Below are 139436 nucleotides of genomic sequence, written 5' to 3'. Positions count from 1 at the left end.
TGTGTGAGACTACGTGCCGGCTCTCCTCATGCAAATGAGAGGTAAGTGGGGTTCAATTTTGTTGAATTTGTGGCAAAATCTGACCCGGATGTTTTTTTCTTTTTAATTTCAAAATCAAATCCCACTAGAGCGCTTTTAACAAAAAGGAGGCAGTTCTCAATCTGGGTGTCCCTTTGAACTCTACTTCTGAAGTTTTTTGTTTGGTTGGTTTGTTGGGACATCCTTTGGAATTTGATGGTATACTCTGCCGAAGCAATAGACAACATGGTCCCCAGCAGCCGAAAAATTCGTTCAATTTCAATAATGCAAATCATATCGTCTCCATCACCTTGTCTCTGCCCCTACCATTTTCCTTCCTTCCCAATATTTTCCGGCACCAAAGTAATTCAAAGAAGTCATGACATGATATTTTTATGTTTGTTTAAATCTTCTTCTTGATAATATGGATGCATGGGGTTGACTTTTCTTTGATGCATAGAAGGATGGAAACATCTTTCAGTCTTTTTAATTGATTTAAATCCTTTTTAATTGAGAAAACCGAAATTTAGGGTGCCATTTGTTTTGAAAATAGATTGATTCTTCTAGAATAGATCTAAAGTGTTTTATTTAGTTTTTGTAAAATATTCTAAATAATAATTAAAAAAAGGGGAAATATTTTGATAACTTTTATATTGTAATTAACACGTAAAATTTTATTTGTATAAAATATTGAGAAATTGTTTTTTAAATATTCTTTTTTAAAACATTGGGGAACACGCCTTTGTAAGATTTAGATTGAGAACTATTTTTAAGAATTATTTTTGAAAATTGTTTTTTAAATTGTTTTCCAAAACATTATGAAACATGTCTTTGTAAATTTCAATAAACATGGGAAATGATGCTTCTTTAAAAAATTTCCTTTGGATAGGATTTGTTAGGTAGTTTCTTATTTCTTTTTTACTTTCCTCATTTTTGTAGTTTCCCTAGAGTTATAAATATGGATGACTTTTTCTCTTCTTTTCCGTATGAATAAATATACAGCTAAGTAAAATTAACCGATTAGTCTCTTTATGTTATTAGAGCCTATTTCTAATCATTAGGGATAATGGTCAAAACGACCATGATAAGTGCTTCCAATGGAGACAACAACTTGAAGGATGTAGAAGGAAAATCTATCTTTCATCAAAATTTCATGATCGATGGTCATGATCACTCTTCTCATTCAATTGCCTCTCAAGAGTTCAATGGAAAAAAAATCATCTTCAATAGTCTCAATTTGTCAAACTGCTTATTTATGGGCATGGAAAAATTGGGTACCTAACTAGAGCAACGTCGAAACCACAAGAAGAAGCATTTCTCATCCAAACATGAGAAGCAGAGAATGCCATGATTATGTCATGGATGATCAACTCTATGGAACTCAAGATTAGTGAGACATATATGTTCATGTCCACTACTAGAGAGACTTGAGAGGCTGCTAAGGAGACCTATTATGGCCTTGGAAACTCTACTTAGGTCTACGAGATAGCTACATAGATAAAAAGTGCTAAGCAAGATTGTAATTCAATGCTACAATACACTCAAAAACTCTTTGGCAAGAACCTAATTTGTTCTATGATTACGAATGGCATTGTGCACAAAATAATGTAATGTTAAAAAATATGATTGAGAAAAATCGAGTCTTTTCATTCCTATTGGGGTTGAATAATGAATTAGATGAGATTTGGGATAGAATTCTTGGTAATGAAATCTTACCATCAGCCCTTAAAGTCTTCTCAAAAGTTCAAAGAAAATAAGGTTTGGTTAATCTCGGTTTTGATGATAACAAAACAAGGTTTAGAACTAATGATTATATTTCAAGTGTGATTAGACAAGACGATTTCCAAAGTGGCAATCACAAAGACAAATCAAGCCAATGAGAAATCATGAAGAAGAAGACCACCTCAAAGAGAAATATTTTTCAAGACCCAAACTTCATAAGATCTCTTTGTAAGGTTGTTGGTGCACTAGGATTTTCATGCATTAAATTATTTGCTTATGTACCAAAATCATCCAAGATTTATTTTGTTTTAAAAACTTTTAAAATTGGATGGTTTCATGTTTTCAACTAAAACCTTGTGTCAAATGTTTTTCAAACTTGTTTAAAAGGTTTTAAGTTGAAAAAAGTTGGTTGTTGAGCAAAAAACGGCTCAACCTGTTGAATCGGTTGACCCCCAACTTAACCAGTCTAGGAACAAGTCGACCCCCAGCTCAACCGGTCGAGGTCCGATCAAGGTTTAGTCGAGGTCCGGTCAAGGTCTAGTCAAGGTCTGATCAAGGTCTAGTCGAGGTTCGGTCGAGGTCTAACGGTCACCTGCTAAGCATTAAATGCTAACGACTGGTCAGCCGATCGACCCTCAACTTGACCGGTTGAACCCCCAAAGACTAGTTTGACATTTTTCTTCTATAAAAAGGCTCCAAATCTTCATTGTTTAAGAGCTCAACCTTCCCAAACCTTTCTTGAATATATTTGAGCCTTGGAAGAGTGTTTTGAGTGCACCATTGTTTTAAAACTTGTATATCATTAGTGCACCTTTCAATCTCGATTTTCTTGTATCAATTGAACTTAAAATTTTTGTACTAGGATTTTGTGAGATCATTTATTTATAAATCTTTGAGAGGAAGTTTCTCAAGTGTGGGGTATCACTTGAGAGGTTGTTCAAGAGTGGGGTATCTCTTGAGAAGTGCAAAGGGTGCTTGGAGCCAAAAGTCCGAGAGGGTGAATTGGAACCATAATCCAATTGTATTGCTTGAAGGCTTGGTTTGGAAGCCTTGAATTAGTGGAACCTCAAGCTTGGGATTGAAGCTAGAGGAGAGTGGATGTAGGTCGGGTTGCGCTGAACCACTGTCAAATCTTGTATTTGCATTCTCTCTTCCCTACTCTTTTATTTATATGCAATTGTCTTTATATTGTTTTATTATATACTTGCATATATTTGTCTCTTACATTCACATAGTTTAAATTTACAAAAAGAGACCATCACTCTATTCATCCCCTCTCTAGGATGATTACCATAGGTTGGATTAACCCAATTTTTCTAACAAGAAAGTTGTAGAAATGCAATGATAGGTAAGGGGCCCTAGTAAAATCCAAGACCTCTACATTTAACATTGCTTTAGCTGCAAAAAGCAATAAGCCTTCCACTTCTGCTAATGATCCAAAATTTAAAAGGATTAATGGAAGACCCTAGTGTGACCATTAATGCAACCGAGCAAGTTATATTTGTGAGACCTGTTATGAGTTATATCGAAGACCACCACATAGTGATAAAATGTTAATATCGGGTTATTATACATTTGTGTGAGCAACCTAGTAACTTGGAAGAGTAAGAAGTAATTTGTTGTTGTAAGAAGCAGTGTCGAGGCAAGCATAGTTTAGATGTTTAGCACAAGGGATATGGGAGTTCATGTGGTTTTAGAAGTTGATGAACAAATTGAAACTATGAAGTGAGAATCCCATGTTGTTATTTTGTGATAACAAATCAATAAATAACATTACCCATTGTTGAATATAATGTATTAATAGTATACAATCTTTCTTTTCTTTCTTAATATAGGTCACATATATGGTAGTTAGTTCAACCTAGCCTTGTATATATATTTCTCTATTGTAAGAAGTTAATCATATGAATGAAAATTAAGGTTTTCTCTCTCTCTCTCTCTCTCTCTCTCTCTCTCTTTCTTTCAACATGGTATCAGAGCCAAATGAGAAAACATTATTCTTTCTAGTTTACTCGTGTAATTAATTCTGGGAATCCGTCCAGTGACCGTGTTTCATTCCGGTTACCTTTTCCATCTCCCAAAGCTTTCCAGTTAGCCATATTGTGGTCAGAAAACCCTCATCACCGTCAATATTTTTTCGGCGATATTTTCCGACACCAACCACATCATCAGGAGTGCAAGAGGAGATCTGCAACTTTTCTCAAAACACCGGAGCCAAAAATCGATCCACGCGCCTCCCACGCGCTAGCGCTTGAGGGCGCGTGGCCCACTTTCTGGTGCCAAGCTTCTATTAGCAGGCTTGTTCGATGCCGTCTTGCACTTCTAAGCCTCCGTCAGTTCTCTTTGAACCCTGCTTCTCCATTTTTTTGTCATTTCAGCCTCCTCCGGCCTCCGACGGTAGCTCCTTTCCTTGGCCGAGACTTGTGTGTGCCTTGGGAAGGCCTTTTCTTCATCTCCAATCACTTTTCTCCTTTGTTTGGGTCCCAACATACTAGGTTCTTCTTTCACAGCTATGATCTGACCTCCCTTTAGGGTTCTCTTCAATCCAAACGTGATTCAATATCAGGTGAAGTGGATATGGCGACTAAAAATCCTATTTTTACATCCGTCATCTCTGGATCTCCTACTATCACATCGAAAAAATTGATTGGTAGTGAGAATTATCTCTCCTGGTCCACGTCCGTGGAACTCTGGTTTATGGGACAAGGTTATGAGGATCATCTTGTTACACCTGAGGATGCTATACCTGATGTTGACAAAGTGCAATGGAAGAAAATTGATGCACAATTATGCAGCGTATTATGGCAATCTGTTGATCCCAAAATTTTACATTATCTTCGTGCCTACAAAACCTGCTTTAAATTTTGGACTCAGGCTAAAGGATTATACACGAATGATATTCAACAATTTTATAAGGTGGTTTATGATATTGTTCATGTGAGATAGCAGGACATGGATCTGTCTACTTATATTGGCCAAATTGTGTCTCTTAAGGAGGAGTTCTTAACTTTGATGCCCTTCACTAATGATGCTGAAACTCAACAAATACAGACTGACAAGTTCTTTATGGCATTAATCCTCATTGGCCTCCGTCCAGATCTTGAGTCTGTCCGAGATCAGATTCTTGCTAGTCCATCAGTACCATCATTGGATGATGTGTTCGTTCGTCTCTTACGTCTCTCTTCTACTCAGACCTTGTCGACTAATGGTCCTTCAGATTCATCTGTGTTAGCCTATCAGATTAACTCTCGAGGAAGACGTAGTGGCAATCGAAGTCGAGGACAATGTCCTTCATGCACCTATTGTAATAAGCTTGGTCACACTCGAGATCGTTGCTATCAGTTACATGGACGGCCTCCTCGCACTGCCCACATTGCTCAATCATCTGATCCTCTGTTATTTCGACATGACTCCACTGCGATCTCCACATCTCAGAGTATCACCCTTACTGGTAGTGATTATGATGCCTATCTTCGATATCAGGCAACCACGTCAGCTTCTATTGCTTTTGTTGCCCAGACCGGTAATGTCTCTGTCTGCTTTACTCAGTCTCCTTCTCTTGGCCCATGGATTCTAGATTTTGGAGCATTTGATCATATCTTTGGTAATAAACACATTTTCTCCTCTATTACTACTACCTCTGCCTTACCTACTGTTATTTTAGCTAATGGTTCCCAAACTATGGCTAAAGGTATTGGTTTGACTCATCATCTTCCTTCCCTACCTCTCCATTATGTCCTTTATGCCCTTGAGTGTCCTTTTAATCTTAGTTTCATCAGCAAAATAACTCGCACTCTTAACTATTCTATCACTTTTTCTGATAAATTTGTGATCTTGCAGGACCTGAGTATGGAGAAGACGATTGACATAGGGTGTGAGTCTCAAGGCCTCTATCACCTCACATCACCTTCATCTCCTGCAGCTTGCATTTCCATCGATGCTCCTCTTCTCATTCACAGTCGTCTAGGTCATCCTAGTCTCTCCAAGTTCCAAAAGATGGTCCCTCGTTTTTCCACTTTGTTGTCACTTGCGTGTGAGTCATGTTAGCTTGGGAAACATACTCATGTCTCGTTCCCAAAGCGTTTGAATAATCGGGCAAAGTCTCTTTTTGAACTTGTCCACACTGATGTTTGGGGTCTATGTCAGACCACGTCTACTTTAGGATTTCAGTATTTTGTCACTTTCATTGATGACTATTCAAGATGTACTTGGTTATTTTTAATGAAAAATCGAGCTGAGTTATTATCTATTTTCCATAAATTTTATGCTGAAATCCAAACACAATTCAATGTTTCTATTCGAGTGTTACACAGTGACAATGCTCGGGAATATTGTTCTACACCCTTTACTTCTTTTATGTCCCAACATGGGATCCTCCATCAATCATCTTGTGCTCATACTCCTCAACAAAATGGGGTTGTTGAACGTAAAAATCGACATCTTGTTGAGACAGCCCATACCCTCATTCTCTATAGTCATGTTTCTTTTCGTTTTTTGGGGAAATGTTGTTCTTACAGTCTGTTACTTGATTAATCGTATGCCCTCATCTATATTACATGACCAAATCTTTCATTCCCTCAATTTTCCTACCTAACCTCTTTATTTATTTTCTTCTCGTGTCTTTGGCTATACTTGTTTTGTTCATACTCTCATAGTTGGACAGGACAAGCTCTCCGCCAAGGCTACGGAATGCATTTTCTTGAGATACTCTCAACTTCAGAAGGGCTATCGTTGTTATTCTCTTGACACTCATCATTATTTTCTCTCTACTGATGTCACATTCTTTGAGGACTCTCCATTCTTCTCATCCTTTGAATCTTTTCCCATTTCTAAAGTATTGCTACTTCCCTATATATCTCCCCCTTCAGATGCGCTCTCTCGTTCTCTTTAGGTCTATCATCGTCGACATCGTGTTGTTGCTCCTCCTCTCTCTTCAGTTGAGGTACCTGATGACTCACCTCATGTCCCATCGATTTCTCCTACCCTGGCCTTCTCTTCGGAAAGGTAATTGATCTACTCATAATCCTCATCCTATTTATAATTTTTTGAGCTACCATCGATTATCTTCATCCTATTATGCATTTGTCTCTACTTTATCCTCTATTTCTCTTCCTAAGAGAACTAGTGAAGCATTTTCTTATCCTGGGTGGCGACAGGCAATGGTTGATTAAATGGCTGCTCTGCACTCCAATGACACATGGGATCTTGTTTCTTTACTTCCTGGTAAATCTACAGTTGGATGTCGTTGGGTTTACACTGTTAAAGTTGGTCCTGATGGTCGGGTTGATCGCCTTAAGACCCGCTTGGTTGCTCAAGATTATACTCAGATTTATGGTTGTGACTATGGTGACACCTTCTCTTCTGTTGCCAAGATTGCTTATGTTCGCTTATTTCTCTCCATGACAGTTATGTGTCATTGACCTCTTTATCAGTTGGATATTAAGAATGCTTTCCTTCATAGTGAACTTCTCGAGGAACTGTATATGGAGCAACCACCTGGTTTTGTTGCTCAAGGGGAGTCTGGTTTAGTGTGCAAGTTACGCTGTTCTCTATATGGCTTGAAACAGTCTCCTTGGGCATGGTTTGGGCATTTTAGTTCAGTTGTTCAAGAGTTTGGAATGTTTCGGAGTGAAGCAGATCATTCAGTTTTCTATCATCATAACTCTTCGAGCCAGTACATCTATTTGGTAGTTTATGTGGATGACATTATCATTATAGGCAGTGATCAGGAAGGTATCTAAAGACTAAAGCAACACTTTTTCAACCACTTTCAAACCAAAGACTTGGGCAAACTCAAGTACTTTTTGGGACTTGAAATAGTTCAATCCAGTTCAGGTGTGGTTATGTCATAAAGGAAGTATGCCTTAGACATCTTGAAAGAAACATGTATGTTAGAATGTAAACCTGTTGACACTCCTATGGATCCAAAACAAGATGTAATGGCCAGATCAAGCGCCGAAGTTGAGTATCAAGTTATGGCTTTGGCAACATGTGAACTCATATGGTTGAGGCAACTCCTTCAGGAATTGAGATTTGGAAAAGATGAACAGATAAAGCTAGTCTGTGACAATCAGGCCGCATTATATATTGCATCCAATCCAGTCTTTCAAGAAAGGACCAAGCATATTGAAGTTGACTATCACTTCATTAGAGAGAAGATCGCATCAGGGTGTGTTGCTACAAGTTTTGTTAATTCAAATAATCAACTAGCAGACATCTTCACTAAATCTCTCAGAGGTCTTAGAATTAAATACATTTGTAACAAGCTTGGTGCATATGACATATATGCTCCAACTTGAGGGGGAGTGTTGAATATAATGTATTTATAGTGTACAATCTTTTTTTCATTTCTTAATATAGGTCACATATATGGTAGTTAGTTCAACCTAGCCTTGTATATATATATTTCTCTATTGTAAGAAGTTAATCATATGAATGAGAATTAAGTTTTTTTTTTCTCTCTCTTTCTCTCTCTCTCTCTCTCTTTCAACACCCATAATCCAACTCATCATGATAAAACAAAGCACATTGAAGTTGATTGACATTTTATCAAAGAGAAGGTGGAAGAAGGATAAATTTGTATGCCATACATAGCATCCAACGAACAACTAGTAGATTTTCTCATAAAGGGACTTCCTTGAGTGAACTTTGAAGGCTTGATCATCAAGTTGGACATGATTGGCATATATGCATCGACTTTAAAGGAAGTATTGAAGGATCTAAATAACTAATGGAGATAGGATCAACATTTTTAGGAATTAATTATAAGTTTATCAAAACCACAATCATTATTTGGATAGGATTTGTTAGGTAGTTTCCTATTTCTTTCTACTTTATTTATTTCTATAGGGTTCCTAAAGTTATATATATAAAGAACTTTTTCTTTTCTTTTCCCTATGAATGAATTTACGACTAGGTAAAATTAACCCAATGATTTCTTCAACCAAGGATGAAAATTATATTAGTAAATGCTATTTATGTGATGAGTTGTTTAATTTGAATGTAATGAATGCATTTTTAGTTAAAGATGAATTTTCTTCCTTTTCAATTACAAATATTGAACTTTCTAATGTTTGGCATGGTATATTAGGACATGCTAATATAAAAATGATTAAATGGGATCTTATTTTAAAGTTTGAAATTAATGTCATGGCAAAATGTAAAGTACGTGTACATATTAAATTACCTAAAACAATGTTTTCAAAATCAGATCGGTTATTGAACCGAAAAAAGTACCAATTCACGATTCATTGATCGGTAGTTGAACTGCGGTCAAACTGGTGATGCCATAAATATATTATTATATATTATTAAAATTTAAAATAATTATAAAAAATTTAAAATAATTACGAATAAATTAAAAATCAATAATATTTAAATTTTATCTTATGCATAACTATAAATGTATTAATATTTTAAATTTTATTAATGTATAATATTTAAATGTGAATATATTGAAAATGAAAGAAAATTTAATTATTTATTTATAACTAATTTTATAATTTTTAAAAAAATATTATATTATTTTTATTTAATATTATAATTTTTTTTAGCAAAGAATATATTTTTTTGTTTGTTATATAAAACAACAAGTTAGATGCGGTTGAGTGGTGTCTCAACTCATTTAATGAGTTTGAGGTCCAAAGTTCAAATCTTTTGGGTGGAATTTTGAGGTAAAAACATTAAATGTTTAAATCAAATGGAAATTGTTTAATTGAGGGATGGCAGGGCCCATTTAATGATAAAAAGGAAGGAAATGATCGAACCCATATGATTTTCAAAACACTAACCTAAAATACCATTTAAGTTTATTAAAAGAGAAGCTGAATTGTTAGAGTTAATTCATAGTAACATATGTGATTTGAATAATATTATTACTTGTAATGGTAAAAGATATTTTATATTATTTATTCAAGATTACTCCAAATATTGTCATATTTATTTGATTAACTCTAAAAATGAATTATTCAAAATATATCAACTTTAGTAGAAAGTTATTTGGAAAACAAAACTAAAATTTTAAGGTTTAATAAAGGGGTTGAATACATATTGAGGAAAATAATTGAATTTTGTAAACAACATGGAATTGTTGAAAAATAAAAATAAAAATAGAACCTTATTAAATATTATAAATGTTATATTGATTGGTTTTGGTTTACCAAATAATTTATGGGGTAAATGTTGGGATATAACCCTTAAAAACGAGACATGATGTAACAAAGTTAGATATGAGCTTCCATTTTTCTTTCTATTGTATGCATTGATATTGATTTGAGCATTTAGACCTATATCACTTGCATTATACATGACTTTGATGCATTAATTAGGAGTTGTACAAAAGATACTAGTCTAAATTGTTCATAGTTGATCTATGGATTTAGGAAATCTAATAAAGACTGTAGTGCATTACCTCATAATTAGAGGGATAACTTGTCTTGACTAATGGGATGAGGTTCCCATGAGGAGTGCACTAGTATGTATGGTTACACATTGGATTGAACCTATGGTAAATCATAATGTAAGGCTATTGGGTTGTCATAATTCACTAAACTACTATATATATTGTATGGATTCTCAACCTTGAGAGGATATTGAACTTATGCTAAAATCAACAAGAGACTTTAACCTATGAGTGAGAACCTAAAGTGGTTATATTATATTCTCTACGGATTGAGACACTATTGATGGAGACTGATGGTAACAAGTATTCTTAATAGGGATACCATGATATCTCATGGGATTGAGACAACATGTCCCCATGGGTGATCCAAATGATATATGATCATGAAATCTGTGGTCATAATAATTCCTTAAATGAAATTTGACATATGTTTTTTTATGAGTTAAAGTATGTCAATTGATCATATAATATAAGGATTTGTAACTTGAAGATTGGAAAGGTAATCTTGATGGGTTGATTGCACTACTCTGATAGATTATAAATACCAATTCATGAGAAGTTTGCATGCAATGAATAGTAAGTCATGGACCTAAGCCTTAGCTCGTTGTAATTTCATAGGATATTGAAGTGTAGTTGACTCTCTTTAGTAGAGTGTTAAGTCAACTTTATAATTAGATTTTGAGAAAGCTAGTATATTCTTATAGGTCCCAGTGGTTCCCACTTAAGCTCTTAGTTTATGAAGGCACATTTTATTTGAGAGATTTAGGTTTAAAGTGCATAAGTGTGCATAAAGGATTTTTGGTAAAACATGTAAAGTCGCATTGAATTTTATGAATTATCTTTCTAGATTAATGTTTTAGACTAATTAATTAATTGAAGTCCATTAGGGTTATTAATTAATTAGGACCCAAGTGGGCTAAATTAGGTAATTTAGGCCCAATTTGGACCTAAGTCACTTAAGCCCACAAGGAACACTATATAAACCCCCTTAAGGCTTTAGGGTTTAGGTTTTTCCTATTTGGTCCATTCTTTTCCAAAGAGAAAAAGAGAGTAAACCCTAGCCATCCTTAAGAGAGGGAAAAAAACTCACATTTATCTTATGTCAAGGTTTGTAAAGGGAGAGATTAGGTGAAAAACCTTGGGATAGATGAGTTCTACAATACCTACGCCATCTTCTTCGGATTAGATTTGATCTGGGAACATCCAAATCACATATATGTAACTATATATTTAGATCTAGGTTTTATTATGATTTTTATTGTTAGGATAGAGGCCTTAATAGCATAACATGATGTAGCAATCTTGGAATTCATTTTTATTTAATGATATTTTAGTTTTACTTTTATATATTCTGATTTCATGCATTATACTTTATGAGCATTATAACCTAGTATCTCTTGCATTATACATGAGCATTAGGAATTACATAGAAGATTTAAGTCATGGTTCCTTGGAAGTTGATAATTTGTTCATAATTAGTTTTTAAACTTAGAAAATTCATTTGAGGTTGTAGTACACCAAGTCCTAATTGGAGGGATAACTAATTTTGGCTATCAAGATGAGGTTCCCATGGTAAATTAACTAGTGTGTATGGTTATACATTGGGCATGACCTACGATGAGTCATGACATAAGGTTATCGGTTAATCATGGCTTCACTAAGCAATTATGTACTATTATCTTTCAAACTTGAGAGAATATTAAGTTTGTGATAAAGTTAGTAGTGATTTTGACCTACGAGTAAGATCCTAAAGTAATCATAAATTCCTTATGGATTGAGTCACCGTTGATGGAAGTCGATAACAACAAGTATTCTTAATAAAGGTACCATGATGTCTCATGGACTTTGAGATAGTATGTCCCTTTGGGTGATTCTAAGGACTTGTAATTGTGGCACCACAACAATTCATTTATGGAATTTGAGCTAAAGTATGCCATTTTATCATATAATAAGATGATCTATAACTCAAGGATGGTATAAATAATCTTGAAAGGTTGATAACTTTCACTTTATTAGATTACAAACATTAGTTCATAGGGAGACTATATATAGTAGATAACAGGTCACAGAGCCGAGTACTTAATGTTTTGTTGTAATATATATAGGGTATTGGAGTGGTACAATTGACTTTCTATAGTGATATATTGAGTTAACTTTAGAATTTGATTCTAAGGAAGCTAGTATTGTCTTATGGGTTATAGTGGTCCCTCCTCAATCTCATAAACCTTGATGACATGATTTATAAGTGTTAAATTGGTTCTTGGTTCACTTATGTGCATAAGGGCATTTACTAGTTGCATAGGATTTAGTGAATTGTATCTTTAGATTGAACTAATTGATTAATTAGAGCCTTTTTGGGGTAATTAACCAATTAATACCTTTTTTTTTTGCTAGATTTAGTGACCTAAGGCCAAAGGGACTTAAATCACTTAAGCCCAGTAGAAAGCCTATAAATACCCTTTTTAGAGCTTAAGGATTTAGTCTTGCTTCCTATCCACTTAAAGTAAGGGAACCCTAGCCTCCATTTTTTGTGAGATCTCCACAATTTTAGCACTTAAACTCAAGGAGGAGTCTTTGGGTGGAAGATTGCTATGTTTATGGGACATTCTTTAGATTTGGAGTTTTTTCCACCAACAACAATTAATCTGGGAACATCAAGATCTCAAGTATGGTACTTTATCTAGATCTATGGTTTTATTATTGGTTTTTGAATACCATGTTTTTGCTGTGCTTAGATCTAATGAGCTTAGGATATGATTTCATGCACCCTAGTGATCTAAGGCTTGGAAACAAAGTAATTCAAAGTTCATAACATTTATAGTCATTGTTTTCCATGATGTTAGATCTAAAGAGCCTAAGGATAGATAACATGCACCCTACGACATCCAAGGCCAAGAAACAAAGTAATCTCAATGGTAAAACATTATATTTTGCTTATCACGTTCTTAACAGAGTTCCTTTAAAAATAAAAAAAACAAAACAAAACCACACACACACACACACACACACACACTATGAAATTTGAAAAAATTGAACCCTTTAGAATATTTAAAGTTGTAAGAGTGTCTATCCAAAATAAATGTTACAATAAATAAGAAGAGAAAATTAGGTCTTAAAATTATAAACTGCATATTTATGGGATAATTTTTAAATAGTGTATTTTATAGATTTCTTGTGATAAATTCTAAAATTCCTAAAATATCTAATAACACCATTATAGAGTTATGTGATATTTTATTTTTTGAACATATCTTCCCTATAAAAAATAAATTGTCCAAACTTGTAGTAGACTCCAATTCTAACACTATGGTAGAAATTACTTCAATTTAAACTTACAAATCAAGATCATTTTGGACTAAGAAGAAGTAAAAAAGAAAGAATAAAAAAAAAAATAGGTGCTTACTTTTTTACATACTTAGTTGAAGATAATCTTAAGACATGATGAAACAATGAATTTCTTAGATGTTTTTTTTAGAATAATGTAGTTGATAGTTAAACTTATTTAACTACTAACAACTGGACCTGGTTTTATAAAACAATTGGATGCACATGGATTTTTAGAAAAAAAATTAAGAATAAATGAACTTACAAAAATAAAATAAAAATTAAAGCTAGAATTATTGCTAAAGGCTTTAACAAAAAAGGATTAAATTTATTTGATACTTATCCATCTGTAACGAGGATTACAACTATGAGAATGTTAATTAGAATAACTTTGATTTTTAAATTAGGAGTACATCATATGGATGTAAAAACTATTGGGATAACCTCTGGATCATATGTGTAAGCAAGATTTGCCTTAAAGATCTTTAGATCTAAGCAATGAAAGCAAAAACATATTAAAAACTTTAGGTATGAAGTTTAGATGCTATACTTGCGATCTGGATGTTCCCGAATTGATTTTAATAAATGAAAAGGTGTCACAAATCTCGAAAACCAATAAATCTTCTACCTAATAACTCTCTTTATTGGATCTTGGCACAAGAGGAAGTGGAATCCTCTGTGGAGAGGGTGGAGGCTAGGGTTTTTCTTTGGAAGATTGAATCTTAAGACTTATAAAAGTTTGAAGCCTTAAGACTTTAAGGGGGTTTATACAAGTTTTCTCTTGGGCTTAGTGACTTAAGTTCATCTTGGGCTTAGATCACTTAATCCAATTCATTAGATTCTAATTAATTAATTAGCCTTATTAGTTTTTCAGTTAATTAATTAGCTCAATCTAAAAAGACCATTCATAAACTCTTGTGCAATCTTATGTTTATCATAATGCCCTTATGCCGACATATGAATAAGTAATCCAAATACTCCTCAATAAATGTGTTATCAAGAAATATGCGTTTGAGCGAGGACCAATGGGAACTATAAGAAAATATGGGTTTCTTTAAAATTTAATTCTAAAGTTGACTCAACATCCTGCTATAGAGAGTCAACTACACTAAAATTCATATTAAAAAGAGATATAAAATTAAACTTGTGACTTACTAACCACTACATGCAAACTCTTCATGAATTGGTTTTTGTAATTTAATGAAATAGATGCTGTTAACCTCTTAAAGTCGTCTTATTATGTGATCAACTAACATATTCTAACGCTAGAAGAACATATGTCAAATTCGAATTAAGGAATTACTATGACTATAGATTTCTTAGTCATATATCCTTAGGATCATCCATGAGGACACACTTTTTCAAACCCATGAGATATTATAATGTTTATCTTAAGAATACTTGTTATCATCAATAGTGACCCAATTTATAAGAAATTTATGATCACCTTAGGGTCTCACTTATAAATTAAAGTCACTAATGACATTAACATTAGCTTAATATTATCTCAAAGTTAAGAGTATATGCAACATTAGCTCTCAAGCAGTCATGATTCACTATAAGTTCTGTTCAATGTGTAACTTTACATACTAGTGTACTTACCATAGAAAAACCATCTTGATGACCTAACTAAGTCATCCCTCAAATTATGAGGTAGTGCACCATAATCTATGATGTATTGTCCAAATCCATAAGCCAATTATGAACTACTTATCATCTTATAGAAACTCGTGACTTGGATTTTATGTACAACTTTTAATATATTTAACTCATGTACAATGAAAGTGATACAAGCATGAATGTTTGGATAACAATTAACATAAACAATGATATAATTGGGAACTATAAATCATAATAAATAAATTTATTAATGAAAACTTTTCTTTTACATTAAGTTATGCTTTCAAAGGCCTTATTCTAACAAAAAATGACATTTTTAATGGTAAATTAAAAAAAAAAAAATTATATGGACTAGTCCAAAGGATTTATTGTTTCTGAGCAAGAGAAGAAAGTGTGTAAATTAGTTAAATTACTTTATTACAAGAACAAGTTAGCTTGATCAATGCTTGAACAATTTAGGGTTGAGTTTAAATTGAAAATATATTAACACAAAAATATTAGAGTTCGAGTAGGTTGAAAAGTCCAAGCAACCTATCAAGACCCCAACTTGCACATTATCATGTATTTGTAATTATATTATATATTTTAATTTATCTTAAAAGTAACAACTAATAATTTAGTGTATGTTTAGATACCTTCTATTTTTTTTTTAAATAAAAAAATATTTAAATAAAAGAAAATCATCTTATACTTTAGGCTCATTATTTGGGATATATTATTTATTTATTTATTTTTGGATTAGGATGAAATGATCAACATGCTATCAACCCATCATTTGGGATGAAACCCAAAAGTGAAGCAAAGAAGATGGTGAATAGTGCTAATTCCAAATTAGGAAAAAAAAAAAGAAAAAAAAGAAAGAAAATGTTTTGTGTTTCAATGTTTGACTCAGAAGGCACATACTCCACGTCAAGCATGAATTTTGAGGAGAAGATGTGGAGTTCATTATGCGCACGAACTTTAAGGCTACATGAAAGGTCGTATATGCGCGTTGAGAATAAGGGAAATGCCGTGTGGGTCCTACCTTTTGATATTTTTTTCGCCTTTTTCGGCGCCATGGGACCCACTTTGGGTGAAAAAAATCTTGATTTCCACCGTCTGATGTCAGACGTTACGTGGTTAGCGATTAGGAGACCCAACTCCTGTCTACCCAAGCCAGGTCAGGTAAAAGTTGACTGCCTCCGCACCAAGTTTTGACTGTCTGGCTGTTACTTCCTTTGCCCATACTTCAATCCATTGACTGTCTGCAGTGATTTTAAAAATTATTTTTAATATTTAAATAATAAAAAATTTTAAGTGTTAAAAAATAAAAAATACAGTTGATTTTAAAAAATATTTTACTTTTTTTAATATTTTAATTTTAAATATTAAAAATACTTTTTAAAGTTATTATAAAAAACAATCCTAAAATTTATTAGATAATGATTTAAAAAGTATTTTTAGTATCTTTAATATTTGAAAAATAAAATTTTTTAAATACTATAAAAATTATAAATAATTTCTAAAATAATTGTCAAACACATTCTAAAAATAAGTTTAAAAATATTCTAAAAAACTTTTTTAACATTTTTAATACTTAAATAATAAAATTTTAAAATATTAAAAATATTAAAAATTTATTTGATAGTAATTTTAAAAAATAATTTTAAAATTTTTTATATTTAATTTTTTTTATCTTTTAAACATTAGAAGGAGTTAAAACGGTCCTAAAATTATTATCAAACGACTTCCTAAATCACAACTAAACGGGCTCTAAAAACGTTTTCTTCTCGAAAATGCTTTTAATGTTTATGAGACTTTGAAATTTTTGATCATTCCCACACTCTGAATCACTTTCCAAGAATACGGAGGTTTGGAAACAGGATGGAATAAGGAGAGGGAAGTTGATTTTCTTAGCGACTTAAAAAGTAGACAAAGCTTTCCACCTCCCATGTCAGACGCCACATGTAATTGAATAATACAGCGTTGACTCCTTCGACTTCAAACTACTTTTCTTCCTTCCACCTCCTTTCATGGCGGCTCCCACTTCCTCCTTCTTCCTGCTCCTCCTCCTCCTCCTCCTCCCCACTCTTCACAATTCCTAACTTTCCTTCTCTTCTGATTTTCTATCATGCCTCCTGCATTTGAGGCTATTCTAGCTGCCACTGCCAGCTTTTTCTTCATTACTCTCTTCCTTGCGGTTATTTTAATCGTTTGCCGAGGACTCAAACAGCGCCGGAGCTCTGAACCCCGGACCCGTCCCATTCAGAGTTCCAGCCTCACCTCTATCTCGGTTGGCGAGAGCGCCACGTTTGACCCCTCGCTGAAACGGATCTCCATGGGGGAGCTCCTCGCTGCCACCAGGAACTTTGCCTCCGACGGCATCATCGGGGACGGCAGCTTCGGCATGGTTTACAAGGCCTGCCTCTCCAACGGCGTCACCGTCGCCGTCAAGAAGCTCAGCCCCGACGCCTTCCAGGGATTCCGGGAGTTCCGGGCCGAGACCGAAACCCTAGCCAAGCTCCAGCACCGGAATATCGTGCAAATCCTCGGGTACTGCGTTTCGGGCTCCGATAGGGTCCTCATCTACGAGTTCATCGAGAAAGGGAGCCTCGATCAATGGCTTCACGACACGTCCGAGGACCAGCAACTTTCCACCCCGCGTTTGCCGTTATCTTGGGAAACGAGACTAAAGATTATCAGAGGAGTTGCAGACGGTTTATCATATCTCCACAATCTGGACACCCCAATCATTCATAGAGATATCAAGGCCAGCAATGTGCTATTAGACTCGGAATTCGAACCACACATTGCTGATTTTGGCTTAGCTAGGAGAATTGAGTGGTCGCATTCCCATGTCTCCACCCAGGTCGCCGGCACCATGGGCTACATGCCCCCGGAGTACCGAGAAGGCGTGACCGTGGCAACAGTGAAGGCGGATGTGTACAGTTTTGGGATACTGATGATTGAGATCGCGACTGGGAGGCGCCCCAATTTGCCCACCCGCCTGGATGGTACAGACGTGGGGATAGTGCAATGGGCGCGGAAAATGGTGGCCCAGGAAAGGCATATGGAGATGGTTGATTCCAATGTTTCCAGGGAAGGGTTGAGAGAAAACGAGGTCAGGGAATTGTTCAGAATTGCCCATTTGTGTACCAGTGAGATATCCAGAGACCGCCCACCTATCAGTTTGGTGGTTGATTTGTTGTACCAGCTTTTCTCATGAAATTTGTGCTCGGAAGGAGCTGTAGCCTGTAAAGGTAACTTGAATATATATGCATATGAGTTGTAATTTAGTTATAGTCAATTCATTTTCAGATTTTTGAAGTGAATGGAATGTAAATTAGCTAAATTCTGGCCTTAATCATTGATCATTTCAGGAAGAGATTTCTTCAGGAAAAATCAGCAGCTCTATTGGGTGTTCTCTAAACAAGCTTGTTCATCTCTGTCTCTTCCCTGCTGTGATTATGCTAATGACTTGACTTTGTGTTTGATTGCCTCTAGTTCATGTAGTGAAATAAACTGAAAATAATCAGCTAAGGCCATAGAAACAACAGCATGAGGAAGCTAACCTACCCTGATATACATTGCAAGCTAGTTAGGGAGCTCTGATCTGCACTTCAATTTTGGATCGAAAATGAACATATATGTATTAGGGCTTTTAGTCCCTTTAGCAGGATCATGTTTCTCCCCTTCTTGACAGTGTTTTCCCATTGTTTCTCAAATTGGGGCTACATGGTTTTGTTGCAATCTTTACAAAATTTGAGGATTTGAGGATGGCTGTTGGCATTGCAGTCAATCCCAATATGATGGGCCACATCCTAAGTAGCACACCCCTTTTTTTAATGGTCTTCAAATGATGAGAGACAAATGGATCAACCACTTCTTGAGAGTTGTTATATCATGAAGTTTCCTCTTCATCATCGGGTGTAAAACAATTGAAGTGATTTGTGAAGTAAGACTACACAATAATTAGCCCTTTTCATATTTAATTATCATTTTGGGACTTTGAGGTTAAGCCCAATGATTTCATTAGTGCAGCACCATGAGAAAAAAAATGCATTTCTCCAGTATTCATGTAGTTAAGGATTGAGATTAACTGGTCCACTCTCTAGGGATGCTCAAGTCGACTATTCTGTCTAGAGTTCCATATTGCTGCATAGTTTCTCTTACTTGATATCAATTCCCTTTCTTGAGACTGAGATTGAAGGAAATGCACAATGATGAAGTGTGGTCCTAGGTTCTCAGCTTGCAAATGGCTAAAACCATGTGAATATCCCCTTTGTGTTCATTGGCCTTGGACCATACATCTAGGGTGGTCTCCCACTTCTGGAATAAGGGTCCTTGATTGATTATGTTGCTCTCTCAAAATCATCAGTTGGTTCTCTAAATCGGCCTAGTGTATCCAGTGTACTCAGGCTAGTTTTCACCTAATGTTTCTGCCTTCTCTTCAGTAATAGTGTGTTAAGTGCTCTGTTTTCCTAGTTGGAGATCAACTAGAACTAAGCTTTCCTGGCATGGTTGGATGAAGGTAACATATGGAAGTATTGATCATCGTCCAAGAAATAAAAACTTTCTCTAATCCAATATGTTCCAGTATTCATTGTTGTTGTATGGTGTTCCACAAATTGTGAGTATAAGTTGGGTCAATGTGAAGAAAAGAAACAGATGTAGAATTCCATTTCTGGCTCTTATGAGCTTTAAGAACTCATTCTGAGGGGTTAGAGGGCGAGTTGTTGTATTTGCCCATGTTCTGAACTCACCATACTCTTCTGCCTTGGTGATTTTTTGCCTTTTGTGATTCTCAAAAATCTTTCAATTAAGCTTGAATTATGGGGTTTGGCTGCTCTTAAACCTAGCACAAAATAAGCCTACAAAAATCCATGTTTCTCTGCAATGTTCTTTAATCTACTCTCATGGGAGGAACAAAAACGATACAACATCATTGGTGTATAGCCATATTTCTTTAATAAATCTCTTGGGTGATATAGAATTTATTTCAATATAATAGGGTATGAAATAAAATAAGTTGCTGAATGATTTAATACTTTCTGTGGCATATTATAATTATATACTTTTTGTGTTACATGATAGTAGTTGGGTCCATAGAAAGAACTATGATATGATCTATTATGTTTATGATTAAAATGATGTCTAACTAATTTTTTGTTGTAGTTCTATTATTGTAAAGTGTGGTGTTAGATATTGTGATGACATGAAAATAATTTTTATGAATTAAATTTTATATTGTAGCAACAAATCTTGCTACTATTATAGGCTATTTGTTTGGCATTGAATCGTTAAGTCAGACAAACTTTAAAAAATGGAAGGAACAAGTTGAAATTGTTTTTGGCTGTATGGATTTAGACTATGCCTGAGAGCCTACACCCATAAAACATACTTCTGAAAATACTAATGAACAAAAGACTTTATATAAAAAGTGAGAGCGCTCTAATTGCATGAGTCCAATTATTATGAAAGATTCAATCACTCCTACAATGAGTGGAGCAATCCTGCATTTAGATAATGCAATGAGCTATATTAAATCAATTGAAGAACAATTCTTAGGAACTTTCAAGTCCTTGGCAAACATTCTTTTGATCAAAATGATAACAACGAAAAATGATGGTCATAGTGGTGTAAGTGAGCATATTATGAAGAAAAGTGATACAACTTCTCAATTAAAGGAAATGAACATGACAATTTTTTAAGGTTGTCTTGTTCACTTCATAATAACTTCCTTTCTTTCACAATTTGGTCCTTTCAAAATTAATTATAATATTAATAAAGATAAGTGGAAAATGAGTAAATTAATTGTCATATGTGTTCAAGAAGAAGAGAGACTTAAAGTAGAAAAGTTTGATATGATTCATCTAACTATCGCAAATCCAAGTGAAATAACCTTTAAGAAAATGATGGGTAAGAAAATGAAGCAAGGTAATGATACATCGTTTAATGGGCAAAAGGACGAAAATAAGATATAATATCATTTGTGCCACAAGAAAGATCATATTAGAAGAGATTGTTATGGTTTTAAGGCTTGATTGGAAAAAAAATGCAAAACATAATGCTTAATGTCTTATGAATTCTATTTAGTAATATTTTTAGAATCGAATCGGTGATTGAACCGAAAAAGTTACTAATTCATGGTTCACTGGTTGGACCGCGGTCAAATCGGTGACGTTATAAATAATAATTTATATATTACATAAAATTTTAAATAATTATAAGAAATTAACATTATATATAATTAAAAAATAATAATAATATTTCATTTTTTATATTTGACATATCAAATTAAATGATGAAGAGATATATAAATGTATTAATATTTTAAATTTTATTAAATAGAACATAATAATATTTAAAAATAAAGATATATTTAAAATGAAAAAAATTATAATATTTAATTTTATTTGCATGTTTTTTGTATTTTATTATTTTGAAATTATTATATTAATTAATTTATATTATTTTTATAATTTCATTATGTAATTATTGTAAAAATAAATGTGAAAGGGTTTTATACAATAAAAATTTGAAAAAAAATATTAATTTTGTTATATATTTTGATTTGCAAATATAATGTAATGAAAAAACTTCTTAACTTAATTTATAGGCTTCAATTTTTACACCTAAAGGTCCTAGGCTCAAGCTCTCTAGCTTGCAAAAATTTTCTTTCTTCTCACTAACTAATCCCTCATCGGAAATAGATAAAAAATATGTAGAGATTGTGGGGTATAAAAGACATGCAAGAATCATTAACTTAAAAGACTAAAAGCTTATTAGGCTTGATGACAAATGGGTTGGATGGACTTTTCATGGAATGATCTTGTTCTCTTAAGGCGTCAAACTTTTTTTTTTTTGGCTTAAAAAAAAAAAGAAAAAAAGAAGTGTTCAGTTCGCTAAGAAGTGTTCAGTTCGCTAAGAAGTTTTCAGTTCGCTAAGAACTGTTCAGTTCGCTAAGAACTGCCCAGTTCGAGCTATTCACCTGTTCAACTGCCGGTTCGTCCGGTTTGATTCCCAAACGGTTTTTTGGGTGGACCAGACAGGTTTGGTTGCTGGTTGATGGTATAGTACGATTTTTAAATCATTGCTATTTAGTTGATATACCATCAAACTATTGATGGATTGATACTAGTACAAACATTCGTATAACAAATTCATTATAGGGATGCCTTGCAAGCAAGAGACTAAGTACAAGAGAGCAAACCATCACTCTGGGAAATGGAATAAAAGTGGAAATTAAGATTATTGGAGATAAGAACTCCAGATTACTTCACTTATAGGCCCTAAATCTCGTAGGTGCATGAAACCCTACGACTACTAGATCTTATGCACAGTGGAAACATAACATATAAAAAAAATTATTGTAAGATCTAGTTACATGTTTAGAATGTTTACCTTAAATCTGGATGTTTTTATATCATATCCTTGCAATGAAGATTGTGGTTTGATCTTGCGGTAGTCAAAGGTGATCTTGCAAACCCTTAATCTTCTGCCTGATGACTCTTTAAAGCTAGACACACAAATAGTAGAAGTCTAAAGGGTAGAGGTTAATGCTCTTTCTCTTAAATGTAGGGAGAATGGTGGAAAAAGACTGAAACCCTGACCTTATAGAAGGTATTTATAAGGTTTTTACTAGCCTTAAGTGACTTGAGTTCATCTTAGATTTGAGTCACTTAATCTAACCAAAAAATGGTCTTAATTGATTAAATTAACCCAACAACGCTCCAATTAATCATTCAGCCTATTCCAAAGAGATGTCATCCGTGAATTCTTGTATAACCTTGTAGAATTACCAAAACACCTTTATGTATATACGTGAACCAAGAGCCAATCTCATCCTCATAAATCGTGTCATCAAGGTATATAAGCTTAAATGAGGACCATTGGGACCCATAGGGTAATATTGGTTATCTCAAAATCCAATTCTAAAGTTGATTCAACATCCTACTACAGTGAGTCAATTGTACTCCAATATCCTATGTATATAATAACAAGACATAAGGTGCTCGAGTTCATAACTTACTGTGGACCCTCACCCGATCCACCGATCGACGTGACTCGCTATTTTTTTTAAAAAGTAAAAGGGAAAGCTGATTTTCGAGTTTTGAAAAATTCGTCCTAGTGAGGAATGGTTTTGTTTGGAGTTGCCACTTACTTTTTATTTTTATTTTTTAATGGGGAAAACTTAAGTAAGAACAAAAACCCCAGCATGACTCCAGTCAGGAAAAAAGGGTATGTGAAAACTAGATTCTAGGTCCGGGGATTAGGTTACCTATCGGGAAGGTACCTCATGCGAGGTAGCACCCCTTTAGGCCCGGAACTCGGTCTCTACTAATGATCTGGGTCTATGAGAGCATATGGGTCAAAGATCAGACAAACCTTGGGCTAAACAAATGACATGAATCACATAGACCCGCCTAATATTTAGCATGCACAAACACTCAACAAGTCAAAATCAGAGTGCATACTTGAGGTTCCCAGCCAAGCGCTGCATAAGAGGTCAGTTAATAAGCTCAAATGCACAACAAATATACATAGCAATCATGCACCAGACATTCATGTGAATTTCATTATCCAAAGTCGAAGTGCATACCTGTGGTCCCCAGCCATGCACTGCAGATAAAGTGAATCAACAAACGCAAGCATGTATTAGGTATTCAGGATCAAGCATCAAAGTTCATGCTTAAAGAGGAAGTGAATGGAAATGACGGTAACCAATTATTTTATTTCTTACACATTCCCTCAAACAACAATTCACCAATCTCCAACATCAAATCAAACCAAACTTACTTGACCCCTAATGCCTTTAGCTCTGAAGTGGGTCAATTCTAATTCAATTCAGAGCCCATTTAAAACTCTAAAGGAGGCCCACAAGTGCCTCAGAGCCTAAGGGCTCAAGCCATAACAAAAATAGGGGTCAAAACATGCTAAAACAGGGCTGGTCATGCAAGGGCTATTGAACCGGTTCCTGACTAGTTCAACCGGTTGATAAAAATTCTAAAATTTTAACAACAGATTCCTCAAAGAATAAGGAATCCAAAAAAATAAACAACGCTTAATTCCAAGTCCGGATGAGGGAGAACCGTTCAAAACAAGGCAACACGTTTATAAAACAAGGCTGGACATGCAGGACCTGTTGAACCAGTTTCCAACCAATTCAACCGGTTGAGAAAAATTCTAAAATTTTAACAGTAGATTCCCCAACGAATAAAGAATCCAACAAAAGCAACAACGCTCAATTCCAAGCCTGGATGAGGGAGAATCGGTCAAAACAAGGCAATGCGTTTATAAAACAAGGCTGGACATGCAAGACTTGTTGAACCGGTTCCTAACCAGTTCAACCGGTTGAGAAAAATTCTGAAATTTTAACAGTAGATTTCCCAAAGAATAAAGAATCCAAAAAAAGCAACAACGTTCAATTCCGAGGCCGGATGAGGGATAACTGGTCAAAACAAGGCAATGTGTTTATAGAACAGGGCTGGACATGCAGGACTTGTTGAACCGGTTCCCAACCAGTTCAACTGGTTGAGAAAAAATCTGAAATTTTAACAATAGATTCCCCAAAGAATAAAGAATCCAAAAAAAGCAATAACGCTCAATTTCGAGCCCGGATAAGGGAGAACCTGGCAAAAAAAGGCAATGCGTTTATAAAACAGGGTTGGACATTGTAGACCCTCAATTTTGTCCACCTGGCACATGTTCTACTAAGTATTTGTTCGGTACTTTATGGAAATTCCCTGGTGGTCCATTACTACTCATGTAGTCTATCTTTCTAAGCCACCTTAAGGACTTTGTTTGAGAGATTTATCTAACCCCGTTGTGACTCTTAGCAGCCCTAATTTAGACTTAGGTCCACTTAGGCACCCTAGGCCCATTTAGATACACTTGGCCCATTAAGCATCACCTTAGGCCCATTTAGATGCACTTGACACCTTCTAGCTTGCACACATTCACCCTAGGTTACTTAGACAATATTTCAGAATAGGTCACTTGGACACTTCTTTTGGCATAGCCCACTTAGGCGTGTTCTTGATTTTGGTTACTTCATTTTCCAAGATAGGATGAGTATTGACTTGACTATTTATTGCATGAAATGAATTTTTATTTTTTATTTTTGAGGTTTTGAGTTTGACATTTAAATTATTATAATCCGTTGCATTACTTTAATTTCTTGATTTTTTCTAATTGCATACGTTTGATATTTATTTTTATACCCTTATCAATTTATTTCTTTATTTACTCACTTATTCATTTATTCTTTAATTCCATGAATTGACATTTTGGATTTTTGTGGATATGTGATTTGATTTTCTATTTTATTTTATTCTATTTCCAATTACATCATTTTTTTTTTATTTCAACTTTATTTTTAATTTTGCATGAGACTTGGAGCCATCAAGGAGAGGAGATCACGGCCAAATAAGGAAACTTGGAAGGAATCCGGACTGCATATAGAAAGTGGGCAGATCACAGTTGAGGCACATTCGGGAGCATATGGAAAGAAGATTAAAGAGGATCTGATCACTTACCAAACAAGATACGGTTGCATCCTTAGGAAAATCTCCAAGTGAGCCACACATAATGGACTTCCCATATCCATGCGCATGTAGGAAAAAATGGAAATAAGATATTCCATAAGGAGTGGGCTACCTTATAAATAAATGAGAGAATCCAAGCATAGAGGAATTTTTTATTTTTCGGAGGAGAACAGGCGGAATGAATTTTCACATGGAGACTTTTCTTTTGGGAGGGTAGAGAGGACACGAGAACAATTCTTTTGAGAGGACACGCGAAGAACTTTGAGGAGTCGACACATAACCATAAAAAAAGGAGGAGCAGCCCACAAAATCTCCAAAAATAACGGTTTATAGGTAAGTGTACGTTTTCAAATTTATTTGGACTTCGTTTTGATTCATCCTTTTAGTCTTGAGTGTTTTAATGATTTTAGTTCTTTGATTTAATTAATCCTATATAATAAATTTCTTGTTTTAATTTTGATTTAGTTTTAATTTATTTTTTCTTTTTTCTTTTTAGTTTGGATGTGTTTGTGGTTTTAATTATTTAGTTTAGTTTATCCCATTAGATAAAGTTCTTTTTTTTTTTTTTTTTATTCCAATTCGATTTAGTTTTAATTTATCTTTTATGTTTAGATGTGTTTGTAGTTTTCTTTAATTTAATTGTTTATATTATAAAAGTCCTTATTTTTAATTTTGATTTAGTTCAATTTTAATATATATATATTTTTTTTAGATGTGTTTGTGATATTAATTCGTTAGTTTAATTATTTCTATTAGAAAAGTTTTTGTTTTTAATTTTGATTTAGTTCACTGTTAATCTACCTTTTATGTTTAGTGTTTGTTGTTTTAATTCGTTAGTTTAATTGTTCCTATTAGAAAAGTTCTTATTTTTAATTTCAATTTAGTTCAATTTTAATATATCCCATATGTTTGTGATTTTAATTCGTTAGTTTAATTGTTCATATTAGAAAAGTTCTTATTTTTAATTTCAATTTACTTCAATTTTAATTTATCCCATATGTTTGTGATTTTAATTCGTTAGCTTAATTGTTCATATTAGAAAAGTTCTTATTTTTAATTTCAATTTAGTTCAATTTTAATCTATCCCATATGTTTGTGATTTTAATTCGTTAGTTTAATTATTCATATTAGAAAAGTTCTTATTTTTAATTTCAATTCAGTTCAATTTTAATCTATCCTATATGTTTAGATGTAATTGAGATGTTAATTCATTAGTTTAAGTATTCCTGATAGATAAAGTTCATATTTTTAAAATCCCAAATTAGTTTAAATTTTAATTTAGCTATTAGTTTAAATATGTTTGTGATTTTAATTTCTTAGTTTAAACAATTTAAGAGATAAAGTTTTATTTTTTTGAATTAATTTAGTTTTAGTTTATAATTTAATTTGAATGCGTTAATGATTTCAATTCCTTAGTTTAAATAAGTTGTGAGATAAAGTTTATTTTTTTAATTTTGGATTAACTTAGTTTTAGTTTATGATTTAGTAATCACCTAGCCTACCTAGGTATCCATGATCAACCATTTAATTGCCACGTTTCCCTCAACTTAGTCAGTAGAGACCTCTTTAGGCCTTAGAGGGGTGCTACCTCTTACAGGTACCTTCCTAGTAAGTAACCTGATCCCCGGACTTAGACTCGGGTTTTTCAAAGACATGTTTTTTCCAAAAATTATGGAGTCACATTTTAGGGTTTTTTTTCCTTGTTTTATTTTCCCTTTAAAATAAAAATAAAATAAGTGGCGACTCTAACTTTTTCCAAAATTAATTTTTTTCACAAATAAAAAGCGAGTTTCGCCGATCGAGTGGGGGCGCACGTGAAAAATATGGGTCCACAAACATGCAGGACCTGTTGAATCGGTTCCCAACCAATACAACCGGTTGAGAAAAATTATGAAATTTTAACAATAAATTCCCCAAAGAATAAAGAATCCAAAAAAAGCAACGACGCTAAATTCCGAGCCCAGATGAGGGAGAACCGGTCAAAACAAGGCAACGCGTTTATAAAACAGGGTTGGATGATTCAAAATAGATTTTTAACATGAACAAAATCAAACGGGATCAATGACATCAACTAAATGAAGATCATGACAAACACACAAAGAACCAATTTCAACATAACAATTTGTGGTCATTTTCATCCACACCAATCAATAAAGCATTAAGCATTCTGGAATGATCAGAAAAAGGAACTGAATGCAAGCAAGAGTTCTGTGAGGAACCAGAAATGTACCTGAAGAACCGACCTTTGAGAGGTGCTCCTTTAGCTTGCAAAGCCTCTCCAAACGTATCTGAGACCCCCGAAAGTCTGAGGACCTCTTCACTTCACTCCCTCAGACTACTCACAAAAAGAAACCTTCCAAAAACCTCTTATAAAATTCTTCTCCCACGATTCTACAAAGTCCCCCCTCTTAGAAAAAAGAAGAAGCAATCCCTTCAAATATGATTTTTTTTCCTCTTTTATAGTCCCAGACCTCCAACCATCAAAGCCTTTTCATTTTTCTCTCCTTCAAGCTCTAGAAAGAGCTCTAGTCAGTCTCGGAATTAGCTTCCCCATTAACTCCTCTCCTCATTTTCCATGCAAGCTAACTATCTTAAGCTTTCAACTTGCTTCCCCACCAAGGATCCATATGGATTCATGGTGGGTTGCAAGGAATCCGAAATAAGGCCCAAAATGGATCCAAAATACAGCCCAAAATTGATCTAGAGCCCATGGGCCCAAGCCATGTAGGAATTGGGCTCCAAAATCACCAAAATCAGTGCTCCATACAAGCTGACTTGATGAACCAATTGAACTGGATGCCAACCGGTCGAGCTGGTTGAGAAAAATTTTGAAATTTTGACAAAATGTTTCTTGAAGAACAAAGAGTTTATAAAAAAAAAACGGTGCGCGATTCTGAGGTTGGATGAGGGAGATATGATCAAAACAAGCCCAAGTGCTCCGAATTCGAACATGCTTCAATGAATTCTGCCTAAACTGAAACTTTGGGAACCAGTTGAGCCGGTTGAGAAAAAAAATTGAAATTTTGATAGAATGTTCCTTGAAGAATAAGGAGTCCATAAAAAAAAAAAAAAAAACAGTGCGCGATTCCGAGTTCGGATGAGAGAGATATGATCAAAACAAGCCCAAGTGCTCCGAATTCGGACCTGCTTCAATGAATTATGCCTAAACTGAAACTTTGGGAACCGGTTAAGCTGGTTGAGAAAAAAATTAAAATTTTGACAGAATGTTCCTTGAAGAATAAGGAGTCCATAAAAAAAAACGGTGTGTGATTCCGAGTTCGGATAAGGGAGATATGATCAAAACAAGCCCTAGTGCTCTGAATTTGAACCTGCTCCTATGAATTCCAACTGAATTGAAATTTTTGGGGGGCCTCACTTTCTTCCTTATAGCATGATGTGAACAACTAGGGAAATTAACCATGACGGAACTCCAAAATGAACTACACACCTGCACTACATTGGACTGCAAATGAACCTACACAAGGCTCAAAAACCGATCAAGGCCAAAAGAAGGCCATGGCCGGGTCATATGAAAACATGGGCATGTGACACCCATAGGATAAATGCAAGTGTCAAGGGACAAAATTGAGGGTCTACACTTACTATCTCTAATATATAGTCTCCCCATGAACTAGTGTTTGTAATATAATAAAGTGAAAACTATCAGTCTCTCAAGATTACCTCTACCATCCTTAAGTTATAGATATTTTTGTGTGATCAATTGACATATCTTAACTCATAAAGAACTTATGTCAAATTTCACTTAAGGAGTTATTGTGGCATCACAAATTTCATGATCATACGTCCTTAGGATCATTCAAATGGACACATTGTTTCAAAGTCCATGAGATGTCATATTGTCTTTATTGAGAATACTTGTTGTTATTAGCTTCCTTTAATAGTGAATCAATCAATAGAGAATATATGATCACTTTAGGATCTCACCCGCAAGTCAAAGCCACTGCGAACTTTGGTGTAATATCAATATTTTATCAAGGTTGAGAGATAATACAACATAACAACTTGGTGAAGTCCTGACAACCCAATAGCCTTATGTCATGATTTATTGTAGGTCCTGTCTAATGTGTAAAGGTACACATTAGTGCACTCACCATGGAAACTCTATTCTGATGGCTAAGACTAGCCACCCCTCCAATTAGGAGTCAGTGTACTACAATCTTAAAAGGATTGTCTAATTATATGAATTGGTTGTGAACAAATAATTTATTTGCAAAGAACCTATGACTTGGATCTTTCCTGCAACTCTTAATATACTCAAGTTATGTACAAAACAAGAAATGTATGTCAAAATGTTCATAAAGTATAATGTATGGAATAAGGATACATAAAAGTGCAACTGGAATACAATTAAATAAATAATAAAATTCCAAATTTGTTATATAATGTTATGCTTTAAAATGTTTTATCCTAATAATCGACACTCTACATTTAATTTTAGATATTGATTTCATTATGGATTTAGTAGATACAGTTTATGTTCTTGTCTTTATTAGAAACCTAATTTCAATTCCAAGATTTTATTCTTATGACTAAGAATTAAAGTTTGGAAATAATGAAGTTTCTATGTTTTATAATTCTTGTTTGGTTGGCTTTAACACTTTACGTGGTAATCTCTATTCATTGAATTTAGATTACAAATATTCACAATCTCTTTTATCTTATTATGTGTATGAATTCTCTAAAAATGGGATTGAGTGAATGAAGATTCATCTATATTGTGGCATAAGCAATTGGATCACATTTCAAGAGAAATGATGGAACTTCTTATTAAAGATGAATCATTAACTTCATTTGACTTTTTTTTAAAAAAAAATATTTGTATTGAATGCATTAAAGGAAAATACACTAAGGTTAAGAAAAAAATGTCTTGGGGGACTACATTGTTAGAATGTATTCATACTGACATTTAGGGACCTTATCCAATTCTAAATGTTAGTGACATAAGTATTTTATTAATTTTATTGATGACTTTTCAAGGTATTCTTATGTGTATCTTATTTGTGAAAAATCTAAAGCACTAGATGTTTTCAAGATCTATAAACGGAGATTGAAAATCAACTTAATTGAAGAATTAAAAGTGTAAGATTTGATAGAGGTGATGAATATTATGGTAAGTTCACCAAATCAAGTCAACATCCTAGTGCTTTTACCTTATTTTTAAGAGAACATGGTATCGTTGCAAACTACATAATGATTGGTACATCAAAGTAAAATGGTGTAGCAAAGTGATGAAATTGTACTTTAATTACATGGTGAGAAGTATGATGAATAACATAATCTTGCCTAAATTTTTGTAAGGTGAAGCATTGAAAATTGTAGTTCACATTCTCAATCATATTCCTAGTAAAGCTATACTTAAAACTCCTTATGAGTTATGGGTGGACAAGAAACCAACTTGGAATTATTTACATGTATAGGGATGTCTAGTTGAAACTAAAATTTTTAACCCATAAATAAAGAAATTGAATTCTAAAACCATAATTTGTCATTTCATTGGCTATCCTAAAAGGTCAAAAGGTTTTAAATTTTATTGTTTGGTTAGGATCCTAAAATTATTGAAACTAGACATGTTATGTTTTTAGAAAATGAAGATTTTAGTAGGAAAATTGAACTTAAAAAATTTACCTTTAATGGAAATCGGGTTATCTAAGAAAATGAAGTATCAACACCAATGATGATATATGGTGCAATTGAAGAGGCTTCTCATGATGAAAGTAAGAATGTCTTAACTGTAGAACAATCTTTACGAAGATCACAAAGAGAGAAAAGACCTAATATATCAAATGACTACAAGGTTTATCTTAATGAGTGTGATTATGATTTTGACTTAGAAAATGATCCTACTTCTTATGATTAGGCCAACAATAGTGAAAATTCAACTCCATGGCTTAATGTCATGAAAGAAGAGTTGAAATAAATAAAAGACAACAAAGCTTGTGATCTTTTAGAATTGCTTAAAAAAATTGAAATTATTGGTTGTAAATAGATTTTTAAAACTAAACATGATTCTAAGGGCAATATCAAAAGATACAAAGTCAAGTTAGTTACAAAATACACTCAAAAAGAAGGAATCGACTAAAATAAACATCTTCTCTAGTTTTTAAAAAAGATTCCCTAAGAATAGTCATGGCTTTACTAGTTCATTTTGACTTAGAGTTACATCTAAGGGATGTTAAAATTGCCTTCTTAGATGGTGGCTTGCATGAAAAGGTTTATATGGATCAACTTAAGGGTTTTCAAGATAAAGGTAAGGAATATATGGTATGTAAACTTAAGAAGTCCATATATGGTCTAAAGTAGGTTTTTAAATAATGATATCTTAAGTTCCATGAAATTCTCATTACTTTTGGTTTCAAAGAAAATCTAGTTGATCAATGTATATACTTTAAAATCAATGGGAGTAAGATTTGTGTTATTGTATTACATGTTGATGATATGTTGCTTACTAACAACAATTTGGGAATGATTCATTTTTTTTTAATAAATAGCAATATGGGAATGATTCATGAAACCAAACAATTCCTATCTAAGAACTTTGATATAAAAGATCTTGGTGGCATCCTATGTGATGAGTCTTGGGATTCATCGAGATAGGTCGTGTGGATTATTATGATTATCCCAAAAGAATTATATTGAAAAAATTCTTAAAAGATTTAACATGCAAAATTGTTCTAGTAGTGTTGCCCTTGTTGTGAAAGGGAACATATTTTGCGAATTTCAATATCCTAAAAATGATCTTGAAAAAGAAACATATGGAAAAAATTCCTTATGCTTCTGAAGTAGGGAGTATCATGTGTACTCAAGTTTTCACACAATCAAACATAACTTATGTAGTAGATATGTTTGGTTGATATCAAAGTAATCCGTGTATTTGATTGCAAAAAATTAAGAAAATGCTACGCTATTAACTAGAGACTAAGTACTACATGCTTACATACAAAAAAACAAATGATCTAGACATTATTGGTTATTCTGTTTCTGATTATGTTGGTTGTAAAGATACTAGAAGATCTACATTTGGATATATTTTTATGCTATTTGATGGACTTATTTCATGAAAGAGTCATAAACAATCATTGATAGCTTCTTCCACAATGGAAGTAGAATATATAGCATATTATGACATCACATGTTATGTAATATGGTTGAGAAATTATCTCAAGGCTACACGTTATTAATTCGATAATGAGATCATTGAGAATATGATGTGATAATAATGTTGATATGCGATTTTCTAAAAATAATAAAACTACAAGAGGATTAAAACAAATTTAAATTAAGCATATGGTTGTAAGAGAGAGTTCAAAATAGAATTGTCTCTATTCAACATATTAGAAATACACTCATATAGGCATATTCTTTGACCATAGACCTTTCACCTAAGTATTCTAAGGCTTATGTAGCACACATAAGCCCAATGGCAAATTTGTTAATTTTAGACTGATTGAGAGTGTAATGTATATAATCACATTATAATGTATATAATGTCTTGATTACGAGATATTGATTATTATTATTCTGTTACTTTTACACATCAATTTTGTGCATGATCTTGATGTTTAAAAGTTAATGAGACCATTATGCAGATAAATTAATGTTATTACATATTGTTAATGTCATAAAAGTCATTAATTCATGTTAATGAAGGCGCTAACACTATAATAATAATAAAAAATATTGCAACATTGCATGATTCAATTATTTCAATAATTTGAAGTTAGTGGTTCCATAAACATAATTTTAATGTAAAAAGTGCAAATTTTTGAAAAATTGTTATGGTCATATTATAATTTTAATATATTATAAATATAATAATGTAGGCAAAGTGGGAGATTGTTGTCATTTTTTTATACTAGAATGAAAAAAAGTACTATATTATTATTTTACCATTAATTAAAAAAATTAGATTAAGATTTTGATAAAAAAAATTTAAACGTCGTTCAAGAAGGAAAAGGTAAGTGGTCGAGAATCTAAGTGATTGAGTTTTAATAATATTTTGCAGTAATTCATTAAGTACAAAAGAGAATTGTGTTTTAAATGTGAAAAAAGAATATAGATGATAACCGAAATAAATTCTTAAAAGTAGATGCTTTTAGGTCATGTAAAATTGCCTTTTTCTTCATCAAAATTAGTCGATAAATTTTAATTGTTGAACAATTTGTGGTTATTTTAGATCTAGAGTTTATAGAAAATTTAGTAGGTACTTTTTTCTGTGATAAATTCAATGTTTATTTATACATTTTATTTATGTATGAAATTGATAAACTTTTGACCGATAATTAAAATAATTAATATCATATAGAAATTAATAATTTGGGGTTATCTCGTTTGTACTACCTATTTATGTGTCTCTAGAGAATTTCGTTGATCAAAATAAGAACTTTTAACGATGGCAAAAATTCTTTGCATGAATTCATTTTTAGATTTAAAAATAATAAATAAAGAATGCCTCCCTCATTAGGTCGGCCTAAAATTTTTAATGGGCCTCGTAATTGGGCCCATCTAGAGCCAAGACCTGCAACCTTTACTTTAGGCCCAAAGATTCGATTTTTATATAAAAGTTTATAATTTAAAAAGAAAAGAAAAGAAAATTGAAAGGCACTTACATCAATTGTTCTAAGCGGAACAAATGGTTTTGGGGTTGAATCAACCATTCTAAGGTTAACCAACCATTCCAAGGTTGAACCAATCAACATATTGTTTGACAAAAACCTTAGTTGACTTTCTCTTTGCTTGGCACCATTGTGCTATTCAAACTCCTTTGATAAGTATATTGTTACATATTTATATATTAATGTTGGTTACAATTTTTTATCATATAAAACATTTAAATAAATATAAATATTTATATTCGCATTTATTTTTATAATAATTATTAACAATGAATATGAAAATAATTTGAATTAATTAATATAATAATTTTCAAAATTTCAAAATAATCAAATACAGATACATAGATAAATTAAATATTATAATTTTATTTTCATTTTAAAATATTATACATATTTTATTTAATAAAATTTAATATATTAATTATTTAAATAATATATCAAATATATATAAAAAATATTATTAAAATATAAATTATATATTTATCATATCGATCACTATTTAACAATTAATTTGATCAGTTAATCGTCTAGCTTTTTTTTATCGGTTTAATGAAACTTTGAAAACATTGAAAATATCTTAAAAAATATTACTTACCAACTCGGAACTCCCCCTGGAAGCATCAGAACCCAAAAATAGTGAAGATTCTCAATATTTTTTTACATGATTGAGATTTCAGAGGCAACTTCTTAAATTTTTTTTTTGTCTTTCTTGAAATCTCAATGGTTGGCTGCTGCTGCCTTGAATCATGACTTCTTTTCATATACTTTTGTGCATCCCAAAGAGGGTGTGGTACGCACGCGGGCGGCTACTGTTGGATAAGGCCAAAGTGTCAAGCTGACAAGGATTGACAGACCCCCCTTTCGAAATCATCCTCCCATTCGAAATCGAATTGAAAATTTCCCGGAAAAAGGCCAAAAGAAACTTCCTCATCACGGAGGTGAAGCGATGGTTTCAATTTAATTCTGTGTGCGATTTTTTCTCGCAAACATTTTCAAATGCTTGCGCCGAGCATACACCACTAAGCTAATATCTCATTCGCCTGATTCTAAATTCCCCACTCTTCTTTCTCAAGCATCCATCAATGATTTTGGGCACGGCTCTTTTTATTTTTCCAAAAAGTTGTCTGCCATAGAAAAGCAGATGAAGGATATAAACTCCAACTTAATTTATATGAAACTCAAGACATAGATAATATTTATACAAAGTCAATGTTGGATTTCAAACTTTGGTGAAACTTGAAGAAAGGTTTTTTCCAACATCTTGGAGAAAAAGTTGTTTGTTTGTTTTTTTTTTTTTTTTTTTTTTTGTGTTGTCATTTCACCTTAAAATGGATGGATGGTTTTCTCAAAGATAACTATGAATATGTCATCTTAAAGTGGGTGGATTTCTCGAAAGATCATTGAATGGTCAAGTTCTAATTTTATCAAAATCAGATGGTGTGCGTATTATTGAAGTTCTATTACTTCATACTTGAATACTTTATTGCATTATATATTACGTTTCATTATATTAGACTTTTGATTTCATTCCATTATATGTTGTTTCATTTATTTATAACTTAATATCATTATTTTATATCTTGGTTATATATTTGTAACTTTCTTGACTTAAAATTCATTCTACACTTTCATCCCAAATTCAAAGTTAGATAGGCACCGAACTTGGTAACTTAATAATTTTCCATTTCCCAATACTTGATATTAATAATATGTAATGACCCCCATCATGTAAAATAATAATGATGATAAAAGTAATGTCCTTTGCTCAATAATTACTGTAGTAATTTGTACCCAATCATGAAGATATTGTTTGCTTTAAATCTAAAAGACTATTGCAAATACCCATTTCATAGACATTGTGTCATACGAGATTGTGATACTAAATAGACAAACATCCATTACGGGGCTAAACAAACCCCTACACAAGGGTTGGGGATTGGTTCTAATAACATTTGTAATGACCTACTCTCAACCGTGTATATATTGTCCGCTTTAAGCCCAAAAAGACTGTCACAACTTTACAACGTGTTTATAAGATTAAAAGAAATTTATCCATATATAATGTAATTAACTTTTTTCTTTATCTGATGTGGGACATTATAATCACCCCCATGCATACACAATGTCCTCATTGTATTCCACAAAATTGTGAGACCAAATAGATAAACACTCCTTGCAAGGCCAAACAAACTTCCCCATCGAGATTGAGGATCAACTTTGATACCATTTGTAATGACTCCCACCCAACTCTGTAGATATTATTTAAGATGCATTTTAAAGTCATGAGGGTCTCGTTGAACTCAGAGCGGATAATATCTATATGATTAGGAGCGGGTTATTACGAATGGTATTAGAGTCGATCTTTGATGTCGATGTGAGGGTTTCTTTGATCTCATGAGGGGTATTATCTATTTGGTCTCGTAATCTCGTAGGACACAACGTCCATGAGGAGGGTGTTTGTGATATATTACATTGGATATGAAAAAAAGTTCTTAACGCTATGTACATATGAACTTCTCTTAACCTTGTAAATGTGTCTTAAAGTCGTGAGGGTCCCTTTAGGCACAGAGTGAATTATTTACAAATGGTACCATAATCAATCATCGACCCCTAGTGTGGAGGTTTGTTTGGTCTTGTGAGGAGTGTTTATATGTTTGACCTCTGATCCCGTGGGACATAATGGTCATGAGGGGAGGTGTTTGTGATATTCCAAATTGGATATGAAATAAAGTTTTTGACATTATATATATATATAGATGCATTTTAAAGTTGACCTTAATGGGTGGGGTGGGGTTTGTTTGACCTTATGAGAGGTATTTGTCTATTTGATCCCATAATCCTGTGGGCACAATGAGGACGTTGTGTCCTACATGGGGGTGATTGTGATGTCCTGCATCGGATAAATGAGAGTTCTTGGTGCTAATATGTATGAACTCCTTTTAATCTTATATACATGTTTTAAAACTGTAAAAGCCTCTTTGAGTTTAAAGCGAACAATATCTACACGGTTGGGAATGTGGGCACAATGAGGACTTTGTGTCCTACATGAGGGTGATTGTGATGTCTTACATCAGATAAAGGAGAGTTCTTAGCGCTATATATGTATGAACTCATCTTAATCTTGTATACATGTTTTAAAATTGTGAAAACCTCTTTGAGTTTAAAGCGAACAATATTTACACAGTTGGGAACGGGTTGTTATAAATGGTGTTAGAATCAACCCCAGTGTGAGGGTTTGTTTGAACTCGTGAGTGATGTTTGTCTATTTGACCTTATAATTTTGTGGGACACAATATTTATAAGGAGGATGTTTGTGATATCTCACATTGGATATGAGAAAAAGTTCTCGACGTTATATATGTATGAGCTCCTTTTAATCTTGTAGACACATTTTAAAACTGTGATGGTCAATTTCGGCCTAAATAGACAATATCTATATGATTGAGTATAGATCGTTACAATTACAATTAACGATATGAAAAAATGCATTATAGAATCTTAGTTTATGTAAAAGAAATGAACTAATAGTCTAATTTATGTGTTGGTGACCATAATGATTAATGAGTGGTGCTTTGATTCACCATAGTCATAATTACATTTTTGGGTTAAAACTGCAGGCAGGTGCCTAGCAAGTTCATAGAATCATGACGCTTTATGATTCCTTTCTCATGGGGTTTTACTATTAGTGACATATCAACTTCGTACACTGAACATGGCTGTCATTTATCTCTAAGTTCTTCACATACATATTCAATTATTTTTTACTCTCCCTCTCCCTCTCCCTCTCCCTCTCTCTCTCCCGCTCTCTAACATATTGGAAATGTGGGAGGCAATTGGGTTTTTACCTTGAATATCTCAAATGGAGCATTTTGAAAACGAGGAGGAATGGGGATATGGGCTTCTAAACCACTGAGTTGCGTGTTATTGGGAAACACCATTATTTTCAGTATTCTTTGCTTCACTCATAATTGAGATCAGTTGAATTTTGTGTTTTAAGTTCATTTATAATTGGTTTGTATTCCTCATATGGTTATTATCGAGTGGAGGTTTGTTTTCCAAGCTAATTAATCATACCCTAGTCAAATTATTCGCATTATATTTGCTACCATCATTATCTATGTGACTAAAGATTTAAATCTTCTAGAGGTATATTGACATGAATATGAAAATTTCTATTTCATTTTGAAAATTTGATAGTATATGAACAAATTAATCCCTATTTTTGTTATAAGATTGTGATTTGATATGTATATTTATGGTAAAAAGAATAATCTTTATTTACTTTTTAAGTTACAAAAAGAAAAGAAAAAAGAAAAAAAGAAAATGTGAGAAAATAAAAAAACGAAGAAAAGTAAAAAGAAAAACTTTAAAATTAATAAATTATTTATATATATTATTTTAAATTTTATTTAATTATTTTATATAAAAATAAATAATTTAAAAATATATAAACTTTTAATTAAATACTATAATTTTTTAGTGAAAGCAAATATAATAAAAAATAATTTTTTTCATGAATTTGGATATCCTGGCAAAGTCATTATTTAAGTCATAACATTATATAAATCATATTTGGTACTCCTTTATTATTTTATATTTATAAAAATTTTAATTATTTTAGTGCGATTGAGATATAATTTTTATTTTTCATTTTTAAAATACAAAATAATAACAACTTCCATATAAAATGCACAAAATTTCATATAAAAAGGAGGAATTTATTTGCTATATTTTATACAGAATTTATTAAACTTATTATTATTTTATATATTTAAAATACATTCCATCAAAATAAAACATTTTCAAACCAACCTTGATACCAATCATAGTGTGAAAGGAGTGGATATTGAGTCCAAATCATGAAAGTTTAAGTTTTTAAAAATTTTGATAATTTAAATTGGTACTTAATTTGATGCTACGAGTTTGAGTCATTTTTTGATTTATTGGATATAAATTTAAATTTTATCATTCTCTCCACGCACCAATTGAGTTAAGATAACTTTTTCACATTCAGTTGAGCTGAATTAACTTTTAAGAAAATTGATAATTGAACATAAAACACCATAAAAATTCGATAATTCTAAATATTTGAAAATTTGGGCATTCTTTAAGAATGAAAAAAACAAAGATAATCTAAACGCGTCTTTCTTAGTATGAGAAAACTTATGGGTGTCTTCTTTTAAGGACAAAATTCAAAAAGATAACGAGAACATTGAGAAGTAAAAGATAAAAAAAATAAAAAATAAAAGTCAGAGAAAGACGATTTCAAACATGTGGCAAGCATCAGACAGATGGTTGCTTCCATCTACACGGCGCGGGGGCTAAGTCCCGGCTTGGGGGGTGCTTGGGCTCTAAGTTGAAGTTATTGTCCTGAGGTTTCACTCAATAATTTGTGACCCTTTTTTTTCTTTTGGCTGGAAATCTAGTACCAAATAAGATAAGATTTTCCATGAATCTGACTTCTTTAATTTAATCATCCATTCACATTGAGATAGAGGAGAGATGTGTTCACCACGTGGCCTCTCAATTCACCTTTCTCTTTTCAACCTAAGCCTTTTCCTTAAAGTCTTCAACCACTCCAAAAGCTAGCCAAAGTCGTTTAATAGTGTTGTAGGGGAAAATCAAGGCATTAAGCATTTAGATCATTCAAACCAGTGGTGGGTATAGCCTATAAATATAAGCATTCTGTGGGTTGTGTTGGGCATCAAAGATCAAACCATCAACGAGTTAAAAGTTAAAGCCATGGCTGCTTCTTCTTCTTCTTCTTCTTCTTATTCGACATCTCATCTTCTGCTCTTAGTTGGGTCCTGTCTTTTGCTGGTTTCCTACTTTGCTGTTTCAGAGGCTTACACTACCCCACATCTGGTGAAGGGTCTGTCGTGGAGCTTCTATAAAAACTCATGTCCAAAAGTGGAGTCCGTCATCAGAAGGCACCTCAAGAAGGTGTTCAAGAAGGATATCGGCAACGCCGCTGGCTTGCTTCGCCTCCACTTTCATGACTGCTTTGTTCAGGTACAGTCACTACATTCCTCCATCTTTGGTCTCGTTTTAGGCCTTTTTACTCCATGCCCATCTGCTCTTTTTTTGCTCCACTGCTCTCTCTACCACACGCCTTCTGGATTTTTCTACTGAAGTTCTTTTTCCTTTTTCAAACTTTTTAAAATCTTAAGATAATCGAGATCACGCACAGTGATGGTGGGTCCATTATGAACTATTTGGTGGTGAGCCCCATGGCTCACTCTCCAATATTTTCTTAAAAGGATAGGTCTGTGCTAATTTACGCATGTGCACAAGTTAGCAGAAAGATCCCGTTTGTTTCTTCAGAATTCTGTAGGACAACTTCTGGGAAGAAAGAAAGGGAAAAAAAAACAAGAAAGTTGGGTTCACGCTGGAGAACTACGTACTTGGTCGGTCGCTTGGTCCATTACACGAGTCTGATACAAACAATTTGGGTTTGTGCTAACTTACGCGTGGGCGGAAGTTAGTAGAGAGATTTTTTTTTTTTTTTTTTTCCCTGGAAATATTGTGGGATGGGGTTGGTGACATTTGTAGAAGCCGTGCGTGGAAAGTAGAAACATTGACCGACAGAGAGAGTGCAGGAGCCGAGGGTGAAACCTCGGGAACCTTGGACACGCTCGCTTGACATTATAGCGATGGCAATGGGGAGGTTGGGGACCGGTTGCCCCATCCAACCCCACCCCGCCCCGCAATTGTTTTTTATTAAAACTATTTTTAAAATTTTCTAATTATATCAATATATATATATTATAAGATATTATATTTTTTTATAATTTACTTTATTAAAAAGTTATTATTATTATTATATATTAAAAATAAAAAAATAAAAATTAAATTAATTTTATATATAATGGAAATAAAGTAAGATAATACTTGAACCCACCTCGAATTTAAAAAAAAACTTTTAAATCGATTTCCACGAAAAAACCATCTCAATAATGCAGACAGGATGGAACAAGTACACGAAAAAACCACCCAATCATCCCTAATTAAAAAGACAAAATTCAATTGAAAGTATAATCATTCATTCTCTTTCTAATTAAATAAGGGCATATGTTATTTTTATTTTATTATTTTAAATTTTTAATTAAATAAAAAATTGCTTCCAACTGTATGGATTGGGAAACGAAGATATGCTTTTATCTATAAATTATTAAAAAATTAATTTACAAAATTTGAAAATCGATAGTAAACACTTTTTTCTTTACATTTATTCATTCGATTATTTGTCATAATTTGTGAAAAAAAATTAGAGGCCATAGACTTGATTACTTATTACTTTACCCTTGATTGTCCACATCTTTGAATCGTCAAAGGCGCTCCTAGGCATATTATCACATCTTTTTTTTTTTTTTTCTTGAACATTTTATTTTAAGAACAATAATCCATTCACTCATAACCTAATACCATATATGTATGGAAAAAAAAAAATGCAGGGATGTGATGCCTCAGTGTTGCTAGATGGCTCAGCAAGTGGTCCTGGTGAACAAGAAGCCCCTCCAAACCTGAGCTTGAGAGCCGCAGCATTTCAGATCATCGACGAGCTCCGCGAGCTGGTCGATGAGGAGTGTGGCACTGTTGTTTCCTGCGCTGACATCGTCGCCATCGCCGCCCGTGACTCCGTCCACCTGGTAAATTATAATTAAATCCTATATCTATATCTATATCTATATATCACATCAATTTCTCTCGTTGATTTGTCTCTGTTACAGTCAGGAGGACCCGACTATGATGTCCCCTTGGGAAGGAGAGATGGACTCAACTTTGCCTCAAGAGACGCAACAGTAGCTAACCTACCTTCACCCAACACCAATGCCAGCACCCTTATTGAATTTCTCGCCACCAAAAACTTGGATGCCACAGACCTTGTGGCCCTCTCCGGTGGCCACACCATTGGGCTCGGCCACTGCAGCTCCTTCACCAGCCGTCTCTACCCTACCCAAGACCCAACCATGGAGGAAAAGTTTGCCAATGACCTCAAGGAGATTTGTCCCGCATCAGACACCAATGCCACCACGGTGCTGGACATCAGGACTCCCAACCATTTCGATAACAAGTACTACGTCGATCTGGTGCACCGACAGGGCCTGTTCACTTCAGACCAAGACTTGTACTCATATGAAAAGACTCGCGGCATTGTTAAGAGCTTTGCGGAGGATGAGGCTTTGTTCTACGAAAAGTTTGTGCATGCTATGCTGAAGATGGGGCAGCTGAGCGTGTTGACGGGCAAGAAGGGTGAAATTCGTGCTAACTGCTCGGTGAGGAACTCCGATAACATCCAACTGAAGACAGTGGTGGAAGAGGACAAGGAAGCTTCTGCTGAACTTTAAGGATGTATGGTAGTCATGTGACTGTTGGGTTGTTTACTTGGATGTTTTGTTGTTGATAATTGTGTGAATTTCTAGTTCCTTTGCCTTTTCTCTTTCGAGAATACTCTTCAATAAGGAGATGGTTATATATGACTTATAACTAACTGTTTTCAGAGATGAGCTTGGTTTAGTCATCATCATGGACATGGCTAGGATTAAGTCATGATTAAGAAATCTTAAACAAACAAATTGCAAGTGATTTCATTAGGAGTTTGCTTGCGCATATTGTGAGATTCATCTTTCCATTGTCATCTAATAAGTTTCTGGCTTGGATGAGTTTGGAAAAATTAATTTATAATATGCAAATCGAGTTTAAAATATATATTTTTCTAATTATAACTCAATTTGGGTTGTACTCGAGCAAATCAATTGGATAGCCTTTACCTATCTCATCTACCCAATTTAAATAACATTTATTTTTATTATTATTATTATTTTTAAAATTATGAGATGTTTAATTTGAGTTTAACTTATACAACTCGATGTATTGATTAATTCGAGATTAACTCAAGTTTGATTCCATTTGGAAAAAAAAGTAAGATTTATATTCAAATATAAAACTAAAAGTCGGTAGAACTTGAATTTGGATGAAGGGCCTTTGTTTTCAGCTTGATTGGCTTAAACTTAGCCCGAACATAACTCTAAAATGGATTAGGCATGCAGTTCACTCATTTTTTAATTCAAGATATTTATGAAGGAAATATTTGATTAAAAGAGATGAAACGATGTTGCATTTAGAAAAATAGCTTTTATATATTAAAATTTACACATAATTTTATTTTGATATTTTTGCCCTTAAATTTTTTTTATTCAAAAACCATTAGACATGAGATAAAAATTTTAAAAATTGTTTTGAAATTTTATCCAAAAAAAAAAAATTATATTTGATATTTTTTAAAAAGGTCATATTTCCAAATTTGTATTTTTCAGTTACCCTTCTAATAATGGAAACCCTTTATTAATTGCTGATGTCACATTCTGTACTCCATTCTATTTGAATTAAAATAAAAGCCTGCATGCGGACCCATTAACACACCCCCAACCATTATAAGGTACGAGATTTGTCTAGGTTTGCCAATTCTTTAATCCTGAATATGGACAAGAAATTTATTGAAAGATCCCAAAGACAACAAAACATGGGCCCAAAGAGAAGAGGATCGGCAAATAGAAAACTAAAGCGAAAATTGTGTTTTGGATCCAACTAGGTTCAAAAATTAAACTTTGGTCCATATGAGTTGCATAATTGATGAAGATGATATAAAATATAAAAAGATCAATATACCCTTCAAAACTATTTTCTACAACAATATTTGACAAGTTTTTTTATCTTAATTTTTTTAATAATTATTCTGAAAATGATACATTTTTAGAAAAATATTTTTTTAAAAAAAATATTCTAAAAATATATCATTTAAAAAAAATAAATTTGACATATTTTTAGTTATTTTTTATATACACAATTTTAAAAATATATATTTTCTAAGATATTTGATTTTTAAATAATAATAATAATTATTATTTATTTATATATTTTTTGGAAAAGAGTGTATTTTTTTAAATCACTAAATTATATTAAATTTTATTGAGGTTTACAAAAGGAATAAAATTTAAATTAATATTTTTTTACTATTTTTTTTTCATAGTCAACAAATGTCATTTATGGAAAGATAAAAAATTCATACAATTCTTCTCAATTTTTACACTTCCTTTGGGTCTTGAGCTTAAATGATGAACTTATATGGACTAAATATTAATTTTTGGGTCTAACTATGTTCAAAATACAATTGTGTCAAAACTAAAAAAGCATAGACTCTTCTTACTAACTTGGATCTAGCGATTCTACATTACGGCTTTTATGAAGTTGAGTGAGTCTTTAGCTAGGGTCTCTAGATCATGTTGGCCTAGGAATTATGCACCCAGAAATATTCTAGACTTTCCTTTTGGTTAATTATGATAACCATACTTCACTAAGGAATTGTAAGCGATAATTTATTAGGATCTAATTTAATTTGAGGAATATTATGATAAAAGAGACTATGGGGAGCTTATTATTATTATTATTAGCCTAAAGGTTCTCTTAAGTATGTTTTGATAATAATAAATCATGGTTAGTATGTTAATGATTGTAAATCGAGATAAGTTTCAGGCTAGTATTAATAAAAGAAAGTCAAAGAAACAACAAGTGCAACTTATAGAATCGAAGGAAAGCAAAGTCAAGGATATGTAAAGACCTTTCAAGTTTAGGAAATCAATGTAAGATGAATATCTTGAGTGCACTTAGGATTTTTACCTGTTCATGCATTTTTTCATACTTAGTTTTCTTGAAATCAAGCTTTAAAGACCATATTTTATCTAAACTCGAGTATATTTTCAAAAACCTTAGGCAAATTGATTTTAAATTAATCTATAGAGGTATGTAGCTAAAGGTGTAAGGTTTTGGATTTGAAAAAGAAAGGTTTTGAGCATTTTTAGGTTCAAATGGTTAAGGGTGGATTGAATGGGCTCAATCGGTTAGGTAGATTAGATTAATAGTCCATAAATTCTACAACCCTCCCAAGCTATCTAGCAATCAAAAAGCATTTCCTCTCCCCCCCATGGTATTCTTTTTTTCTATTACAAAACTTCTAAAATTCTCTTTTACATGGTGGTAGCAATATGCATGGTTCTCAACTTTAAATACCTTAGGACAAATTAGTTATAATAATATGTAAGTATAAAATTCCTATTACTAATTAAATATTTACTTGCAATCAATTATGATATTGTTATTTTTTTAATATAAGAAAATTTTCTAATTATTACATTTTTAAGCCATATAATTTTATTTAATTTTATAGGATGAATAAGTAAGATTAAAAAATAATATCAATATAACTTAATTTCATATAATACTTTTATACAATTAATTACAACTAAGTTAATATTTCCTACTCAATTTTTTGTAGATAGTCAACTATTAAAATAACATTAAAAAATGAAAAAACATTTAAGGAAATAATTTCACCAATAGAAGATAACCAAAATTAGTGCTATACTTTAATAAAGTTACACATAAAAACAAAAAATAAACAATAATTAAAAAATTAACTACACGAATTTGACAATAATTTTATTATTTTAAAATAAACTTGGAAGCAACCAAAAAAACGAAAAAACAAAAACAAAACAAAACAAAAAACAAAAAACAAAACAAAAAAACAAAAATTGAGCCCGAAAAAGACAAAAGGTATTTCAAATTTAACACAATTTAGGAAGGAGACTTCTCATATTGCACTAAATAAAAAAAATCATAAACTAAAAAGGAAAAGAGAAAAAGAAAAAGGTAAAACAAAACAAACAAAAATATTAAAAATTCGAAAATATAGGTCAAAAATCTTCTTCTTCTCCGTAGAGCTTCTTGTGTATCGTAAAATCCATTGATTTTTTTTTTTCTTTTTTTTCACTAACTTAACCAAATTTATTTATTTATTTATTTTTCATGCTATATTCATCTACACCATAAATCTATCCTCCACAACCTTATTTTTCAAACTCATTTTTTCCTATTACCTTTAGTTACAGCCACAAAATCCTAAATCAATCCAAGTTCTCACACATCTAACTCAAATATATTACAAAACATATCTCAAATCTACCTACCTCAACAATCATACAAACAACACATATAGACCTGAATCGCAATAATTATAGGTACTTGAATTTTTTATACTATCTTTAATAATGTAGCTAGATATCAAGAAAATGGTGGGAGTTTGTGGATGCAAATAAAGAGATGTCATCAAGGTTACATCAAGATTGGGTGGGGAAACCTCTCATTCTCCTCTTTTTCCAACTCAAGTGTGACAATAACGCCTATTAATAAAAATTAAAAAGAAAAAAAAAGAAGGAAAAACCCACTCCATGAGTAAGTTTTGACATTTTTTAAAATATTCAATAGGTAATACCTATCTTTTCTAATGTAGCTAGATATCAAGCAAATGGTGGATTTTGTGGATGCAAATAAAGAGATGTCATCAAGGTTACATCTCGATTGGGTGGGGAAGCCTCTCCTTCTCCGATTCTTCTTTCAACCCAAGTTTGACAGTAATATTATCAATTAATAAAAATAATTTTTTTTTAAAAAAAAAGAAAAGAAAAGAAAAGAAAAACCCACTTCCATAAGTCAGTTTTGACATTTATGTTGGAGAGACTCTTATTACTTTAAGTTTGAAATTTTAAACTCTTTTTTAAATAAAAAAGAAGGGTTCCCCCATAGTCTTTTTACCACAATTTTTCCTTGAATTTATATGTTAATCCCATGGATCCAATTTGGACATAGGTTGTCAAAATACAATCTTATTATTTGGGGCATGTATCTTATGCTACATGGGGATGTGATCAGGTATTAAATTTCTTACTTGAAACTACTTATAATTGAGGCAAAATATTAATGTTGGAGCCCAAAAAAGAATTAGACTTGAATCTTTTCCAAAATATTGTGGAGAATGTCTTTCCAATGAGCATTGAAATTGCAGGAAATGGGTTGCTTTTCTACAAAATATCAGTTTAGGAGAAAGGGGTTTCCCCAATACTTTCACCAGCACTTAGGTATGAGATTTCCTGTGCCAAACACTCACATGCATATTCATACAATCTATATTCATATACCCACTTCTCAATTCATACAATCTATATGCATATATCCACTTCTCAAACCAGTAACCATACAAAGATCATCACAACCACAACTAGAAAATGAAAGGAACCACATAAGGAAAGCAATTTTCTGCTTTTGTTGATCAGCTGGCTTGTATTTTTCAAGAAGATTGGCCTGCAGCAAACACTAGATAGATTTGGAACATGAAGCATGTAACATTAATTAGCTAGCAGCACAAAGGCATTTTTACTAGCATATATATGATTAGTTCACTACTTCAACATTTCATGTAACAATAGCTGAAACTTATTCAACCAACCATAAACTTATCTTCCATCAACACTTCCAATATGGCTTATAACCAAACTGCCAGTATAGTTAACTTATTTCCAAGGAAAACCAGAATACTAGTTGTGGGAAGTTATTCCCTCCTGCACTGTATATAATTACTCCAAACCCTACTTACTTGCATATACTATATATACTAATTATGAATAGGTGTCTTTCTTCGAGCCGGCGTATAATCCATTGCCAGCCAATCTTCTTCTCCATGATGGCCATCTTCTTTCGTTATGAGAACTGCATTCTGACTCGAATGAGGGACATCATGGGCTGCATGGACATCGGTCTTCACACTCCATGCTGCTTGAACAAAACCATAATATTATTGAGTGACTTCTGAGAAAATTTTTCATGGATAGGGGTAATAAATCAAGCACATAGAGTAGAAGTTACCTTGGAGGAGAACCGATGAGGAGAAGAAGAATATAAAGCTCACCAGAAGAACAGCCTTCCAAGGCAGATAGTGGTTTTTCATGTCTCCTTCTGAAGGCTTCTGCTGAATTAACGAAAATTGTTTGATTCGAGCTTTGCGTTTGTTTGTGTTTCCTTATCTCACTAGCTTATATTATTTATAGATAGAGAGATGACAGTTATAGACATGTGTAACATGTAAGATAATTATGTATTCTCATCTGTGTCCAACTATGGAGATTAATTTCACAAGGACAAATTATATATATGTTGGATGTTCAACATTTCTTCTATGCTGATAATATATGTCTTGATGGAGTTGTTCTGATTGGAGGACATGAGGCCACGACCACATACAACAAAAGGTTCCCAAGTGTTTATGGAAAATAATACAATATCTAGTGGGAAAAGGGAGAGCAAATTCAATAATTTTGCATGGTGAGGAGTTGAGCTCAGTAAGTGTATAGGATTGAGGAAATGATGTGGTGGGTTACATTGATGATGCAAGGTTGTACAGAGAGGGAACAGCTAAAAGCATGTCTTGGATATGTAGCCATTGGTCATGGCTATGGACCTGCAATATCAAGTGAGGTGTTGGAGCTGTTCAGCTTCTCCAGACTTGGTGTGGCCGTACTGATTAGCTCCTGCCTGTTTCCCTTCTAATATCATACAACCCTAGACCCTTCATGTTCTTGAAGAGTTAACAGCCTGTTATGCAAGAAACAAAATACATCTGTGTCGGTTTGTTTTCTCTGCTTGCTTCTTAGATAAACGCATACACATGTTTACAACATCATTGAGAAAAGAAAAAGAAAAAAACAGACGGGTTTGATCAGCTTCTGTAACATTTATATATACTTTTAGCAGAGTTCATTACAAAAAAAGGGCAATAATAGTGAAGACAACTGTAATATTTTCTCTTGATGCAGTCTTCAAAATACATGCTTCTATGTAAAATTTAGAAAACTCCCATTTCGAATTGCAGAATGAAGATCAGTAATCAAACAAGTCTCCTGTGAAATATAGGCTATATATATATATCAAGGCTGTGAGCTGAAGATCAGCAAGGATTAGTGAGTTGGCCCAAAAGGTGGAATGAAAAATGGACAAGTTGAGAATAGGTCCATTTGGTGGAACAATGGAGGGCCTTGGCTGGGGCCACGTGATGATCCATTGAAGAGCACAGAAAAAGGTGAAGAGTAGAGAGGGCAATGTGCGACACATAGGGGAGGGGGCCGAAGACATCATGTCTCACAGCAAATGAATCCAAAAATGTTCTAGTTGAGAAGCCCGGACGAAGCATAGGCATGATGCACAATGTCCGGCTTCTGGGCCCTTTGTCTCCCTTCTAAGCTGTAGCCCTTCTATCTTCCAAGGCTACTATACTTTCGGAAATAAAGCGTTTCTAGGGTCAGGAAACACACACACCCCTTGTTTCGTTACATTGTAAAGTAAGATGATCATGAGAAAAATCTTCCCCAATAATGTAAATCAAGTTTAGCCTGTCTTGCATTGCCATCTTTGCCCCGTCCTTTACATGACAAGATGATCAGGAGTTTGCCATTTTCCCTGTCAATGACGAGTGGACATCTACAGTTTCATAATCAAAACTCACTGTGTCAATTGGTACAAAAAAAAAAATAATACCACCACTATAGAGGTTCATGTTTATCCACTCACCTTGTACCGAATTTTACTCATCTGTACCTTTGTACGATTCTCTGTTAATATTATTTATTTATATCTTTATCCAATAATTTAAATTTTTCTATAAATATATTATAGAGAATTCTACGGTGCCATTTTAATAGGTTCTATTTAATTTTTTATTATAATTTGTACTCCGTTCAATATCTCATTAGACAATATTGGAAGGCACAAAAAGTTACCATAGTTTGATCCATATATTGTAGGATCACAATCAAAACCAACATCATGAATTTAGTAGTGTCATATATATACATTTTCGAAACTCATGATCTTATACCCGAGCTCTTTTATTTGAATTTTTGTCCATTGTTTTAGAATTTTTAACTACGATTTGATATCTTATTATTTTACATAAATATAACCTAAAAAAGTATTACTTTCTCCCATATTTAAATCAATACAATGTTGTTATATTAATTAATTTTGATATCAATTATTCTACTAATTGATAAAATTTTGTGTATTACAACATCTACATTAATTTTTAATTATCTTTTTCTCAAATATTCTTTGACATTTATATTTCTTAGGTTTTCATGTGTCATCTTCTGGAGTGGATGATACCTTCGTATAAAAGAAAAGATGCCCACGTTATTTGGTTCATGTTCTTGATAACACGGCCACAAAAAATATTATCTTGAACGAGGAGAGATCATATCGAATTGCAAGGCGAAAAAAGGGGTTCTCCATCATGGCCACCTCATCACCCATGACCAATTCCATGGTCATCATTAAGAGAAAACAACATTGTTACATCTAAAATTAAAAATCATTAAAGGTGGTAACCTAATCCTCTTACTTTAATGAGAATGGGTTTTACCAAGTCTTAACCTCAAATTAATTATGGATTAATCTGCAATAAGAGACGACAATACTTTGAAACAAAACCAGGGTCACATATGTAACCCACCATAGCTTAAACTGACCCAATGATCCACCCATATGGTCCATCTGAGTGGGAAATCCCAGCTACCAAAAATTGTATTCGACAATGTGTGCCACAAAATGTATAGTTTAATTTAAAACACTTGAATTTTCAAGACATGGCACCCGCATCATCTTATCAGAAACAGGAGCCAATGACCCACCAGCCAATAGGTTCATATTTTCAGATATATGAAGAAGAAAATGAAGAGAATTGGATCATCACAACCATTCAATTAATGGAGGTGTTTGAATGTGGTGCACAAGTATATAACAATAAAAGACAGAATAGAGATGTTGTGAGGAAGGAGACAGGGGTGTTGACGTTGAGTAGTGCTGCTGCCATGGCCACATACAGGTACCATCAAGGTTTGTGGTGATCTTCACCTTTGATTTAAGTTGAGCTTGCTTCTGTCTCCTTTCTAGAGCTCATTTTTAGGTTTTTTTCACTATATATATAAAACCAATTCATGTGATAGAGAAATTTTGAACTGGGTTTGCCATCTACGAAGCTATAGTCTTCCCACATTACTGATTTGTCGGTAAGGATGAAGATCTTCTCTTGTGAATTCAATTTGTTATTTTACTTCATTTTGCCTTGAAGACAATGAAAGAATTGGAAATTAGAAGAGAAGTTAGTACATTTGATTAGATGTACAGAGTAAAAACGAAGATATTGTTGGGACAATGAGTCCTGTACTTTCTTTGTTGATGATTTTGCTCTTTTTTAGGTAGGTTGTACTCTCTACTAAAGATATGAGGTTGTTTATTTAATTGGATTGTCATAGATAAGTTTAAAAAAGTTTATTAAGGGTAATTTTTTTTTAATAAGGTAGCATTGGATCATATATTTTAAAATTGATCTAAAATAAAATTAATTTTTGAAATTTTAATATATATATATATTTTTAAATTTCATTTCCAACTCTTTAGGCTATTAGGCATATATATATATATATATATATATATATATATATATATATATATATATATATATATATATATTCTACGTAAATATGTTTTTGGCGGAACACTTTAAGAAAACAAACTAACTTATCTTAATCTCTTTATGAATTTTGGGTTGTTGGAAGGATATGCATTTCTTCGGATGTTAAGAAGAATCCATTGGAGTATTGAAGGTGCAGAGTTTTGGTCATAAATCAAAGTATAGGTACTAGAGGATTTTCTATTTTTTTTTTATTTATGATTTATTATAAATATTTGATTGAATAGAAAAAATTAAAATATTTCACTTTTTTTAAAATAGAAAAAATAACATATTGACTTTTCTTTATTTCTTAATACTTAATATAAATAAAATATTAAAAAAACAAATAACATAATATTTAACATTATTTAATATTATTTAGTTTTAATTTCTATTTAGAATTAAGTAAAAAAAAAAAACAAATATCACCTAATTTTTTAAGGTAAAGTGACCAGATAAATTTATGTACTTTGATATCAAATACTAGATTATAGATTAAAGGTTTTAGATACTATGATTTTTTATCTCTACAATTAGAATTAGTATGGGGTTTTCCATGTAAAAAATTTTATATTTCTTGTTGATGTTTGATTATTTTGTTTAATATTGTGGATATCTCCTAGTTTTAATTTGGATAAAAATTTATAAAACTTATATTATAATTTTTTTTAAATTACTCATTTACATCCTCTTGGTGATTTTTTTTTTTCCGATATAATAAAAATTAATAAGAAATTTATATCTCATTTAGAAAAAAAAAAATTAGTTTCTATTTTAAAAACTTGAGGTTTCCTTTATTCATGGTTCACGAGTGATTATGCCATCCTCAAAAATGAGTTATTAACTCATTATTTCCAAAACATACATAATGTGGGATTTCTAATCAAATTTCTTTTCTTAAGAAAAGTTTCAAAAATGTTTTTGATACAAAAAAGAAAATAATAATAATAATAATAATAATGAAGATGATACAATCCACTAGAGGGCCTACATGAGATATGTGAAATGATTCATATTAAGTTTTGTAATTATTAAAGTTTTATCAAACCATATTACAATTAATAAAAAAATTTAAAATTTACCTTCCATATTTGAAGTATATATATAAAAAAATCCTAATTTGATAGTACTTTAGAGAAGAGTAAAAAAAGAAAGAAAGAAAGAAAGAGGCCCCAAAACAACACCATAGGCCCTCAAAAGATAGTTGATTTTCTTTTTTTCCTTTCTCTGTAGTAGAAGTATCAAATAATGTCACCGACACCTTTCTTTTTCCCTTTTTAACATGAGATAATTATAAGGAATTAAGGTTGAGACAATGATGGTTTTGAACCAGCAAACTGAAGTTGGAGATGGTATGACATGACTTCTCAGAAAAATTACTTCAGAAAAAAAAAAAACAGTTACCCATGATATGAATGAGTCAATTCCTTAGCTGAATTGAGTCCTTCCACCAGTTTGACATGCTTGCAGACAAAAGAGTACATATTTCCCCAGCAAGTGAGAGGTAGGAAGCTGAACTGAATTAAAATTACTTGAATTGGGTTGAAAATAATAGAAAAAAAAAAGGAAAAAAGAAAAATGAAAGGAACAAGGAGAGAGCAATTATTTAGAAGAGCATATTTTGTCTGCCATTTGAGTTACTTAAACCAACACAAGACAGGTTGCATATATAGAATATAATGTATGCTTGGAACTTGGGCTTGAACAGGTGTTGTGCCTAATTCTCACAAGTTGAAGCCAACTGAAAGGGAAATTGTTGTAAAAAGTAGAAAAGAAACCCACAAGGCTGAGAGATAAGCCAACTACATGATGTTGATTGGTGTCAGTTTTAGATGCTCATGGACATCACATTCTTATCCCAGGTCTCCATCTTTGGGATTGACTTGGAGTTGGAGGGTCATGGTCACCTTTTTCAGTTCTGGAAACCCACCCCACACCCAAAGGCCCAAAACACACACACATACATGCATGTATATTAATTAAGGGTTATGATTATACATCAATTGGGGGGAGCTTTGTGTTTATCTGTACAGTTTCTGTGCATCTGGACATGTGTCTATGCATCTTGTTTCAATCACAAATTAATCAGCTGTAAATTCATTCTTGAGTTCAGAGATAAGTTGGGTGTTGATATTGTTTCCAAGGAGACTCCATTGAGCATATCATGAATAGAAGTTCAAAATTGGGATTAGGAAGTGTTCAACAAGTATTGGTGGGATGAGAGTGAGTGTCCTGGACAATGGGCAATTGCAAGCCACAAATCTCAAAAAAGAAGAAGAAGAAGAAGAAGAAGTTGTTTAAGGTATTGAAGAGGTAGTTATACATTCTTGGTCTTAACTACGGAAAGTGCATAGTAAAATATAAATCATTAAACGATGATATAAATAATGAAATGAATGAACAAAAAATACGGATCGGGCATAAACAATGGAATGTATGTATAAAAAAATGAGATCATATATAAATCAATATTGGAACTCATTTATCAAAGAATTGGATTGAGATATAAAGCAATAGAATTGAGTTTGATACAAAGTAAAAGTATGAGATTAGGTATAACCAATGGAGTTCAAGTATAAGTAAATGAAAATTAAGAACAAAGCAATAAATCAGATTTGATATAAAGCAATAGAATCTAAATATATATGTGACATGACCTGATGATCCGATTGATTGCATTTTTGAACACATACCTATTGCCTAAATGTCTCTAAGTTCTCATTTGGGGAACTTGTGGGGACTTGCAAGGTATACTTAATATTCCCATTTTGATGCCTTTTAGAAGGACGAAAGTGCCAAAAATCAAAATCAAAGGGAAAAAATTAATGGTAAATATTCTTGATTTGAGTATCTATAGATTCATAATGATAGACTTATAGGTAGGAATGACAATGGAGTGAATTTTTTTTTTTTTTTTTTTTGTATCGCCCCATCTCAATTTTAATGGGATAAGTTTGAAATTTAAATAAATAAATTAGGAAAGAGTTTGAAATTTTATTTAAAACTTAAGAGAGATTTAGCATGGGTTTGGATATTACTATGTCTTACCTCGCCCAAATTATATATAAAATTAATTTTATCTTATTTTTCTATTTTTAATATATAATAATAACAACAATAATAAATATTTGTCAATAAAATTAATTATAAAAAAATGATAATATTTTAATTATTTATAAAATATAATTATTTTAATGTAATTAAAAATAATTTTAAAAAATTAAATAGGGTGGGCAGGGCGAGTATGAGAAATTTGCATACCTACCCTGTTCCATCCCACCCCATTTAATTTTTTTAATGGGATGAAAATGAAAATTATTTTGAATAAATGGGGTAAAATTAAGATGATGTCGACTTGTTTTGAACCTGCTATATTACCATCCCTACTTATGGGACCCAATATTTGATTTATTGAATGGGCGAGGATATGATTTGGAGGGACATAGTCAAATTTTAAGATGCTGCATGGATTGAAAATTGTGAAGAAAATAGCTAGGCCTATGAGAATACATAAAAGCCATAAAGAAACTGAACAAATGTTAGGACCATTTCATAAAGAGAAGATGCTCTTCAAAAGTACTTGTGAATGGAGTAACATTTAGCTGAACTAATGTTGTTTGGACCATTTATAAATAGCCAATACAATATTCTTTCTTCCCTTTTTTATTTACTCTTTCAACCAAAGAAAAAAAGGCAGTGGCATATGCTGTCTAAGCTTTGAAATCTCAAGTCACATGTGTAAAGGCTGCAACTATTTTTTTCTTTCCTTTTTTTGGGCATCATAGTTTCATTTCATTTTTACTATTTTTTTTTCCTCAAATGGACACTATGAAAACAGCAATAGCCATCCTTTTCAAGCCCCACCAACTAAAATAATTAAATAAATTTTAAAAAAAAAAGAAAAAGAAAAAAAAAAGCTGAAAACCCATTTTAAAAACTTTTCATGATTCACAAGGGAGCCTCTTTAAGATACTAATATCTCATCAAATCTTTATTATTGATTTAGTAGTACTAAAGGACTAACTTGTTTCTTCATTAAACAAGTTACACACATTCTTTTAAAAGAAAATGAAAAATAAAATCAATAATAAACTAAAAATAAATAAATAAATTGATGATGTAAGTAGGAACATGAATCATGAATTAAGATGGATGGTTTCCAAATGTCAAAAAAAGCAAGCTTCTTCAAGTCACCAATAGACATAATGACCTTGCCTTTTTCATCAAGTAGGGCAACCCATCTTTTGGGGCAAGAGGAAGGTAATCAAAGTAGATTTCATTTGCTTTCACTTTGTGCATCACAAAATATATACTTTTTGGAATATGTATTGATATTAATGGAGAAAACAATAAGAAGCATGAGACATATTCCCACAGTGAATTTGAAGAGCTGAACACCATGTCCAATTTCATAGGTTCTCAGACATTTCCTGCCTACTTACCAGAATAAATATGATCTTGTTCATTCCTCCACTATCACTAGTGGCTAAAGGCTGCCTCTCTTCATTTATTAAGCTTCCCTTTCTTAATAATAATAATAATTAGGACTGCAACTTGTACGAGTTGGTCAAGTTGATAATTGACCCGAGTTCAACTCAAATTAAGAAATAATCACTCCAACATAATCTCTAACCTAAGGTATTCAACTTAACTCCAATCCAACATCATTTTTCTAAATTATAATTGAATTCAAATTGATCAAGTTAAACTCGAGTTAATCACGTTAAACTTGAGTTCATCATGTTAAACTCAAGTTGGTGAGATTTATTAGATTGCATGATTTAAAATTTTAAAATCACTACCAAAACAACTTTTATTTCTATATATATATATATATATATATATATATATATATGTCTTTCTAAATGGTATAAAATGATTTTTACCATTTGGACATCACTTCCAAAGTACATAATATTTTGGAGTATTGCCAAGTGGTCGCATTTTCCTCATAATTATTGCGCGTGTAGAGCGGGGCCATTAACATATTAATAAGACCAGACAAAACAAGTTAATTAGCAAAGCTTCAAGGGTCCCACATTACGATTACAAAGTAGAAGTCTCTGGAGCCTAACTTAATCAATCAATGCCCCCGGTGACACTTAGGCCCCACATCCCACTAAGCCACCATCATCCATGCCTAATCACTTTTCATAAAGCCAAAGTTTCTATACAAATTATCGAAAGAAAAACACAGTTGGAAACTGCACTTGTAGCTTGCCTAGTTGCTCTCCTGTAGATGTGCATCATCATCAATGTGATAATCCTATCCCCATTGCAAATAGCCTTTATCCTCCCTTTAAATTAAAAGAAACATTTCCAAGTATTGGGTCCCAATCACCATGTGAGCCCTTGATGGCTGATTGCATCTTCACTCAACTTGGCCCCCCACCACCACACCCTCTCATCATTCTCCCAACCCTTTTCCTCCAACATCACACATGCCCCTTTACCCACTTCTGATCATCACTGCCCCCACAACCTATTATGCTGCACCCACCTAATCTCCACCCTCCATTCCATGCATGTACCACTCTGATGCTCCCCTTTTTTGACCCCAAACGCTCTTTTTTCTTGTTTTTTTAATTTTTAACGTGCATGTACACTTCAACTTTTACGTGAATGTAATGCATTGAATTGATTATAGCTGTCACTCTTTCCATCTTGTGTGTATATATATAGAGGGGAATGTGTAGGTAGTATATCAAAGTTGAGCTTGGGGATGGAGAAGAGCAGGTCATTTCCCGAGTACTCGTCCTCTTATGCCGGCGAGTTTGGGTTCCATGACAGATCAAATTCGTATAGCTTTAATGGGCCGTGCAACAAGGGGAGTGGTTTTGCGACGTCTAATGATCCGGAGCTAAAGAGGAAGAAGAGGATTGCTTCATATAATGTGTTTACCATGGAAGGGAAGCTAAAGACTTCCGTAAGGAGCAGCTTCAAGTGGATCAAGACCAAGTTGAGCGATATACGATATGGTGTGTGAGTTGCAGGGACTGTCCTCACTCCTCAGCCACGAAGTGATCATTTCTCACCCTTCACTGTATAGAGTTTGGCGTCAAAAGTGTGTGCAGAGATTGGATGATGGTGTGTGGCTCTTGTTGCATGGGAAACTACATGCCATGCATCAATCCAGGGAGGCCTTTTTGGGTAGATTAGGTAGTATGTTTTGATGAACAAGAGCTGAACCCATCCCCCCTTTTTTTGTTCTCTTTTTGCTTTTTGATCTTTTCATCAAAACTTCGTATCCATATTTGTATCAGATGTACAAATACTGAAGGGTGTGAATGATGATTTTGATGGTCCTTTGAAAGATTTTGTATGTTTTACTGATCTTTTTGGCCAAAGCTGATGATGAGGTATTTAATTTGTGCTAAATCCTGCAAACCCCAATTGAATATGCAGAGTTTCTTCAATGGGATTTGGGCAAAGTTTTGCCTATTTGATCTGAAACCACCCCTCCTCCTGTGTATTTGTCTCTGCCCTTTCTACATTGAATTGAACATAGCAAGGAAGGAAGAGAGAGACGTTAGGTAGCCATCAAGAGTTGATATTAAAGCAACTCCTCCCCCTTTACTGGGGCTTAAAGTTTACATATATTAATTGCTTGTTTGGCAGTGGTGGAGTAAACAGAAAGATTCAATTAATAAAAGAATTTGTTTGGGGGCATGTCAAAGTAATGGGATCAACTTGAACCTACCTTTGAAGGCCCTTCATAAGTTAGTCCCTTTACTGTAAAAGGGAACTCCTAGCCATTCAATAATGGGTACATTTCAAACCCTTTCTCAAGACCCTACAGCCCACATAACGAGCCAAGAAAATGGCTGGAAAGAAGATCCAAATATTGCAGCTAGTTATGACATTATATTGATGGTATCTTCCTCTCATAAACCCTGTCCCATATCTGAAAATTTTCTGTTGTAGAGGTGTCAAATGTACATAAAAAATGAGATCCTTACAGAAAACCCAATTAAAGGTTGCTGGTATTTATCATCCATCCATTAACAGAATCATGTCCTAAGTAACATTCTCAGCAGTTGATCTTAGGCATTGATTTGGTTGGCTGCTGTGTTTCTCATTTTTGCATTTGTTTTGCTGTTTGCTTTCAAAACCAAAAAGTACGTCAAATATGCTAAGGAGGACAATATCTTATGTGTCAGATCCAAATGTCGCGGTGAATTGTCAGCAGGGACCTACCAACTTGCCCAAAAAAGTGGTGGTGTTGGGCTAAAAAAACAATAACAGAGGGAAAACTAATCATGCTGATATATGCAAATGAAACACATTGATACAATTCATAACAAAAATATGTAACCCTGATATATTTATTCATTTATATTATGGTCCTTGAGGAGAAAAAATATATAGAACCAAGAAAAAAAACTAAAAATACAGCAAATAAAGTGGCCTAATCTTTCAAAGGATAGGGTTTCAAATGCTTCCTTTGATCCAAATTTCGGAATTCTCTAGTGGATGCAGACCTATGAACATGATTCGATCTATACATGTTATTGTTTTCTTTGCTGCGGTTGGTTGCAAATGTTTTGGAATTCGGTAATGGAGGTAGGTTCTTAATGTTGTTTCCAGCATTAGGATAGTCTTGGGTTCTTGGGGACATCTTTTGACGAGAGGATGCAACTGGGGAGAGCAAAAAGGGTGGGCTCTCTTCTTGAAGTGTTGGCCTTGCACTGGAGGAGGCACTGCCTGTGCTATTTCTGGACTCCTGACTGTGGCTGGTCCGTTCTGTACTCTTTTCGGTTTCCTGACACAGCATGTTATACAATCAACATACCACCTTCAATGTGATCGAATTCAGCTGAATCAGCTCCACCTCAATCATTGCAATTAGCAGCATGCCAACAATCACAATTGCCTGCCTTGCTTTTCTGGTGAAGTCAGGCAGCTTCTTTTGATTTCAGAATGTGGCATGCTGCTGTTTGTGAGGGGTTGGCCATCATAACAGTTGCCCTTCCATGGACAGAAATTTATAGATGTGTGTTTGTGCCAAATCAAGGCACAAGTCATGTATGGAAATATGAAAAATGAAAAGAGAAACAGAGCAGAAATTCATTTTTACTATGTCTCTGTTCTTTCCATGAGGGATTAGGCTTATACCTCTTTGGAAGACCCAGAATCTCCTTTCGGTTTTTCAGCGGTTGGATCCTTTCTCCTATGACCTGTTTGAGAATGCTGCTTCATTTTGGACCTTCTATGCCTATATTGAAAAAGAAAAGGGATCAGATGTTTCAACCAGTTGAAAATAGAGGACCCTGAGGCCTTACATAGATTGATAATTCATAGAAAAAACAGATGTACAGATATTCAAACTTATCTGTAAGAAATAGAAGCAAATGATATATGATAAATTAGTGTCAAAAGGTGAACCAAATCTTCCAAAAGATAGTCTACTTAGTAACAGATGGAACCTAATCAATTTTGAGTTTGTCTTTGATTTTTCATGGAGACATTATTGAAATTCATCCATCTTTTATACATCTCTGTATAACCTTTCTTTCTGTATCTTTCTCAGAATCTATCTACCACATGGTATGAACTTTACTGTGCTGATAAATATTTACCCACTATCAGAATCCATGACTTACTTTCTGTGCTCTCTGGCTTGAGTTGCCTCATCATCCTCTTTGTAAATTACAGGTAGACCTGTAAGGTCACACGCCAACGGCCATGTGTGAAAGAACTGCAAGCAGAGGTGTAAGTCCTTAGCATAGATGTAAAGAATAAGCTTGTTTTTAATGTACTTTGCTCATACAAAACAAATTCAAGGTAGCTGCTAACACCGACATGTTAAAGAAAATTGCGAAACTAAGTAATACTCTGATAGTGTAGTCAAACCTTTCAATTAGTATTCCTATGCTTACGGATCTTCAGAAGTTTTAGGGTGTTTTTAAGAATATATGACTAATTGAAAAAATTAACAGGCACAATAATGAATCATTGTATACCAACTAAAAACCAATCCATGTGAGAGACTAGAAGGTTTGTAGCCAGTAAACTAATCTTGAGGCACTTGCTGGGCCTTTCAATATGTACTTACTTCATTCTGAAGAGCAGAACGTGCCGAACCACGATATGAAGGGTCTAGAGCAAGAAGAGTGCTCAAAAGACCCAAAGAAGATGTAGGAAAATCCCTGAAAGCTTCAACCAAACTAGGTTTGTACATTTGTGGTGGTCGGAAGGTTGTGGGCATTCTTAGTTTTTTCCAGTATTCCTCTGAGGGTGTGCCACATAACTTGAAAATCCTATGAATTTGCTCAACCTGAAAGCATAAAAGCATGATTAATCCGAAAGCTAGCTACCTGCCAATGGTAAGATCATCAAGCCCAATGTCATTATCCCTAGACATAATATGAACTAGAACTAGCATCACAACTTCAAATCTCAAAGAAATTTAAAAGAATTTGATGTTTTAGTTTTGGTTTCAGTCCATTTCAGAGCTCCAATCTATTCTGAAATCTGAAAACAAGTTCATTTTGGTCTTTAGGCCAGGATTCAAAGTTTTGCCCTCACTCCATTCTTCAAACCCTTGTTAAGAAAACTGTATTACCTCAGTCCTACCAGGCATAATTGGCCTCCCCAAGAACATCTCTGCCAAGAGACACCCAGCACTCCATAGATCAATGCCAACTCCATAATCTGTAGCACCTAATAATAGCTCAGGTGCTCTATACCAAAGGGTCACAACCTTGCTTGTGAGGGGATGCTTTCGGTTAGGATAAAAATGTTTCGCAAGCCCAAAATCCGCTATCTTTAGCCTCCCATCTTTATCAATCAACAGGTTGGACCCCTTTATGTCTCGGTGTAGAATCCCCCTCTCATGGCAATGCTGCAGACCAGAGAGCAGTTGATGCATATAACACTTGATCTGCACCATCAGTTGAACATAGCAAATAAGAAAATTGTCACTCCTAATTAGAAATCTCAACCAGACGACAAGGAAAGTCTCAACCTGTGGTTCGGTAAGCCTTTCAGGACAGGCAATGACTCTGGCCAAATCTGACTGCATGAAGTCAAAAACCAAATAGAGACTATATTGCATCCTTGATGTTACCAACCCTTCAAGCTTTATGACATTGGGATGATCCAGCTCTCGTAGTATCGTAATTTCTCGGGCCATAAACTTGACACTCTCAGGTTCAGTTGTTTCAAACCTGACCTTCTTCAAGGCAACAATTTTTCCAGTGTCTTTGTCCCGAGCTTTATACACATTACTGTAGGTGCCCTGGCCTATCTGTAATACCAGACACATCAAAATTCAGTTCAAATATCTACTTCTTTCCCCAGTAGAATCAGTAGACTTATGTATGCACTGTTTGGCTGCTGAGAAAATTAAGCAAAGGGAATAAACTGAAAATAAATTGAAACAATAATTAGTAAAGATCTCCACTTGCCTCAGCCTAATACAACCATCTACTTCAGTTGGGCTGAGTTTTGTACTCCTTGGTAACTAAAAGGAAAGAAACATGAGATCCAAAACTATATTTTTTATTTTTCTCCTCTTTCCCAGAAACCAAACGGAACTAGTCCTGAGAAAACAGAGTTACAGAAAGATTTCTTCTAAAAAGTAGGGTGACCCACAAAAAATGAGAGATTAGGTGAAAAGACAATTGCAAGACACAATCCCTTCCACTCTGCTTTTACAACCAGAGAACCCTTCAACATAACAAACAATTGCCAAATATTCGAATCATAACCACTTCAACAATGATGAGTTCATGAAAAAAAAAAAAAATCATTCCTGGTTAATTGCATACTCCTACACATACAAATGAAATTCATACAAAAAAAAAGAAAAAAGAAATTGAAAATAAAAAAATCAGAAGGGCCTCACCTTATCGAGTTTCTCAAAGGATTCAGCACTCCTTGGAACCAAGCCAGCCAGAGCCTTTTTAGGAATATTATCAGTGAGCCAATTAGGCCACCCATCAACTATTTCTTTCCCTTTAACGTGAGAAACCTCACTGCCGCCATCATCTCTCTTTTCCTCTTTATTAATGGATTTCTCCTCCCCACCACCATCACCACTCACAAACAAAACCTTATTACTTCCAGATTCAGGCCTTAAAACCCGACCAGAGTCCTTATCCGGGTACCTCTGACCAGTTGATCTCCGTCCGGCCGCTTTTGACACATACCCATTATCTATTTTCAACTTCTCCAAACCTCTAGGTGGTGAATTCATGGAAGATTTGGCCTGAACGCTGCCCATCAACTAATTGCCCTGTGGGTGGAGTACTGTCTATTAGAAAAGTGTGAAGCAGAAGAAGAATAAGAGAAGAAGCTATAACAGTAGGTGGTTAACATAGTGGATGAAAGACCAAGAAGGAGAGGAACTAGAGGAAGACATGTGTTGGAAGCAGAGAGAGAATGAAAAATGAAAAGGGATGGGAGAAGAAGACAATAAAGCCGTCCATGGCCGGCAATTTGGTACGGGGACGGAGGAGTATAGCGGAGGAGGATCTTTTGGGAAATTGTTCATCTTTCATCTTTCATCTTTCATCTTTCATCTTAGCTTTCTCCGCTGAAATGATTCAATCTGAGAAAAGCTATAACCTACCCTGCCCTGTGTCTCTCATATCTCGTGGGCTTTGTCAGTTGTGTTTGGTTGGATTTAGCGCGAAGCTTTTGCAAGTCCAATTGGGTTTTGAATATATGATTTTTTTTTTCTTTTTTTTTTCCCAGTCTGAAAGTGTTTTAAAAGAAAAAATTTAACAAAGGGGAAACGCTTCTTACCTTCTAACATTTTATCAAATGAGTTGTTTTCAAATATTAAAAATACTAAAAATGTTTCATAAAATATGTGTCAAACAAGTTTTTATAATGTTTTATCAAGAAATATTTGATAGGTAATTTTCTAAAAAATACTTATACATTATGTTTCGATCTCGATAAATGTTAAGGAAAGAAAAAAAATATATTAAAGTTATGTTTTGTTCTTGGAAATTTTGAAGGAATAAAATAAAGAGGAAGAATAGAAAAAAAATAAAAAGTTAAATGAAAAATAAAAAATAAATTTAAATTTAATAAATTATTTTTATATGTTTCTTCAAACTCATTTTACTTATATAAAATTTAAATTAATTTTAATTATATTATATTTTCTATAGTGAAACTAAACATGAGAAAACCATTTTTTTTCATATTTTTTTCTTGCCCTAATATTTTCTTGGAACCAAACATAGTAAAAAAAATGGTTTTCTCATATTTAGTTTTAATATGGAAAATATGAAAGAATATCAAATACAATTAAATTTGAGAGAAAATGCTAAGAAAAGAAAATAGCGAGGAAAAGTGGGAGAAAAGAAAACTTAAAGGAAAATAAAAAATTGATTTGAAATCAATAAATTATTTTTATATACAACTTCAAACTCATTTTATTTAAATTAATTTTTCGATATAAAGATTAAATAATTAAAAAATGCTTAAGTTTTTAATTTATTTTAATTATATTTGATTTTCTTTTGTATTTTTCATAATACAATCAAACATAAGAAAATCATTTTCCTTATCATTTTTTTTTCTTTCCTTAATACTACTCTAGAGGAACCAAACATAACATAGAAATTTATGGATTTTAAAATTATTTAATTTTAAAATAATGAAAGAAAAATAGTAAAATAAATTTGATGAAATATATAAAATAATTTATTGACTTTGAATCTATTTTTAATTTTCTTTCAATTTTTTCTTCTTTTTTTTTTTTCTTTTTGTTTTCGTTTCTTCACATTTTCCTTGAATTTTCCAAGAATAAAACATAATCATAAAGAAAATGTTGGAGAAATCACAAATTATATAGAATGATTATAGAATCTAATCAACTAAACAATATATATGCCAGAATCTCATATTAAATCTATATGATAATAATATCGGAAGACATACCTGAATCCATTGAAATTATGTATTTGGGTTTTGTCTTCCACACCTAAAACGAGTATTGCAACCTTGAAATCACTCACTAATGGGATGTGAATAATTAACAATTTTTTTTTATCTCCTCTCGTTCAGACTAGATACCATAACCCTATTTATACCCCTTATTATTTTTATTTTATTTATTGACCCATTATTGATAAATAAAATAAAATTGGTCTCTACACATTTCAAAGCCCATACAGTCCATATATATAGAGATGTTTTAAAGGTCTATCATTAACTTAATTGATCACATTGAATTAGGTCCAAATATAAGATAGTTGAATGTACAATTGGTTAATATGTAGGCCCATAATTACCAAAATATCCAACAATCTCCCATTTGGGCCACATATGTCATTAAACAATTGAACATTACAAAAATGAGCTCAATATTTGTTATCTTAACTGTAAGCATCTCAAAACAATCTGGTCTATCAATTATACAAATATAGAACCAAAGCAATCTTCGTTACATGTTTCGTAACTAGACCAATCAATGATCACCACATTAATACAATCAACGACAAAGGTCAAGTATGGATGTGTAGCATGGAAATTTCATGTAATGTGATCTCATATCATACCTATTTCCAACTGGTCCAACTCTATAACTCAAAAGAGTTCAACACACTTTCAAACCTTATGCAAAACTGCAATTGAAATAATATAACTTTATTTTAGAGCTTTTGATAAGCAAAACAAGAATAATACTTAAGTCTAATAAGAAAAACATGTCATTAACTAATGAACATCAATCAACAAACTCCCACTACACAAGCATATCACCAAGATGAACCACACTCATACGAGCCACATGCTCATGAAACACTTTAGGTGGTACACCTTTGGTAAACGGATCGCAATCATGAAGTTTGTACTAGTATGTTCAATAGACACTTGAAAACTCTGAACTTTCTTCTTAACAACTAGAAACTTTAAGTCAATATGCTTTGATTTTGACGAACTTCTGTTGTTCTTAGAATATAATTTTGCGACTTTATTATCACAATTTATCCTAAATGGTCTCTCAATGTCATTAACAATATGCAATCCAGTGATAAAATTTCACAATCATATTGCTTGGTTCGATGCTTCATAACAAACTATAAATTCTGCTTGCATGTTGGAAGTAGCTATGAGTGATTGTTTAACACTCTTCCATGAGACAACTCCTTCAGCCAACATAAAAACATAGCCAAAAGTGGATCTTCTGCTATCAATGTAGCCAATAAACTCGGAGTTGGAATACCCTATGATCTCTAAATGCTCATATCTCTGATATGTGAGCATACATTCTTTTGTTCTCTACAAATATCGCATGACCCGTTTTGCTGCCTTTCAATGGATCATTCATGGGTTACTTAAATATCTGCCAAGCATGCTAACTACATACGCAATATCCGGACGTGTACAAACTTGAGCATACATGAAACTCCCTATTGTTGATGCATAATGGATGTTTTCCATTTCTTTTTTCTCAATTTCGTTCTTTGGGCATTGAAGCAAATTGAATTTATCACCCTTAGAAATTGGGGTATCTCCTAGTACACAATCTTTCATGCCAAATCTACTAAGCACTTTATCAATATATGTCTTTTGTGATAAGCCAAGAATACCACGAGAATAATCTCGATAAATCTGTATGTCCAACACAAATGATGCATTACCAAGATCTTTCATTTCAAAATTATTTGAAAGAAATCTCTTAGTTTCATGCAATATGCCTATATTCTTGTTTGCTAACAGAATATCATTGACATATAACACCAGAAGAATAAATTTACTCTCACTGATCTTTTGATAAATACATTGATCAACAGTTTTTTCTTTAAAACCAAAAGAGATAATCACTTTATCAAACTTTTGATACCATTGACAAGATGCTTGCTTTAAACCATAAATGGATTTCTTTAATTTGCATACCAGATGTTTTGACTATTTGGATTCAAAATTCTCTAATTGCACCATGTATATGGTTTCTTCATTGTCACCATTGAGAAACACAGTCTTCACATCCATCTGATGTAACTCCAAATCATAATGAGCTACAAGTGCCATAATGATTCTAAAAGAGTCTTTTGTTGAAACTGGAGAGAAAGTCTCTTTATAATCAATGTTTTCCTTTTGAGTGAAACCTTTGGCGACTAAATGTGCCTTATATCTTTCGACATTGCCTTTCAAATCCTGCTTGGTTTTATAAATCTATTTACAACTAATCAGTTTTGCTCCTTCAGGCTATTCGACAAAATCCCAAACATCATTGTCTTTCATTGATTTCATCTCATCTTTCATGGCTTCTATAAATTTCTGGGAGTTTACATTTTGTTTGGCTTAACTGAAAGATATTGGATCATTTTCTAGTCCCATATCAAATTCATGTTCTTGGAGATACACAATACAATCATTTGGAATCGTCATTCTCTTCTCCCTAGTGGATCTCCTTAACGACACTTCCAATTGAGGGTGTTGTTGTTCCTCCTCATGAATTGGAGAGAGTTCTTCATTATGAGTATAGGTAACTCAGAAGTGTCTAGATTTTCTAGATTTGCATCCTGAATAATGTTAGGCATAGTTACCTGATCATTTTCAGTTGCAATTGTAGAAATAATAACATATTCCTCTTCAAAGACAAAGTTCCTAAGTCCAGTACTCCCATCATATTCAACACCTTCAATGAATTTAGCATTGTCCATCTCAAAAAAAAAATTTCTCGAGGGATCATAAAACTTAAAACCCTTTGACTTTTCTGAGTACCCAACAAACTATCAGCTTACTATTCTTGAGTCCAGTTTTCTTTCATTAGGCCTATATGGCCTTGTCTCAACTGGATTACCCCAAACATAAAGATGCCTAATACTAGGCTTCTTTCTAATCCATAGTTCATATGAGGTTTTGGCTACTGCTTTGCTTGGAACTTGATTAAGGATATATATTGTAGTTTTTATGGCTTCTCCCCAAAGTGATTCTGACAAAGAAGAATGATTTATCATACTTCTTACCATATCCTTCAAGGTCCAATTTCGTCTCTCAGATATACCATTTTGACTTGGAGTCCCTAGAATGGTGTACTGAGGAATAATGCCACATTCCTGTAAGTATCTCATAAAAGGTCTTGGACGTTGTTCACCTGATCCATGATATCTACCATAGTACTCACCACCATGATTAGATTTGACGGTTTTAATTTTCTTTCCAAGTTGATTTTCAATTTTAGCTTTATAAGATTTGAAAACTTCCAACGATTGAGACTTCTTATGAATCAAATATAGGTACCCATAACAAGAATAATCATCTATGAAAGTAACAAAATATTGTTGACCATTCCAAGAAGTCATATGGAATGGACCACAAATATCAATATGAATTAATTCCAAGACACCTAAACTCTTGTTGGCACCAATTTTTTTTACATTTGTTTGTTTTCTCTTAATGCATTCAATGCATATTTTCAAATCTAAAAAGTTAAGGGAATCAAGAATTCCTTTTTAAACAAGTCCTTGAATCCTTTGTTTAGAAATATGTCCTAATCGCTTGTGCCACAAGATGGAAGAATTCTCATAAGTTAACTTACACTTTGTACCACAATTACTTGCATGCAAGGATTCATCAATATGTGAGACATTAATATCTAATTTATATAGATTATCAACCAAAAAAACCTATACCAATCATATTTGACTATTGAAAAAGACTCATTTTTCCATTTCCAAATGAACAAGAGTGGTTAGTTTGTCCAAACAAGAAACAAATGCCAAATTTCGTCTAAATGATGATACATAAAAGTCTCATCTAAATCCAAATAACAACCAGATTCTAATTGTAATCTAAATAAACCAATTGTCTCAATAGGAGCTTTGTTGTCATTTCCCATATAAATGAATCTTTCAGCATCAATTGGCACTCAACTTCTTAGATAACTTTGCATTGTCACACTTATGTGAGTAGTTACATTTGTATCTATCCACCAAGTGTGATTTGGTATTAAAGCCAAGTTAACTTCAGAACAAACAAAGTTGAGAAGTTTACCCTTTTTGACGAGCCATTTTGCATAATTAGGACAATCCTTTTTCACAAGTCCACATTTCTTGCAAAAGAAACAAGTGATGACCTTATCATCTTTCTGTTGCACCTTAGGCTATGAGGCCCCACTATCTGTAGCTCATTTTCCTTTACTGTTATTGTTCATTTTCCTTTTCCTGTTGGTAGCATTGTCATGAGATGTAGTATCTAAGTGAGCACTTTTTATCTTTTATTGTTTCAATCTCTCTTCCTCTTGCACACATTGAGCACTAAGTTCATTAAGAGTCCATTTTTCCTTTTGAGTATTATACTTATCTTAAAAGGACTAAATTGTGGAGGGAGAGAGATCAAGACCAGGTGTACAAGGATGTCATTAGACAACTCCAACTTTAGTGCCCTCAATTGAGTAATAAGATTAGACGTTTCCATAATGTACTCCCTTATGTTCCATTTGCCTTTGTACCACATTGAAACAAACTTAGACAAAATGATGTTTGTTTCGACCTTTTCAGATCCAACAAATTGGTCTACTATTTGGCTTAGGAAACTCTTAGCATTTTCCTCCTAAGGCATTGCACCCCTAATGGTATCTATAATAGAGTGTTTCATGATCATAAGACTCATGCGATTAGAACGCTCCCATTTTTCAAAGTTAGCCCTTTGTTCCACAGTATTGTCATTAGTAAGGGTAGGAAGTCATTCATTTTGGATCGCATAGTCTAGATCCATACACCTAAGTAAAATAGTAATATGTTCTTTCCATTTTCCAAAGTTAGTGTCATTAAGCATGAGAATGTTGCTTATGTTAACAAATATAACGGAAGCATTAATTGTATGCAAAATAAAATAATAAGCTCACAATAAACAATAATGTCATTTACTTTAAGCATATAAGAATTAACTACATGCATACATATAATATAAAAGCAATAAGATGAGCTCTTATAATATACCTAACACAACATTGAAATTTAGTCTTTGGACAAAAATAACAATTTGTAAATGGTACTATTATAAATAAATAAATAAAAGTAGTTAATAAATATTGATAACAAATCGTGCCAACAATATACCTATCTTTGGATCGACTTATTGCATGCATCGACATCACCAAAATATCATATATTTACTACCACAAATGTCTAAAATCTAGCTAAGAATAACCTTTCTTTGGGCCAATTATTTTATGCATAGATTTAGATATTGCTCAAAATTCCAAAATAAAATCTACATACTTCAAGATAAATAAATTTACATAATAGAGGTCATTTCGGTGACATATAATTTCAATTTAATTTATATTGAAATATTGGATTTTAAATATGCAAATTTTTTTTTTTTGTCAACGGTCCACACTATATTAAAATAGAAAACAATAACGTTTTTATAAAGTGTCATTATTTAATGTTTTATTAGATATACAATGGCGCTTGTTTGGAAACATCATTTTTTAGTATATTTTTAATTTTATGATGCATATTAGAAGTGACGTTATTTGTTGTAGTATATTTTACTTTACATTATCATTCAATGGTGCTTATGGTAAACGTCCTAGTATTATTATTTTACCTTAGTGTTTTAGAGAAATGTCAAGGAATTATAACTATATATTTATATATCTCATAGAATTATTTTGCTCCAAAATTATTGAAAATGAACAACCTTTCAAAACCCTCGACAATGGTTGACCTAGAAACCCTTCCCACCACTAAGATCTACAACAGGCAACAATAAATTGGAAACACCATTGCCTTTTATCGTTTGGCTTCCCCACCACTTCATCGAAACCGTAACTATCCTTTTCATCTTGCTAATGAGGCCTTTACTACTGTCTAACTAATTGAGGAGGAGGCATTTACTACTATCGACAGATCCATCTATGCTAATGAAACTGGTATTGATATTGTCCAAAGGTTTTTTAGGAAGATTGGTAAGAAAATGTTTAAGGTCATGAAAACTAGATCTGTTTCTTGTTTTATGGAAAATGATAGACCTCAGAGTCTTGTTGTGGTCGTAAAAAAATTTCAATGCTCTGATTTTTCTTATGCCATTAGTGATTTTCCTAGTCTTCCAAACGCCTCTAAATATTTTCACTATTTTAATGTTTGTATAAAAACTCATTGGTTTTGGTCATTTATTTCATTTCTTGTTATAGACTCCCATTTCCATACCCTTTTAAAGAATCCTTTACAAGACTGGTGAAATCCATGTTTGACCACCATTAGCTAAATCTTTGACTGGTAAATCTCTTTCTCTCTCAAAAGATTTTCGATTTTATAGTTTAGGGTTTTTTTTTGGGTGTTTATGATTTTTTTTATGGGGTGTTTGTTAAGGATAAATATTTAATCTCTCTCAAATGTTTGTGTTTGTGTTGTTTTTAGAAACCCATTCCTTCATGTTGTTTGGCATCTGACTGCAATTTTTGGCATTAACACCTAATGTAAGCTCTAACCTATATCTATTCATATTCAGATTTTGTATTATAGTTTTTTTTTTTTTTTTTTTTTTTGTAAATTTTGGGTTTTAATGTACTTGGAATGAAATGATGCATGTTGCTCTGTTTTTTGGGAAGTAGTGGTTGGAACTCTGTTTTTGGAAAGTGGCGGCTAGATTCTCTTATACATGCAGAATTGTTGTTAATTTATGGGAAATGAATTTTATGCAATGGGTTTTGCAACTATTTTGTTTTGGGAGGCATATATCAAACCACTTTTTCATGACTCTTGTGGTGAATTTGTGATGTTGGAGATTATTGATATCATGTTATAGGCTCAATGAATTTGATTGTCAAACTATGGAAATTGGATTGTTGATTTTCCAAACTGCCAACATACTATTTGCAGATGTTTCGGTGCAAGTAATGATTTAATTTTCCTAAAGAAAATGAGTAAAACTTGATAGAAGAAATAAAAAGTAAATAGTTAATTGGTTGTAATTATGATTATAAGTGAAACAATAATTGTTCAATTTGAAAACTACAAGCAATATCACAAAGATTTGTCATTTTTTTTTTATTATTATCAAAGTTTTGATGTAGTGGTTAATTGATTACCCACAATTCCTGTAAGTTCAATTCTTTGTTAAGGTTAACTCATATTCAAGCATTACTACTCTTATGGTCATACAACATATAGATGGTAACATGAAATTAAGTTTTACCCATTAAAACAAGGTCACTTTATGAATTAGAATCATTAAGGTTTTGGTTGAATTTGAACTTTCAAGTAACAATAATGGAGATACACCATGCTTGAATCTCAAAGTAGCTTATCTAATTGCATAGATCAAAATATTTTACCAGCTTTTTGTTCTAGTTCTTGGAAAGTTTAAGAAATAATTGTGTAGAATAACAACCTAGGTCCTAGTGCTTATTGAAGATGCTTTTGACTTGTGGGTTGCAATTTAAAAATCATGATTCTGTGTGGTGAGGATGAGTTGAAAATATGTATGCATTATAAATGCTTCCACCATGTGGAAGCTAGTGGGCTTTATTTTCTCATTTTCTATTGTACCTTTCTTTATGGGTTGGTTTTGGCATGAAAAGAGAAAAAAAAAATTGGTTATGAACTTAGAATATTTTAATTTAAATAAATATGTAGAATTGGTAGTTTTCTTGATGAGAGGTTTGCTATAGTAAGATGTATTCCAACTAAGTTGTTTAGAACTCTATAAATTAAAAATAAAATATTCATTTCTATATGTTTATTATTTCATCCTTTATGTGGGCCCAAGTGAATAGGAACTTAGGGAAATCCCATCCCATTTGTCCTTTTACCTAGATTATCTAAATTTTTTTGTTCAATTATAGTATAAATGAAAGTAAAATTCTTGAGTACTGTACTTTCTTATGAATGATCAAATCCTTGTAAAGGAAAACCTTAGAATTTTAAAATAAAAATAATTAAATAAGATTATGTTTGATTGTAATTTTATTTTCTTTTATTTTTTATTTTATTACTTTTCAAATTAAATATACAAAATTTTCTTTTTTATAAAATCATGTCTAATACCTATAGTAACTTTTATTATACTCTTTGCAAAAAACAAATTTGAGAATGATTTTCAAAAAACAAATAAACAACAAAATAAAAATTGGTTTTAAGTGTTGAATACATTATAAGGAAGAAAAAAAATTAATAGCAAAGAAAATTCATGGTTTTTATTTTTATTTTTTTGGATGGAAAATCTCATTGCAATTATTTCCTCATGGTCATCCCTTTGTAGAAGATAATATTTTAATTAGGGTAATATATGTGCTTTGAATTTGATTTTGTTCCTTAATTTTTAAAATTATATGCAAGAAGCAAGTAGCGTTTTGCTCCAAGGATATTTTATTTGATCAAATATAAATTCTAAGCAAGCAAATAATTAAGGATGACTTTATTTTAGAAATAGATAGCAATCATCTATATCTATATATATATATTTGCCCATTATTACCTTAGTAAGAGTTTCAACAATTATTTACTATTAATTATACTAACTATGCTATTAATTATGTTTGTTGTACTGTTAAGATAAGTTGGAATTCAAAAAACAAATAAAAATCTTTAGTAACCCAAATTATCAACTTCAATTCATTGAAAGTCTTACCAAGAAAAGGGAATTCTGGTAAAACAAAAGTCCATTTGACCCCTTCATTTGCTACTACTACATCAATTTTAGTGCAATTGTAATCACAAAATATTAAAATAAGAAATATTTTTTTAATAACCACACATCATAAATATTAAATGAATTATTTACTAATAGATTTATTTTATTTATTTATTTATTATTTGTTTTGCATATTCATCTTTTAAGGGACAATGACCTACATTGGACTACGAGAAGTGTGTGATGCAAGACTTGAGACAAAGATAGACTGAGGAAGGTACACTATTTTTCCTTATACAAGCCAACATATTTTAATTATAATGTCATTTTTACTTTGGGTGGTTAGAAGAATATAATGGAGGCATTATTTTAAATTTTGTTTAAATTTTATTGAGGACCTGAATTCTACAAGTTATTCCCCAGCTTAGTTTGATACCAAGCCCTAAAATTTGACCCAAGGCTATGACATAGTTTGGTGTGACTTGATTTGGAAATCACGGGCCATACATATACTTTCTGTGCACCTAACAAGCTACTTAGGTGTATTGGCACGTACGAGGGTGCCAATTAGATATAACACATGGCAAGATGTCCTTGAATAATTGAAGGACAAGTTGTGGGACTCTATTGAGGTAACTTAATTTTATTTTATTTTTTAACATAAATGAGTTTTCTACAATCTCTATATTTCTTTAAAATTTGAAGGTACTAATGACTTTGTAATTTGTAGATTGCTTTTACATTAGACAAGAAAAGTAGAAGGAATTGTATGCTTACATTGGGAAAATGTTTCTGATTTTTTAAGAACATGTTGACTGTGAAACATATTCTTCCTTTCAAAGATGAGCTAGAGTTTCTTAAGAAACCACCAGCTGAATATCATTTTATCGATGATGAAGATTGGAATATTTTTGTGAAAAAGAGGTTGTCTAAAAAATTTCAGGTACAAATACAATTAACATTAAACATACTACATGCATCCACATATATATACTAATCATCCATTTTAATTTGTAGGAATATAGGGAAGTACAAAAACAGATAAGGAAGAAACATGTATATAATCATCATCTAAGTAGAAAAAAGTTTGTTGGACTTGAAAAAGAGATGGTAAGTTTTTGTTAGTTCTTATTGTGGTTTAATTTTATACAATTGTATAAGTAATGAAAGAATAGTTTATATGGGTTTCTTAATTGTTTATTTTTTGACAAAAAAATAAAAATAAAAAAACAAGTGTCATCTAATAACTATCTTTAATTTTCCATTTCTATTATATGATTGAAGTTGGCTCCACAGAAAGCATTGATAGGAGTTTACTTTGAAAGAGAGCAATGTAAAAAAAAAAAATGGCAGCTATGATGATGTGGTCATACCAATAGTGGAAAATATAGTAAGTAGACATTTTGTACCCAAAAATCACATCTTTAAACAACTTATTTGGTTTTACCTATTTTAAAGTCAACTTCATAACTTCATCTTGTTTTAGGATGAATTGGTGAAAGAGTTTCAAGAGAGTGGCATAAGCTATAGTGGGAGCAATGACATACTTGCTCAAGCACTAGGTACTCCCAAGTATACTGGTCGTGTTCGGGCTAAAAGGAAGCACTACACGCCTCAACAATATTTCAATAGTATGTCAAAATGTGTCAAGTTAAGTTTGAGGCTGATGTGTTAGCGAAACTATCTTAGATAGGAGTTACTACACCATAATCCGATGTGAGTAGTTCCAACATGAAATCAAAACTGTTGCTCCTACCAAAAGTAGTGGAGAAACCAATTCGTACAGTTGAGGAGGATACCTTACCCGTGAAAATAGAACCACACATGAAAGTGTGTTATTTTCAATTTACATTTCCTAGTTCAATGACGTAATTGTAACAAATTCCTAAATAATTTCTTCCAATTGTTTATATTTTTGTTAGATTGATACTTGCATTTTTGGTAGACTGGTCAAATGGGTTGGTTAAAGGTCCAACTGGGTCGATCAAACGGGTCAATCAAATATCCAACTAGGTAGGTCAAACGGGTAAGTCAAAAGTCCAACTAGATCGATCAAATGGGTCAGTCAAAGGTCTAACCCTACCCATTACTTGACCCAACTAAAATGAACTTGGGTCCAACAATCCAAATGGCCCAATATAATGACTTAGGCCCAATGTCCAAATGACCTTATTAAAAGACTCAGGCCCAATGTCCAAATGATCCTATCAAAAGACTTAGGTCCAATGTCCGAATGACCTTATAGATTAAAAGACTTAAGCCTAATGTTCAAGTAACCTTATTAAATGACGAAAAAAAAGAAGTCATTATCACCCAACCACTTCATCTTTATCCCCAAAAGTCTATATATATAAATAAATAAATAAAAACACTTATATTTTATCTCGAAAAATATACAACTTACAACCAAACACACACAAAAAAAGGTGCATGAATAAATGAAAATCACATTAAAAATAATAATAATAACAACTTAATCCAAACAACTTTAATTAAAACCTAATAGATTTAACAAGAGTGTCTCTGATACCACTTGTTGGAGAAATCACAAATCATATAGAATGATTATAGAATCTAATCAACTAAACAATATATATGCCAAAATTTCATGTTAAATCTATGGGATAATAATATCGAAAAACATACCCGAATCCATTGAAATTATGTACTTCGGTTTTGTCTTTCATGCCTAAAACGAGTATTGCAACCTTGAAATCACTCACTAATGGGATGTGAATAATTAGCAATTTTTCTATCTCCTCTCGTTTAAACTAGGAACCATAACCCATTTATACCCCTTATTATTATTATTTTTTTATTGGCTCATCATTAACTTAATTGATCACATTTAATTAGGTCTAAATATAAGATAACTTAATGTACAATGTGTTAAAATGTAAGCCCATAATTACCAAAATATCCAACAAAAAATTCTTCGACTATAAAAACTTCAAGTAGAAACATGGCAAATGCACTTTAAAAATGCATCCATCCCTTTATTTTTATTTTTATTTTTTGTTTTTTTGTTTTTTTCTTTCTTTATATAAAAATTGTTAAATTACATAGCATATATGTGAAAGGTTGTTTTTCTCCTTCTACATAGAAGTTAAATTAGAGAGGAATATGCTTTGATTTGATTCCTCCCATTGCTGCCATGAACAACTTTTTCAAATGATGTAATCTCTTTATACCATGTGTCATATCAATATCATGTTTTTTAGTTGATTCTATTTGGTTAAAAGATCTAATGGGTTGTTTGTTTTTTAAGTTTTAGATAATGGATTGTTTGGTTCTTTAAGTCTTAGAATAAATTGCTTCATAATTTAAGATTGAACAATTATTATTTTTTATTAAGATAAAATTATCTTAAAAATTATAAGTTAAAAAACCACATAATTTTAAAAATGACTTAGGCTATATTTTGACACAAACATGAAAACATGTTAGGTTATCAATTGTTTCCAAAGCATATTTTTAAAAACTATTATGAAAATATGGTATTTTTTGAAAATGTATTTTAATTATTTTCAGTTGTTTTCATATATTTTTTAAGACTATTTTAAAAAATATTTATATAAATATAGAAAATAATAAAAATAAGCCAATATATATATATATATATATATATATATATATATATATATATATATAAATTATTTTTAATAATTTTTTAAAAACATAGAAAAAATATGCTAAGTGAAAAGCGATTTTTATTCTGAAAAACATTTTAGAACTATTTTCAAAGTTTTGAGAACTATTTTTAAAAACCATTTTCAAAAGTCAATAAGTTTTTTAAAAAATTTAAGTAAAATGAAAAATAATAATTTAATACTTAAAATTATTAAGAACTATTTAGATTTAAGTTAAATTAAAATCTATTTTGATTAAAAACAAAAACAAAAACAAAAATACACCACCTAAGTTAATTTAATATTAAAGATAAAAGTAAAAACAAATTTACTTTTTCTATTAAAAAACTATCTCACAAAAAAAATGTCTTAGAAAAAAAATGATATATTATGTACTTGTTTGTATGCACCTCATGTTTTGGTTTTTTAAAATAAAAAATAGTAATAAATTTTATATAAAAAGTATAACCTCTAACACAAAAACTATAGATTTGTTTTATGTCTTTAAAAATCATTTTCAAAAGTTTTAAAATTTGACTTAGTTGATACTTTTTTTTCTTTAAATAGTTTTTAAAACCTTTACTTTTTCAATGTAAACCTCTAAGGAATATATCTTATATAAAAATTATTATTAATTTTTAATTTTCAAAACCCAAAAAATATATATATTTAAACATGAAAGGTGAATCTCAATAATGGACTACACCTAGAGGGGGAGGGGGGGCTGGGAATAGGTGTTGTTGAAGTATTATAAAAATATAAAATAAATAAATCCCAACAAAGATGACTTAACCTTAGAATTACTCAATGTCAACAAAGTCTATTATCAACAACTTTTCAACAAAGCATAAAATCCACTAGTAAGTATGTATGCACCAACACTTTTTCAACAATTTATAAATGCAATTCACATGCAAATGTTTTAACATTCCTCAAAATTAATTCAAAAGAATAATTATCTCCTTAACTCATTTCAATTTACTACGAGATATCATTAACCAAAATGAACAAAAAAATTATTAAAGATATTTCATGGATAATCACACTTCTTTTAGCTCATATATCTTTCATTCATCACATATGCCGAAGTAACCAATTATATCAAAAACTGAAAATAAATCAAAGAGTAGAGAATGAGAGAAATAGACAATGACACCAAATTTTAACGTGGAAAACCTCCGAAGAGATAAAAAACCACAGGCCTACAACCAATCGAAAACATCCACTATGAAAAAAAAAAAAAAAACTAAATACAAGGTTTTACCTAGCTCAAGCCTACCAATCCTTGTCGAACAACTTGACTAGTACTTTCCACTTTCAGGTTCTCATCTTTTTCTGAAACACACTTGGAGTCCACACCAAACTCGATCTCGACCTCTTCTTCAATCCACACAAGAAGAAATTGAGTTTTTACCCAAACCCAAATAGATTAGAAATTGAGATATGAATGAATAAAGAATCAACCCATTTTTTTCTTAAGAAAATCCATGTAAAACAGTTTGGAAAACAATAGGAAAGTTGGATTTTCTTGGCAACCAAACACCCTAGAATAGGAGAAGATAAGAATATCAAAAGGGATGGTTGTGGTTGTGTCTCTCTCTTTCTACAACATAGGAAGCAAATTTTAGGTTCTTTAAATGAAAGAAGGCCTTGATCCAATTGATGAGATTTCATCAAAAAAGTGTAAGTTGGATCAATCTGCCCCTGTACATGGATCGATCTAGAAACAGGGGAACAAAAGCCTTTTAGAAAAAAATATTTCTCCAAGCTTTCTTAACTCTTTTAAAGATAAAAAACAGGATTGATTCACTTCATTCAACACACACTCAGCTACACACCTCGACCTCTTAGCAAAGTCTTAATCTTCAAGGTCAAGTAGTCCAAAAAGAATTGGAAAACCAAGTTAGGAGACACTTAGGAATTTTGTTCGGAATTTCCAACCTAGCTAAACACTCACAAAATAGACATTGAAAAACAGAATTTCTCATCTACATAGCTAAAAAATAGGCCAATATTCTCCTTCTCATGCATAATCAATTTTACCACTTTCATCCAATCCCTAATAGAAAGGTGAGTCATTTTCATAAGCTCTACATTAACCTTTCCTCTTTGTTGGCTTCTTCAACATCTAATTTCTTAACAACATTTGTTGTTATATGAGCTCTTTCTCCAATTGCACGATCTTTTCCAAATATTAATGCAAACTCATCATAATAAGGAAATGACTTGTTTCTCATTTCTTTAACTTTAGGATTTCTCTACAAGCATACCAAATTAATATTATTCATATGATGATAATGAATAGGTATATAAATTAACATATAAACAAGAAAGTAAACAAACACATAAAATAATTTCCTACAAATATGATTCCCATATGTCATCCTCATATGCTTCCACACATTTTTGTGATTCATTTACCCAAACCCACTTTGGTCAAGCATATCAACAATGATGTTATATTGTTTTTTCCATGTTTTAATTTTTGACTCAATATGTGAGACAACTTTGATAATAGATCTAGGACAAGAAATTATCATTATCCTTTTTAAAATAATTTTATAACCCGATTTAAATATATCATTATCTCATTTATATCCAGAGTTGCACAACTCTTTAAGTGCTTCAACGAGTGTAATATCTTCATCTTTCATCCACAATCGACCATAGGCTATCTAGATCTAAGAACAATAAAAACATGGTATTCACAAACCAATAATAAGACATAGGCTTAGAGATTAGTATTGTACTTGTGATATGGATGTTCCCAGATTGATTCCTATTGGTATAAAATACTCAAAAACCGTAGATCTTGTAAACATAATAGTCTTCGACCCGATAACTCATCCTTGAGACTAGGCACTGAGATGGTAGAAACCTTGGGTCAGAGACTAAGGTTTTCTCTCTAGATTGAAGGGAAATAATGACAAAAGTTTAAAGCACTAGCCCCTAAGGGGGTATTTATAGGTTTCCTACTAGGCTCAAGTGATCTAAGCCCACCTTGGGTTTGGATTACTTAATCTAGCCCAAAAGGGTCCAATTGATTAAGTAGTTCAATTAGACTCTGATTAATCAATTAACTCAGTCTAGAGATATTGTTCACTAACTCCTATGTAACCTTGTGTAATTATTGAAACACCTTGATGAACATAAGTGAACCAAGAACCAATACAACCCTCATAGACCATGCCATCAAATTATATGCAATTAATCGAGGACTACCATGACCTATAGGGTAGTACTGACTCCCTTAGAATCCAATTAATCAACTCTCTGTATTAGGTCAACTACATTCTAGTACCTTATGTATATTACAACAAGACACTAAGTGCTTAGATTTGTGACCTACTATCCACTATATATAGTTTTCCCATGAACTGGTGTCTATAATGTAACAAGGTAAAAACTATTAGTCTTTTAAGATTACCTATGCCATTCTTGAGTTACAAACCCTCCTATTATGTGATCAAATAGTATATTCTAGCTTACAAAGAACACATGTCATATTCCATTAAAAGAATTATTATGTGCCACGAATTTCATGATCATACATCTTTTCGATCATCCAAATAGATACACTATCTCAAAGTCCATGAAATATCATTGCGTCTTTATTAAAAATACTATTGTTACTGGCTTTCATCAATCGTGACTCAATTCATAGGGAATATATGATCACTTTAGAATCTCACTCATAGGTCAAAGCCACTACTAACTTTGGTGTAAGTTTAATATTCTCTCAAGGTTAAGAAACAATACAGTATAGTATCTTAGTGAAGTCATAACAACTCGATAGCTTTATGTTATGACTCCATTGGGAATCTCAAATTGTTTCGTTTCCTAGCATTGGATCATGTAAGGTGCATGCAACTATCCCTAAGGTTCTCTAGATTTATCGTAATGGAAACATATGGCATCAAAAAACCATTATAAAGTAAAGATGTAAAGATAGAAAGCTCAAACCTAAGATTTGAATGCTCCCTAATCAAATCGAATCCAAATGAGATGTCATAGACATTGAAAAACTCATCTATCCAATGTTTTTTTTACCTAATCTCTCCTTCCATGGATGCTTGGCACGAGATAAGATAAGCTTATTGTTTGTTCCCCGCTCTCTAAAATTTCAAAAAATTGAATAGAAAGACTAAAGCCCTAACCCCTAAGGGGGTTTATATAAGCTTCCTTGTGGGCTTAAGTAACTTGAGCTAAAATTGGGCTTATATCACCTAATCCAGCCCACTTGGGTCCTAATTAAGTAATTAAAGCTCGTTTTAAAAATTCAATTCATAAGATCTAGTGCAACCTTATGTTTTTACCAAAATGCTTGTATGCACACTCATAAATTACATACCTTAAATACCCTTAAAACTTATATCACCATGAACTACAAACTTGAGCGGGAACTACTAAGACCCATAAGAAAATGTTGGCTCCCTCATAATCTGATTCTGAAGTTGACTCAACAATCCACTAAAGAGAGTTAATTGCACTCCAATATCCTATAAAATTAAAACAAGACAAAACTTGAATTTGTGACCTACTATTCATTACATGCAAACTCCACATGAACCGATGTTCATGATCTAACAAGATATTGCTATCAACCCATCAAGATTACTTTTCCAATCTTTGAGTTACAGATCTTTCTATTATATGATCAACTGACATACTCTAGCTCTAAGGAGTATATGTCAAATTCCACTAAAGGAATTACTATGACCATAGATTTCATGATCACATGTCCTTTGGATCAATCAAGGGAACACATTATCTCAATCCCGTGAGATATCTTGATGTCTTTATTAAAAATACCTGTTACCACCAACCTTCATCAATAGTGACCCAATCCATAAAGATATATGATTACATTAGTATCTCACTCATAGGTCAAATCCTCCTATTGATTTTAGCACAAACTTAATATTATCTCAAAGTTGAGAATCCATGTGACATAGTATCTTGTGAATCATGACTATCTTGTAGCCTTACATCATGATTCATCATAGATCTTGTCCAATGTGTAATCATACACATAAGTGCACCTATCATGAAAACCTTATCCTGATGGCCAAGACAAACTATCCCTCTAATTAAGAGGTAATGCATTACAATCTCTACTGGATTGCCCAAATCCATAAACCAATTGTGAACAACTTATCATCTTGCAAAAAACCTATTACTTGTATCTTTTATGCAACTCTTAATTTATCCAAGTCATGTACAATATAAGTAATATGGGTTGAATGCTCAAATCAATATTAATGTATAAAAAGGATAGCAAAGGGACAATGAAATATAATTTTGTTACATCATATTTTACTTTTAGGGGCTTAATCCTAACAAATTCATTATAGGTTAGGTTCAATGTGTAACTGTATGAATTAGTGCACTCACCATGGAAACCCCATCTTGATGGCTAAGACTGGTTATCCCTCTAATTACAAGGTGGTGCATTACAACCTCATATGGATTGCTTAAGTCCACAAAACGACTATGAACAAATCATTTACTTATAAGGAACTTATCACTTAGATCTTTCATGCAACTCCTAATACATCCAAGTCATGTACAATACAAGAAATGTTATGCGAGAATGTTCATAAAGTATAATGTGTGGAGTAAAGATATATGAAAATGAAAGTAAAACTGAAACATTATTAAATAAATAATGAATTTCAAATTTATTACATCATGTCATGCTTTTAAAGGTTATATCCTAATATTAAGTACTTTATAATGCAAGGGATCAAAGAGGTCAGGAATTTGTTAACCCGGTTAGACTCGACCGATCAAGGTTGTTTTTAATCTTCTCTCTCTTCTAATAGTTGAGGTGTAGCCAGTTGAAGCTTTGTGTCAACTAATTGAGGATCAATTTAACTAATTGAGAGTCTGAACCCCAACAATCACTTGCAAGTATAATTAATGCACAATGGCTAGTAGTCAATTCAATCAATTGACCCCAAACTATGACTAATGGCTACTTTGGGCTTCCAACTCCTATTTAAAGGCTTCAATCTTATTGTTTTTTGTAAGAAGGAAAGTTCAAAATCTTTAATGAATTTATTTAAGTTTTAAGGGAGTGTTTTTTTTTTATCTATTTGATCTTAAACTTGTATTAGGATTTTGTGAAATTTATCTTTCTATCAAATTGTAACCTTTGTGAGGTGAGCTCAAGTATGGGATATTACTTGAGGGAAAAATTTAAGTGTGAGGTACTATTTAGTATTTGTCAAGTTTGGAGTATTAGTTAGAAACTTCAAGAGTGAAGCATCTCTTAAGGAAATTTGTAATTGTTCAATGGAGTTGACTAATCCAATTATAAAACTTGAACACTTGTATTGAAAACCTTGTTAATGAAACTCTCACTCAATTAGGGGTTTAGGAGAGCTAACATAGGTCAGGTTACAACAAGCCATTGTAAAAACTAGAGTTTTCAATTTCTCTTCCATACTATCTTTATTTTATATTCAAATTTTTATTTCATTATATTTACTACATAATTGCATATATTTGTCACATGCATTCTTAAGTTTAAATTTTCCAAAAAAGTGACCATCACTCTATTCACCTTCCTTTTCTCTTTCTCTCTGATGATTACCTTAGGTTGGTATAGTTAGAATCCTAACATAACGACTCATAACCTCATCTATTGTAGATAAAATGGTGCCAAACATTTGTTGAAAAATCCTTTGAGCCTTTAAAGATATTTTTAATGCAACATTCTTAAACTTGTTTTTTCATTTAGTACATCTCTAATCATAGTTTTAGTTATATCCTATAAGCCAAAAATTGTAACTAGGATCTTATCAATATGAATATCCCATAAACCTTGTGAGGGTTCAAGTGTGAGGTACTAGAGTTTTATCAAGTATGGAATATCACTTGAGGGAAGTATTCAAATATGGGACCACTTGATAGTTGGCCAAGTACGAGATATCACTTAGGTGATGCTTTCAAGTGTGAGTGATTACTTGAGAAAAATTGTAAGGACCTATTAAAGTTGGTTAGTCTAAGTGTCAAGATTGAAAGATTCCTTAATTTGAAATATCTTTGGTATAGTGAAAAGATAATGAACATAAACTCAATTGTGTCAAACTACTATAAATAAATTGTTTTGCTATATCTCTTACCTCATCTTAATTTGAAAAATCCCTGATATGGTGGAACCTCGAATTTGGAGTTGAAATGAAAGGAGAATGAGTATAGAACCAATTCTGTTGAACTATTATAAAATCATTATTTACAATCTCGCTCTTATATTGTTTTTTTTATTTATCTATTCTTCATATTATTACATTATTTGTTATTTACTATCACCTTGTTAAAATTTGTTATAACAAACCAACATGCAATTCACTTTTTCTTTTTGATAGAATGTGGTCACAAATACCTTAAGTACAAAAGAAATGTTGACAATTATTTATCCATAATATTTATAAAAAAAAATTAAAATCATTTGCCTATCTCTCAACATATTGTGTAGAGATTCTCAACATTCCTTGCCACCACCTTCTAACAAAACGAAGTTAACAAGTTATCAGCCCTCTGATATTTATTTTATAATTTGAAAAAAAAAAATTAAACTAAGTATATTGTTAATAAATATATAATAGTACACGTGTCGTCAGTGGATCTGATTTGACATATCCTTCAGCCATTTTTTTTTCTTGAAATAGACTACGGAAGTCGCGGTGACGATTGATTGCCCAATCAGATATGAGCACGTCACATATTTTGTCACCTGCCAGAGCACGTGACATTTCTCTCTTCAATCAACTGCCAGCCAGCCTCTCCTCCCAATCAGGCTCTGTGATTTTTCTCCCCCTTTCTCTCGAAACAAACGTTAAAAAATAAAAATCTAAAAAGGCCAATGTCATTGGAGGTTGCTGGTCTGCAATAGGTTTCACTCTTGCCTCTCTCTCTACCTATTTTACGCTTTAAATCTCCATTCTTATGTATGATTTCTGCGTCTTAACTCTTTTTCTTTTTCTTTATTTGTTTAGGGTTTAGGGTTTATCAAATATCCAAATGCCCACACGATTCCAACTAGCATAACTGTTCCCACATTGGAATTTGGTGTTTCTGTATTGGTTTTCCCTGAATTTTGTGTTTGGAAAATCAATTTCAAATGGGCATTGATGAAATGTTTGCATGGTTGAGTTACATTCTATTTTCTTCCAGTTTCTGGGAGAAGAAAGGTGGAACGATGTCAGTTGTTTCAAAGATTCCATGTCAAGATTTCTGCTTTTTAATTACTTGTATTAATTTAAAGAAATGCTGAGAAATGATGCCATTAATATTTAGTATTCAAGCAAAGAATTCCTTGTTTTCCTGTCCTAATCTGGTGATATGCCATAAATTTGGCTTCCTATGCATCAGGGCAGACTCAAGGTTTTTGAGCTGTGGTGGTTGTTTCAAAAGAAACTGGATGGGGAGTCTAGCATTAGCATATTCTACAACAATCATGTTGAGGTGTTTAATCACAACTTGGTGAAATCTTGATCTCTGTAATTGCAGACAGTCGAGTTATAATGTGTCGTCTTCAAACTTGGGATGAAGAGGATGAAGACCACTCCCTGAATACTGGTAATCAGCTGGAGCATGATGAGATGAGGGTGGAAGTTCGGGTTGCCATGCTGCGAGCACAAATAGCAGGGATTGAAGCTCGGGTGGAAAGACTAGAGGCAAGGATGTTGTATCTGCAAAGGGGATTGCGTATCATTTCTGCCCTGTTTTTTGCTACACTTGTGTATGCATTGTTGAAATGACACAAACGTAGCTATTATTACTGCCTATAATTTGAAAGAACATGTCACAGATTGCATTGCTTGTTTCATTCTGAGGCTAATACCTTTGTCTTGCCCTAACCATGAATGCCAAGGCGTATGATAATTTCTAACAAAACCAAGAAATAGTAGAAGGAAGTAGAGATTTGATGGCTTTTGATCCAAGTGTAAAGCAAAACTAAGGAACTTGTATTTTTCAATTCAAGTGAGTTGTGAGGATACAGCTTATAGCAAAGGAGTGAATCAAACAAACAAATATTTAACAAATTACCCAAAAGAAGTTGCTGATGAAACATTTGATGCGGTTACAGAGATTACAACAATGAGGAAGTATTGATGACATTGAAGATCCAGTAGATGGGTCATTCCAGATCTATTATCCCAAAATTGGAGAGAAGGATCTTTACTTGATCAACAAAGTCAGAGCCTGTTGCGTACTCTGTTAGCATCCCAACAGCAAAACCGAACATTGCCCATCTGATTAACATCCCAGACAGAGACAGACCCAAGTAAGAAGCTAGATTGGCTGATGAAGAAATACATTAATATAGGCCAACATAATAATGTTTATAAAGGATCTATATTAAGGCCATATTTTTTTCTGAATAATGGAAATAATATATGAAATCAGCATTTTTGAGAAAGAGACTGAAAGGTTAAATATTTCTTCAGCATCCCTTGTTTCAATAAGAAGCCATTTGCTCCATTGCTTTTGGGGGAATGTTCTTTCTTAATCTCTGGTAAGAAAAAATTTCTATCAAATTTACAAAATGAAGAACTAAGACCATCATTTTAATACTTTGCCATTTGTAACCACCAAGCAGTCTACTTAGTTTCTGTATCAGTGAAGGAAGCCTTGTATTGAAATCCATTGAAGGATTAATGAAGACAATAATGAAGGGGAAATAAAAAGAAGATATTGGCAGCCAGTGAGTAATTAGCCAAGAACTGATCATAATGTTAAAATGTAATATATATTGCCTCAGAAATTTGCCTTTAAGAGGCTATGTCAGATAACTCCATGGCAAAGCTTACATCCCCCACTTTGCGTTTTAAACTCTGTTTGGATCATGGAAAGCATGAGAGAAAGGAAAAAGATCATGGAAAGCATGAGGGAAAGGAAGAAAACAAGGAACAAGAAAAAAAGTAGAGCTGGAGAACAGGAAAAGAGTTTGAACTCCATAAAAGAAAAAAAATTCCCAATCTTTCTCAATCTTTTTTCCTTTCCGTACATGGAATGAAGACTTTGAAAATGTATTAAGTTTTTAACTAATCTTCATCACATTTCACCTTCTTTTTATACTTTCCATGGCCAAACAAGAAATTTTTATGATTGCTTTCTAACTTTTTTCCTTGCCCCAGTACTTCTCAAGATCCAAATAGAGGTTTAGTGTGCACTAAATGGGTGAGGCTTGGCTGAAACAAGAAGATTCTATGGATCCTAGCTCATTGACAACAGGATGGGAATGCTCCGTATGACCTCTGATTAGTGTCTTTAAATTGGAAGAGACGTTAGTTTATTGGAGGCCAAACACAGTTGCAGTGATTTCATGAAGCAAGAGTTGGAAAAGAAATGAGTTTTGTAAGAGGGAAGCCTGCTCATATTTCACTATATTTCTTTCTATGGTTGAGTCAATAAAGCCAAATACTGACTTAAAACTCTACTGCTGATGTAGGTAGTGCAATGAGTTAAGGACATAGGGGAAGTCATATAATATGGTACAGCTGAGTGCAATGAAATTGACAAAAGCACCAATATGGAGGAGTAATTTGATTTACGTTTTAAGGCACGAAAAGAACAAGAGTATGCCAAAAAAGATGCAGATGGGGGCTGTAAGAAAAAACATCATTGCCAAATATCTAAAGATGGCTCTAGTTAAAGATGGGTGGCCAATAAAGATCCGATGCGAGGAATATAAATCATTGTCATGCTTGATATTTGAAAATTTGAGCAAGGAAACCATAATTCTCTGAATTCAGACTTTTCAATGCAAAAGTTCACATTCAATGGTTATTGGATCTTTTCGTGTATTATAAACCATTTCAGCATTGAAACTGCTCAAATTCTTGATAATCCATAACCATCATAGCCTGATTCCATGTTCTGACATATCACAATAGACTCAATGTTTCGTCAAAAGAAGACCAGAGCCCTACAAGCTTCTAAAACAGAAACACAAATATCATCTAGTATAAGAAATGAAAAAGGCCTAACATGCTATTTGAATAAGAAATAGCATATTTGCTACAAACAGCAGTTCAAATCAGTGCTCGAAATCACACATGGAGGAATAGAACACAAAAAGAGCATGACACGATGTGTGGTCAGCTTACTTGTTTGGAGTACCTGATCAGAGGACAGCATGACTATCTAATAATAATGACCAAAAAGATAGCATTAATATCTAGTAAAACAAGGGACTCGATGGTAGGAAAAGGGTCAGATCAAGGGGGAGAGCAATTCACACAAGTATCTTTTACCAGTAACATGTGACCGCTATGGCGCAGAGACCCTGGATTCAGTTCTACCCATTGATAAACAAGAAGGGTATGTGCCTTTTTTGAATTGTTTTTCCAACTATAGTCATTTGGGTTCATTCCTTATTGTTGACTGAAGCCTAAAGTTCACTGCGACTTCTTGTTAGTATCTTCAATTTTAACTTAATGGATGCCAATCATCCTCACAAGTAATTTCAGTGGTTCATGGTAATATTTTGCAGCCAATCACCCCCAAACCCAAGTGATCATCTCCCCTTTTTCTTGCATTCTCCAATTGTTCCCAATTAACCAGTCTTTTCAAATGGTTTTAAGGGTTTAGTCAAAAGGATTATACTCATAGTGATCATTCAAATTGTTCAAATTTTGACAATTAAAATCAATCTTTGGAAATCCGATAGTATTATTGAAAAAGAATGGTTAACTGTTTGCAATTCACCATTTTTTTTCCAATGGTTTTAGGGTTTCATGAAAACATTGACAAGCATTATACTCATATGGGTCAGTCAAATTGGCCAAATTCTTGAAACCCAAAGCTGAAAAAATTCAAAATCTGACAAAATAGAGAAAGAAAAACATCATGTACCTTCCATTGGAAATCTCATTCTTGCCAATGAAGCCAAAGAAAGGACCCTGATTGGCCTCCTCAAGCTTCCTCTGCTTGAAATAATCCTGAAGCTCCTTAGCTACTTGCCTCTGAAACTCCAGAGTGACCACATTCTTGTCCACAGAGGCAGATGGTGGTGGTGGGGGTGATGGAGGAGGAGAAGCAGAAGAAGGAGAGGGAGAAGGGGGGATGGGTTTAGGAGGAAGAGGAGGAGGGGCAGGTTCTCTAAGGGGAGCCACAGGTCTCCTGAGTGGGCCTTCAGTTTGGGAGCTCCTTATGGTGAATATAGCAGGCTTGGTGGCAGAGAATCTACAATAAGAAGAAGATGATGAAGAAGATGAAGAAGAAGAAGTTGGGATTTTGATGCATGGAATTGAAGATGCCACACTCATCTTTTTGGATTTTTTTTTTCTGGGCTTTTTTCTGATTTGCTTATGGATAGAATCCAGAAAGAGAGAGAACGAGAAGAGCAAAATGAAGTGGATTGTAGCCTGTGGGTGGTTCGTGTTATCAGAATTGGAGAATGTGTGTGTGGATGAGATGTGGCCATGTTTTCAACAGAGGTGATGGCTCTCAGAAGGCATAGTTGGAAGTTTCTTTTCCATAAGTTTGGTGTTCAAGCGCCTTTGGAGTGTGTGTATCACACTGTCCAGAATTTGGTATTCCGTGACTTAAAAGGGAACTGAGTAGAAAAAATCCCAGTATGCTTGAATTGAAATAAGGTCAGATGCCTCCCGCTTTTCCTCCATTGTGTTTATTGCTTTGGTTTGAAGCATGAGAATGTTTGATTTTACAAGTTTTGGACCAAAATAATTAGCTCTCTTTTGGCAACAAATTTCAAAAATATTTCTGAAAAATATTTTTTAAACAATTTTTAAAAACTATTTTATAACGTCTCAAGGAATAAAATTCTATTTAAAGACTTAAAATATTTTTAACCTATTTTAAAAAAAATTTAAATAATTTTTACATCAAGTATTTTATTTTTAATCATTTTTATTTAATATAATTATTTTTAAAATAACCATTATAAAAGAAGTGGAAACAATTAAAATGATATTTTATACAAATATTTTGTTTTTTGTTTTAAATAACACAAAATAGAAAACAATTTTTTTGGATATTAAAAGTATTTTTTATTTTTTATTTTAAAAAACATTAAATTATTTTCAAAAGCAGTTGTCAAATGAAGTCCTATTTTCCTTTTTCTTTTTTTAAAAAATAGTTCATATTTAATTGTAAAATAATTTTCGATCTCATCCCTTTTTACATTTTTGGAGTTATCTTAATAAGCACAGTTATAAACTACGGGTTTTCTTTTAAAATTATTTTGATATTTTTATTTAAATTTAGAAAAGAATCGATATTTGTCAAATTAAAAAATGTATTGGTGTGCAATGACCAACTAATACCTAACAATATGGTAAAATTTATGATAAAGGAGATGGTACGACCAACTCATATGCAATCATAGGAATGAAATACCAAAATTTGATACATTTTCATAGTGTTATATCAACTAATAGTTTTATCGTAATTTTTACCACTTATTTATATGATTTAATAAAATAATGATGGTTTTCACTTATTAAATATAAAATTAATAAGATGATAAAAATTATGGTAAAAGTGATGAGATGATTAATAATTTTTCTTATCAAATTTCAAAATTTCTTAGCATTCAATCTCGATTAGAGGCCTCACAAGATGATAAAAACGAGGGTAAAAACAATTATTGACCAATAATTTTTTCTTTTTGTTAAATATGACTATGAGCAATATAACATATATGATTGAGAAATTGATTAAAAAAAATGATAGAAGAGATTAAGGTCATGTTTAATAATTGTTTATTAAAACAGCTAAAAAATAGTTTTTAAAAACAGATTTTGAAAATTATTCTCTAATATTTTGTACAACAAAAATTTGTTTGAAAATCTACAATATTTTTAACTTATTTTTAATATTTTTTAAAATACTTTTTATACCTAGAGTTTTATTTTTAATCATTATACATATTTGTATAATTATTTTTTTAAACAACCTTAAAAAAAATGAAAACAACTAAAATATGTTATTTGAAAACATCATATATTGTAATTGTCAAACATATTTTTTAATTTTTTTTTTACTCCAAAAAATAAAAACTGTTCTGAAAAAGTCATCAAACAAACCCTAAGGTTTTGTTTTGGAGCGTTTCTTGCTTTTTAGTTTTAACTAAAAATCGAAATTAAAGTCAAAATCATGATTTTTAAAAGACAATGATATTATAAAAACACTATTAAACATGGAAGAACTTGTTATATAAACTAAAATAAAGCTTTTACAAAAAATAATATTTTCATGGTTTTTATATTAAAGTAGTTTAAAGTCATAACTTCTTTGAATCAAATTAGCCAAATATGTATAGAAGTTTTAATTAAGCTTAAACAAAACCTTTTTGACTTCTCCATACTCCATTCAAACCGCCTTAAGGGAAATATTAGCAAGTGTTAGAAAGGGGGAAAAATAGTCTTCATTTAATAAATAGTAAAATATTTATTAAAAATTAGTTGAAATGAGTCATATTTCAACTTTTTCTAAATGAATATATCCTTTTTAAAAAAAGTTAAAATAAAATAGAAAAGACACGTAAAATGATGATAAAAATTGAGAGATATCAAATGGCATATTTGATAACTACTTCGGACAATAATTTTTTAACAAATATATATATATATATATAAACAAATAAAATAATTAAAAATAACATAACATAAAAATCATTTTTAAAAATATTTTAAATTTTACTTTTTGTTTTATAAAATATCACAAAAAAAATTTCAAAAACTGTATCAAAAAGTAGTTATCAAACATGTCCAAAATATCCAAAAACAAAAAAAGTTTAAAAGCCGACTAAAATTTTAATACTTCCATCAGACGATTTGAAATTTTCACTCTACATTTAAAGTTTGTTTAAAATTAAATTATAACATTTGGTCTGAAATTCTTTTGCTTTCCCATGGACTCTTGGGATACTCTTCCACTCTGAAATAAAATTACACCATCCAAAGCTTTAAAAAAGATGTCACGTCTACAAAATTCGCTCTACATATTCCCAGAAGAACAAATACCATAAGATCTGTTAAAAACCCAAATGACCAAATTTTTTTAAAAAAAAAAAAAAAGAAAAGAAAAAATACATATTAATTACGATGAACCAATGGACAATGCAGTTCTATTTAACAAGAATAATAAAAGAAAAACCAAGTGAAGCCAAGAGCAACAAAACTGAAATCCCCAGGAATATTATATAGACACAGCTGCTCAGTCGTCTTCTACAGGGATGGATGGCCACAACTTCGTCTCCTTCGAATGCTCCGGTTCACTACCAAACCCCCCTTCAAAAACCTGCTTTTCTATCTCTCAGAGAAATCAGTTCAACAATGGAGAATCCAAATGAGCTGTTGTTAGTAGTGATTCAAGCGATGCAGCATTGCCTTTTTAGAAAAGTTGAGACCATATGACATTTTTATAGTAAGAAGCCAACTACATTATTGCACAAGAACAACTCCTTTCACTTCCGTTGTCGAATTCGTCATCCGACTCGCCCACTTCACTGCATTGGAGCCGCCAGTTCCATGTTAGCAACATAATTTGAGAGAACGGGAAATTAGAAAGGAAGAGGAGGAAGAGCATGAGGGGTGACATGCTAGCATTGGAGAAGAATATTTCAGGCATAGAATACAATCTCGGGTTTTACAACTTTTTAATAGGAATGTAGCAAAAGAACAAGAATATATCAAAAGAATAATAGGCATAGGGAACCTGAAACCAGACAGATTACAGTCAAGAATTAATGTTGGTTCATTTCCCTAACTCACAGAGAGCAGTAACGTGAAATATAAGTCCAGAATGTAACACCCTTATTCCCCAAGGGCAAGTAACGCTTACCATAGGCAATAATTCACTATGTTGTTCAAATATGTGCATGGTGGATAGAAACAGTAATCACTTACAAATAATGGCAACAGGAAATGTCTGACATTTTTAATTTGACCCATCTGAGAATAAATGTCAAACATATGTCAAGCACAATCTAACAGTGTGTGGAAAACCTAACCTTAAGACAGATAACGTTGCATCTCAAAGGGGTGTCCTTTGATAATAAGAAATAAATGTTGCTACATATTTCAAGTTATAACTCAAGTAAGAGATCAAGGAAAATAAACAAATAACAATCCTTAACAATCAAATTACCAGGAAGAATAGCAAGAGAGGCATTAAGGTGGAAAATGGTGATGGGATTCAGCAGTGTCCGGTGGTGCTGATATGTTTATTCATTAATAGAAACAGTAAATTACCAAAGACAGAACAAAGCATCAATGCACATCTCAAAATCAACCACATTCGGATTGTAGTTCAGGGTAGCTTAAAGCTATATAGGACATAACACAATGAGGTATCATGGTCTCAAGATCAGGGGAGCATTCATGCTTATCACATTAAAAGACATGTTCTCATCATATGGTTTGAGGCATGTTTCAGTTCTGTGTAGTGGTGAAGTTTTCATCTGTTTGCTACTGGTTAGTAATTTTTCAGCATCTCTACAAGGGTGCCTACACATTTGTACAGATGGAGGTTATTTGTTGTCTAAAGTATATTTTATGTTAATTAGCTACTTGAGCCACACAAGGAGACTATTTCATAGCAACGAAAAAAAACATAAAGAGACTAAACTCCCGGAGCTTGTCTACCGTTAAGTTCCTCATCTGGGCAAGTGATAATCAGGCCACTTACATCAGGATACATGCACACCAACTGGAACTCCAGACAACCAAAAAAGTCCAGCTCTTCTTCTCTCAAGTATGATTATCAACAACCATCATGCATTTCATAAAATGCATCTTATTTTCAGGTTTCCCCTTGCCTAGTGGTGTATTCAACTTGAAGAACCAATTGATTATGAGGTTTTTCAATGCAGATGTTCACCTAAAGGTTTGGTGCTAGCTATCTACCCATGCAATCCTCCTTTATACAAGCTTCATCAGCTGGGTCAAATATAAGACTCTAAACATGAAAAAAAGTGGAGCCAAATTGTGAACCATCAAATAATCTTTCTACAATCCTGGTCAAAGAGATGGTTGATGATCATAATTATGGTTCAGAAACCTCAACAAAAATATACACAATAAAATACAAATAAGAGTGGTGAATAGACTCCATGCAGATTATATACTCATGTATATAATGATGCATATAATGATGCAAGCCTGAGTAATTTTGCAGCCCATATGGTTTGGAAAGTAACAGGATCAATAATTCTGGTTGTATTGCATGACAATTAAGCTATGTCAGACATCAAACCAGCAGGATTCAGAATGGCCATTGAAGCAAAACTCTTACCATCTGGAGGGGTTTGTTCCAGCATTTGGTTTGGGCATTAGGAACCTTCTAATAGAAGAGGATTCAGCAGTGGCTATTTCTCAGGATTCTTCAGGGGAGGGATGGTCCCCCGAAGCACTATTTTCAAATTCATGGTGCCTCCTTCCTATTTCCTTCTAAGCCTGGATTTTCATATGGAGAAGAAGGGACAGCAGACAATATCACCATACAAAACAATCGAGCAAGAGATATACCCCACTCTATCCCTCTGTTTTAATAAGAAAAAACGTAAGAAATATGCACATGGCACACTATACTGCACATGATTTAAAAGAAAAGGAAAGAAGTACAAGTTTGCTTGATTGTTTTGAGGGGCAAAAGGAAAATAAGGGAGAGAGAAACAAGGGAAAAGATGGTGTTTCCAGATGTTGAGATTGAATATGCCCATTTCCCTTTTTTGGTCAAGGGTGGGCTGCATAGCCAAAGTTTTTAAGTTGTGCAACCATTTTACTCCCACTATGGATCTTGTTGCTCGGTCATAGGCTCAAATGTAGAAAGTCAAAAGCTGTAAAAACCTAGATCAGCTACAAGCTACTTGTGCAGCACCCGCCTCATTTGTCTGTTGGCCCTATTAGGGCAGACTTTCAGTTATGTTGCTGCCATTTTGTACTTCTAAAAACAAAATCTGAATCAAAATGCTGGAATCTTGACTTCTGAGAACATTGGACATCTTTACAGAGCCTTGTGAAAAATGGATTTCAAAATCAAGCTTCAAATTGTGTGTTATTTTGATTTTATTCTTTTTTAAAAACATGAAATGGCTTTTCAGAATGGAATCAACCATTCCCTCCTTTATATTGGCAAACTTTTCCAAGATCAATGATCCAATTATCGAAAATTGATGACCCAAAATCCATGCCTAGCTTCAACAGCTATTTACACCTGGTGCTAAGCCCTCATAATAATGTCAATAAGATCACAATTTCAAAATACAAAGCAAGTGCAACTTCACAAATTGGCAATCCATCATAACAATATAACACAATTTACCTGAATTTTAATGGATTTTAAGGCCATAAAGTTACATAAGATTCAGTATGACAGAAGTTCATAATAAATAAAGGATTGAAAGAATCATAGGAAACTTCAAATAATAAATGAAGTGCTAATTGAATCTAAGAAAAAAACCTTTTACAAAGAGAATTTTGATAGGGTTTTTCTTGGGCCAAAGATACCACAGGGCCACACAATGTTGGGTAGCCTATCCCCATATGCCCATAAACCACCAATGAGGACTGCAGACCAACAAAAATCAAACACCAGACCTCAATCGGTTGGTTTGATGATTCCAATCTAGTCCTCCTTCTTGAAATTTTCCCAGGCTCTAGGTAAGCCTGTTGATCAGCCTTAACCAATCTAAGAACCCACCTAAATAAAATATCTATTTAAGTTGATATATGCTATTACTTTTATAATGATTATTTATGGGTAAATTTTTGTCCCCATTGGAAATTGAACTTAGAACCAACCCTCCCAAACCCTTTACCACTTGAACAAGCCTCAAGGGCTATGCTATCATATTAATATATTTCCATCAAGAGTAATTTTCAGGTTTGTGATATACCTTGTTTTAGCCTAGGATTTCATGCAAGCGATCACATCTTCAAATAAAAAGAAGTTGCACCCTAGTTTCTCATAAAACTATTCAGAGTTCTCAGGTTTCAAGTTAGTACTTTCCCAAGCAGCAACAATCCAGGTCTGCAACCTTCTATTACATGCGCCTTCTCCTCATTGATTGTAGCATGCCTCCTCATTGAGGTTTTCCTTTCATATTTTCATTTCATGTGTCATCTACTACATTGAGTAGGTGGTTCTTTCTCCCCATTTTAAAATTGGCAGTTTAACCTCCACAATACAGACTATGATGAATGTTTTGGAATACGACTGAGATAGAAAATCAGGGTAGAAAGTGATCACTTTAAGCTTCTCTAAACAAGAGCTTATTCAAGCAGTGTGATTTGATATACTGGACAATAGTCTCCAATTATATAACTTTGTTTTCGATTACTACTTACCATATGCATGTTTGAGTGCCAGAAAGAAAAAAAATATATTTCAAAGATGTAGGAGACAAAATGCAAATGGAAACAGCATATCAAAAATCAATTTTTGGAATTTTAGCAGTGTTAAACCATATTGGAGTATGCAGGTAAAATTACAACATTAAAAAAAAATTAAAAAGGAAGGATGAAGGAAATAAAAAATACATGCACAAGCACATGCATCAATAGAAGCATCTAAATATAACTCTGGCATATTTAGGGCAAAAGAAAAATAATAAGCTAAATAAACTGCATGCATAAAAAATGAAATTTGATTAGATATGAAGTGTCCATACCTGGGCTCAAATTCCTTAATCTCAACAAGCTCTCTACCACATGCATCTGTCCACTGCACTTTCCTCCTTTCAGTGCAACCGGGGATGTCACTACATGTTTCACCCAATGGCTCACATTCATTATCACCACCAGAAACTGGAATACTATTAAATGGTTTTTTCAAGCTACTCTTAAGAGGAACATCTCTTTCATTGTTATCGTCACCATGATCAGTAGTATGATCCTTGCCCTTGTCTGAAATAGGAGGCCCTGGCAAGCCATCCTGCTGTTGAACAGGGCCCACCTTCAGTGGGGATGGGACCTCAAGTCCTGCGGAAGCGCGACCAAAGCAGACAAAGGAAGCGCACCCGCGGGAAAGCCGGTTCTTCCCGGAAGCCAGCTGGAGGTCGGTGTCGGATTCTTGGTCCACCAACTGGTACTGATTCCACGGGGAAACTCTCATGGGTTTTTCTTCGTTCTTCTGACCCAAGAGAAGAAGGGTCAGGCCCTTAGTGTACCCCGAAGCTGAAGAAGAGAAGAACCCTCCTCCTTCCACTGCCAATAACATCAGTTCTGCTCATCTGGGCATCAAGAAGCAATTTCTTCTAAACTCCCTCCCTTGTGAAGAACCAAGCCGCCAGCCTTGCATCCACCCATAACTCAGAGTCAGAAAGCTTATCCAAAATTTCACTAAAGTGTAAATACACACACTCAAAGTCATAATATACACTGTGTCTGAAAGGAAACCTGATGAAACAATTATTAATGCAATTGCATATCATTAAGTGACCATTAGAACAATGAAATACAAATAAGTAAAAGATGCCTGTTGGTAAATTGATTCCTAAAATGGACATAGCATAATTAAGAGAGTGAATTTTACTATTTTTCCATTAATACTTCTAATGACCTTATTAATGACCTGCAAGAGAGGGATAATTTCGAATACGGATTAATTGGCCTAGATGATAATATGGATTAAGATAATAACAAATCATTCCACAAAAACATCACCAAAAAATAAATAAATAAATAAATAATTCCAAATTCTTAAGATTCACAAAGAAGCCAGTTTACATTAATGAACCGATTGAATATGAACCATAACTAGCAAAGCCTTGATAGCAGGTATAAACAAATTATTATGGAACTAACAAATTCATCAAAAATCTGCTAAAGAATTTTCTAATTCCAGTGTGACTAAAAAATTTCAACAAGAAAAAAAAAAAAAAAAACCCTTAAATGCATTGTAATCACAATTTTAGAATGAATAAACATGAAAAAAAAATCAATAAATTTAATTAATAAAAGTGATGAAGTTGATGAAGTCAACACTTCAAGTCTTCAAGTCAATTTTTCTACGTCAACCACGACTTATTCAAGGGAAAAAATTTCTACATAAATCACCACAAATTCAATTGGAACTCTCAGTGAAGTTTCTATATAAATCTTATCAGTTTGATCAGCACTCATAGAAGTTTCATATCAATCTGTTATTCATAAAAGACAAGTAATTCATAAAAGCTTATAAATTCCACTCTTCTCTGATCAAGGATGAAAAGCTAAACAAAATAAATCAATAAATAAACCAATACTTTCATAGAACTTATCGAAAAATCATTTGTCAATCATCACAGAAGTAGAAGATCTCTTCACTCCTCCCACGCATCATCTAAAACAAAACGGTTTTGCTAACATGCAACCCCTCACATAGGCCCCCTAATTCCACCATCTTCAACGGAAAGAGCTACTGCTCTCACAGAACTGACTCTCCGCTCCTTTTGCCAAGAAAACGAAGGAAAAAGAAAATAGAATTCGAATCTCAGATTTAAAAACCTCCACTCCACTGAGCACAATTCAACCACTAGCTCAGTCAAGATGCTCTCCCCATTTCCGCCTAATCCAAACCAAACCAACACAGACCACATCACTCCAAAGCAAAACTCCACTTCCTTTCATCTTCCTGCGTTACATCCGAAAGTCAGAGAAAAAAGGAAGCATGTAACGCACAGTACCTGAAATTAGCTCACAGATCTGAAAGCAAGGTCTCCGGCGACTCAGAGGTCGGCGGCGGCGTGAGAACGTCGGAGCGGCGAGCAGAGCATCGCCGATCGCAGAGGAAAAAGGTTGGGAAGCAGAAGCCGAAAAGGTTTATAAAGGGGGAGTGATCGGCGAGGAATTGGAGAGGAAATGAATAAAAAACAAAAGGGTGGGTTTACTTGTGGGTGGAATTATTTGAAGGAGGAGAGAGGGGAGGGGGGATAGTGATGCCGTGGCGCATGATAGTGATCGGACCCTCATTTGAAATTTTAAAAACCTTGAGGGCCTATGAATTATAGGAAAATATTATGAGTGTGGTAATTAAAAGGGAAAGCTTGCTTTTGTTTTGTTGCCTACGGATAATGTCTGCTTTTAACTCCACTCTTTTCTTCTTTATTATTTTATTATTTTTATTATTTTTTTATTTATGGAAGTGGGATGTGTTGTATTGCTATTAACTATGATTAAAAAGGCCAATTTTTTTAATATTATATTTTTTATCTAATAAATAATATTATTTTAAAATTAAAATAAAATAGTGACTAAAATTAGAATATAATAGAATATAATAAATTTATTGAAAAAGATAAGAATTGATTCACATTTTTTAACAACTTAGTTTTGATTTTTTTTTGGGATAAAGTTAAAAAAATAAATTATCTTATAATTCGAGAGTACTAAAGTGTTTTATTTATAAATGTTTTTAACAAAATCAATTATTTGGAGTGTTTTTAATGGAAATATTTTATTTATAAATGTTTGAGAATCACTTTTTGAGTGTTTCTAGTTAAAGTTGAAGTGTTTCTTAGGAGAATTACGTCTCAAGTATTTTTTTAGAAAATATTAAAAGCTATTTTCAATTTTTTATATTTGTAACCAAATACCTAATTTTTTTTTCAAAAACCTTTTTTAAACTAAAAGCATTTCCTAAATTATTTTTAATATCATTTTTCAAATAATGAGACCATTTCCAACAACAAAATTTGAATTATTTAAAAATTTATTTTCAAAGTAAAGAGACTATAAAATAGTCTTGGTTTATCTTCCTTTAAAAAAATAAAAAATAATTTCATAATTAAAAATAAATTAAAGATATTTTTTTTATAAAATATGTATTAATATTATAAAAAATAAAAATCATGTCTTTTATAAAAATATAAAATAAAAGATAATATTTTAGCAGATATTATAAAATATGTATTTTAATATTTAATAAAGTTATAAATTGGTTTTTTCTAAAATAATTGGATAATAATATTTTTAAAATAACAATTATTAATAATTTTTTATTTAAATTGAATTATAAAAAGAAGAAAATTTATTTTTTAAAATATATAAATAAATTAAGTTTTTTAGTAATAGCATAAATTCACTATCCAACTACTTCCCAAGTATTTGAATTTGTCATTTTCATAGTTTCAAATTATTTTTAAAAATTATAAAATTTATTAATATATCCGACGCATCAAATTTTAATTGATTTGAAAATCAATTACTTGACGAGAAAATTTGAAAAATTATAATTGTGTGTAGAGAAAAATAACTAAGTAATCTTTGCTTGTGATTTTTTTTTATTAATTGAGTTTTTGAGTTTCAATTTATTAAAAAAATTTACTATAATACACCAAATATTATTTATTTTAAAATTCTTTTACAAATAATTCCTAATTTTAATGGAAATTTCTCATAGTATCCAAAACATTTTTTATCGTATTTTTTATATTTTCAAAAAGAAAATCTAGATATCTAAAATATCTTATTTTGATTTCAAAAATTAATTTCTAAAACCCAACTTTTTAGAACGGCCAAACGACTAATATGTAAATATAAAAACTACCTATAATATTTAATATTTTTTTTATAAAACGTTTTCATATTATTTCATTTATTACCTGAATAACAAATACACTAAACAAAGTAAATTAATATGACATAAAAATTAAATTAATAAAAATACTTTTATTATAAAAAAGATTAAAAATATTATTCCCATGGTTCTTGATTCATAACTGAAATTATATAAAATCTAATATCCACTAAGAAATAGGAATGAAAACAAAATATTCATTTCCATTTCCTATTTTGACGTCCCAAATACCCCCTAAGAGTTTCTTTGATAAGAATTTTAAGAAGCGTTTTTATCCCTTCTAATATTTCAAAGATAGATAAAAAATTTTAATATTAAAAATATTAGAAACGTTTCTTAGAATCACTACGAAATGAATTTTTAGTGTTTGAATTGATAATAATTTTAAGAAGTTAAAAGTTTTTGAAAAGAAATTAAATGCTTAGTAAATTTTAGAAAATACTTTAAAATTTTTAAAAATCATTTTTAGTATTGAAAAATTATTTATAATGATTTTTTAAAAAAAAATTGATGGATTATGCTTTTGAAAACACTTTTAAGAGAAAATAATTCTACTTAACACACTACGAATAAAAACAATGTAAAACACACACAAAATTGGGCCAATTGTGGAGTATATAAAGTTAGTTTTTAGCATTAATTAATAGCATTGAGAACAAAAACCCTGGCACCCACCTTGAAGGACAAGTGTGGGTCATATTTTGTAGGCTCCAAAGGCAAAAACCCCTCATTGACTTGTGGGTGACATCACATTTATGGGTACATTTCTTTTTCTTTTTCTTTTTTTTTTCCCTTTTTCTCGAAATGACCAACATGGGAGGATGAATTAATATTTGGTGATGCAAATGAGAAACCCAATATGAGGCAGTTATTACAGTTACAAATGGAGGAAGCTGCCATTAATACATACATCAGACAAGAGAAAAAGAAAGAGAAAGAGAAAAAGGAAGAGAGAGTTGTGGGCATGTATGCAGCACTGATTGCTAGGAGGCAATAGGGAAAAAACACACAGCATTGAATTCAGCTCAAAGTGACAGCAATGACGTATGGGACATGATCTCACCACCCATCATCCCTGAAATGACACTACCTAATTATCTATCTTTGTTTCTAAAAATCTTATGAAACACCTGTTACTTGATACTGTATATATAAATACTTTTCCGTTGATCATGGAAAGAAATGTTTCAAAAAGATTGATTGAGAGGGTACTTGAGAAGTTGACCTATGTGGGAGGGGGAGTGGGAGAGGGGAGCCTTTTCATCACAAGCTTATACGAAGAATGAGTTTTTCTTTTTCCTTTTTATTTTTTCCTTTTATCCAAACAGATCCCTGCAGATAGAGCTACAGAAGTAATGGAGCACAGTAAATGGTGGCTTGTGGGTGTGGCTTCCAAGTTCCAAAGCAGCCATGGGTGTGCTTCTTTCCTATGAAAGGGAAATGTGACTGACACCTGAAAGCTATGGAACACATCCAAGTCAGTGAACTCTCATCTCAAAAACAAAAATTAAAAAATTAGGTTGACCTATTTTTTACGCCATTTGAATTCTCTCCTGTTTGGGCCCAATAGAGAAAATATTTTTTTTTTTTTTTGTCATGACAGTAGACATTTGGTGATACAACTCTAGATTTGAACAATTAAATATGCATAATGACACATTTGAATGAAAATATAAGTGAATTAAATTAAAATATGCGAGTACAAATAAATGAGACTAAAATATAAATAATGAATTTTGAAAATATATATATAACATCGATTAAATGATGATGTTTTTTTGCACCGACTAAAATAACGTCATATGGTATTATAAGTAGACCCTAATAAGTAAGAATTTAGATATTTTAATACTTTCAAACTCGTTGTAAATATATTGGTTTTTATACAAATTCAATCATGTAAATTTTTGGCATTTTGAAGTGTCCATAAAATAATATAAAAAAAAAATACAAAATGCATAGAGTGAGGACAGTTTGAGGCCCTCAAAGGCCTTCTTGTGCTCACCAACACATGGGGTGTCTTGGTTTTGGCTTTGGCTTTGTACTCATTGTGCCACTTTTAGGCCCTCAAGGGCATGAGCACCATACCATTCAAACCACTCTTGGGTGCCACTCCATTCAAGTCTCTTAAAGCATTAATCACAAAAATGTTCATCACATTAGTTAGGCTGACCAAAACTTTAATGGGATGGAGTTAAAATTGAATGAATACATAATGCCACTTTTTAGAGTAGGAATATGCATAAAGTCTCAGTGCAGAGACTATAGGGCAAAACCCACACTTAGGCAATGATATTTCCTTTGTTTATAAATTCTAAGACAAAGTTACATTGTCCAAATGACTAGATACCAAGGCGTGAGGCAATCATTTTTTGGTACCCTATTTCATGTCATGCAAAGAAAGATGACCACCAAAAGACTAAGCAGAAAAGAAAGATAAGATGATTGCCATTTTGCTTATGATCCTCATATGTCCCTATTAAAAATCATATCAATATCTTGTGCTTCATAGCCTTTAATCATGTGTGTAGCAGGTTATGCAAATTTTGTATGCCCCATTTTGCACAATATGGACTATGTGGGTCAGTATCATTAGGCCATAGAATGATGGTATAGCTCCAATGTTAGCTTTTGTGGAAGCAAATGATATCTATACTCAATTGACATGAGTTTAAATATTGTTTTCTGCATCCTATTGGTCCAACTCTATTGTATTCATGAAGATCAGAACCACTAAATGGACTTTACTTTAGAAGGAAAGGGGAGAAAATTCTTTGTTCTTTTATCTATTTTATTTGATTTGGGTACTTTGTTTATACCCCATATCTTTCCTTTTCCTTCTCCCCCATTCTCACTTTTCCAACATTGTTCATCCATGGTGCAGCTAAAGTTGTGGCTATGGTCCACAGGGTGTAAAGTTCAAAAGCAAATTAAAGGAAAAGAAAGGTTTTTGTGAAAGCTATAGGTTTATTGTAATCATTTTTTCAATTGTTTCAGATCTGAATCAAGAGTGATCAACTTCCATTTCACTTTCTCCTTCTTGTGACACCTAAATTAACAATTAGGTGATAGAGTGTGACCCAATTGCCGATTAGAAAAGCCGTTAACATCCATCATATCTCAATTATACGCCTTTTGTTCGATATGTGAAGCCAAAACATGATTAAATTCATTAAGAAGGCATGCTTTTGGCGCGATTGAAAGGTATGGTATGACACTATCGCATTAATCGTAGGCATAATATATGGCCTAAGCATGGGAATTTTGTGCCTTTCTTAATGCCATCTTGGAAATATAGATGAAGGTTGTTTGAAGGTTTAATTAAGTGAAAGCCTGTTGGATCAATGATTGGGAATGGTCAAAAAAGTTGGGCAGGACTGGCTTATCTTCTATCTTACTATAAGCCCACAAAATGAGTTTTGTCAAGTGAACTTGGTATGAATTTTGGCAAAGGGATGGGCTGTGGGGTCATGGTCATGTAAGCTAGAATGCCCTTTTTTCATCTACAAGGGAGTTTTTAAGAGTAGGAGTCTAGCTATGAATGAGAGGGAAAAGAAAGAAAGAAAAACATCAATCATTCTCTGAGACCTTCAAAAAGGACTAAGGCTCTAGCTATGGCCAAGTTGCATGGGATTCCTTGGTGAAGAAACAAATCGTGAGGGCAATTGTGGGTAGGTGAGATGCAGTTTTCATTTCATTTCAAGCCAATGATAAGAGTGGCGCATATGGGCTTGAAGGGGTTGGACCCCATGTTTATTGTCTGGTATACCATTGTAAGATCACACCGACGTGATGTGAAAGTCCGGGAATGATCAGGGGCGTTCATCCTTTGCTCTTTTGTGGGTTGATTCTTTCTTATGTTGTCGATGTAAGGTGGTAGGCCATGGTGGTTCTGCAGATGATGGTAACCTAGCCGACCTCCTATAGTCAAGTATGGTGACACTCATGAAAATATTCGGGGTGTCACACAATGGTCCGGAACACTTTTTTTTTCACTTTTGTTGGAATTGAGTTAAAAAAATGTATTTTGAAAATTTAAAAGAGCTATCTTGATTTTAGGGATATTTATGTATTTTGAAAATTTAAAAAGACTACCTTAAATTTAGGGATATTTATATATTTTATTTTTATTTTTTTTAAAAAAAGATAGGTGAGATAATTTTATCCCATAAACGTCGGCTAAAATATTTTTAAATATGAATTGAGTATGAAAGTGTTTTATTTGGTTCTATTTTTAAATTGAAAGTGTTTTATTTTAATTAACGTGCCTACATATTTGATCCTTCTTATTGAATTATTTTTCCTCGGTGAGTTATCAAACTCACCCTTAGAGAAGAAATCGGCTATAAAATTGATTATTTAGATTCTAATAGGTGAAATGACCATGATGCCCTTGACATCTAGGTTCAGGGTGTCACAGTAACTAATTGGAATAACATCAAAGGTGGAATGTTGTTGCACCCAGAAAAGAAAAGGAGTTTTTTCTACTGCATCTTTATTTCAGGAAATGAGGAATCTCTGCTGAGGAGACCGAGACCAAAACCAAAAGCCGAAGCCCTGAATTGGACAAAAATGTCATCATCTTTTGTGTATCATGAAAGGACAAATATCTTCCAGAGTGATCATAACTTTCACAAGAGGCATATAAGGAGCATTAACTAGAGGACAATTATAACTAAAATGATAGATGGTTTGTATTAGACCTGCCAAAGTTCTATCTAGTGTCAAATCCTAAGACTTCCAAAGCCAAAATGAATTAGTAGACATGCTTGCATGAGGACAATGAACCCTCAGCAACACGCTCCTCAAGAGGAGAGCCACAATCATAGAGACCTTGGGTTGGTGAGTGAAGGGCAGAATTCTGCATTGTCCTCACCATCCCTAGGGCATTCCCCCTGGACACAATAGGGCAAAGAAGAGGGCCCCTCCAGAAATGCTATAAGACAGATTGATGACTCGACTTTCTTTCATATCCGCCATTCATATCCAATACAGAATGTAGAAGATGAAGAGAAAAGTCAATAATGGGTCCAGTTGGATACTTGCCTTGCTGAAGAAAAGACATCCGAATCTCACTTACTACTGAGGTTTCCATGCTAATAAGCACGTTTTCTGGGTCGAAACTCGAAACTAATATATCAACTGGAATCCACAATCTAGTATACACTGCAAGTATACAGAATTACAGATTTACAGAGATAATAATAACACAACAGGAAGAAACAGGATGATGTTAGCAAAGTGTATCAAACCAATCCAGAGGTTTCAGAATCTATCTGAAATAAATGCTTTACATAAAACACCTAAAGAGACTAATAAAATTCAATAGAACAACAGGGTTCAGCCGACTGCTTTGGTGCTTCGTCACATTGCATTCTGCCCCATGAGAACACACGCCACCCGCCTACTTTGGTTTCCCACACTTCGAACAAGTCACCAGCATCTTGTGTTTATTCTTGTATGAAGTACCATTTCCATGTTCTGTTACCTTGTAGAAATTTTAGTGAACACTATAGTAAGAGAATTGCAAACTTCTGACCTGCACATAACAAGCAGCTTCTGAGATGGCTATTTCGGCATTTTCAGTAAGTAGATTCATGACCTGGGCTATCTGCATGCATGTCCATAGAGGAGTCATTGGAGCTGGGAGGATTAGAATCTCTGTTTTGGTGATGGCTGAAATTGGTCTCAACGTTACGGACTCCGTTTCCTAATGGTGCACTACCATTTGGGCAGTAGCCTCCCTGAGGAAAGTGATAGTTTTGAAGGCTGCGACGAACAGGGCTTGACAGAGCATTTGAAAATACTGAATTCTTTGGCTGCTGATCACAGTGCTCTGGCCGAGGCCCCTGCCCTGCATTTGTGTGGGCAGATGAACCTGAGGAGACCAGGAAGCCTGAACTTGGGAGGTGCATTATTTGTTGGGCATGCTGATAAGCGATTGGTGCTCGAGGGGACATTGGTGGCTCCTCTCCACAATAGTCCAGTTCATTCTACAAAGGAGATGGAGAACCTTTTGATTTTCAAAATACCACTGCAAAAATCTAAATCTACCACCATAAAAAACACTCACCGAAAATTGGGAAAATATCAGTGAGTTTTTGCAACCTAACAAGCTAGAAATCCTCAACTGAAGTTATTGTGTGATTTCGGTGAAAAATCTCTAATTGTTTTCCAATCAAATGACAAATTAGAAATACACCCTCTTTCATTTCCACATGCTCCCTCTTTCAAATCTCTCATTGTTTTCAAATCATGATTAAATCTAGAGTTTTAATGACTGCAGCTTGCTAACTATAAAGGACACCAAAGTTCTTATTGACCCCTAATCATGAATCAACATTAACTAGCCCATTAGAGACAAACAATCTTCCTTTCCAAATTAGAAAGGTAAAACTACATTATTAATTCTGTGAAGGATAGAGATCAAATAAGTTTGATATACATTGTTGTACCACTTACCTAACAGCTCAAGCTTTTAGGTCAATAGGTAAGTTAATGTGGTATTAGAGCCTTGATTTACTGAAAGTCATGAACATCATTGATCTTATTTCCCTCAGTTTATTGAGCTCAACAAGAAAATTCAAAGCAGGTTGTGCATGAGGCGGGTTATTAAAGCCAGAACCCATATATCTTTCATATACAATATCTTCCCTAACCAATCATGATCATAACATTTAGAAGCATGTATGGGATAGGTTGGTGTGACTTTTATTAAAAATGGTTTAGCCATAATATTCTAAATAATACATGGCAAGAAACTAAAAGGTGCAATGAATTGAAACCACACTCAATTTTAAGGTCAAACTATGAAATCATGAGTGCAATGAAAACATGAAAAACAAAAAATATAAAAGAGAAACAAAATGAAGGGTGCAAAATCCATCATGTAAAATTAAGGCACAGTCATGATCAAATTGGCGCTTACAACAAGGATTATCTTTCTAGTTCCTTCATTAGGCACTGTTAATAATGTCTTTGTTTTGCCTATCAAAGCAAAAAGGATTATTTTCTAGTTCCAATAGATCTGTGTAAAACTAAGTTTTTTACACATTAGGAAGTATTGCCAGAGAGAGATTTTATACCAAGACTCCAAGAGCACACTACTTATGACGATTTCTGAAAAACATAGGCAATGTGTACATTTGTCATATTTAGTAGCCTACTCGTCCATATTGATATGTGCATTTATAATGCTAAGGTCACTACTTACCATGATTTCTTAATTATTGAGGCAAACTGTCCATTTTAATACACTCATGTTCCAACCAGATATTTGTAAAATCTATATTGGCATGTGTGTATTAGCTTGCCTGTATCCTCACAATCTCATAAGCTAAAAGCAATAATAACAAAAGAATCAGTAACAGAAATGGGCAAGAATTGGAAACCTGCAGATAACTGAGTACATCAACTGTTGTCACTCTTGAACCTCCCTCTTGTTGCCTCAAAATCCATTGATAAAGCTTTTCCTGCAATATAAGGCAATAAGACTATGTCAGTGAAATGTCAAGAAACATTCCAAACTAAAAGGATAACATAGAAATCAGACCAGCAATAAGCAGATAAAGCCAAATATCTATTAGAGATGTGTAAGTCGACAGCTGCAAGCCCCATTGAAAATTCAATGATGATTTGCACATGCAAAGTAATTATCAGGTTAAGTTGCCAAACTAGATAACCATTGTTTAGAGAAATAATTTAAACACTAGCCAAGAAATGAAGGACATAAAATTGAGAAATTCCCGGTGTCAATAAAGCCAGCCACTGCTATGGAAAAACGTTGATCCCAACGACCTAGCAGAGGAAATGTACTTCAAAGCTGAATGGTAAAAGAAAAATATCCAGATTTGGGTGGCATTTTATAGGTCAGGCAAGGTTGTGATTGAAAAATAACCATCTGACCTCCATTTGGTTTGGCCCTGAGAAAAGAGCAAGGGGAATCAAGCCTGACCTAGTTTATCCATTTATTAAATTACTATATTTATCATCACTTCTTAAAAAGGTTATTTACCAATAGGAAACTTCCAAAAGGTACCCCAACATCTTCCCTCTCATTCTCTAGCCAGTGAAACCCACCCATGTCAAGCTCTTGTCACCAAAACCCACCCATGCTATTCACTTCTTCTGATATTCATGTAAACAAAACCTTTCTTTTAAAAATAAAAAATAAAAAATAAATAAATAATTGATTGACATTAGTTTTTGAAGAAACAACAGTCCCCATACTCTTCTCTCTCTTTGACTTTTCCACCTACAAAATGCTTCTCTCTGAGATTTCACACATTTCTTGCAACTTTGAGATGTAGGGTTCCCCCCCTCTTGCAAGTGAGACATTAGATTTACCATTTTTTTAAGGTCTTTTTGTTGCTGAAATTTTATTTTATTTTTCTCTTTCTTTTTTCCAACCATTGATTAAGCTGCTTCTTGTTAATCTAACTTAGTCTGATTTTTTCTCCATTTTCTCCCTTTAAATCTTTGTATTGATCTCTTATCCTAATTAGATTTCATCCACAATCTAACCCAAACTGATTCAAACCCAAGCAATCCAAGTCTAACCCAATCAACCAAAGCTCAAAAAAATGAGCTCAGATTGGGGAAACCTGAGTCAGAGGTTGAGTCAAGTTGAGCTGATCTCCAACTCAACCAGTACTTGTGGCTAAGGTTTTGTTTCATTGCTTGAGTAGAGATGAGGTATGAATTTTCCATTACAAGAAGTTGAAGGAGTGAAACAACACTAGATAATCCTTATTCAGCACACATCTTTGCAGTAATTTCTCACCCCCAATGCTATCAAGAGTCACCAGACTCATGACAACATGAAGTTTAAACATGAAATGCAGAGTGAACTCTTAAAAAATCTAAAGACAGAGAATCCATTCTGACATTATCCAATCAAACTAGCAAATTCAACCAAAGAATAAGAAGGTAACCTCTACAAACTAAAGGTGGAACTCTTCATATACTGTCTCTCTCAGCTTCTAAGCCCTTGAGAAAACCTAGTTCTCACCCCTCTAGCGTTCAAAGTATGGGTTGAGTCCGGTATGACTCAGCCGAATCGTATCTACCTCAACCCTTTCCACAATGAGTCGAATATTGATACCATCCTAAACATAGACTCAGCCATGAATCAGTTAATCTTGATTGACTCAATTGATTCTGAGTTGAATCAGTTAAATTATCTGAGTCACTGGGATATTCCCAAGTTGAAACGAGAAATCATTTTCATTACTTTCATATATATATATATATATATATATATATATATATATATAGATATATATATAACCCAAAACAGAGAAAACTCTGAAAATCAAAGATTCTCTCAGAAAGAAAAACTTCAAGACTTGTGAGACAAAGACAAAGAAAGAAGAAATCTAATGATCTATTCAACCGGGGACCAAATTCTATCAGGTTGAGGGCATTTCATCAGTAACCTCATAATGACTGACAGATGGACTGTAGGTCTTTGGTGCCTGGATGTCACTATGATGAGAGACATCAAATTCCTCCACCGATGACAAGGTCAGTGATCATTGCATGTTGCTCTCTCCTTTCTCTTTGCATTTGGTTTGTGCGGTCTCTGTAGTGTGGTTGACTAGGTGTGCCCTTCTCCTCACTTTGCTTCTAGTCTTCATGGGTGTGTCCTTGGTGGTGTTTGGGAATTGGGAATGTGAAGCAGGTTTGGTAATTGGTAAAGTATTATTTTATATAGTAATAGTTTATTATATTATATGTGTAGTATGAATTGAATAGTGATGTGCTATTTTATATGATAATGATACCATCAATGGTGTATTATTTTATATGTTAATGGTGTGGTATGACTTGAATCAGATTTGGTAGTATATTATTTTATATAATGATGGTGTATTATTTCATATGCTAATGGCGTGGTATTCCCATATACTTTAAATGTGGATTTAATGATATTGTAGGATTTAATAATGTGATCTAAATTTAATGATTTAAACTTATTTAATTGTATTTATTTTTCTAATAAATTCTATAATATTTTTAAAATTTTTTGAACTTTTTAATTACCATATTTTGCATATCGCCTTGATACCGATTCTAGACACTGAGACCAATGTGCCTTGGGACCCTCCGTGTCAATGACCAAGACCATAACTTTAAAAAAATGCACCCCTCAGCATCATTTTAGTCAATATGTCCACAATGATTGTGAAAAGAAAGAAGTGGATCCCCCTGGCAAAGACCATGGAGGGCTTCAATAGGATAACAACCCTAAATCCATGATCTCCACTAGCAGTAAAACCTTTCCTAAGCAAGACATGGTCTAGAAATAGATGCTATTCAGGCATCAGCTGATACCTTTCAATCACATCCTCGTAAGAAACAAGGGCAAATTCTCAATATTTTCTTCATCTCTTATTTCCTGGTTAGTTGCAATCTGATTCTGCCATCTAAATCCCTCTGTTTCCAGCATTCATTTTATTGATACACTAATATAGAGAGTAATTTTACAATCATTTTACATTACAGAATTTTATTTTATTTTTTCATTTTTGATTACATTTGAACTTTTGTGCAAGTCTTTTTTCTAGTCTTTCTGTTTTTTTATCTTTACATGTTTTAGTTCTACATTTTCATCTCATTTATAACAGCAACTAAATTCCTATTCTTCTTTCTTCTGCCTCATAACAATAAACACTCATCAAAATTTTTACTAGGCATCAAGTCTCTACGTAAGTTCTTCTTTATCTCTCAAGCCTAAGTACCCTTTTCCCAGTAAGTCAGTATAGCCCAGGACCACCCCAGAAACAATATCAAGGTGAAATCTACATCAAGTTAATTGCTAACCATTAAATACTGTTCACCAACCATGGATGGTATCAATATTAAAACTACAAAAGGCTCTTCCTCCCTCCTTCCTTCATTCCTCCACTCTGCCTCCTTCATTCTCTCCTGACCCCTTCATCTTCCATACTGAAAGCCCTCACAAGAACACCCTTCAAATCCAACTCTAAACAGTTTTGAACCATAACCACTCCTCTTCTTTTGTAAAGAAACAACACAAATTAACCAAGGCCTCACATAATATATAATATATATATCAGTGCAATGTCACATGATTCAGGCAAGAACACATCTTGATGAGATCGGTTAAAGTGCATGATATACATGGTCGGCCCAAATCCTACAAGGATAAGGTTTTAGGAAATTGATTGTTCAACATGGTATTCGGAGCCTTGTTTGGTGGGAGGTCAAGTGTTCGAACCTTATCATTGCATGTTTATTTGCTTAATTTATTAAGCCCACGTGTAAGGCCAAAAATGGAGGTTACACATGAGGGAGGGTGTTAAAGTGCATAATATACATTGTAGACCCAAATCCTACAAGCTTAAGCTTTTAAGAAAATTGGTTGTTCAACAAGATCGCATCCCATATTGTCACTCCACACATCCCATATCGTCACTCCACACATAGATATATATGAGCATATTAAAACTGATACTGATGATACATATCAGTGGAATCTCACAAGATTCAGACAAGAACCACCCCAATGAGATCTCATCCCATATCAGGGCTCCGTAGCTCCATCAATCTGTCCTGTATCATTCTTGGATGATGCCAGGAGCTGGTACTGTGAAACATGCAACTTTATGTCTCCACTACAATGTCCTGCACTCATCAAGTAAAATATAAAGAAACAATAAAGGTTATTCTAAATTGCATAGAGTTGGAGCCTTGGAACAATAATTGGTGGCTCCAATTGCAACTTTTTTGTCTGGCTTCTTTATTAACCAAAGGATTTTCAGTTGAATCTAAATTCCACTAACCTGTAACTCACAAAAAAAGAATTCCACACCAAAAGCAAGATTTCTAGTTCCACGTAATTGGACTTCCTGATCCAACATATTTGTATACAGCCAACTACTGCCTATATATCCAACTGCTGATCATCTGTTAAAAGATTCAATCCTATGCTGTCCTCCTTGAACCGTTTAAGACACTTGCAAAAAGCACATACAACATACTCACGTCCATAAAATCACCCTTCTTCTGAAAAGCACCATCACTCAAGCAACTGAAAAGCACCATCACTCAAGCAACCAATATATTTATAAGTAGGGTTTGACACTGCAAAATACTTCTACCGATTCTATCTCTTCAGAAGCCAAGTTTTGAACTTGCATTACTCTCCCCTCAGCAGTCACAAGCTAACAGAGGCACAACTTCCACCTCAAAAAAACAACACTCCTAGTATCCCCAAATGAGGAAAGAACAATATTCTTGCCCAAACTTCTAAGGTAGACAACCATATGCTTTTCCACCTTCAAAAGTTTTCCATCTCTACATTGCAATACAGCCATCAACTCCTCAGTAACACAATATACCCTCAATCTCCCCATACCCCCTAAAAGCTATTATATCATCGCTATTTCTTAGTCTGCCTACCTCACATCCTCTCATTTCATTACATAATTCCAAAACCCACAATATCTCATACTAGTGAATGAAAACGTGCAATAGAGAATCAAACGTCGTCTCTCAAAACAAAATATACTAAACCATTTAACAAAAAAAATTAACTATCTATTCACCAATTCATCAATTTCTATTAAGCACTAGACCAATATTACAAACAAACTAGCTGAAAGAACATTAATCCAATACCAAACGACCAAGCATATAAATAATTTAATAATATAAACGCATCTAAACATTATCCACATAATTAACATAAGAAAACGCAACCTTCATCCGAAATCACAATCAAAGACACAACTTTTTTTCAAAAAAAAAAAGTTAATTGGAAAAGAAAAAAATAAATTCATGAAATTGAAAAATAAATAGAGAGAGGGCCGTACAAGTCCATGGCGTTCACCGGCTTGAAAGGAGAGCTTTTGCTGGTTCATGGTCTGCGTATAGAGCTGCGAAAGCGAGTTCGCGGCGCTACAAAAGGTGGCGTACATGGTTCGATCGACCTCGTCCAGGCTCGTCGCCACCGACTTCCTCTTCTTCCCCATCCACACTGCAAAATTCCTCTTCAAATCTTCTTCAATTTCAGCTCTGCAATTCGATCTCTTCCAAACCCCTAACGACCACAATTCTCCGGAGACCGACGAAATAGATTCGGGCGAGGCTCCTCGGCAATCGAACTCCGGTGGAGGAACTTAAAAGAGGAATCGAGGACGGTTGTGGTGGCGATTCCTGGTTTTTATGGAGCTAGAGAATGAGGGCACGTGGTACGTACTGTGGGCATGCGACGCACGTGGTACTTGCTCCGAAATGTCGACATGCGTTCGCGTGTCCTCCTTCCCACTCTAATATCATGGGCCCCACCACAACTTGTATATGTTCATTGTTCAGTCCTACCCTTCCATTTTTGTCCGATCTTCAGTTTCCAATTTCCAACAACAATTTTAAAATATGTCAATACTCACAAATTTCATAAAAGTTCTACTAAGGGTCTCCAAAAAGCCCGCGGCCCGCGGCCCACTTTAGGCCCGGCCCGGCCCAAGCCCGTCAGGCCCAACCCGGCCCGGACCGTAGGCCCGCCCCTTTTAAAAAAAACTACAAAAAGCCCGTCGGCCCGCCAGCCCGCGGGCTCATAGGCCGGGCCGCGGGCCAAGCATTTTAGCATGGCCCGGCCCGGCCCGGCCCGCCCGTTGGAGACCATTAAGTTCTACCATGTAAGTAAAATAATAGAAATATATTACGAATAAAATATTTTATTAAAATTAAAAATTGTAGGATTCAATCTTAGTAATATTTTTTATTAAAGAATATATCCTTTCATTTTTTTTTACTTTGATCATAATTTAAAAGATGATGATGATATTTTTATAATTTCAAAAATCAATCGAAGACCACACGTAACTTATTCTCGAATAAATTTACTGATAGTGAAGATCGCGTGTATAGAACTTCTATTATTTCTTGGATTTGTTAGGAGATTTTTGCAAAACCCTTTTTTTTTGTGAAACATTTTTTCCCTATAAAGTAGTTTTTTTACTGATACGAAAAATTTCCTCCGTTGAAGGAAGTTACCCTAGGTGAAAATGGAGAATCAAATTTTGAAATTCCCTAATTTGTAGTTGATTGATTTTAGCAACTTGTCTTCACCATTTAAGGAAATTTGTTAAGAAGAAAATATTTGTTTTATTATTATTATTATTATTATTATTATTATTATTATTACTTTTTTCTTAATTCTCTTTTGACTTCAAAAAGAATATTTGTTTCATTTTTTTTAAAATGTCAATAAGAGAGTATTTATTTAAATTTTTTTTATTCTCTTTTGACAATAATATGGAATATTTAATTTTATTTGAAATACTAAATTTTATAGTCTTCTAAATTTGGCTACATGTCAACTTTTTTAACATATGTCACATGTCAAATATATGTAGAACCAATCATGTGCTGATCCCAAATTTTATCAAATCGGAGAGTCACATTTTTTTTGAAGACCAATTTAATGATAATTTATTTGACTAAAAATTTGGATGTCTACAAATGCTCCCATTTCAAGACGTATCACGTACATGCCCTGCAATGTATACGGGGTAAGTCTTGAAGTTACCCTCCAAATTTTTTTTTTTCAAAGAAATGTTTTTAATAGAAAGTTTCCTATTTAAAAATACATCTTTACCATTACTTTATTTCCTTTCTTTCTTTCATTAGGCATCAATGGAAGGTTTGTGTTAATAGGAAAGTTTCAATTTTCACTATCCACTTTTCCTTCTCCCAATTTACCCTCCCAATTTTTTATTTTTTATTTTATATAAAAAGGGTAAAATTTTGAGAAATCCAACTCAAACATTCACGTGATGGAGTAGCATGTTTTGGGAGTGAACGAGACAATGTCATGTTGTGGGTTATGTAATAGCAACCAACATATACATATATCTATTTGTACGTATGAATGGCTAACGGTGGGAACAAAGAAAGTAGTTGAAATATATATATATATTGGAATCTTCTTAGAAAGTGCTTGACATGTGATTTCCTTAATGATTTTTCTTTCATTTTCTTTACTCTTCTTTTCATTTTTTTTTTAAGAAGGAAAAGAACACAATCCTGAAGACATGCCAATATTCGTCGCTTTGTAAAGACGAATTTGGCTTTAGTTTTTTTTTTCTTTTCAAATTACCTTAACGCTTGAGGAATAATTTTTTTGGTAAACTTAAATATCCATAAGAATTTATAAATATTTAAAATTTGATCATCATGTAATCAAGTTGTAGCCCTGACGTGAAGCGATGTTGTATTTCAGCATTCATGTGCTAAAGTCTTCACTCATGCAAATTGGTTTGACTTGAATGCATAATAGTGTTCAAGTTTTAATATTTAATTAAAACTAGAATAATATTTTATGCATATGCAAACAAGTTATGGCTTTGACGCTACCCAATGTTGGGTCTTCACTCATACAAATTGGCCTAACTTAGATGTATAATGGTGTCTAACTTCTTAAAAAAATAAAATTTGACCCACATTTTTTTTATTTTTTTATTTTTTGCAAGATGGCATTCTTCAAGTGTTTCAAAGAGAAGACCATGACAATTCTCGATGATGATAGTGAAGATTTTGAGGAGGGAACTACTCTATCAATGCATAAGTCACTTACTAACCTTCAATCTTTGTCAGTGCCAGTGAGAAATGATCCATTACATATTTCTTCTTAGTCTCGAGTAGCATTTTGCAAGCTTACAAACATCAATAATTCAAAATTCAAAGTAAAACTATTTTATGATATTTTAATATTAAATTTTTCTCACCCAACTACTACTGAAACTTAGAGTGAATTTGGATTGGTGGGCTCTCGTGTTTGTGATGGAGAAGTTGAATGGGGAACCTCCTTCAAGGTGCTTGGGGAATCCCTTTTTATCGAAGGATATTAGGAATGGGTAGAAGATATGTTAGGTTGACAAGGAAAACTTCTTAAAGAATGCAAGCTCTACGAAGCTATCTTTGCTTCCTTGTTCAGTTACAATCGTCATGCGTTTATCATAAGAGCTTTTTGCGAACGGTGGTATCCCACAACCAACACTTTGCATACTTCTATTGGAGAAATTTTCATCTATCTTTAGGACTTATATCGTATTGTTGAACTACCTATCATTGGATCTTTTTATGATGAAATGGTATCGACTGCAGAAAGGCTATTGAAACCCTCACTCTCATCAAGTTGTCAAAACTTGTTCCTTGCATATCATTGAATTTGCTCTAAGACAAAGGGGAAGTCTTTAGTTAAGATAGCCTCTTGGGTGTCATTTTGGTATAAAGGCTCTATGAAGTGTGCAAAACCCCCAAAGAAGAGCACAAGGAACAAGACACATAGACCTAAGGAGACTCATAATCTTTCTAGAAATATCGACCCTATTACATCTCGTACTCAGTCAAAGATAAAGGTATTTGACAACCTTGACATGGCTAAAAAAAAAAATGTTTAGAAAACTTAGTTGGCGACTTTCCTTGTATGTTGGTTATGCAAGTTTGTTCTTCCTAAGGAGGGTGTGAATTTGATTCATCTTGGAGTCTTCAAGGTAGCTAGTAGAATGGCTCAAGGTGAGACATTTAGCCTTACTATTCCGATGTTAGCAAGCATTTATAACGGCTTGAATGAAATTGTTTGTTCTTCAAAGCTTGGAACTAATGCATCTATATTCCCTATTCACTATTTACACGGATGGTTAGGCAAATATTTTGATACCCATTTCCTCTCTCCTTCTTGGAATCATTACCCACAGATGACTTATTATGTTGGCAAGTTTTCTGCTAAGTTTTTTGAAGATTCACAAGTGTGGACATTGATAACGTCTTACAAATATGTAAAGTTGAACCACTTGACATCAAAACAACAAGGTCCTAAATTTAGTTGCATAAAAGATTTGTTATCAATCCAGAATCTCTCACAATCTTCTCGAATGCAAATAACATCAGAGTCATCCATTGTATCAAATGATTCAACTTGTGGCAAGGTGGTAATGAGAGGGATGGTGTTCAATAGAATTATCTATGAAGTCTTTAGAATTCTCTCTTTTGAAGAAGTCCCTTCGAGGAGTTGACAAAACAACTAACCATCTTGGATCAAGTTGGTCTTATACATAGAATACTTGCTTGGCTTGGGAGGCTAAAATGAATGGATCTGATTTATGAGACATCTTAGTGAAGTAAACTAATGTAAGCCCAAACTCATCAACTTTGATGCCGCTCTAATTATCAACCCAATTGCACTTGAAAATTGGAATCCTAAACATGGTATAATCAAGATCTCATATCTCAGTAATAATCTCATAGAAACATAGCTCACCAAATACTGGGTTCTTATCCTTGGCACTAGAAATTTGCATTGTTGTTGCTACAATATTGACTCCACTATTCTGGGTAACTCATAATTCATCACGATCTTTTGTATTGTAGTGACACCCATTTATAACATAGCCATGATACTTGGACACGTAGTGGGTAGGACCATGTACTATCCATCTTAAGGTTTCAGATATAGGTTCTTTGTCAGCAATAACAACTTCTACATGTTTGAATGGGCTATAGTTATTAATATTTTTTATGATTAGTGCTAAGAATGGTGCAATTTTTACAATAAATTCAATACCTTTTTTTGCAACCAATGAGTGAATGTTCGCATGTGTACTTCTTATAGCCACTTTTGTTGCTTAGATTGACGAGAATTGTTCAATTTCAACCATTTCATGTGTTCTCTATAAGATATGTATAAGAAAGTAACAATAAGTTTCCAAATTTATTTTAAGTAATCTACACATAAAATCAAAATAGTTGACCCTTACTCGATATAAGGTTGGATGATAGTTGTATTTTCTAACACATAATGATGTGATTGCAACAACAAATTAGAATAAACTTCGGTGTCTGACCTCCAGGAATAGGCGCCCCAACTTTATGGTCAACATTAGTGATACTAGGAACCCCAATTGCATCCACATTTGATAAGTACCCTATATAAAATTCAACAGCTTCCTCTACAATGTAGCATTCAACAATGCAACCTTCAGGGTGGTTATGGTTTTGCACATAACCCTTTAATACTTTCATGAACCTTTCAAATGGGTACATCCATCTAAAATAAATCGGTCCACAAAGTCTCACCTCTCTAACAAGATGAACTGTTAAATGAATCATGATATCAAAGGATGGCGAAAAGTACTTTTCAAGCAAGCATAATGTCACAACTAGTTCATTTTGTAACTTATCCAATGCAGACACATCAATCGCCTTCTTACATAAAGCATTGAAAACAAAGCTCAATCTAACAATATCATGTCATACATGCTTTGGCAAAAGTGATCGCAATGCCATTGGTAACAATTGTTGCATCAGTGTATGATAATCATAGGACTACAGGCCAAAAGCTTCAAATCTTCCATTGACACAAGTTTTGTAAAGTTTGAGCAATACCCTTCAAGAACCTTTAACTTAGCTAAAGTTTGATAGAATACTTTCTTCTCACTTCTAGACAATGTATAACATGTAGGCGAAAGGTAAGTTCGATTCGATTCAAACCTTGGTGCCAGTTCACACCTTAAGCCCATGTCCATAAGGTCTAGGTGAGAATTGAGTCCATCTTTTGTCTTCCTTGGTATGTTAAGTAATGTACCAATGATGTTTTCACAAACATTTTTCTCAATGTGCATTACATCCAAATTATGATGAACATGCAAATATCTCCAATACTCAAGTTTGAAGAATATGAACTTTTTCTTCCAACAATTGGTAGAAGCCACATTGTATTTATCATGTCTTGTCCTTTTTTCTCCCCATGAATTACAAATGGCATTCATTTTCAATAGTATTTCCTCTCCACTTAATGGTTGTGGAGGTGATCAAAACTCCTGCTCACCATTGAATGTCTTTTATGTTTTCTAAAAGGATGATTGCATGGAAGAAAACGTTTGTGGTCTGTAAATAAGTTTCCATATGCAGGAAAATCATTTATTGTCCATAATAAAACAACCCTTAATGTAAAGACCTCTTTTTGATATGCATCATAAGCTTCTAACCGCAAGGTTTTAAGGTCCTCAATCAATGGTGCTAAATAGATATCTATGTCATTGTCGGGTTGTTGTGGACCCGATATTAACAAAGATAACATCATAAATTTTCTCTTCATGTACAACCACAGTGGAAGGTTATAAGTGATCATGACAACTGGCCAACAATTATGCCTGTTGCTCAAGGAACTATGGGGATTTATGTCATCTGCTGAAATGGCAAGTCTAAGGTTTCTAGGTTCTGTAGCAAAATCAAGCCATCTATGGTCAATTACCTTCCATGATGGGGATTCGGATGGATGACGCATTTTTCCATCAAATTCTCCACGTTGTGCATGCCATATGAGGTCTTTTACAATTTTTGAGGACTAAAACATTCTTTTAAATCGTGGGATAAGTGGAAAATACCACATCACTTTAACATGAACTCCTTTACTCTTTTTGGTTCCTCTTCTATTCACCTTCCACCTTGAAGCTCCACATGTAGGACATGAAGATGCATCTTTTAACTCATTCCTAAAAAGTATGCAATTATTGGGACATGCATGTATTTTTGCATATTCCATTCCCAATGCATTCAATTTTTTTTTTTTTTTTTTTTGCTTCATACATAGACAATGACAACTCATTGTTGATAAGCAACATATCACCAAGTAAGCTTAATAGCTCAGAGAAGTTTTTATCAGACCACCCATATCTTCCTTTCAAGTTGTATAATTTAACTAAAGCAGATAATTTGGTGAAGTTTTTGCAATCGGGATACAAAGGTTTTTCAGCATCTTCAAGCAACATTTCAAATAATTTTGGATTAGCCTTACAATTTTCTTGTGCAACTTCAACCATTTCTACTGTATGATCCACATTACCAATATGAATTCTATCAAAACATTCAACCCTTGTAGTTGGCGGTCCACTACTTAGAGCTACCTCCCCATGCCAAAACCAAGTATGGTAACTTTGGTCAATTCCATAAAAGAATAGGCGTTCTTTAATCTTTTGAGGAGTATTGAATATCAAATTTCCACACTGTAGATAAGGGCATTTGATGGAGTTTTGATTTGCAGAATTTTTAATTGCAAATGAAATAAAATTTTCAACCCCATCCTCATATTCTTTTGATCTTCTATCTTTTGACATCCAGGAACGATTCATTTGCCTATAATAGGTGAACTCAATTCCTATATAGCAAACATAAGAAAACAATGAAAATGGAAAAGACTTAGAAAACACTCAAAACTTTTAGTTTCTCATTTGTGACATCCAAAATTTCTTTTTAATTTTCTATGGACAAACAATCAGGATTCAGATTCAATAAAAAATTTGAACCTCATCCTCAATAAAATAGGATTAACAATATAACAATAGAACCTTGTGATTCATGTTTTTATGCCTTTTAACATGTCCAACATCCAAAATTGGGTAGTAGTTCCAATTCCATGTAGGAATACATAATCCCTATTTTTTAACTACCAATGTACTCAATTTCATTTTAAAGAAATTTTGGCAGCATTTCCCCATAGTTCTCCAAGTACACAAAATGAACAAGGTATAATATGTGACCTTGTTCAAATATGCACCCAGAGAACAAGAGAAAAAACTACCAAAATTTCTAAAAAGTGAATTAAGTACAAGCAATTAACTTCATAGATATTATGTTTTCTTACATTGTCCAATCGGACAATTTAAGCATCATTGCAAAAAAAAAATCTTTATCACATGCTAGACAATTTAAAAGTTGTCGACTTGAAAATGGCTTGGATAAAACCTTTTTCACCTTTGACAACTTAAATGTCTTTAGTATGTAATAAGAGAAACTTTTATCTTACAATGGTACTTGAATGGGAACTCTAAGGTTTCATGCATGCATGTTTGATTAAAATTAAAACACAACTACTTATTGAATAATCTAATAATTATAAAACATCTAAAGATGTTCCATAATTATTGGTATATTTCATGTTATCCATTACCCATTAAACAATATTATTATAAGAAAGTATACATATGGCCCATGATTTGCAAATCAAGTCACACCAAGCTATGTCATAGCCTTGGGTCAAATTTTGGGCCTTGGTATCAAACTAAGTTAGGGAATAACTTGTAGAATTCAAGTACTCAATGAGAATTAAACAAAATTTAAAATAATGTCTCCATTATATTCTTCTAACCACCAAAAGTAAAAATGACATTATAATTAAAATATGTTGGCTTGTATAAGGAAAAATAGTCTACCTTCTTCAATCCGTCCTTGTCTCAACTCTTGCATCACACACCTCTCACAGTCCAATGTAGGTCACTGTTCCTTGAAAGATGTATATGCAAAACAAATAAAATAAAATAAATACATTAGTAAATAATTCATTTAATATTTATGATGTGTGGTTATAAAAAAAAAATATTTCTTATTTTCTTGATTTTATGTTATAAAAAAAAATCACATTTGTTGATATTAACAAATAAATAAATAAAATTAAAATAAGAAAATAAACTAAGAAGAAAAGACATAAGTAAGAAAATAAGGACTTTCACATGTGCAACAATGGTTAGATATTTTTAAAAATTTATAAAATTATTAAAATCAAACTATTTTAGTTATTATTATTTTTTAAATGGTAATTAATACTCATATAAAATAAAATATGTTTAATTGTTTTGATAAAAAAAATGTAAATATATTTATTCATTGCATTATTGTGGAGTTTGTAATTTCCCTGAGTAGTCTTATTCCCCTTTGAGATGAGTGGTAAGTTCATATTTGTACAGTTTTTTCCTTTAAGTTTTTACACTCTAGTTCATCCACTTTAGTTTTGCTGTGATGCATTATTGGAGATGCATAATAAGAATATAAAAAATATTTATTGGAGTGATGCTACTTAGGGCTTCTCATTAGACCTAAGTTTAGAATGAGTTTGATTACATTCTGAATTACTTTAAACTAATGAAATGAGACTCAAATTGCTTTAAAATTTTCGATAATAAGAAATTTATAGTATTATTTAGTCGTTCAAAATAATAATATCGCATTGAAAACATACAATTAATTAGTAGTGTTTTTGGTAGGTGAGAATAAGAATAAAAATAGGATATATAGGTGAATCATAATCCCATGTAAAAGTAGGGAAAGCAATAAGAGATGGGTTCCAGATGGGAACACCCATATCTCGACTCTGTTTCAATTATTTAAATACATTTTCATTTTTATCTCAAAAAATGAAATAAAATACAATAAATCAAGTGTGGTGGGCATGAGAAATCCCATTTAATTTTTTTCAATTTTTAAAAAATTTTAGATTACATAAAAAAATTATAAATAAATAAATATTATATAAAATTTTATAATTCATTTAATAAAAAAATTATGAAAATTTTATTTAGGAAAATGAAAAAGAAATTAAATTAAATTAAAGATAAGCTCCGACAATGAAAAGAAAATTCAAATTTTAATAGTTAGGTGTATTTAATGAAAAGAAAAAACATCATTTAATTAAAAATAGCATTAGGCTTAGGCACGCCCAAAAGGGTAGAAGGGTGGGTCTCCTTCAGACTACCCTTTCTTTCTAGCGGGAACAAAAGCCCTAGCAAAAGTAGATAGAATGTGATTGCATAACCTATCACATTTTCACTATTTTGATTACTTTACTTAATAAAACCATGAAGGCCCATATAAATCATTGTCAAGGGTCTCTACAAACTAATCAGAATTAGGCTCCCTCATTTCTTTAATAATAATAATAGGATGCTAAATGGAAATAGAGTCATTTCATTATGTTCTCCACATTACCTAAATCCGCAAAAGCCAAAGAAATGCCTAGTATAGGGAAGAAAAGACTAGGCAGAAGTGGGAAAACGACTCAACAAATTTGGAAAATTTGGAGAACAGATAGCTAAACATACTAAAGAGATTATGATTGAAAACTACTGATACTTCTCCTCACAAACTAGCATAAAAGAGTCAAAGGTAGATTTATGACTTTAACTAGCTTGTGTCTTTTCAAAGTTGGTAATTGTGGGAAGGTGAGGGTCAATCAGCCAGAACCCCCCCTCCGAACAAGCTGGATGATGAGTATTTTACCTCCGCTTTCTGAAGGAAAACTTGGGTTGCTCACCCACATGGAGTACGGAGCATGATGCCAAAGAAACCCAAAGAAATAATTATAGGTGAGTTGTTAATTTGGAAAACCCTAGAACCCAATTTTGAATAATATAAAAATGACTTTGATTAAAACTCTTGAGAAAACTGCATTTTAAACAGACAAACAACACATGATATGAAATGCTACTTATAGAAACATTTTCCTTTATTTTTCTTGTTTTTCTCCTATACTACTGGTTTGCTACTCAGAGAAACACTGGAACAAAAAATTCAGAAAACCCACCATTTTCTTTTCTTTAAGAGTGAAAACTTAGAGCTCCAAGTCATATCATAGCGCAGTGGGACTACTACTCAATGTGTGTATACATATACATATATATATATATATATTTCCCCAAAATCTTACTCAAACCCACTCAATATGTAGCAAGATTATCTCCTTAATTCCCACTTTTTTCGATTGCATCTAACATGTCATCATGTGTTTATTATTTATCTCCCAATCTACCTTTACTGTTTACCACATCCACCAAATTATCTCAACCTAAGAATGCAAAGTTATCTTTAGCCACCAAGGGAATGGCATGATATAGGTGTCCAAGCTTTGTGATCATCATAAAACACCAAAGAAAATTAGCAAGACTAGCTAGATAGATTATAAGCCTCGAAAGAATCAATTTTTAAAAATAAAATAATTTTGGGGATGATCATATAGAAAACCTTAAATATTGTCCTGAGTTGCTTTGGGTGTAGTCAGAAAAATAGATCCCACAAAAGGCTCCCCACTTTTGTGTTTACTAAACATGGTTAGATTGAAATTGAACTGTAGCTTCTTTATAAATAAACTGTATCCAGGTTGCTGCAAACCATATCAGCATTGGTTGCCAAAATAGTTTCAATATCAGCAGCCTATAAACATTAATTATCAATGACCCTTTTTTTTCTTTTATTTGGGTAGCGAGACAGAAAATTCTACAATGCAACTCTTGATCGCTGCTTACAATGAATATTGTAAGTAGAAGCATGGAATTAAATAATTAATTCATGGGTTCCTTCAGACACTTCTTATTGAAGCCTAGAATTAGAGGGGAACATACAAGACATCAAAGAAGAACTTGTCAGAAGACTAGTTTCACGCTGGACATGAGCCTAGGTGTCTCGACCCATGGAAGACATGATCGAGGCCTGCCCATGAGCCTAACATTAATTGGTTGCAGCAGACAGTACTAGTATTAGAACCATGGTATTAATTGGTCATAACCGATTACAACACCTCTAAGACACTCAAGATTATGAACACGGACCACCTCTGAACTAGATGTGATATATATATCCACATCAAATTGGCCAAAAAGTTTATAGGTTTGTATCTTCTTCTGACACACTTTGAAATGACATTATTTTTAACACACACATAGACATTTCATTTTGACATTTGTAACTGGATATCCTAAACTATCTGGCACTCCACTTGCACCTTAGGGTAGTAGGTTGTGCACTAGTTTGGTGGACCTCTGTTATTATTGCAGTTCTAGATTTGGAGCCTGCAGCTTGATTCCAACCGGTCCAAGCCCATATCTTTTGGATCTAGGGCCTCCCCCAACCCTTGATTGCCCAACAACTGAGATTCAAACCCAAGCCCGCCAGAGAAAATTTTAAAACCCGTCTCTTCCAAACATGTCATTCATTTTCCAATTGTTCCCCTCTTAATACCGCCTAAAAAATCCCCCTATTCTGCAGTTTTCTCAATTGCTACAGTCTCACCTGTCTTCTCCTTGGTGTACAAACACGACACGTCCATATCTACAGAAGGCAAAGACTGTACCTCATTTCCCATCCCTATGCTAGTGCGTGAGCCATCCACCACATTAGCCCTAACTTCCATCTCACCATGCTCGCTGCTACATCTTCTTGGCACAACTAGCCAAAAACAGGATGGCACTTCCCACCACAACTGAAATGAGAAGTTGGAACTACCTACTACAACTTGCAGCGCACCAGGCATATTGCTTCTAGAACTAAATCGATCTTTGAGATAAGAAGAAGAAAACAAAAATTCACACTATGATGGAAAACTAGCATGCTGCCAGCCCCATCCACCCAAATTTGATCAAACTACAACACAAAGTAAGCCATTCCTCTTCCAGTTGGTGTGCAAACCACTACTCCCTCTTTCCTCTCCACCCTCAAACAAAAAAAATCCAATGGCAGTAGGATTAAATGGCACAACAAGTAGTTCTTCAAAGTGGAAAAAAAAAGTAGAATACAACAATTGGTTGTAACATCCTATCAAGTCAAGGAAAAACGATAACAAAAATGCACTATATTTATTTGGGATACCATCTCCCTGATTTTGTCATCTCAAAATAATATCCCCATCTATGAAACAATAATATTAGATATTTGGAACAATGAAAACCCTTCCATTTGTCTTCATTCGTACTAATCTATTCAAGTATGAGAAAAAACAATATTAGTTGAGAAAGAAATTTACCTATAACTCTATGATGCTCCATAGTAGATTTTGACAATAGTGACATCCCATGGAAGTTAGACATGGCCATTCCAGCGGATTAGGGCATTATAGTGGTGGACTTTAGTGAGAGCTATAGGGTTTTAGGGTTTGTTGAGTTTTGAAATGGTAGAGGAAATGTTTAGTGGGTACTCATAGAAAAGGAAAAACTTTTAATTAATATATATTCGGAACATTTTTATATATATACTATTATGTAATGTCACCTAATATAAGCGCCAATGTAAAATATTACAACTATGACACTACTATAAAGCATCATGGCATAACTAGTTATTCTTATAAATGTCATATCAGACAATGATACTTTAAATAAGCGCCATGAAATATAAAAAAACCTACTGTAAAAAATGACCATTTTAAAAAGCACCATTGTATATCCCAATATAACGATACTTTATGAAAATGCCAAGGATTAAAGCGTCATAATTTTCTATTTTTGTAGTCGTGTCTCAAAATTACATTGCAATCCTTGAGTTTTAGATCCCCCTATTATGCAATCAATTAACATATTCTAACTCATTAAGAGCATATGTCAAATTGCACTAAAAGAATTATTGCGACATCATAGATTTTATGATCACAAGTCCTTAAAATTATTCAATGGGACATTTTGTCTCAAACTCATGAGATATAATGGTTGAGAATACATGTTGCTACCTACCTTAATCAATAGTAACCCAATCCATATGGACTATATGACCACCTTAGGTTTTAACCTATAGGTCAAAGCCACTGAAAACATCATCACTAACTCAATATTCTTTTAAGGTTAAGAGTCTTTGCGGCATGGTAGCTTAGTAAAATCAAGACTACCTAATAGTTAATGTCGCAATTCACCATAAGTCATCATATCATTCTATAAGCATATATATAAGTGCACTTATAGTGGGAAAACCATCTTAATGACCAAGATAAGACATTTCCTTAATAAAAAGATAGTGTCTTAGATGAATTGCCAAAGTTTATAAATAGACTATGAACAACTCATCCACATGCAAGAAACTTATGACTTAAATCTTCCATACAACTTTAATACACCCAAGTCATTATGCAATGCAAGTGATGCAAACTTGAATGTTCAAATAAATATGGATAGAATAGTAAAAACTAATTTTGTTACATATGTCTTGTTAATCTGGAAGAGATGTTTGGTGATAAAAGTAGGTTACCTAAACAAGCTACCCTTAAGACTATTATGAACACCAAGATGATAGAAAGAACTTCCATTAGAGATCATATGCTTTGTATGATCGGATTTTTTAACAAGATGAAGATCATTAGAGCTAAATTGATAGTGAGACCAAGGCCAACATAATCTTAGAGATCTTATTAGACTCTTTTAGGCTATTCAAACTTCATATGAATAAGATGTTATTGAACTTTCCAAAGTTGATAAAAAAAAAAACTCCAGGTAACTAAGGGGATTCTCAAAGATCATAGAGGTTTTTATATGACAGTTAAGGATTCTTCAAGTTCTTTTAATAAGAACAACAAAAAAAAAAAAAAAAAAATGGAAACACCAAACAATGAAAGTCCAAGGTTAGGAAAGGAAAAAACAAAAGAAATGGCAAGTTTTGTGGCAAAAATGATCATTAGAAAAGTGAGTGCCCTAAATACCTGAAACAAAGGAAGGTGCATACTATTCACTTGTGGTTGAATGTTGTTTAATGGTGGATTTCACTAATTATTGGTGGGTAGATTCTATGACCACCAATGTTTTTAGAATTGGATGGGTCATTTAACCGAAAAAATTACTAGTTCACGGTTCACTGGTCGGACTAATGGTCGAACCGGTGATGTCATAAATATATAATTTATATTTTATTAAAATTAAAAATAATTTTAAGAAATTTATATAATATTAAAATTATAGCATTTCATTTTTGTGTATTTGATATGTCTATTAAATGATAAACAAAAATATAAATGTATTAATATATCAAATTTTATTAAATAAAATATGTATAATATTTACATATGAGAAGAAAATTATAACATTAATTTTATCTACATATCTATGCATTTATTATTTTAAAATTTAAAAATATTATATTAATTAATTTATATTATTTAATTTATTTTCATATTTATTGTTAATTATTATAAAAATAAACATGAATATAAATATTTATAATTGTTTAAATGTTTTATATTATAAAAATTTGCAAACAGCATTAATATAAAATATTGTTTCCTATATCTATCAAAGGAGTTGTGCAGAATAATGGTTGGCATTTTTCTTTTGTATACCTTTGATCCGAGGTTCAAATCCTCACAATGCAACACAATTGCATTTATTATTCTTTATAACCAAATCCCAAATCCTACATCCCACATCAAAAACTCACAAATATAATGAGTTCCCTAAATAACCCACACCTGAAAGAATAGACAAGTTGCTCAATGGGTTGCCTGTGGGTTGGCTAGTGGGTGGGAAGATTGTAGGCCCAATGCAGTAGACAAAGCCCAAGAGTGTTTTGGTCAACCCACATGTTGATCGGCTCACAGAAAATCGGACAGTTCGTCCGATTCGACAGTTCAACTATCAGTCAATCCAGTTCAATACCGGTCCAAAGCCTTTTCAGTTCAAAATTTGAATTGGATCGAATTAGGGTCTGATCGAAAATTCAACCGGTTGAACCAACCGGTCCAATCCGACTTTTAAATCATTGATGACCACTAACCATATCTATAATTCTTTACAAAGGTTTCAACAAAGGATAAGATTGAATGATAGAAACATATACCTGAGTCTAGCTTTTGATGTGAGGATAATTATGCAAGTCGTAGAAGATTTTGCCCTGGTATTAGAGAATAAATGTCATCTAAAACTTAAGAATTGTCTTTATATACTTTAGTGTAGAAAAAATATATTTTCAATTTCTAGTTTAAATAAATACAAATATTCAACTTATTTCAAGAAAAAGGTTTTTATAAGAAAGAATAATTCATTTATCTACTTAAACCCATAGTTTTACAATCTTTATTGCATTATTGTTTCCTACATTCTACCTTTACTTGAGAATAACTAGATCTCATTAAAGAGAAAAATACCTAACACTAATCAAACCTTTTTATGACATCTTTGCCTAGGTAATAGTTATCTAAATAGGATCTAAAGATAGGTAAAGCTTGGATCATTGAACTCTTTGATTCTAGTGCTAAGAATATTGAATTGTTCCATTTCTTGACTCTAGATTGAATAGGATACATGTAATCTATCCCTAAACTCTCTAGATCTAACACAGTGGAAATCATGGCATTAAAAACCACACAAAAAAAAACCTAAATCTAGAGATATAGTGTATACACGTGCAATTTGAATGTTCTAAGATAGTTTCCAAGTTAATAAAGATGTCAAAGAAGACGTACAACTCTTTTATCCAATGTTCTTCCACCCAATCTCTTTTCACATGAATGCAAACATGCAAGAGAAGTGTGGGTCTTTCTTCATCCTTGAGGGTGGCTCATCTAGAAGACAAAGTAGCAATAGTCTAAACCCTAAACCCCTAAAAAGGGTTTATTAGGATTTCATGTGGGCTTAAGTGACTTGAACCCAAATTAGGCTTTGGTCACTTAATCCAACCCACTTAAGTCATAATTAATTAATTAGTCTTATCATGCTCCAATTAATTAATTTGTCTAATCTAAAAAGACAATTCATAAGATTTGGTGCAACCTAGCATTTTTACCAAAACCCCTTATGAACACTTAAAAAATAAAAACCCAAATCCCTAAAGAAGAAAAATGTGTTTTCATAAATTAAGAGCTTGAGTGGGAACCATTGGAACCCATAAGAAAATATTGACTCTCTCATAATCCAATTATGAAATTGATTCAATATCCTACTATAGATAATCAACTGCATTCTAGTACTTGATATGAAAATAACGATGAGATGAAGCTTGGGTTTGTGATCTACTATCCATTTGTGGACCCATTAAATTCTACGTGTGTTCCCACTCGATGGCAAAACTTACTTTTTAGGTGAAAAAAATTGTATTTTATAAAAACTAGAGTTGTCACTCATTTTTATGTTTTTATAAGGAAAATAAAATAAGAAACTAAAACCTTAAGAAAAATGACTCTTCAAACTTTTGAAAAAATGCATATTTGAAAAACCTAAGTCTAGGTCTAGGGATTAGGTTACCTATTGGGAAGGTGTCTTAAAAAGGTAGCACCCCTCTAAGCCCTAAAAAGGTCTCTACCAATTAAGTTGAGGAAAGTATTGTTGGGATTGAGCCCCTAAAATCAAGATATGATGTAACAAAGTTAGACTTAACTATCTCCTTGCTATTTTTTTGGTGTATTGACATTGATTTGAGCATTCAGTCCATATCTCTTACATTGTACATGACTTGGGTGTATTAGGATTTGTACAGAAAATGCAAGTCATATGTTCCTTGTAAGTAGATAAGTTGTCCACAACTGGTTCATGGATTTAGGCAATTCAATAAAGACTGTAGTGCACCACCTCCTAATCGGAGAAATGACTTGTCTTGGTCATCAAGATGGGTTTCCCATGATGAGTGTACTAATGTATGTGATGCACACTAGACAAGACATATGGTAAATCATAACAAAAGACTATCAATTCTCACAATTCACCAAGCTACTATACTGCATGGACACTCAACCTTGAGAGGATATCGAGCTTGTGCCAAAATCATAGGAGGCTTTTAACCTAAGGGTGAGACCCTAAAGTTGTCATATATCTCATGGATTGGGTTACTGTTGATGAAGGCTAGTGGCAACAAGTATTCTCAATAGAGGCACCATGACATCTCATGGGATTGAGACAATGTGTCCCATTGGGTGATCCAAATGACATGTAATCATGAAATATGTGGTCATAGTAATTCCTTTAGTGAAATTTGACATATGTTCCTTAGAGTTATAGTATGTCATTTGATCACATAATAAGTGGGATCTATAATGCAAGGATTTAAGAGGTAATCTTGATAAGTGATAGCATCACCTTGCTAGATTACAAACATCAGTTCATGAAGAGTTTGTATATAGTGAATAGTAGGTCACAAACCTGAGCACTTGGTGTTTCGTTGTAATATACATAGGGTATTAAAGTTCAGTTGACTATCTGTATAGAATGTTGAGTTAATTTTAGAATTTGATTTTGAGAGAGTCAATACTCCTATGGGTCCTAGTGATCCCCGTTCTAAGCTCATATTCCTTGGTGGCACGGTTTATAAGGGTTGGATGGGTTTTTAGTTCACTTTTATGCATAAGGGCATTTTGGTAATTACACAAGGTTGTATAAGGATAAGTGAGTGGTATCTTTGGACTAAGTTAAATGATTAATTAGGCATTGTATGGTTAATTAATCAATTAACAACCTTTTTGGGCTAGATTAAGTGGCTCAAGCCCATAGTAGACTTAAGTCACTTAAGCCTACAAAGAAACTTATAAATACCTCTTTAAGGGTTAATGTTTCTAAGTCTTGTCATTCTTTTCTTCAATCTAGAGAAAGGACCCTAACTTCCATCATTGAGATCTCCACTATCTCAGTGCCTAGACACAAGGAATAGTTATTGGGCTAAAGATCATGGTGTTTACGAAATCCATTACAACTTTGGAGTTATCTACATTGGTTGGAATTGATTTAGGAACATCTGAATCAAAGGTATGTGGCTTTATTCTCTATATCTATGTTTTTTTATGGTATCCTTATTGTTTTTTTATAATTGTTTATCCTTTGCGATAGATTTAGAAAGCCTAGGATAGATTTGCATGCACCCAACACGATCTAGGGCATGGAAACGGAGTAATCCAAGGTTCCTACCAAGTATGACAATTAAATAATTGATTAATGATACCAAAGAAGGTTGAAGGTGAATTCTAACAACAAATTAAGCATGCCAAACAATCATTTTAGTCATGAGTACAAAAAATGGATAAAGTCCGTACCTGGACTATAACTTAAGTGCTATCACAATTCATCTAAATTAGTTCAGATATCATAACACTCAATAAGCATTTTCATTTAGATCAAAGAAATAAATAGCAACCAAGGCAACTAATGGTAACACCAAACATAGAGATACTCACACAAGACATGTGTATTCATAGAATTAAAAGGTAAAGGTGAAGAGCGTACTTGAACAACATATCTTAAAAATAATGTGCTTCCAATATGAATAGAGAGGTTAGGACAAAAGATAATGACAAGCAATTCGGAGAACAAAATCTAACATGCATGGTCTCTGCATGGTGTAAATAGAGAACATGAACTCACAATGACATCAATTTATCATACAAGGCACATATACAACTCGTAGATATAAATAAGATGGAAGAAACAAGGATTATAACAAAACATATGACCAACTAATCAAAATATGGGCATCACAAGTATAATTCTAAATTATTACCTAAGCACCACTTGACCAGATAATAAATCCAACATCTCTATCCATTCATCATGAATTAAACACTAAGATCAATTAATCTACAAAAATTAAGAATATGACCAGAATAGATTATCTTCATAAATAAATTCTAAAAAATATTAAGAGATGAATTTGACCACATAAAAGCACAAAGGATTTATCCTAGACGTCTAGAACAACAAACAAAAGTCCAAACACTCATTTAAATATCATATTTAATTCAAAAAAATCAAAAGTTCCGAAATGTCTAGAATTGGGCAAAAAACAATGATATGCATAAATTGAATTTTAAAAAAATATTTAGAAGCCTTCCAAATTCATACAAAAAATCACATATGTCCTTTAAGATGTTTAGATTACATAAAAATAAATAAAAGACAAAACTAGAGAGCACTTAAAAGAATTTTTAAAACACTTAAATTCATTAATTGTTCATAATCGATCAAGTACTATAGGTATGACTTTGAAAAACCATATCTCCCTCTATAAAACATAGATTTCAATATTTTACATCAAATTTCAATTTCAGGAAGTCAAGAATTCATGAAAAAATATTAATTTAAATTAAAAAGTTCAAAAAGAAATTTAATTTCACAAAATTCTCTCACATGTATAGTATTAGGCCAAAACATAATATGTTGAAAGAAGATATCATAACTCAACTTTTAGAAAAGCTTTTTGACTCAAATAACATTCTAAAATTAACTATAAATAGTGAATAGCATCATACAATTTTTAGAAGAATTTTTAAAACATTCTGAAATAATTAAAACAATTTTAACTTTCTTTCCTAAAGGGTTAGGAGTTAAGTTGAAACCGATATCAAAGATGAGTTTAAAAAATCTTTCATGTAGGGGTTTCATCAAATCCCCATTCAATATTCATAAGTTTAACCCAAGCATCCTCAACCTCAAATGAAAAGATTCACCAAGGTAAAAAATATTTCCATTAGTCTGAGGGCACAAGTTTAAACTTGTGTAAAAAGTAAAATAAATAAAAAACAAAGTTTTAGAAAGCCAAAAGAGAATGCAACTTGGGTGAAATTGAGTCGCATATTTAAAAAAAAAAAAAAAGTGATATTTTTGCTCTAAAAACCTAAAATGGATTTTGTTTTTTTTTTTTTGAAGTCTTTAGATAGTTTAAATTCTTTTGAAAATGATTGTAGGAGAAGCAAAAGGAACCAAGTAAATTAAAAGATTCCAAACAATAGACATAAAATAGAGATTTTAAGTTTCTAACTTAAAGGGACTTAAAAACAAAAGAAAGAATATCAACTTGGACCCTCTTTTTGGCTATCCTTCATTTGTGATAAAAGAGCCTCATTCATGATGGAGAAAATTCTTCTTCTTTTTTTCTTTTTTTTTGGTAAAAGAAATTTTGACTCAACTTAAAAAGTCATTTTAAAGAAAAAACTCTTTCTAAAGAAAACAAGCTCTCAGAGATAATTAGGCAATGAATTTTAAACAAGGGTACTAAATCATAGAATAAATAGTGAATTTCCAAAAACAACTAATCAAACTTCATGCATTTCAACAATGAGTTTAAATCCTAAGGAAATTAACATGTTTTCAAAAAAAAATAATCAAACATCATGAATTTTAATAAGGAGATTAAATCCTAAAAAAATTAACATGCTTTCAAAGGCAAAATAATCAAGCGTCATGAATTTTAGCAAGGAGACTAAACCCTAAAGAAATTAATATGCTTTCAAAGGCAAATAATTCAACATCATCTATTTTAACAATGAAACTAAATCCTAAAAATAAAAGCTTTCAAAAGCAAACAATCATATCATATAGTTTAACTAAATCATAAGTTTGATAACATTCACTTTGTTAGATTACAAACACCAGTTCATGAGGATCTTGCAACCAATGGTTAGTAGGTCATTCTTTATTTCTTAATTCCAAAAAAAAACAAAAAAAATTGCCTTGGTATCTACAAAGATTGGATTAACACTTAGCTACGAGTAAAAATAACATCACAAGTCTGCAAAAAGAAAAAGAAATAGCATATCAATCTGGACAAAACTACAGGGAAAATCCCAAAAAAATTTAGTGTCATGAATGTCAAACTCACATCCTCGCAACACTTCTATGAAGCTAGATTCCCATCCCCTATTGCAATTAGGGGATTATAAATCAAGAAGTAGGTCCTTAGAAAAGAAGAAAAGAAATAATCATTTTCCTTCTATAACTTCTTAAGTATATATATGAATAAAATATCTCTACCATCGAGATCAATCTTGTGAATATAGTTGATGACCAAGTATGCAATGACTAATTGGAAAATGTTGGAATGAATTAGGCATGGGTGAAGTTTGAAGAAATGTAAGAACCTCTTAATTAGATGATGAAAATTAGATTCTAAGGCTCACTTGAAATAATAATCATGGGGAATTCTGGATTACTCCATTTATTGGCACTAGATTTCATTAAGTACATGCAAAAACTTCCTAAGGCTTTAGATCTATGCACAATAAAAACAACAAATATCAAATGGTGAAGATATGGAAGGTAGAGGTTGGGGTTCTGTCCTAGAACATAAAGGAGAATGACAAAAGTTTGAAGCCCTAACCCCTAAAAGGGTATTTATAGGCTTTCTACTAGACTTAAGTAACTTGAGCTCACCTTAGACTTTGGTCACTTAATCTAACCCAAAAAAAGTCTTAACTAATCAATTAACCCAAGGACTCCTGTACAATCTTACATGATTATTAAAACATCCTTATGCACATAAGCTAACTAAGAATTAATCCAATCTTCATAAATTGTGTCATCAAGGCATATAAGCTCAAGTGGGAAACATTAGGATCCATATGATAGTATTGGCCCCTTAAAATCCAATTTTGAAGTTAACTCGATATCCTACTATAGAGGATCAATTATACTTCAATACTTTATATATATTACAAGGAGACATTAAGTGTTAAAGTTTATAACCTGTTATCCACTGTATATAGTTTCCCTATGAATTAGTGTTCCTAATCTAACAAGGTGAAAGTTATTAGTCTGTCAAGATTACCTCTACCATCTTGAGTTACATATCCTCCTATTATGTTATTAACTAACATATCTTGGCTCATAAAAAGACATGTCCAATTCCATTTAAAGAATTATTGTGGCCCTAGATTTTATGATCACATATCTTTAAGATCACTTAAGAGGGCACATTATTTCAAAGTCTATGAGATATTATGGAACCTATATTGAGAATTCATGTTATCACTATATTTAATCAATAATGACTCAATCCATAGAGTATTATGATCACTTTAGGATCTTATTCATAGGTCAAAGTCACTACTAACTCTGACATAAGCTTAGTATTCTCTTAAGTTTGAGAGATAATAAAACATAGTAGTTTGGTGAAGTCATAACTATCCGATAGCATTACGTCATGACTCACCATAGGTCTTATCCAATGTGTACTTATACATATTAGTATACTCACCATGGGAACCCCATCTTAATGACCAAGACTAGCCATCACTTCAATTAAGAGGTAGTGCACTATAGCCTCAAATGAATTGCCTAAGTCCACAAACTAATTATGAACAAACCATTGACTTGCAAAGAACTCATGACTTACATCTTTTATGCAACTCCTTATACACCTAAGTCATGTATAATGCAAGAGATATTAAGTTGAAATGTTCATAAAGTATAATACATGAAATAATAATAGATACAAATGAAACTAAAATAATACTAAATAAATAATAAATTCCTAATTTGTTGCATTATATCATGCTTTTAAGGATTCTATCTTAACAATAATAACATGAAGTGTTCTTGGAATAATTATCTGATAAAAAATTAGGAAGTTCAATATTTGGGACTCTTGGCACATGGATTTGTCAATCTATATAGTATAGATGCCTATTTATGGCACTAGGAGTATCAAACAACCTCATGATAGCTAATAATGACTACAAAAGAGAAATAATAGCCAAAGATAGGATAATAATTAATTGGTACTAGGTTCAGAGATGATCGTCCATGGAACACTTTAGAGGATAAACACCAAGGCAGCGTAAGGCCTCATAAGAAACTACAACCAAAGGAAGTGATGAGGGTGATGAGGGGCCCTAGCTTTTATACTAAGAATTAATGCAAGAAAGATGGGGTTTCAAATTTCAAACAAGTTAAGGGCATGGCATTTGCACTCTATGGAGCGATTGCACCACATTTTAAAGGAGCAAAGCCCTTTTTTGAGAACAATGCCAAGAGTAGACTTTGCAATTGCAACTCATCCACTACTTACAATGTGTTTCAAAGAATCAAACCATGGGAGTAGAACAGGGAGTGGTGTGGGTGTATGCCATAATGTAGGCTACTCGACATACAATAGGGTTGCAAGAACTTCATTTTGACAACTCTTTAAGTAGTTCCATGCCAATCACGATGCAGTTCTACAAAACATGGAACATGGCACTAGAGTCAGCCCATCATCCACTACCTCAAGACAAGCCCATGATTTGCTACCCACAAATTCACATCAATGATGATGTACCCATGATCCCATGATCCTACGATAGAATCATGGGATCAATTATTAAAAACTATTAATTGATCGAGAAATTGCGTATCCTTTTCCAATCCAAGAGCTTGAGAGTTCCTCAACCATTCATTGTATTCACAACCATATCACTTATCATATCTATAACAACATCATTTCCTATATTTACAAACAACATAACATTCCTTATTTCCGAAAAAAAAAAAAAACAACAACAACATGTGCTATACATTTTCTATGAATACTCATTTATAGTTTTTTTAAAAAATTTTAAAAAATTAATGATTTCAATCAACTAAAATGATAACATATTTTAATAAAATAAAATATTTTAATAAATTTATATTTTTTATTTCCTTAAGGCAATTTTAAGCACTTATGCATATCATATAATTAAACTCAAATTACTATATTTTAAAATATATCATGCATTTAAGGCACCATAAATAAATCATAATTTACATAAAATTAAATATTTTAAATTTTATCAAATAGCATTTACGGTCCCTCGCACATAAACATACCTCGGTCCTCATTTGCTGGGCCAGAACGTTGGGCCTGTCCCTTCCTAGATGTTTTCCCACATGACTTGGCCCAACATGCCGGATCAAATGTCGCCTGGCCGACTACTCTATTGGGCCTATCCGTTGCTAGTTGGCATTCCATGTTGGGGCCTCCAACTTTCGGACCACAGGAAACTTATCCCAATGTCGATCTCTGCCCTCTGGTTGAGTGTTGACTCTAGTGGAAACGGTCAAACCAAAGAAAGCAGCCTCTCCGCGTTCGTTAAAATTCAACAATTAACTTTCCATTATTTATCTTTTTTAGTGACTTGCACGCGCTCGCCCTAGTTTGAATCCTTGACGTGAAATAGCGCACTTTTTGGAACTGGTTTCGAGGAGAGTTTTAATAAGTTTTTTGTTATTCAAAATAAAAAAATAAAAAATATATATATTTTACCATTAAAAATTACTTTTTATTTTTTATTTTTAAATAATAAAAAGTGGAATGTTTTAAAAAAAAAAAAATCATTATTTTCATTTATTTTATATGGATTGTTTTAAAAAATAATTATGCAAAATAAAGAATATATTTAAAAATATTAAAAATAAATAAAATATATTTTAGGTTTTTAAACAAATTTTTATTTTATAAAATATTAAAAAATAAATTTTAAAAACTATTCTCAAAAATTATTTTTGAGAATAGTTTCCAAAAACAATTAAAAAGCAAACTCATAATCAACATGATTTCAAATCAATATACTTTTCCGTAGTTTTTAATTTAATATAATTATATTTTAATCAAATTTATATCGATATATATAAACTCATTTAATAAATATGATATTTTTTTATCAATTTTTATAATATAAATTTTACTCAAATTAACTTATTCGATAGTCATATTAAATAAATTAATTATAATTATTATAAATTTATTAAATTAAAATATTAATCATAAGATGTAATTCAACTTAATTATTAAGATAATTTGGCTTGACCTATTTAATATAACGCCCATGAAATATGACTACTTTCCTTTCCTTTAATTACCAAGCTAGAAGACGAATCGAAGAGCAAGGTTGGGAAAGGCAAGCACATGGAGTGTACGGACCACGCACAGACGCTGCCGTGCCTACCACGTCAAACCCACCACAAGTTCTCTTTTTACGCGGCAGGCTTGATGGGCTTACAACTCATGGGAGCCACTTTCTTTAATTCCTTATTTATTTATAAATAAGTTGAAAGGAGGCATGTGCGACGTGATTGACGACTGAGGAATGGAATTGCAATTGGTATGTTTTACCATTCCTTATGAGTAAGGTGAGAAAAATGTGCCGAAAGCTTTGGGGAAATTTATGCCTTGCTGCCAAACTTTTTCCATTATGGTTTTTTAACAAAAACAATAATAAAATCATTTTTTGACTTATTTTTCCGGATGCACTATAATTTATAAATTTATCATTAAAACACCTCAATTTAAATAATAATAATAATAATAATGGATTTTAAGAACAAATTTTGAGAAACCCGTCTTTTTATCAAAAGTTTATTAAGCATGTTTTTTAAGTTAAAATTTTAGTGTGTGTTTGGTTAATCAAATCTTCCTTTTACTTTTTTTTTTTTTTTTTTTTTTTTTTTATCTCAATGCTAATTGCTTCCATCATCCTTTTTGTTATTTTATGACCTTTATTGATATTCAACTTTTTTTATCTTATTTATAATTTGAGAATAAATACGTCAATTTGATGATTTATAATAAATGTTAAGTTAATTTCATATAACAACTTTAATACTTAAAATAAGAATTAAGTAATAAGTTTAAGTCGATAACTTCAATATAATTTAACTTAAAGTCAACTTATTTTTAAGTATTAAGTTTAAGTTAATTTCACAAAATAATAAGTATTAAGTTTTATCACATTCCTAGTAAAAATGAAGAATAAAAAGCAAAAATAAAATATTTTACAAAATCCATTTAATTTTCATCTTTATCTTTTTTTTTTTT

General features: G+C 32.6%; 7 protein-coding genes and 2 long non-coding RNA genes across 10 annotated transcripts; 4 read left to right on the top strand and 5 right to left on the bottom strand.

The window, feature by feature from the left end:
• Positions 1-16930: 16930 nt before the first annotated feature.
• On the top strand, positions 16931-18738 carry LOC100854787 (phytosulfokine receptor 2). The gene is made up of 2 exons (XM_003634473.4): positions 16931-18324; positions 18445-18738. The coding sequence occupies exon 1, from the start codon at positions 17196-17198 to the stop codon at positions 18288-18290; it is 1095 nt and encodes a 364-aa protein (XP_003634521.1). The 5' UTR covers positions 16931-17195; the 3' UTR covers positions 18291-18324; positions 18445-18738.
• Positions 18739-39683: 20945 nt separating this feature from the next.
• On the top strand, positions 39684-42748 carry LOC100854817 (peroxidase 12). Its single transcript, XM_003634474.4, has 3 exons — positions 39684-40256; positions 41699-41893; positions 41975-42748. The coding sequence occupies exons 1-3, from the start codon at positions 39987-39989 to the stop codon at positions 42590-42592; spliced, it is 1083 nt and encodes a 360-aa protein (XP_003634522.1). The 5' UTR covers positions 39684-39986; the 3' UTR covers positions 42593-42748.
• Positions 42749-47442: 4694 nt separating this feature from the next.
• Positions 47443-48135, bottom strand: LOC109121650 (uncharacterized). Its single transcript, XR_002028866.2, has 2 exons — positions 48003-48135; positions 47443-47909 (listed from the first exon to the last, which is right to left on the bottom strand). It is a non-coding gene; the product is annotated as an uncharacterized LOC109121650 (long non-coding RNA).
• A 9156-nt stretch (positions 48136-57291) lies between these two features.
• On the top strand, positions 57292-57957 carry LOC100854843 (uncharacterized). Its single transcript, XM_003634475.4, has one exon. It carries the CDS (start codon positions 57365-57367, stop codon positions 57626-57628), a length of 264 nt encoding a protein of 87 aa, XP_003634523.1. The 5' UTR covers positions 57292-57364; the 3' UTR covers positions 57629-57957.
• A 983-nt stretch (positions 57958-58940) lies between these two features.
• On the bottom strand, positions 58941-63245 carry LOC100853757 (probable serine/threonine-protein kinase At1g54610). The gene is made up of 7 exons (XM_003634493.4): positions 62492-63245; positions 61610-61891; positions 61208-61525; positions 60698-60919; positions 60246-60340; positions 59758-59857; positions 58941-59404 (listed from the first exon to the last, which is right to left on the bottom strand). Exons 1-7 carry the CDS (start codon positions 62867-62869, stop codon positions 59051-59053), a joined length of 1749 nt encoding a protein of 582 aa, XP_003634541.1. The 5' UTR covers positions 62870-63245; the 3' UTR covers positions 58941-59050.
• A 21269-nt stretch (positions 63246-84514) lies between these two features.
• LOC104882687 (uncharacterized) lies at positions 84515-85659 on the top strand. The gene is made up of 2 exons (XR_788370.3): positions 84515-84723; positions 85341-85659. It is a non-coding gene; the product is annotated as an uncharacterized LOC104882687 (long non-coding RNA).
• Positions 85660-85777: 118 nt separating this feature from the next.
• On the bottom strand, positions 85778-89443 carry LOC100854878 (light-harvesting complex-like protein OHP2, chloroplastic). The gene is made up of 2 exons (XM_003634476.4): positions 88692-89443; positions 85778-86086 (listed from the first exon to the last, which is right to left on the bottom strand). The coding sequence occupies exons 1-2, from the start codon at positions 89102-89104 to the stop codon at positions 85972-85974; spliced, it is 528 nt and encodes a 175-aa protein (XP_003634524.1). The 5' UTR covers positions 89105-89443; the 3' UTR covers positions 85778-85971.
• A 2297-nt stretch (positions 89444-91740) lies between these two features.
• On the bottom strand, positions 91741-98686 carry LOC100854917 (uncharacterized). 2 transcript variants are annotated; one of them, XM_003634477.3, is made up of 3 exons: positions 98470-98686; positions 96475-97096; positions 91741-92310 (listed from the first exon to the last, which is right to left on the bottom strand). In XM_003634477.3, exons 2-3 carry the CDS (start codon positions 97020-97022, stop codon positions 92241-92243), a joined length of 618 nt encoding a protein of 205 aa, XP_003634525.1. In that variant the 5' UTR covers positions 97023-97096; positions 98470-98686; the 3' UTR covers positions 91741-92240. The 2 variants fall into 2 exon arrangements, with proteins under 2 accessions (XP_003634525.1, XP_010665173.1); XM_010666871.3 differs by having other exon boundaries at positions 91741-92755; positions 98470-98668.
• Positions 98687-105449: 6763 nt separating this feature from the next.
• LOC100854952 (uncharacterized) lies at positions 105450-113731 on the bottom strand. The gene is made up of 3 exons (XM_003634478.4): positions 113201-113731; positions 107753-107833; positions 105450-106354 (listed from the first exon to the last, which is right to left on the bottom strand). The coding sequence occupies exons 1-3, from the start codon at positions 113357-113359 to the stop codon at positions 105944-105946; spliced, it is 651 nt and encodes a 216-aa protein (XP_003634526.1). The 5' UTR covers positions 113360-113731; the 3' UTR covers positions 105450-105943.
• Positions 113732-139436: the final 25705 nt, after the last annotated feature.

The sequence above is a fragment of the Vitis vinifera genome, chromosome 18, assembly GCF_030704535.1.
Source record: "Vitis vinifera cultivar Pinot Noir 40024 chromosome 18, ASM3070453v1".
In the NCBI taxonomy this organism is placed as follows: domain Eukaryota; kingdom Viridiplantae; phylum Streptophyta; class Magnoliopsida; order Vitales; family Vitaceae; genus Vitis; species Vitis vinifera.
The sequence above is the reverse complement of the archived record's forward strand: the minus strand, read 5'-3'. Positions and strand labels throughout refer to the sequence as shown.

What these genes read in the sequence shown, in the direction of transcription:
- LOC100854817 (XM_003634474.4), top strand. Translation starts at nt 39,987, where the DNA reads ATGGCTGCTTCTTCTTCTTCTTCTTCTTCTTATTCGACATCTCATCTT. An exon ending in TTCATGACTGCTTTGTTCAG is followed by an intron (nt 40,257 to 41,698) that starts GTACAGTCACTA and finishes AAAAAAATGCAG; the next exon opens with GGATGTGATGCCTCAGTGTT. An exon ending in CCCGTGACTCCGTCCACCTG is followed by an intron (nt 41,894 to 41,974) that starts GTAAATTATAAT and finishes TCTCTGTTACAG; the next exon opens with TCAGGAGGACCCGACTATGA.
- LOC100854843 (XM_003634475.4), top strand. Translation starts at nt 57,365, where the DNA reads ATGGAGAAGAGCAGGTCATTTCCCGAGTACTCGTCCTCTTATGCCGGC.
- LOC100854952 (XM_003634478.4), bottom strand. Translation starts at nt 113,359, where the DNA reads ATGGGGAAGAAGAGGAAGTCGGTGGCGACGAGCCTGGACGAGGTCGAT. An exon ending in CCGGTGAACGCCATGGACTT is followed by an intron (nt 107,834 to 113,200) that starts GTACGGCCCTCT and finishes CTTATATTGCAG; the next exon opens with GAAAAGCTTTATCAATGGAT. An exon ending in ATGTACTCAGTTATCTGCAG is followed by an intron (nt 106,355 to 107,752) that starts GTTTCCAATTCT and finishes TCTCCTTTGTAG; the next exon opens with AATGAACTGGACTATTGTGG.
- LOC100854787 (XM_003634473.4), top strand. Translation starts at nt 17,196, where the DNA reads ATGCCTCCTGCATTTGAGGCTATTCTAGCTGCCACTGCCAGCTTTTTC.
- LOC100854878 (XM_003634476.4), bottom strand. Translation starts at nt 89,104, where the DNA reads ATGAGTGTGGCATCTTCAATTCCATGCATCAAAATCCCAACTTCTTCT. An exon ending in AATGAGATTTCCAATGGAAG is followed by an intron (nt 86,087 to 88,691) that starts GTACATGATGTT and finishes GATGTTAATCAG; the next exon opens with ATGGGCAATGTTCGGTTTTG.
- LOC100854917 (XM_003634477.3), bottom strand. Translation starts at nt 97,022, where the DNA reads ATGTTATTGGCAGTGGAAGGAGGAGGGTTCTTCTCTTCTTCAGCTTCG. An exon ending in ATTAAGGAATTTGAGCCCAG is followed by an intron (nt 92,311 to 96,474) that starts GTATGGACACTT and finishes GCTCCAATGCAG; the next exon opens with TGAAGTGGGCGAGTCGGATG.
- LOC100853757 (XM_003634493.4), bottom strand. Translation starts at nt 62,869, where the DNA reads ATGGGCAGCGTTCAGGCCAAATCTTCCATGAATTCACCACCTAGAGGT. An exon ending in TTATGCCTGGTAGGACTGAG is followed by an intron (nt 60,920 to 61,207) that starts GTAATACAGTTT and finishes TTATGCTTTCAG; the next exon opens with GTTGAGCAAATTCATAGGAT. An exon ending in ATTCTGGGTCTTCCAAAGAG is followed by an intron (nt 59,405 to 59,757) that starts GTATAAGCCTAA and finishes ATGCTGTGTCAG; the next exon opens with GAAACCGAAAAGAGTACAGA.